The sequence below is a fragment of the Crinia signifera genome, chromosome 2 (assembly GCF_055691185.1).
Source record: "Crinia signifera chromosome 2, ASM5569118v1, whole genome shotgun sequence".
NCBI lineage: Eukaryota > Metazoa > Chordata > Amphibia > Anura > Myobatrachidae > Crinia > Crinia signifera.
The window spans coordinates 228,085,174-228,216,039 of record NC_139218.1 but is presented as its reverse complement, the minus strand read 5'-3'; the positions used below and the strand labels follow the sequence as shown (position 1 = coordinate 228,216,039).

Below are 130,866 nucleotides of genomic sequence, written 5' to 3'. Positions count from 1 at the left end.
GTGCACAATAGAATAAATGTATTCATCATCATATGAGCCATAACACAGCGCCGGGACTTCCGGGCTCTGTGCGGCTCAATTGTGCGTTCCACCCGAACGTACCTCCGGGTGACGCACTTCCGGTTTCACCGGAAGTTGCGTCAGCGCACTATCGCGCTGATCGCAGTATCGGCGCCAAATCGACCACTTTAAACAGGGTATTTAAGTCAGGCATAGGCAGCACTATAATGTAGCTGATCCCCCGTTCCGAGGGCTAATCTGTGAAGCTATGCTGAACTATCTATGACCATCATCAAAGTATGTAATATTTATGACTTAAGTTGTTTGAGTTGTTTTTCCACTTGTGATACTTTGTGGACACTCCTGCAGCGAATTGTCTTGTTTTATACTATATTGTAGGCTCCTTGATAAAGGTCTGATGTGGACCGAAACGTCGGGGCATGATGCAAGTTAAACTATTGGATTAAAAAATTTTTTTTTCCCTATGGATATCAACATTTGAAGTGTTATTTCAGAGGAGAGTGTTCACATCCTTGACACGGAAGTGCTCTGGGAATCTGGACTATATATATATATATATATATATATATATATATATAGACAGATAGATATTCCAGACATATGACGTATATATACGTCATGGTCGGGAGGTACTTCCCGACCGTTGACGTATATATACGTCATGGCTTTGAACTGTCACCGCGTCTATAGACGCGGTGACAGTTTGGAGATGTCTGCTGTCCCTGACAGCAGACATCCCCCCTCGCCGCCGATCGCTGCGATTGGCTGTTCAAATGTGAACAGCCAATTGCAGCGTTTTCTGTGTTACCGGCGGCTAAGCCGCTCGGTAACACAGTGATCGGTGGTGATCGGTGCTGTTAAGTACAGCACCGATCACCACCGATCGCCAGCCCCCCCTCCCTCCCACCCGGTAGCCGAAGCGCCAGCACCCCTCCCACCAGTCGCAGCGCCAGCCCCCCTCCCCCACCATTCATTCCACCACCAAAAATCACTCCTTCCCTTCTGAGTCCTGCCATGCACCCAACTGGTATTTTTTGGTCACATATGAGGCATTGCCGTACTCGGGAGAAATTGGGGCACAGATTTTGGGGTGCTTTGTCTCCTTCATTCCTTGTGAAAATGAAAACTTTTGAGCCAGATCTGCATTTTTGTGTAAAAAAATTTAATTTTTTACACAAAAATGCAGTACTGGCTCAAAATTTTTCGTTTTCACAAGGAATGAAGGAGACAAAGCACCCCAAAATCTGTGCCCCAATTTCTCCCGAGTACGGCAATGCCTCATATGTGACCAAAAAATACCAGTTGGGTGCATGGCAGGACTCAGAAGGGAAGGAGTGATTTTTGGTGGTGGAATGAATGGTGGGTGCTATGTCGCATTAGCAAGACCCCTGAAGCACCCATACAGTGGAACCCCCCCACAAGTGACCCCATTTTGCAAACTACACCCTTTAGGGAATTCATCAAGGGGTATAGTGTACATTTCAAACCCCCAGGGGTTTCACCAATTTTGATACAACTGAGCTGTGAAAATGAAAAATTAAATTTTTACATTTTCACAGCCCAGTTGTATCAAAATTGGTGAAACCCCTGGGGGTTTGAAATGTACACTATACCCCTAGATGAATTCCCTGAGGGGTGTAGTTTGCAAAATGGGGTCACTTGTGGGGGGTTCCACTGTATTAGTGCTTTGGGAGTCTTGCTAATGCAACATAGCACCCACCATTCATTCCACCAAAATCTGTGCTGCAAAATCCAAAAATCACTCCTTCCCTTCTGAGTCCTGACATGCACCCAACTGGTATTTTTTGGTCACATGTGAGGCATTGCCGTACTCGGGAGAAATTGGGGCACAGACTTTGGGGTGCTTTGTCTCCTTCATTCCTTGTGAAAATGAAAAATTTTGAGCCAGAACTGCATTTTTGTGTAAAAAAATTTAATTTTTCATTTTCACTGCCCAGTTGTATCAAAATTGGTGAAACCCCTGGGGGTTTGAAATGTACACTGTACCCCTAGATGAATTCCCTGAGGGGTGTACTTTGCAAAATGGGGTGACTTGTGGGGGGGTTCCACTGTATTGGTGCAACATAGCACCCACCATTCATTCCACCAAAATCTGTGCTGCAAAATCCAAAAAACACTCCTTCCCTTCTGAGTCCTGACATGCACCCAACTGGTATTTTTTGGTCACATCTGAGGCATTGCCGTACTCGGGAGAAATTGGGGCACAGATTTTGGGGTGCTTTGTCTCCTTCATTCCTTGTGAAAATGAAAAATTTTTAGCCAGAACTGCATGTTTGTGTAAAAAAATGTAATTTTCCATTTTCACATCCCAGTTGTACCAAAATTGGTGAAACCCCTGGGGGTTTGAAATGTACACTATACCCCTAGATGAATTCCCTGAGGGGTGTAGATTGCAAAATTGGGTGACTTGTGGGGGAGGTTCCTAACTTTTAGCACTTATGGTGCCTAGAAACCTACATGGTGCCTAAAAAAAAATCTCATAAAAAGGAGGCTCCAAAATCAAGTAGGTGCTCCTTCTATTATGAAGCCTGTGGTTTGGTCAACGTGCACACTAGGGCCACATATAGGATATTTTTGAAAACAAAAGAATTGGGGGAATCAATTTTTAGTCACATTTCTCTAGTAAAATCTACTGTATTCGTTAGAAAAATGTATTAAAATTGAAACTCTGCAAAAAAAAAGAAATTTTGAAATTTCACCTACACTTTGTTTTAATTCCTGTGAAACACCTAAAGGGTTAACAAACTTCCAAAATGCTGTTTTGAATACTGTGAGGGGTGCAGTTTTTGAAATGGCATCATTTATGGGGGTGTCTCACATACAAGTCCCTCAAAGTCACATCAGAACTGAACTGGTCCCTAAAAAAATCAGTGTTTGAAATTTTCTTGAAAATTTGAGAATTTGCTATTCATATTGTAAGCCTCCTAGTGTCCAAAAAAATTAAAAGGAAGTTGAAATAATGATGGAAACATAAAGTAGACATATGGTCTATGTTAGTTATTAACTATTTTGAGTGGTATGATTATTTGTCTCACAAGCAGAAAATTTAACATTTTGCATATTGCTAAATTTTCCATTTTTTCACGATATTTTGGTATTTTTCACAAAAAAACACAGACTGTATCGACCCAAATTTACCACTAACTTGAAGTACAATGTGTCACGAGAAAACAATCTCAAAATCACTAGGATAAGTAAAAGCAAAAAAAAGTTATCCCCACTTAAGTGAGACATGTCAGATTTGAAAAAAAGGGCTCTGTCATGAAGGCACAAACTGGCTCTGTCATGAAGGGGTTAAGCAGCCATGAGAACACGCTCTTTTGACTATGCTAACTACTTAAGCGAGCCACGGGAACACTACGCTGATTCTGACAGGGACGCTGACTGCGGGAACAATTCGCTGTTTCTGAAAGGGACGCTATGCTAACTATGTAACTAGCCAAAAGGAGAAAAGGAAATGTCTTTCTGTGTGGTGCACCTCATGAGAAAAATACCATAAAATTTAGCTTTTATTAACTTATATTAAAAGACAAAGAGGCGAAATATAGACAAAACAGTGAAACATAAAACACGGACAGTGTATTAAAAAGGATAAGCGAATTAATCCTCACTCAGTGTGGCCCAATTCCCCTGTGGTCCCCTTTAAGAGTTTGCAAACGGTGTTTCTTTTTTAATTAGAACCGTGCTGACAGGCAGTGAGTACTAGTATTGTGGGAGTACAACATGCTTTACTATATGTGCCCTGTCAGATTGGAGTTGTGTCCAGAAATCTGGAAATGCCTATCACCTTAAGCACTATGGCTTGGAAACTATGTAACCAATATAACAATTAATCCCAGATAGTGTGGTATTAATTAGGGAGTTACAGAGGCCCCTCCAAAAAGCACACCAGTGTCTGAGCAATCACCATACAATTGGGACTGCAGATCTCCCCAGCCTGCAGTAGCCAATGAGGACTGCCACTCCTCTGGCACCCCGTGTTAGCCGGGGGTATAAAGATGATACACTGGTGGTTAACCCTTCAAGAGCTAAGGCTTGGGGCGGCGTGTCAAATACAGCGCCGTCCGAGTTATTGCCCGCTCTAGAATGTAAGGAGGGAGCTCATACACAGCGAGCAAGGCAGGCGGCAGCGTGTCAAGTACAACGCTGTCCGTCTTATAGCCTGCTTCTTATAAATACAAGGTAGCGGCAAAAGTAGGAAAAAAACATTTTGTATCCCAATTGCACACTGAATGAGAAAATAACTACATATTAATCAGATAATACAGAGATCTTGGTTGCATATATCTGCAGATATAGGGCTAAGCCCCCAGGCCGTACGTCAAGGCCTCTCTGTCACTGGGGGTCCCTAATACTGGGTATGGGTCTGGGGTGTGGGCCCCCAACATGCCGACACAGGCTGAGTACTCCAGGGCAGCACACAAATGAAAATTAGTAAGGGTTAATAAGAAGCACATAAGTGCTATGTAGGGAAGTGAAGGTGGGATTAAAATACAAAATATATACAATGTGATAGGAAAAATAAGAGTTAATAAAGTGTTAGGGTGTGCTAACATGGAGCAGACCAGCCCTACCAACACAGGGGGCACCACATTCCCAAACCCATCCCATAAGCAATAACATATATGTCTGGGCTTAATAGCCCAGTGTAAGGCCACATATGATAATGGCTTATAACGTCTGAGAGCCAGCTTACCTGGAGATACCCCTGGCTTCTCCAATGGCACTCAGGTGTCAGCAATCCCTCCTAATGCTGACCCATCTATGCCTCTCAACTGCACAACACTTTTGTTGGTAAGCTGCTCAATCAGAGGTGTGTCATTCAGGTGCCAAAAGGGAGGGGTAATTCTGTCTAGGAAAAAAAAACATTTTGTATCCCAATTGCACACTGAATGAGAAAATAACTACATATTAATCAGATAATACAGAGATCTTGGTTGCATATATCTGCAGATATATGGCTAAGCCCCCAGGCCGTACGTCAAGGCCTCTCTGTCACTGGGGGTCCCTAATACTGGGTATGGGTCTGGGGTGTGGGCCCCCAACATGCCGACACAGGCTGAGTACTCCAGGGCAGCACACAAATGAAAATTAGTAAGGGTTAATAAGAAGCACATAAGTGCTATGTAGGGAAGTGAAGGTGGGATTAAAATACAAAATATATACAATGTGATAGGAAAAATAAGAGTTAATAAAGTGTTAGGGTGTGCTAACATGGAGCAGACCAGCCCTACCAACACAGGGGGCACCACATTCCCAAACCCATCCCATAAGCAATAACATATATGTCTGGGCTTAATAGCCCAGTGTAAGGCCACATATGATAATGGCTTATAACGTCTGAGAGCCAGCTTACCTGGAGATACCCCTGGCTTCTCCAATGGCACTCAGGTGTCAGCAATCCCTCCTAATGCTGACCCATCTATGCCTCTCAACTGCACAACACTTTTGTTGGTAAGCTGCTCAATCAGAGGTGTGTCATTCAGGTGCCAAAAGGGAGGGGTAATTCTGTCTAGGAAAAAAAACATTTTGTATCCCAATTGCACACTGAATGAGAATATAACTACATATTAATCAGATAAAACAGAGAGGCCTTGACGTACGGCCTGGGGGCTTAGCCCTATATCTGCAGATATATGCAACCAAGATCTCTGTATTATCTAATTAATATGTAGTTATTTTCTCATTCAGTGTGCAATTGGGATACAAAATGTTTTTTTTCCTAGACAGAATTACCCCTCCCTGTTGGCACCTGAATGTTTCTATCTTGTTTGCAACGATGTTCTAGGAACAACACAAAAATGGGACTTGATCCCAATAGTAATCTTTCTCCTTTCTTGATAAATCTGGTAAAGAAAGGAAAATAGTGCAGACACCTCTTGTACAGGGGGGAACAATTTATTCATTCATCACACTCACAAAGGTACAAGGGTAAAAAGCATGTAAAATCACCAGCCGGTGACAGACAATGGGGGTAGATCTCACCAACCACTCCTGTGGTCGTGCTGCCGAAAGGTGCCGGTTCCTTAAAGCCGATCGCCGACAGGGTTGGAAGTGTATCAATAGATGGGAGATGCTGTCGTTTCTCCAGCCACGGGTACAGCTGCTCAATGCATTTCGGACCATTCGTCCTTCATCAGGAGCATGTTGTACTCCGTGGCTGGAGCTGTTTTTAAAGGCAAAGTGGCGCGAAACGATCCCGGTCTCCGGTCACGTGGTCCGGAACAGGAAGTGCGTCATCCCGCTCACATACGCAAGTTTCGCGTTCCAGTAAACCCGGAAGCGTGCGTTCCACACGTCGGGACTGGATAGCGGAGATTTGTACTCCGGGGACAGGAAACATGACAATCTTTTAGAACGAAAACAAAGTAGAAATAGAACATCAGATTTCACATTATAATCATTCATTGCAAGTCCATTATGGGTTTTTTCTTGTCTTTGCTTTCTGTTTCTGTAGAAGAATCCTTAAAGTGCATTGTGCTGTGAAATTGCGCTTAAAGGTCCCGGATTAATGTCCATATTTAAAAGTCCATATGAAATAAAATAAAGATAAAAATACCAATACCAATGGTATTTTTATCTTTATTTTATTTCATATGGACTTTTAAATATGGACATTAATCCGGGACCTTTAAGCGCAATTTCACAGCACAATGCACTTTAAGGATTCTTCTACAGAAACAGAAAGCAAAGACAAGAAAAAACCCATAATGGACTTGCAATGAATGATTATAATGTGAAATCTGATGTTCTATTTCTACTTTGTTTTCGTTCTAAAAGATTGTCATGTTTCCTGTCCCCGGAGTACAAATCTCCGCTATCCAGTCCCGACGTGTGGAACGCACGCTTCCGGGTTTACTGGAACGCGGAACTTGCGTATGTGAGCGGGATGACGCACTTCCGGTTCCGGACCACGTGACCGGAGACCGGGATCGTTTCGCGCCACTTTGCCTTTAAAAACAGCTACAGCCACGGAGTACAACATGCTCCTGATGAAGGACGAATGGTCCGAAATGCATTGAGCAGCTGTACCCGTGGCTGGAGAAACGACAGCATCTCCCATCTATTGATCCACTTCCAACCCTGTCGGCGATCGGCTTTAAGGAACCGGCACCTTTCAGCAGCACGACCACAGGAGTGGTTGGTGAGATCTACGCCCATTGTCTGTCACTGGCTGGTGATTTTACATGCTTTTTACCCTTGTACCTTTGTGAGTGTGATGAATGAATAAATTGTTCCCCCCTGTACAAGAGGTGTCTGCACTATTTTCCTTTCTTTACCAGATTTATCAAGAAAGGAGAAAGATTACTATTGGGATCAAGTCCCATTTTTGTGTTGTTCCTAGAACATCGTTGCAAACAAGATAGGAACCATTTGGGACTTTGCCCTATTAATAGTGTAAGTGTGATCTTACCTATTTGCTCCACCATATTCAGCGCTAAAGACTTTTGATGTTTTTTCACTGTATATCTGTTTTGAAGTCTGGTGTTACTTCTATATCATTTGTCTAAGCTGCTTTATTTGCGCAATTGTACAGAATATCTTCTATTTTTTAGCCAAGGCACACTGACTGCACAAGTGTGCAGTGCATTACTGGGAGATGACCCATGAGACTTTGCACAACTTGGTTAGAGCGGACATTCCCAAAGCACACCAACAGTGCAGGTTTCAGTAACATCCAAGCTTCAGCACAGATTGATTAATCAGAATCACTCACATACTAATTAAGTCACCTGTGCTTAAGCCTGGATATCACTAAAACCTGTACTGTTGGTGTGCCTTGAGGACCGTGGTTGGGAATGCCTGGGTTAGAGGCTGAGAAGCTTGTGCTGAGCTCTTATTGATGGAGCTCATTACATGCTTCTCCGGCCCATGGAAGACAGCAGCAGCAGTGGCCTTGTCATAGGAGGGTTTTTAATCAGAGGCAGACTGAGCATGTGAGGACTGAGCAGAGTAATTTACAGAGGGACAAACACAGTCTTTTCATGTGGTGTGTGTGTATATATATATATATATATATATATATATATATATATATATATATATAACACACAGAATGGAGTCACTCACCAGTCTTTTAGGCAAATCAAGATGGGTTTATTCAGGCAGCATGGCAATGGTAGTGGGCATCGACGTTTCGGTCCGCCTCTGGGACCTTTTTCAAGATACAAAGGTCCCAGAGGCGGACCGAAACGTCGATGCCCACTACCATTGCCATGCTGCCTGAATAAACCCATCTTGATTTGCCTAAAAGACTGGTGAGTGACTCCATTCTGTGTTATTATACAAAGTAGTGACCTTCTAGCAAGTTCCCTACCCTGGATTGTCACCCCAGCAAGTTTTCCGTGTCGATGTGAGTGCCAGTACCATGGACTATATATATATATATATTCATTCCTCCAAATAAAAGGCACTCCAATACAGTGTACAGGAGTGAACAACGATCACAGGTGGCGCTATACAGCTTCAGAAGAGAGTCCTCCTAGGTGTCACAACACCTTGGAACGGATATGCAAAGGAAAGTTTTTGGAGGAGACTCCTCAGGAGGCCCATAAAACAATAAATAAACAGTAATACTCTAATGCCCCTTTCCCACTGCAGCCTTAAAACGGTATATTGCCGATTTTTGAGGGCAAAATACCGTTTAAGGCTGCAGTGGGAAAGCGCCAGAGTTGAAATACCGTTTAAAGTTAAACGGTATTTCAACCCGTTTCCAAAGCAGAGTTTTAAACGGTAATCTACCGTTTAAGAGGCAATGGGAATGCATCTTAAACGGTAGAGATGATGGCTGATTTTTTCAGCCATCATCTCTGTGTGTGTATGCTGCCGGGCTGAAAGGTTAACCACTTTCAGCTCGGCGGTACGCCCCGCTGCCACCCCCGGCCCCCCCCCCCCTCCTGTTATACTCACTTGTCCACGCTGCCCCGCTGTGTCCGGCTGGCTACTGCTGCAGCGGCTGGATGCTGAAGAGCCCTGCTCCCCCGCCTGTCTCACCCTACCGTTAGCGACGCTGGTCCGGTCCGCCCCGCAGGTCATCTTTGCTTGTCCTCCCGGGTCCGGCCACATGCCCCGCCTCCCTCCGTCCTGCTCCACACGGAGCAGCACTGGCCACCAATGTTTTATTTTGTAAGCCAGTAATCTATATATTTCTGGAACCACTGGGCACCAATGACAATCCTAAACCAGTAATATATAGATTGCTGGCACATGCCAGCAATCTATATATTTCTGGAACCACTGGGCACCAATGACAATCCTAAGCCAGTAATATATAGATTGCTGGCACATGCCAGCAATCTATATATTTCTGGAACCACTGGGCACCAATGACAATCCTAAGCCAGTAATATATAGATTGCTGGCACATGCCAGCAATCTATATATTTCTGGAACCACTGGGCACCAATGACAATCATAAGCCATACCCCTGGCTTCTCCAATGGCACTCAGGTGTCAGCAATCCCTCCTAATGCTGACCCATCTATGCCTCTCAACTGCACAACACTTTTGTTGGTAAGCTGCTCAATCAGAGGTGTGTCATTCAGGTGCCAAAAGGGAGGGGTAATTCTGTCTAGGAAAAAAAAACATTTTGTATCCCAATTGCACACTGAATGAGAAAATAACTACATATTAATCAGATAATACAGAGATCTTGGTTGCATATATCTGCAGATATATGGCTAAGCCCCCAGGCCGTACGTCAAGGCCTCTCTGTCACTGGGGGTCCCTAATACTGGGTATGGGTCTGGGGTGTGGGCCCCCAACATGCCGACACAGGCTGAGTACTCCAGGGCAGCACACAAATGAAAATTAGTAAGGGTTAATAAGAAGCACATAAGTGCTATGTAGGGAAGTGAAGGTGGGATTAAAATACAAAATATATACAATGTGATAGGAAAAATAAGAGTTAATAAAGTGTTAGGGTGTGCTAACATGGAGCAGACCAGCCCTACCAACACAGGGGGCACCACATTCCCAAACCCATCCCATAAGCAATAACATATATGTCTGGGCTTAATAGCCCAGTGTAAGGCCACATATGATAATGGCTTATAACGTCTGAGAGCCAGCTTACCTGGAGATACCCCTGGCTTCTCCAATGGCACTCAGGTGTCAGCAATCCCTCCTAATGCTGACCCATCTATGCCTCTCAACTGCACAACACTTTTGTTGGTAAGCTGCTCAATCAGAGGTGTGTCATTCAGGTGCCAAAAGGGAGGGGTAATTCTGTCTAGGAAAAAAAACATTTTGTATCCCAATTGCACACTGAATGAGAATATAACTACATATTAATCAGATAAAACAGAGAGGCCTTGACGTACGGCCTGGGGGCTTAGCCCTATATCTGCAGATATATGCAACCAAGATCTCTGTATTATCTAATTAATATGTAGTTATTTTCTCATTCAGTGTGCAATTGGGATACAAAATGTTTTTTTTCCTAGACAGAATTACCCCTCCCTGTTGGCACCTGAATGTTTCTATCTTGTTTGCAACGATGTTCTAGGAACAACACAAAAATGGGACTTGATCCCAATAGTAATCTTTCTCCTTTCTTGATAAATCTGGTAAAGAAAGGAAAATAGTGCAGACACCTCTTGTACAGGGGGGAACAATTTATTCATTCATCACACTCACAAAGGTACAAGGGTAAAAAGCATGTAAAATCACCAGCCGGTGACAGACAATGGGGGTAGATCTCACCAACCACTCCTGTGGTCGTGCTGCCGAAAGGTGCCGGTTCCTTAAAGCCGATCGCCGACAGGGTTGGAAGTGTATCAATAGATGGGAGATGCTGTCGTTTCTCCAGCCACGGGTACAGCTGCTCAATGCATTTCGGACCATTCGTCCTTCATCAGGAGCATGTTGTACTCCGTGGCTGGAGCTGTTTTTAAAGGCAAAGTGGCGCGAAACGATCCCGGTCTCCGGTCACGTGGTCCGGAACAGGAAGTGCGTCATCCCGCTCACATACGCAAGTTTCGCGTTCCAGTAAACCCGGAAGCGTGCGTTCCACACGTCGGGACTGGATAGCGGAGATTTGTACTCCGGGGACAGGAAACATGACAATCTTTTAGAACGAAAACAAAGTAGAAATAGAACATCAGATTTCACATTATAATCATTCATTGCAAGTCCATTATGGGTTTTTTCTTGTCTTTGCTTTCTGTTTCTGTAGAAGAATCCTTAAAGTGCATTGTGCTGTGAAATTGCGCTTAAAGGTCCCGGATTAATGTCCATATTTAAAAGTCCATATGAAATAAAATAAAGATAAAAATACCAATACCAATGGTATTTTTATCTTTATTTTATTTCATATGGACTTTTAAATATGGACATTAATCCGGGACCTTTAAGCGCAATTTCACAGCACAATGCACTTTAAGGATTCTTCTACAGAAACAGAAAGCAAAGACAAGAAAAAACCCATAATGGACTTGCAATGAATGATTATAATGTGAAATCTGATGTTCTATTTCTACTTTGTTTTCGTTCTAAAAGATTGTCATGTTTCCTGTCCCCGGAGTACAAATCTCCGCTATCCAGTCCCGACGTGTGGAACGCACGCTTCCGGGTTTACTGGAACGCGGAACTTGCGTATGTGAGCGGGATGACGCACTTCCGGTTCCGGACCACGTGACCGGAGACCGGGATCGTTTCGCGCCACTTTGCCTTTAAAAACAGCTACAGCCACGGAGTACAACATGCTCCTGATGAAGGACGAATGGTCCGAAATGCATTGAGCAGCTGTACCCGTGGCTGGAGAAACGACAGCATCTCCCATCTATTGATCCACTTCCAACCCTGTCGGCGATCGGCTTTAAGGAACCGGCACCTTTCAGCAGCACGACCACAGGAGTGGTTGGTGAGATCTACGCCCATTGTCTGTCACTGGCTGGTGATTTTACATGCTTTTTACCCTTGTACCTTTGTGAGTGTGATGAATGAATAAATTGTTCCCCCCTGTACAAGAGGTGTCTGCACTATTTTCCTTTCTTTACCAGATTTATCAAGAAAGGAGAAAGATTACTATTGGGATCAAGTCCCATTTTTGTGTTGTTCCTAGAACATCGTTGCAAACAAGATAGGAACCATTTGGGACTTTGCCCTATTAATAGTGTAAGTGTGATCTTACCTATTTGCTCCACCATATTCAGCGCTAAAGACTTTTGATGTTTTTTCACTGTATATCTGTTTTGAAGTCTGGTGTTACTTCTATATCATTTGTCTAAGCTGCTTTATTTGCGCAATTGTACAGAATATCTTCTATTTTTTAGCCAAGGCACACTGACTGCACAAGTGTGCAGTGCATTACTGGGAGATGACCCATGAGACTTTGCACAACTTGGTTAGAGCGGACATTCCCAAAGCACACCAACAGTGCAGGTTTCAGTAACATCCAAGCTTCAGCACAGATTGATTAATCAGAATCACTCACATACTAATTAAGTCACCTGTGCTTAAGCCTGGATATCACTAAAACCTGTACTGTTGGTGTGCCTTGAGGACCGTGGTTGGGAATGCCTGGGTTAGAGGCTGAGAAGCTTGTGCTGAGCTCTTATTGATGGAGCTCATTACATGCTTCTCCGGCCCATGGAAGACAGCAGCAGCAGTGGCCTTGTCATAGGAGGGTTTTTAATCAGAGGCAGACTGAGCATGTGAGGACTGAGCAGAGTAATTTACAGAGGGACAAACACAGTCTTTTCATGTGGTGTGTGTGTATATATATATATATATATATATATATATATATATATATATAAACACACAGAATGGAGTCACTCACCAGTCTTTTAGGCAAATCAAGATGGGTTTATTCAGGCAGCATGGCAATGGTAGTGGGCATCGACGTTTCGGTCCGCCTCTGGGACCTTTTTCAAGATACAAAGGTCCCAGAGGCGGACCGAAACGTCGATGCCCACTACCATTGCCATGCTGCCTGAATAAACCCATCTTGATTTGCCTAAAAGACTGGTGAGTGACTCCATTCTGTGTTATTATACAAAGTAGTGACCTTCTAGCAAGTTCCCTACCCTGGATTGTCACCCCAGCAAGTTTTCCGTGTCGATGTGAGTGCCAGTACCATGGACTATATATATATATATATTCATTCCTCCAAATAAAAGGCACTCCAATACAGTGTACAGGAGTGAACAACGATCACAGGTGGCGCTATACAGCTTCAGAAGAGAGTCCTCCTAGGTGTCACAACACCTTGGAACGGATATGCAAAGGAAAGTTTTTGGAGGAGACTCCTCAGGAGGCCCATAAAACAATAAATAAACAGTAATACTCTAATGCCCCTTTCCCACTGCAGCCTTAAAACGGTATATTGCCGATTTTTGAGGGCAAAATACCGTTTAAGGCTGCAGTGGGAAAGCGCCAGAGTTGAAATACCGTTTAAAGTTAAACGGTATTTCAACCCGTTTCCAAAGCAGAGTTTTAAACGGTAATCTACCGTTTAAGAGGCAATGGGAATGCATCTTAAACGGTAGAGATGATGGCTGATTTTTTCAGCCATCATCTCTGTGTGTGTATGCTGCCGGGCTGAAAGGTTAACCACTTTCAGCTCGGCGGTACGCCCCGCTGCCACCCCCGGCCCCCCCCCCCCTCCTGTTATACTCACTTGTCCACGCTGCCCCGCTGTGTCCGGCTGGCTACTGCTGCAGCGGCTGGATGCTGAAGAGCCCTGCTCCCCCGCCTGTCTCACCCTACCGTTAGCGACGCTGGTCCGGTCCGCCCCGCAGGTCATCTTTGCTTGTCCTCCCGGGTCCGGCCACATGCCCCGCCTCCCTCCGTCCTGCTCCACACGGAGCAGCACTGGCCACCAATGTTTTATTTTGTAAGCCAGTAATCTATATATTTCTGGAACCACTGGGCACCAATGACAATCCTAAACCAGTAATATATAGATTGCTGGCACATGCCAGCAATCTATATATTTCTGGAACCACTGGGCACCAATGACAATCCTAAGCCAGTAATATATAGATTGCTGGCACATGCCAGCAATCTATATATTTCTGGAACCACTGGGCACCAATGACAATCCTAAGCCAGTAATATATAGATTGCTGGCACATGCCAGCAATCTATATATTTCTGGAACCACTGGGCACCAATGACAATCATAAGCCAGTAATATATAGATTGCTGGCACATGCCAGGAATCTATTTATTACAGGCACCACTGGGCACCAATGATTTAGTTATTAGGCAGTAATATATACATAGCTGGCACTGGCCAGCAATGTATATATTACTGTCCACCATGGGTTAAATTGAGCCGACACATAGCACAAATGTTGACGGCTGCGGGATTTGTACGCACCACTGGCCCCTCCCCCTCCTTTTATTATGTGAAAACAACTGTGGGTGTGCACCTTTTTAACCCTGAAAAGCCCATTAAAGTCACAGGCACTCATTTGTGCTGTAAAAACGTTTTGAAGAGCTAAAACGTTTTACCTGCAATGGGAATGGTACTTAAATGGCATTTAAAACGGTAATCTGCTGCAGTGGGAATGCTAAATACCGTTTAAGATTACCTGTAACTTAAAACGGGTCTGCAGTGGGAAAGCAGCATAAATGTGAATATAATAATAAATAAAGTGAAAAAAGGAAGAAAATAAAAGTTCTTGGGTGAGATTTAATAGGATGAGAGATTCAGAAAATGAGAGATTTGGGAAGAAATCTCCTGTTTTTTTAAAGCGGCAATCATTTACACTTCAAAATCAAACTGGTTTTGCTGTGTAAATGATTGCCGCTTTAAAAAACTGGAGATTTCTTCCCAAATCCTAAATCGCACCCCCTGTCTTATTTGGTTGTTGACTGTGTCCTTTCTTTTGAATAAAGATGCTTCGTGTTATGGTGCTTTTTCAAGGTGATATATTCCACAGTACATGTGTAATAAAGAAGTAAAATAAATATGTGATTAGATCATTATTCTTATATTGTGAAAAAATGAGCTTTTCTGGAACTTCATATAACATTGGGCGTACCCCAACTCACTCTGATGATGTTTATTTTCAAACCTATAAAGGTTTCTTTATCCTCCTGTGGTTAGATGGTTCGTCGCCTTCAGAAGTTCATTGGGTGGGTCTTCATGAAACGTGTTCTCGGGATATGAAAAGTGAAAAAACAACAATGTGTAGATTCTCTTTTTGCAGTTTTAGAGGACTATGGTAATTCTTTAGAAGTGGTGTGTTTTGCTTACCAAAAGGTGAAGAGGGACGCCTTTGAAAGGTGTCCTTTTAAATGTAAGTCACACAAAATGAAGGTATAGCGTACCCCAAAGACTCACAATCAATATATGTGATGTCTCTCATAAAGGTTTCTTTTAGTCAGGATAAACTATGATGGGGGGGCGTACCATTACTCACAGAAACACGTGGTGGGGACTCCTATCACGGTTTCTTTTAGACAGATCGTGAAGTCTCCTCTCACGGTTTCTGTCAATGTTTGTAGTGTTTTCTCCTTATTCAGTCCTCAGGAAATTGCATTAGCATAAATACCGAAGAGTAAAAAGAGAAAACAATCCAATGTATGGTATTGTAGAGATGTGTATTCAATATAAGTACTATGGTGTAGTTCCCATCACCTTTATTAGAGAAAGGGGGGGGGGGGGGGGGAGCACACCTGTAGTGATTTCTTTAATTCTATGATTGCCGTGGATAGCGTACCTCACTCACCAAATTATGAGTGAGCTGGGTACCACAGTGCAGTGTTTTTAAAGTGTAAAATACTCCCGTGCAGTTTGCGGCCAGCAATGACAAGTGGGAGGGCCCCCCCCTGTTTAAAGTGGCCTGGGCCCCCGAAGGCTTAATCCGCCCCTGTGACGAGCACAGCGGGGCACTCTGAGTCTGCCAGAAGCATGGTGAGCACAGTGACGGTGATGGCATTATGTCGACATTCAGTGCAAAAAACTATGAAAACTGATGTCAACCTTTTGCCTGTCGATTGTTCACCTAATGCTTGTGCGGATCTTCCAACCCTGTTAGCCTAAGCCATGTCTACCTATTTCAGGTGTTGACTTAAACCCTGTCAACCCAATGCATGTCGACCTAAATAGGCCCTAGGGTCGACCCAATGACCCATACCCAAATGGTCAATGGCGACACTTGAGCAAGTGGATCCCTAATTAATGTACTATGGTCAGGCCAGGAGTCCAAATCTATCGTAAAGTGAGAAAAGTCCAAATTTTATAGAAATCGTAAAAAACCTCATGTTGACCTTCTGCTTGTGCCGACCTAGACTTTGCAACCCTGTCATCTCAATCCCACTCCTATAGCGGCCAGCTGCTGACTCGCGGTGAAGTATGCGGGGTGTGAGCACAGACAGGATACAGGCAGCAGTGAGGTGGTGTGCAGCAGCAGCAGCAGGGGAGGGAATGGCCGCACTGGTATAGCAGCAGCTAGCAGCCGCTGCCGCGTGTGTACGGAGCGGAGACCACGGGCGCCTCCTCCTTCTCATGAACACGAACGGCGGCCGGATGCGGGCTGCTGGGGAACATGGTCGCCGCTGAAAGGAGACCCGGGATACCGGCGGCCCATGAGCATCAGAGAAAGCAGCAGCAGCGTGAAGGCTACTGTGTGATCCCGGCGGCACGGAGAGCAGCCCCCCTTCTGTTGTTGGAGTAAGCGTGGCTACTGAGGTGAGTGCACACTATCCACCTCCTATCGCGCTGCATTCCTCCCGCACCGGCCGGGCCACTCCGGCTCTCCTCTGTCTCCTCGGTGCGTGATGTAAGAAGGAGCACGCGACCCGGTTCTGTCCGGAGCGGATTAAATGACAGGTGTGGGCAGCGGCGGCCAGGGGTGAAAGTGGATCTCCGGCCATTGGAGGCAGACTACAGAGGGTGCAGGGGGAGTTGTGGCCCTAAGCAACCTATAATGTACCGACCAGGGGGCATCTGGCACCCTGCCCAGCCCGCCATTGGTTGTGGGGCAGATTATGTGCCTTTCCTCTCATCCTTTTGCCCAGCTCCTGTTTGATCAGCTGACCTGCTATTCAGGGTAATACAATTATATTCAGCTGTGCCATCACCTACACCACCTCATGCTTGACGTAACAGAGATGCGGTGAGGTCAGGTGTGCAATGTATTTTGTGCCTAAAGTGCATTAACGATACATCGCAAATATCGGTCAGTGTGTGTGCTCAATATCATTAATGATGTGCACTCCCAATCCTCCCCCTGTCGTTTGTACATGCAGTACAATCTGACAATATCGTCAGTCACTGCATGTGGGGGGAGGGGGGCAGGTGATGTCACTGAAGGGTATCATAAGCGATATTGGTCATTGTGTATGCACTATATCATAGAGAAAGGGAGAGACAGATGTATATATTGTATTTAGAAACCAATCCTGATGATGTAATATTTAATTAGAGGTTTAGGAAGGTTCCTGCTGAAAAATAGCACTGGTTATAGTATAGTTAACTATTATTGCCAGCCACTGGAAGTGTGTACCCAGCTTTACACACATAGCAGATGCAGAGGGTACACACATAGCAGATGCAGAGGGGTCGCTCATGGTGTACTAGAGGTGCAGGTCTGAGAATGTATCTGTGTAGGAATTGGTTTTACACCTGTAGAAAGTTGAGTGAAGCATGACTGTACCAGATTCAGACCTTGTTAATCAGTGTACTACAGCAATGTCATTTTTCAAGTAATCAAAATGTACATTTTGATTAAAAAAAAAAAAAGATGCATAGCTGTTTGGCACAAGATCTGACACCACTGTAATGAAGGGCCATGTTCAGGGTTGACCTCCTGGATTGCTCGAGGGTCGCCCTTTCAGACTGCACCTCGACCTGGGTTGGTGACGTAATGACCCGGCAATACTCTGGGTTGAGCATGCGGTCTAAAAAGGGGTATAATGCATCCAGTATGTACTCTATCACTATGCCAATGTGCATTCCCGCTGGGTGTTTGTCACTTCTACTGATCTTCCTGCAGGAACATTTGTATGTGTTGTTAACAATAGAATACTTCTAGATGTGGCCACTGACAGTATCTTTAGGAAAATTGCCTATTGTGTAAACAAGATCTAGTTTGTCTGGGAGTTCAAGGGAAATCATTGACAACATTGCATCGTTTGCGGGTCATCTACCCAGCTTTATTTATGAAGGACAGTGTTTCATCCTTTATAAACAAGGTTGCAGGCAATTTAGCTAGGTTTAACGTTCAGCACCTGAAACCTAGCATCTGACATTTGAGAGTGAGTGATCACCCGTACTTACTGAGCGATGTAGGCGATTTGTCGTGAAATGTACATCTTTACTCGTTTACTATTACTTTCTGGTGAATGGAGAAGTGCACAGTGCCCCTTTCAGACCGCACTTATTACCGGGTAAAATGCTGTTTTTTTTAACCGTTTCAAAATGGTAATATGTGCGGTGTGAATGGTCCGTTTTGAATTTACCGGTTCAAGAAAACCAGAAATTCAAAACGGTTAAAAAGCAGGGTCCTACCCGTTTCAGTGCCCCTGGGTAATGTGATGGGACAAAACGGCATTGAAACGGTAATACCCCTTTCAGACCGCACTTAAGGCTGTCTGACCCATTTTTAAAAACTTTTTAAATTACTGGGTCAATGCCGTTTTTGCGGTGTGAAAGTAGCATTACTGAAGGATTCCTGCTTATGTAGGGTGAATATAACTAAACACCTTGCATACAGTATTTAGCACGATTTACAGGACATCCATCTAAACACTGATTTTATCCTGAAAAAAGTTGTGTGAACTTGTTAGACCTGTGTAGTCAAGTGATATAAATGTTAAGTTACTTGTAGCTTTGTATTGCAGAAACTAGAAGTTACTTTAAAACAGGTGGATCACTTTCTAAATTGAAATCTTAAAGGAAATTGTCAGTACTTGTTTCCTAGCACGGCGCCCACAATTTTAATCTTGTTACATCGTTTTGATCACATTGCATGCGACCAGATCAAAACAATGATTTCATTGTACAATCACCCTGATGGGTGATTAGTATGTTATATGCACCCCCATTGTTAACGCCACCGCCACTATTAACGCCAACCCGAAGCGTGGCGAGCGGCGGCGGTACGTGTCTTCCGACCTTTTCATACCCCCACTATCCACGTCGGCGTGGAGTTGATTTTATATAGTGTGGCGAGCGGACGTGGATAACTTCACATGTATTACGCGGGGCTCGCTGTGCTCACCACGCTTCAGTCTTGGGGCTCGCTGTGCTCGCCACACTATATAAAATCAACTCCACGCCGACGTGGATAGTGGGGGTATGAAAAGGTCGGAGGACGCGTACCGCCGCCCCTTGCGTGCTCGCTGGGGGTGCATATAACATACTAATCACCCATCAGGGTGCATGTACAATTAAATAGTTTTCATTGCATCGCATTCCAATTTAATGGCATGCAATGTGATGAGATTTAAAAATTGGGTACTTGTGAGTTATCTGGGCGTCCGATTTTGGATCCGATATCGTATGCGATATCGTATGCGATATCGCATGCAAATCGTAAATACAAAATCGGGAGCCTCACAAGTACCGATTTGCTATTCATTTCATTACCCCACTATCCCCAAAGTGTGTCTATCAACGTGAACCCGAAGCGTGGCGAGCGCAGCGAGCCCGCGAGGGGCGGCGGTACGCGTCCTCCGACCTTTTCATGCCCTACTATCCACTAGGGCGTGGAGTGAGAATAGAATAGTGTGGCGAGCGCAGCGAGCCACCGAGCCCGAAGCGTGGCGAGCGCAGCGGACACCTTCACAGGTATCCGCGTGCCCTTGCGGGCTTCACAGGTGTCCGCGTCCCCTCGCGGGGCTCGCTGCGCTCGCCACGCTTCGGGCTCGGTGGCTCGCTGCGCTCGCCACACTATTCTATTCTCACTCCACGCCCTAGTGGATAGTAGGGCATGAAAAGGTCGGAGGACGCGTACCGCCGCCCCTCGCGGGCTCGCTGCGCTCGCCACGCTTCGGGTTCACGTTGATAGACACACTTTGGGGATAGTGGGGTAATGAAATGAATAGCAAATCTGATGCAAATCGCATGCTAAATCGCATGTAAATCGCAAATCGGATCCGATATCGTATGCGATATCGTATGCGATATCGCATGCAAATCGTAAGTACAAAATCGGACGCCCGGATAACTCACAAGTACCAAAAATTGTACAGTGCTGGCTTAGGACCCGAAAATCGGGTCCCATCGAATACCTTTAATTAGGGTATGCGATGGGCACTGTGCTAGGAAACAAGTACCAAGTTGTCTTCTGAAAGACTTATAATAGACATTTGCATCCAAAATAATTATTCTGCTATGTGTTGAAGCAGGGTGACAAAGTAGTCAGACTGAGGGGTTTATTTACTAAGATGGGAGTTCTATTGCAGATGGGATGTTGCTATGGGCAACCAAACAGATTCTATCGGTTATCCTCTGAAGGTGCTAAATAAATAAGTAGTCTGGTTGCTATATGCAACATCCCATCTTTAATAGAACTCTAATCTTAGTAAATAAACCTCTGAGACTAAAAATAACAATATATGGCCAAAAACCGTTCTTCCCATCAGACCTACTCGCTTAGCTTTACAGCAGGACCTGCAGACTGAGAAAGGAGGCAGCACATATTCTGTTCTTTAGCTTTTAGTGATTTTTTTTTTATTTTTTTATTATTATATACATGATTTTTTTTATTTTTTTTAGTCAATTGAGTTGTCTGCTTACTTCTGACATTACAGTTGGATATAAGTAGATTGGTTTGATGAAAAAAGTTGGTTGTGTATGGAGTTCTGTTTTAATTTGACATAAAAGCTGTCTGAAAATCATTCAGTGTATGGCCACCTTCGTTTTCACTTCATAACTGGACAATGCCCCTTCCAGCACCTTCAGACACCAACGGGTGATCGGCGGGACCATGACCGATGGTCACATGGTTGACAGAAGTTTTTCAGCATTTTTTTGGTGCTGGTCCACTTGGATCATAACTTACTATGTAGACATAGAGTTAGAATAGACTGGTGTGCTGAGCGTACTGAGGCACCGTGCCCAAAGCATAGCGAGCGTAACGAGCCATGCGGGAGGACACTGTGCACATACTCTATGTCCACTTGGATAGTAAAGTATGATCCAAGTGGACAGGCACCAAAAAGTCCTGAAAAACCTCCTGTCGACCATGTGACCATCAACCATGATCCCGCCGATTACCTGCTTGCGTCTAAATAACATTTAAAAATCGTGAAAAACTCCTGTCCATCATCAGACCATCAACCATGGTCCCGCTGATCACCAGCTGGCATCTAACTAGCGTTACTGCAGACTATCTTTAACCATGTAACTTAGTGGGATTGACTAAGGGTGGCCGACCAGAACATGGTCACTCTACACCCGGTCAACCTGCTATACCATAACCAATCTGGTCAGCTTGTGGTTTGTAGAACTGCCAAAACATGCTGTCGCTCACTTACTGAACTACAAGTGCTAGCATTTGGGTCTTCTGAGTCCTCTAGATAAACACATAAGGTGTGCACATAGTAAACTATTATTATTAAGGATATGCACAAAAATGATATTGTTAACACTTTTTATGCATGTGTCTGTGCACTCTATAATAATATGCAAGCTACTGAGTTGTTAACAGTCCTCTCTGTCATCTGTACATGCAGTAAAATCCTGTCTATATTGTCAATGACAGCTTTGTCCTGGATGTGGCCACTGATTGATGTTGTTAGATTCTTCAGTATGAATGCACTATATTGTTTGTAAGGGAGTTCTAGGCAGTTCAAGGGAAATTGTTGATGACATTACATTGTTTGCAGTGTCGTCTAATGTGTACCCAGCTATAGATACCAAGTGGGAAAATTAAAACCTTTTATATACAGAAAACATGGTACTTGTTTCCTAGCATGGCGCCACCGATTTTAATTGTATGCAACCGGGTTGCAAAAGTCGGGCCCAACGCATGCAACCAAATTGCATGCGATGCGATTGACCCAACCGACCCGATTTTTTTACATTGGAACCAATGTTAAATGGTCCCTGAGCCCCGATTTTACATTGGCCCAAATGTTAAATGCCCCCCAGACCCCATTTTTCATTCTATGCCCCCCCCCGTTGTTAACGCCACGATCAACGTGAACACGAAGCATGGCAAACGCAGCGAGCCCGCGAGGGGCGGCGGTACGCGTCCTCGGACCTTTTCATACCCCCACTATCCACGTCGGCGTGGAGTTGATTTAATATAGTGTGGCGAGCGCAGCGAGCCACCGAGCCCGAAGCGTGGCGAGCGCACGCGCATTACTTCGCAGGTATTACGCGTCCCCTCGCGGGGCTCACTGCGCTCGCCATGCTTCGGACTTAGTGGCTTGCTGCTCTCGCCACGCTATATAAAATCAACTCCACGCCGACGTGGATAGTGGGGGTATTAGTGTTCCTTCTAGGAACCAAACGGGGCAGGGCGCTGGAGGGGCGGACCGGGCACGCCAACGTCACAATTGGGGGGCGTGCCCGGGCCGCCGCGTCACAATTGGGGGGCGTGCCCGGGCCGCCGCGTCACAATTGGGGGGCGTGCCCGGGCCGCCGCGTCACAATTGGGGGGCGTGACTGAAGGGGGCGTGCCCGGGCCGCCGCGACACTGAAGGGGGCGTGCCCGGGCCGCCGCGACACTGGTGCCCGGGCCGCCGCGACACTGAAGGGGGCGTGCCCGGCCGTAACTAAGTCCCCGAGCTGCCGGGAAAGCGCCGTGCACCGCAATCTATGGTGGCGCTGGGCTTCACCGGTGCACTCCGGCGGGCAGGCAGCAGGCTGTTTTAGCGGGGAGCTTCTAGAGGGGCAAGGCGCATTCTGCCCTTTAAAAATCGGGCAGGGCGCAGCTCCCAGCTAAAACAGCCTAGCGGGAACACTAGGTATGAAAAGGTCGGAGGCCACGTACCGCCGCCCCTCGCGGGCTTGCTGCGCTCGCCACGCTTCATCGTGGGGTGGCGTTAACAATGGGGGGGGGGGCATTTGACATCGAAATTACCCATCAGGGTGGGTATACAATCGAAAATTGGGTATGGGGGGCCATTTAACATTGGTTCCTATGTAAAATCGGGTCCATCGCATTGGTTGCATTGTATGCCATTATAATGGCATACAATGGACCCGATTTTACATAGGAATTTAACATTACATACAATGCTTATAATGTAAAATCGGGTCGGTCGCATCGTATGCCATTATAATGGCATGCGATGGACCCGATTTTACATTTGTCAGGAAACCTAAAAAAAAGCCGAAATCGGGTAGGCCGGGTCCCATCGCATACCTTAAGGTAAGGTATGCGATGGGACCCGTTGGGCGCCGTGCTAGGAAACAAGTACCGAAAACATTCCTGAGCAAAATCCTTTTCCCTTTGGCAATAAATAGGGAAAAGACAAGAGATGTACCGTACATGTAAGTTCCGTGGAAGTCTACCATGGGCATTTGTGTGGGTTTGATTTCTCAGCATTGCAAAATACACTTCTCTACCGTAGTACTCACTGTACATTGCCCCCAACTGCTTCTCGGCACAATTATCCCACTTCTTCTGGTTTTTAGGGGAAGATTTATTAAGCTCGGTGAAGTGATAAAATGTCTGGTTTTTATTACTGGCCAATCATCTCCTACCTGTCATTTTTCAAACCGTCTAACTTCACAGCTGATTGACCGGTGATAAAATCCAGACACTTTATAACTTCACCAAGCTTAATAAATCTGCCCCTAGTCTCCCACTGCTTTGCACTACTATTCTCAAAGACAACAGGAGTTTCTAACTCCAATGGTAACCTACTGAGCAGCATTTAGGAGAGTTGCTGGTATGTGGTATAGTCCAAAGGCAACTCTCATAAATATTTGTGCAGAAGAGGTAAAGGTATAATAACCTGTTTGAGTAGTCCCGATAGATTGCACAGTAGAAGGTAAATATCCTCTTTGAATATCGGTGTATTTGCAAGGTGTCCTTGCAAGAGTAGAGGTACATAAGTAAGTTATGTAGGTTCAATGTGTTGAATTCAGGACAAGCATCCTTTCGTAGAAGCTTCCTACGTCACCGTGCCTTTACTCTTGTGAGGAAAACCAGTATAAAATACAGTATTATTAAAGAATCCAATAAATCAATAGCTTGAAAAATACAACCTGGAAGTGGCCAGATGGAAATGATGCAGCATTTTCATCTAGTCAATTTTTGTCACAATGTCATGGACTAATGCTTAGTCAATATTTTCGTTATTAAGAAATTCCTATTTTTTTGTTGTTGTTACATTTCAAAGTTGTAATAGCCGCCGCTGGCCGTCTGCTGCGGTGCTACAGTGCACACACTGATCACCGCCACCCGCCCCACTGTCACCGGCACCCCTCGCTGCTGCCCGCCCTCTGCAGGAGGTCAGACGTCATCGTACGTGCTGCACTTCCGACCTCCTGATCTGGTCCGATGCACACGGGATCAAATGTAATGGGAACAAATGTCACACGCATACGATTTTGGGCCGATTTCTCGTGCCGAAATCGCATGGAATCGGCCCAAAATCGCATAGGGTATGGGGGCCTTAAATGTGCTAGAAGAATCGGTACTTATGTAGTATCTGGGCTGCCGATTTTTGGATTGTATGCCTTAAGTTAAGGCATACAATCCGATGCGATGCGATGCGATATCGCATCGCATCGCATACAACCAAATCGCATGCGATCCGATGCGATGCGATCCGATGCGATGGGCCCGATTTTTCACCTATTGCACCTAATTTTTAATTTAGGCTTTGGCACAGGTGGCAAAAATTGGGAGAAAGGGTATTTTAGGAGGTTAGGGAGGAGTAAAATGTGAGGGTGTTTGAGAGGAGAAAGTGCTGTTTTGAGAGAGGTGATTTTGGAGGAGATTTGGATACGGATATGGCTACAGCTTCCACGTCAGCAGCTGCGTCGTCGGCAAGGCTGTTTACATTGCCGCAGACTGAAGAAGCTGCTGTTCTTTTCCTGCAGCAACATGGCCTTCTGCCCACCACAGCCACCTGCGACAACGGGCATCCCATGCGCCTGAACATGGCTGATCAAAAGTGGCGGTGTTATATCAAGGCTTGCGGCAAGAAAAAAAGTGTTCGTGCTGCGCTATTTAGTCCTGGGTGCCGACTCCCTTTTGTCACAATTGTCCGTTTCATATATTTGTGGAGCCAGGAGTTGACATCAGTGGAGTTGTGTCAAAAGGAACTGAATCTGTCAATCAAGACAGTGGTCGCATATAATGCGTTTATGCGTCAGGCCTGTGAGCAGGATATTCTTGCTCAGCCGCAGCGCAAGATTGGAGGCCCAGGAAAAGTGGTCGAGGTGGATGAGACTCTTTTTGTCCGTCGTAAGTCCAATGTGGGCCGACTACTTCCCCAGCAATGGGTGTTCGGCGGTGTCTGCAGAGAGACTGGGCAATGCTTCATGCTGCCAGTTGCCCAGAGAGATGCTGCAACCCTGATGGTTGCTATTCAAGCTAACATCGAACCTGGGTCCACTGTGATGTCGGATTGCTGGCGAGCATACCGAACCACTGATTTGGAGGCGGCTGGCTACACTCATGCCAGGATGAACCACCGCTTCAACTTTGTGGATCCAGAAAGTGGGGCACACACCCAGAACATAGAACGTTTATGGGGTTGTGTCAAGTGGAGGAATAAGTGCCATCGTGGAACAGCTCGCAGCAATCTGACCAGCTACATGACCGAATTTGTATGGCGCAAGTCCCTAGCTGGCGATGATGTATTTGGCCGTATCCTGCATGCCTTAACATTGCTTAATAAGTCACATTAATTTGTTTGTTTGCTTTATTTTCTGTCACAAATATATCATTAATCCTTAACTACAGTTGTCATTAATGTGTCAGATGCAAGTGAGATTGAGTGAGATATGTGTTTTTCATACCCCTACTATCCAAGTGGGCATGGAGTTGGATATAAACCTGTGGCGAGCGCAGCGAGCCCCGCGAGGGGACGCAGAATACTGTTTAAGAAATCTGCGTCCCCTCGCGGGGCTCGCTGCGCTCGCCACGCTTCGGGCTCGGTGGCTCGCTACGCTCGCCACAGGTTTATATCCAACTCCATGCCCACTTGGATAGTAGGGGTATGAAAAGGACCCCTTTTTCCCATTGAATTACATGTTAAAATGGACCAAGTCTATTTTAACATGTAATTCAATGGGAAAAAGGGGTCCTTTTCATACCCCTACTATCCAAGTGGGCATGGAGTTGGATATAAACCTGTGGCGAGCGCAGCGAGCCCCGCGAGGGGACGCAGAATACTGTTTAAGAAATCTGCGTCCCCTCGCGGGGCTCGCTGCGCTCGCCACGCTTCGGGCTCGGTGGCTCGCTACGCTCGCCACAGGTTTATATCCAACTCCATGCCCACTTGGATAGTAGGGGTATGAAAAGGACCCATTTTTCCCATTGAATTCCATGTTAAAATGGACTCAGTCCATTTTAACATTGATTCCTATGGAAAAATCGGGTCATCGCATCGCATCGCATCGAATCGCATGGTCGCATGCGATGCGATGCGATCTCCCGATCCGACCCGATTTAGAAATCGGCAGCCCAGTTACTACATAAGTACCGAAGAATCTGCTCCCACAGGACATGTGCAACAGCTCCGCTCTGCTCCTTACATTGATGTGGTGGCAGCTCTATTGATCATATTATATACCAGTGCTATTGTCATAATTTAAGGCTCTTGACAAGAGGAGGGGGGGGGGGGGGGGGGGTTTTCTGTGCAACCAGAACCCCCCCCCCCCCCCTGCGTTTGCCTATTCCTCTAGTCCTCATTTAACCAAATTATCCTAAAATATTAACTTTCCAGCACACTAGCCTTTACCGTCCTATGTGCTTTAGACAGATACCCTCTTGCTCAGCCTAGTTACAGCCCTGTATTTGCTGTATATACAGGTATTTCCTCATGTATCTATGCTGCTGTCACACCAAACAGCCCCTCTTGGCATGGAATGGGATCATTTGGTCTACAGTAAGTTGGTCGACAGGTCATTAGGTCAACACAAGCATTAGGTCTATGTCAGTGGTTCCCAACCCTGGTCCTCAAGTACCCCCAGCAGTGCATGTTTTCAAGGTCACCCGGCAGGTGCACAGATTATTCAGGCACATTTTAAAAGATCCACAGGTGGAGCTCATTATTTCACAGATTCTGTGTGGAGACCTGCAAAACGTGCACTGTTGGGGGTACTTGAGGACCAGGGTTGGGAACCACTGGTCTAGGTCGACAGAAGGTTGACATGGGGTTTTAAACTGTTTTTTTACCCAAATTTTGACAGTCGACATATGGACACTGGTTAAAGTGCACCACGTCCCCTCACATGGCTTGCTGCGCTCGCCATGCTTCGGGCATGGTGCCTCGCTATGCTCGGCACACTATTTTATTCTACCACCGTGCCCTAGTGGATGGTAGGGCATGAAATACCGCCTGTCGGCACATGTTTGGTTGACATGGACACCGATGTAGCACTGCGTCCCCTTGGAAAGCTTGCCATGATTCGGGCACGGTGCACACTATGCTCGGCACACGATTTCATTCTCCCACCACACCCTAGTGGGTGGTAGGGCATGAAATACTGCCTGTCGGCACATGTCAGCTCAAAAAACAGTCAAAAACACCATGTCGACCTAATGTTTGTCAACCATCATGCTGTAGACCAAATGACTGTATCCCCTTGGCATGCCAGGTCGTGTGAGAATATTCTAGCCTTGGGTGTCCTTTTTTTTTTTGCATAGATTAATCTTTTATGATATAAACTGTGTATGACTGAGTTGAAACATAGTGCAATATAAGGAAGTATGTCTGCCGGTTATCTACTGCGATATTGCAGCACGTGTGGTCGGCCTTCTAGACTGCTACTATTGTAGCAGATTCCATTCAGACTTGTAAATTAAATTTTATGGTATCTCTCACTGCAATAAACAGAAAGTAGTAAAGCACAGATGGGTCGAAGAGGAGGAGCCAGACACTCTTTCATCTGCAGATGTGATTCCTTCCACACTACCTCCTGTGGAATCTAGGAAGTCACTAGGGTTCCCAGGAGGATACATTTATGCTTGATAGTGCTGGTTACAAAGAGAGGAAGCAGAGTGCAATCCCTGTGTTCATTTGGAACCTCTTCAGACTCTTGTTTTATCTTCTCTGATCTACTTAGCCTGGACTTTCTTCATCTGCTTCATATTTGGAAGTTCTACTTCTGTTGCAGTGAAATGACAATGTGATGAGCAGTCTGTAGCACTTTCCATTGTCAGATTATGTGGCACCAGCATATTTTGTCTGTCCAGGTAAGTGAGATGTGAGAATGATGCCGTCATGCCTCACTTGGGCTCTGCCTGACAATAGTTTATATAAACTGGCCCTCTCTTGCATGCGGCCTCTTTTTGGAAGCAAAGGAATTGCCTATCAGGTTAAGCTCTTTGCATATTCTTCTTATTAATGCCCAGAGTGGCATAAAATATTACCGTATGTTACAGCACTTTATTATATGTGAAGAACTGTATTGTGCTTTTTTCCCCCTGGGTTTTCTCTTACATTGTGTTTAAGCTTTGTGAGTGCTGCTGATTTATGGCTCGGCTTACAAATTGAACTTAATGGACTCTATCTTTATTGTCTGTGTATACTTGGATGCGACCACCCATTTCCTCAACTGCTCAGTAATAAAGTGTTACTGCTAGTTTCATATAAATCTAAAACTTTTCGTCTTTTATTTTAGGAAAAATATTGTTGTTTCTAAGTAACAAATGGAAGTTGTACATTTCTCTATTGTGGTATTAGCAATAAAGCATGTCACATGAGCAATATAGCTTTAATGTGTGCACATTAATTATTATTATTATTATTATTATTATTATTATTATTAAGTTATTTATATAGCTCATGAATATTTGTCTTTCAGCCTGTACATGAGTCAGTAATTTACATGAATAATGTGTCTTTGATATCAATACCAGCAATGTGTACATTTTAGGGTTAGTAATTGTTAAATGCCTTTACAAAGACCTTTTTCATAGTACATCCCTTCACATTCATTAATGTTTTAAACTCTGCTGGTTATAACATTGGAAGATTTTATGAAAGCTTCTTTGTCATAAAGTGTTTTAAATAAACTTTTATAGAATGTGTGATCTCCATACAGAAGCTAGGCCACATTTCTAGAAATCTTACCGTATTTCCAAATAGATTTTTATACATAGTGGGGTGCTACTAGATTGTGTGCGTGCACTGTAATTGTGTTACCTAAGTTCTCATACATGCACAAGTATAAAGCTGTGTACACATGGTGCAATTTTGGCTTACGATTTTTACTAGATAGTAAGTTAGCAAAAAATTGCACCGTGTTAACCCTGCATGCGATACCGAAGTACAGATTGCACAGGCAAGACAATTTGACTATCTATGTGTAGTGTATTTGGCCATAGGCCAAATAGCACATAGTTAAAATATAGGTAAAGTTCGTCACTGTAAATACACACTTTTAATCGCACTTTTAAGTTGTAACAAAATTGCTTTGCATATTTCAGTTTGAAATTGCCAACTAGAACACTTGGGTACTTGTGTATTATCACGGCACCCCCGATTTCCATTGCAGGTCATTGTACGATGAAAAATCGCATCGCATGCGATATGACGCGATTTTACACGATTTCTAATTGTACAGGCACCAAGATGCCTTATTACCATGTTAAATCCCCCCCAGACCCCGATTTTTAATTGTATACCCCCCATGAGTATGTGAAATGCCCCCCCATTGTTAACGCCACCCCACTATGAACGCCCGAAGCGTGGCGAGCGGCGGCGGTACGCGTCCTCCGACCTTTTCATACCCCCACTATCCACGTCGGCGTGGAGTTGATTTTATAAAGTGTGGCGAGGCTCGCCTCGCTGCGCTCGCCACACTTTATAAAATCAACTTGGGTATACAATTAAAAATCGGGTCTGGGGGTGCCATTTAACATGGGACTCGGTACTTGTGTATTTTGGCGGCGCCCCCGATGTCCGTCATACGACGAACAGATCGCATCGCATGCCATGCACCCGATGGCATGCGATGCGACGCGATTTTGACCCCCTATACGACCAAAAATCGTATAAGCACCCTAAAGGGTGCTTTTGAGCACCCAAATGGGTGCTTACAATGTTAAATGCACCCCCACGCCACCCCCCACTATAAACGTGAACCCGAAGCGTGGCGAGCGCAGCGGTACGCGTCCTACGACCTTTTCATACCCCCACTATCCACGTCGGCGTGGAGTTGAGAATAGAATAGTGTGGCGAGCGCAGCGAGCCACCGAGCCCGAAGCGTGGCGAGCGGACGCGGATACCTTCACAGTTATACGCGTCCCCTCGCGGGCTTCACAGGTGTCCGTGGCGACGCGGACACCTGTGAAGCCCTCGAGGGGACGCGTTTACCTGTGAAGGTATCCGCGTCCCCTCGCGGGGCTCGCCACGCTTCGGGCTCGGTGGCTCGCTGCGCTCGCCACACTATTCTATTCTCAACTCCACGCCGACGTGGATAGTGGGGGTATGAAAAGGTCGTAGGACGCGTACCGCCGCCCCTCGCGGGCTCGCTGCGCTCGCCACGCTTCGGGTTCACGTTTATAGTGGGGGGTGGCGTGGGGGTGCATTTAACATTGTAAGCACCCATTTGGGTGCTTAACATAGTATAAGCACCCATTAGGGTGCTTATACAATGTTTAATCGCATCGCATCGTATGGCATCGTATGCCATGTACAATGGCATACAATTTCAAAATTGTATGCCATCGTGCTCTATCGTACGATATCGCGTCGCATCGCATACCATCGTATGTGTTATGGTATGCGATGCGATGGGCGCCGCCAAAATACACAAGTACCTGGGACTCAATGGGAAATCGCATCGCACCCGATTTTAAAATTGTATACTCAGCTGAAATCGGGTCCATCGCATACCTTAATTAGTGGTATGCGATGCGCGCCGTGATAATACACAAGTACCAACACTTGTTTCCAACTATCCCACTTTAAAGGCCCCCCTGATACACTTGTCCGACTTGTGGCTCAGACAAGTCAGACCAGATTTCCATTGAATGTCACCAGCAGTTCCCCGGGAGTCCTCCGATCCATAAATCCATCTGATTTAACACATGTAAAAGGACTCCTGGGCAGCCTGCGGGGAATTTCAGGGGAAATTCCATGTCATACAATTTCTTATGTGCCTGCCTCTGTATCCAACCTCTGACTCAAACCCAATGCCTACGGAACCACGCATCAGGTTGATTTGATTGCCAAAAACATGCGGTTTTGCCCGATTTCTCTGCCTCGCACTACTTTGTGGGGGCCTTTGGGGTTTATTCAGAGCTGATCGCTGTTGTGCAAATTCACAATCCTATGATTTTTTTTTTAATGCCTGTGTATGCATATGGATCAAAGTGCACTTTTGTGATCCCAAATACTGTAAAAATAAGTTTTTATTCTAATCGCAATACCATTGCAATTTGACTCACAGGATGGCTGCCGTTTGTGGTTGGCCATTTTCTGATAGTGTTAGGAAAAATGTAGGCGTGCCCAAGCGTTTTCAGGAAGGGTCTGTGATGTTGGCTCCAGCCTTGATGAGACTGACAGCTGTGGAATGGTCAGAGTTTTGGACACTTGCACAGACTAAGGAAATTATTCGATAGTGAGTGAATTGCATATGGTTTTGTAGATTATAGCGATTAATGGTTTATGGCCGAGGTCGAATACTTTTGCCTTCGATGGGGAGAAGCAGATTAGCATAGCCCCGCCCCCACATACTGATTGACCTATGGGCCAGTCAGTCAAAGAGAATGGATGGCCATCAATAGCTAAAACTATCAATGTTGGTCATCACATAGTTTGTAACTATGGATGGCTGGTTGCAGAATCGCCATGAATGGCAACTGCACTGATACCTAGCGCTGTGCTCTTCTGTGAAGCCGAAGTATGTCTGGGCTTTCACCTAAAGAGACATGGTGGTGTGGCATCATGGGTCACGTGTGCCTCTTAGCCATCCTACTGCTCACAGCTCTGCACACTCTCACACACCACTATCAAGCCACCAGGTTCTTAGTATGAATTTCAACCATTGAAAGAGTAGTGGTAGTAATTTGCTTTCTACTTGCTAGGGATCCAAAGGAATTTTTTTTATGCCTCTTCCAACAGTGGCGCAGTAAATCCCTTTCAATAACGACTGCGCTGTATTTTTATTTTAGGATATTTATTTTATATTGAGTTAATTTATTTTCTTAATGATTGAATTTATTTTCTTAATGATTGGACTGGCTCTATGTGCACTGATAAAGGGAATTGCTAGATGCAAAATAATATTCATTCCACGATGTCCTTAATGTGGATTTTTATAATCCCTAAAAGAATAGTGGTCAACCTCTTAATTTCACCCAAGCTATTTCAATTTAATCCTTCCAGTGCCAACATTGCTTTTAAAGATGTGTATGATCTTTGCTAAAAAATGCCTGCGTGAATCACGGCGACTATTTAAAAAAAAAAAAAAACTTCAATTAATTGACTTCAGATCATTTGCCGGCAATAACTAAAGTGATTTCATATTCCTTAACTTTGACCCCGGCATTTTTGGTTAGAGAAGGTTTTTTTTATTCTGCACTGAGAATTCTTTTTGTACGTTTTCCTATAGGTTATACTTTTATTTCCTTATTTATTTTTATACTTTTATTTCCTTATAAGTTTTTATGTTATTATGTGAGTTTTTTTCATATCACATTCATAATGATATGGTGCTAACCTTCTCCTATTGGATTCACAATAATAGAAAAAGAAAGAGTTGGAGAATTGTAGGGTGCACTCCAAAAGTGAACCTGGAAGACGTCTAACTGATAACTCACAATCCTAAAATTTAACTTTTATTTAGATTTTTCTAAAAAAGGAGTGGTATGCTATTCATGCCCTCTTTATTCAAATTATAGTAGGAATGTGTGTAGAAATAAAGAAAACTGTGATTAAAAACTTGGAAGTGGAAACTTGGAAAGAATTCTTCTATGTTTATTTGTCTGTTACTTGATAGGTTGTTCTTTCCTGGTGTTAGTTCAGTATAAATAGGACTTTATAAGAAGTATTTAACCCCTTCCCGACATATGACGTATATTTACGTCATATGTCGGTTGCGGGGGAATCAAGCCAGCTCACGGAGTGAGCTGGCTTGAAAGAGAGCAGGTAATGGCTGTATATTACAGCCAGGTCCCTGCTCTCACGGCCACGAGCGGCGAGTTCGCCGATCGTGGCCGTTTAACCCTTTAAGCACCGCGGGCAAAGCGCCCGCAGTGCTTAAATAGCTGATCGGAGGGGGGGCGCCCCCCTCCGGCGCCGATCGGGGCCCCCCGCAGCGAGATCGGAGGGTGCCGATCGGTTGCCATGGTAGCCAGGGGTCTAATGTAGACCCCTGTGCTGGCCGTGTATGCATACCTATTACATCCTGCCTCAGGCAGGATGTAATAGGAAGTGCATAAAATCACTACGTTCAGCCATAGAGCTCTATGGCTGAACCTAGTACAGGCGATCGCGCTCCCTAGTGGTCAAGTACACTAGGGGGCCTTGTAGTAAAAGTAAAAAAAAAAAAAAAATAAAAAAAAATAAAAAAAATATTAAAAGTTCAAATCACCCCCCTTTCCCCATTTCCCAAATAAAAATAAATAAAAAATAAAAAAAATAAACATATTTGGTATCGCCGCGTTCCTAAAAGTCCGATCTATTAAAATATAACATTAGTTATCCCGCACGGTTAAAGGCGTAAGCGGAAAATAATCCCCAACGCCAAAACTACGTTTTTTGGTCGCATCGCCTACCCAAAAAAAAATAGCTAAAAGAGATCAGAAAGTCGCCCATATCCCATAATGGTATTAATTAAAAAGTACACTTCAGCCCGCAAAAAATGAGCCCTCACCCAGGTCCGTAGGTGGAAAAATAAAAAAGTTATAAGCCGCAGAACATGGCGACGCGACGCAAATTCGAAAAACCGTAACATATTCTATTTTTTTTTTTAGTCGCAAAACGTAACGAAAACTATAGAAGTTTGGTATCACCGGAATCGTAACGACCCATAGAATAAAGATAACCCATCATTTTAAACGAGCTATGAACTCCAAAAAAACCGTAACCAGCGCAAAATTGTGGAATTGCGTTTTTTTTTCTTTTTACCCCACATTGAATTATTTCCTGATTCCCCAGAATATTATACGGTATAGTAAAGGGTACTATTAGAAAGTACAACTTGTCCCGCAAAAAAAAAGCCCTCATGTGTCTATATAGCCGGAAAATTAAAAAAGTTACGCTTATTTGAACGCAAGGAGGAAAAAAAAAAAATTACCATAAAAGGCAATGTCGGGAAGGGGTTAATCAGTTGTAACAGCAATTGAAGTTGGGTTGGATTCAGTTACAGCACTATCAGTTTTGGATTATTTATCCATTGTGCTTATCTTGACACAATGTATCAGTGTTGTAACTTCTTCTTTCTGTTAGTTCTCTGAAGTATGATCGTGATAGTACACACAATGAAAATATAGATGCTATACAAGGACTAAAATATGGTAACAGCACAAAGGTCAAATAAATTCTGTCGTTGATCAATAAAGTGACACGCTGTACTACAGCAACTCAATATAGAAAGCTAGTACTATCACTATCATATTCAGAGAACTCTTTTTCTATTATTGTGACCCCGGCATTTTTAGCAGCTTTTTGCACATCTTGCACAGCAATGTTGGCACTAAAAGGTTGAATAAAGAGGACCATACAATGGGTAGATCACGATCTGAGAGGTCATGCCATTTGTAGCTTCTACCAAAATATCGCATTCTCCTGAGACTCCCTAACATTTTAGGTCAGAAGTGGTCATTTTCTGAAAACATTTACCACTTATTTTCTTTTTATCACTACTTATTGTGAAACTCATTGCTGCAGTTTATCTGTACAGTATCCCCCTTGTACAGACTGCTGTAACCAGCCAAATACACTTCTACCCCTTTCACACCAAACCTGTGATATTGCCATCGCATCCCGATTCCAGGTGGTGTAAGAGGTTCTACCCAGGGTTACTTGGAAATCCAAGCCTTGTAGCTACCATTGTCAATCCCACTACCAACAGGGTAGACTGTGGAGGGACCCGGGCCATGCTCACCCTAAATGCAGAGAGTCTGGTCCACTGTGTTTGGAAATTATGTAATCTCATAGCGCCAGCAGAGGGATGATGCGGAACAGGAATTACACGGCTTGAAACGTGTTCAATAACCCAGGTACAGTAGGTTTTGCAGTGGGTTTTTTTTTGTGTGAAATTAAACATGTATAGGCTGGACTCATGTTATCCCTTTTCTGGCGCTTTAAGGTAACCTCTCCAAGCATTAGTGAACCAGCTCTTTGCTGCTTTTAGTGTGGCCCGAGTAGTTCTTATGTTGGATCCTGTTCTAGGACCCGGGACATACAAACCAGGTAGATCCTTTCACTCCAATCCAGGACCTGGTATTATCTGTCAATATCCCGAGACAGAGGCTCAGTTTGAAAGGGGTAGAAGATACTATTACCTTTTCATTCTATGTATATATCTTGTATCCTGTTTGAACAAGTAATAAGCCTTACAGGCATAGTTGCTCCAAATAATCTGCCAATGAATGCACAAATAACTAGGGCACAGTCACAGACTGTTTTGGTGCAGTGGTTACCTTTACTGCCTCATACAAATTGAATAAAGTTGGCCATGCACTACTATGATCTGTTGGGAACAGGTGAAATTAGCCCAAAATGCTGTAGTGTATGGGGGCCATAACTCTAGCATGGATTTGTGTACACATGGTAGGCAATGTAACAATTGTCTTCACTGGGACATGGAGTGGTATGAATGATTAATTAATCTCTGTAAAGCACTGTGTAATGTGTCTAATACATAATGGTTTGTCAATAAATCTGATTGTTGTTGGTGAAATTGTGTGCACACACACCATTCAGGGCCATTTGAATTTAAAACTATGAGTCCCAACTGCTGAGTAGATGTTTACCTTACTTACCAGGATTTTATTTGGCCGCATTTTCTTATATAGCTTCCTGTATAGTATATTGTTTGGATGTCAACAATGTAAACTGTTTTAGCTCCATTCTAAACTACCAGGCTTTTATATTTTTATTCTACTACCAAGAATTGTTGAGGTCAAATGCAACTAAAGTAAAATGTATCTTAGAAGATATATCAGTGGAAAATTTAGGAAAGTAGAACCCCCACTGGAAGTAGTAAAAAGAGGGCAATTTCCACTGTCAACCTACCCCCCCAGGTGACCAGCGTTAAGTGCAGAAATGCACCTAACGCTGGTTCGTACATCTGCCCCTTTATTACTTATTCACTTCTTTATAACCAAGTGAGGGAAGTATAACTTTTTTAGTTTTCCAATATAAATGTCTCCTCTGTATAATCCTTGATTTCAGATATGTCATTTTTGAATGATACCGAATGTTGCATTTATGTGTTTTAAAAACATTACACCGTTAATAACTTCTTGATTTCCTTCCTAGTGAATGTTTGGTACTTGTTTCCTAGAACGGCCACAATCGCGGGCATCGTGTACCTTTTAAGTTAAGGTACACGATGCCCGCGATGGACCCGATTTCCTTTGAAATCAGGTCCATTTTGCCGGCAAAGGGAAAATCGCGGGCATTGCGTCGGTCGCGACCATTAACTTTGGCCCCGACGCGATGGCCGCGATTTCCCCATAGGCTTCAATGTTAAAATAATTTTTAACATTGAAATCGGGAGCATCGCGTCGGTCTTGTGCCTTTATAATGGCACAAGATGAGATGGACTTGATAAAGTCCATCTCGCATAGTAAAAAATGTGAAATGGGCCAATATGACCCATTTCACATTATATATGGCCCCGTCGTCACCCCACTATTGACGTGAACCCGAAGCGTGGCGATCGCAGCGATGGCCGGCAGTGCGCGTCCTCCTACTTTTTCATTCCCCTACTATCCACGGTGTGGAGTTGAGAATATAAAGTGTGGCGAGGCCGAAGCGTGGCGAGCGGACGTGTATACCTGTGAAGTTATACGCGTCCCCTCGCGGGGCTCGCCACGCTTCGGGCTCGGTGGCTCGCTGCGCTTGCCACACTTTATATTCTCAACTCCACGCCGACGTGGATCGTAGGGGAATGAAAAGGTCGGAGGACGCGCACCGCCGCTGCTTGCCACGCTTCGGGTTCACGTCAATCGTGGGGTGGGGTTTACGCTGTAAAATTGGGGGTCTAGGGAATATTTTACATTGAATCCAATGTAAAATCGGGTCCCAGAGACCCTATTCACATTTGATTCAATAAAAAAAATCGGGTCAGTCGCGTCGGTCGCATCGCATGCGACCAAATAGCATGCAATGCGACCAAATCGCATGCAATGCGACCGACGCGATTTTTCCGACACGACCACCCCGATGGAAATCGGTGTGGCCATGCTAGGAAACAAGTACCGAATGTTTTTATGCAGGTCTGGACATTTTTTTTTTGTTAGATTTACATAAATGACTGTTAATATTCCTGTGGAGCTGTAACATCCGCACCAAAGCTCAAAATTTACAAAGTGTATTGCTTTATTCCGTTTTCCCAAAAGATTCTTCCTACCCAATTTTTTTTTCTGCTTATGGACCCTGGATGTGTCTACTGGGCATTGAGTTAGTTAAAGCACATATGTTAGGAAGTCTAAAGAATCACAAACACGTGAGTTCTTTAATATGAATAACTAACTCAGGAGTGGCTTCAAAGGAGTGCTCAGTTTGATGTGAAACTTCAAAATCACATGATTACAAGCAGAAATCCCCCTGATCCTCAACCAACTGAAACTTAAAAGCAAGTCTAAAAACCTTTGTTTAATATAGTAAGAAAGACAATATTTATTATGCGTTCACATAATACCTCCGCAGTTATAATACACTTATCGGTACTCTTTACCTAGAACGGCGCCCATCACGGGCATCGCATGTACATCGCATGCCATTATAATGGCATGTGATGCGACCGGTGCGATGTCCGCGATTTTACATCGAAATGCATGTTAAAATGTAAATCGCGTCGGTCGCATCGCATGTGGCCAAAAAATCGCATGCGATGCGACCGACGCGATTACCGCGATTTTAAATAGGGAACAATGTTAAATGGCCCAATTGACCCGATTTTACATAAGGAACAATGTTAAATGGCCCACAGACCCCAAATAGCCACCCTGAAGTGTGAAATGCCCCCCCCCCCCAATTGTTAACGCCACCCCACGATCAACGTCAACCCGAAGCGTGGCGAGCGCAGCGGTACGCGTCCTCCGACCTTTTCATACCCCCACTATCCACGTCGGCATGGAGTTGAGAATAGAAAGTGTGGCGAGCGCAGCGAGCCACCGAGCCCGAAGCGTGGCGAGCGTAACGAGACCCGCGAGGGGATGCGGATACCTGTGAAGCCCGCAAGGGGATGCGGATACCTGTGAAGGTATCCGCGTCCCCTCGCCACGCTTCGGGCTCGGTGGCTCGCTGCGCTCGCCACACTTTCTATTCTCAACTCCATGCCGACGTGGATAGTGGGGGTATGAAAAGGTCGGAGGACGCGTAGCGCTGCGCTCGCCACGCTTCGGGTTGACGTTGATCGTGGGGTGGCGTTAACAATTGGGGGGGGGGGGGGCATTTCACACTTCAGGGTGGCTATTTGGTGTCTGTGGGCCATTTAACATTGTTCCCTATGCAAAATCGGGTCAATTGGGCCATTTAACATTGTTCCCTATGTAAAATCGCGGTAATTGTGTCGGTCGCATCGCATGCAATTTTTTGGCCGCATGCGATGCGACCGACGCGATTTTTTAGCTTGCGATGCCTAAGATCAAAATCGTGGGCGCCGTTCTAGGTAAAGAGTACCCACTTATCTTCTATTCATGTAAATTAGTCAATAAATTAGAGTACTTTACAATCAGTAGGGATGTGAATATAAGTTCCACCCCAATGTTAATGATGCTAATGAGTAGAGACAGGATTATATGCAACATAAAAAGCTTGAAATATGCATGCAAATATGCATGAAAAATACTTAAAATATGCATGAAAAGTGTTAAAATATGTTACATTAAATAATAAAAAAAGTAATTTTGAACTTATTTATTTAAAAATCAGCATACAATTAGTTGCAAATAAACCTCAAAAATAGGCCCACAGCATCTGCAGATGTCTAGCACTGCAGCGTCCAAAGCTCTTCTTGCATCAACTACAGGGACCCTCATCGCCAGCGCCAATGGATCAAATGTCAGCATAGTGTTTGAGGGCGGCACGGGGGAAGGCTTCCTCCCTGTGCTGCATACTTACTGTGGCATTTCCATCGCGCCACGTGATGTCACAACCCTTCCGCCCGTCTCCTCTGCTGTAGAAGTCTGTCTCTTGGTGTAAAGTCCCAGGCCAGGGGCAGGCAAAGGTTCAGGAGCTTCATAATGGCATCCGTCCCAACTGACTTTTATCAACATGGATTGGCATCCTAGAGCAGTGTCAAACATATCGTACATCCAAGGTTCCCCACACTGCACACATATTGCCCCAACCTGCACACTCTACCACTACCTGGCCAGCAGCAGCAGGGCAAAACAGTGCTGTGACTCGCCGGTGGGAAGGGGACGGGGCCTAAAATATGCACCATCACTAGATTTTAGGTAAAATATGCAATAACCAGTGAGAATGTGCAAAATATGCAAATAAATATGCAAATGCATATAATCCTGTCTCTACTAATGAGATATAAATATATATATATATATATAGTAACCGAATGTAGAATTGCTGGTGCCTTCTGACAGTAGGACTCTCCTACACATATACGGTTCCTGGCGGCGGCACTCAATCACATAAATAAACACACCGTAGGCAGTGGCTTGTAGCCGACGTTTCAAACCCTTGCGGGCTTTTTATCAAGGTGCTTTTTATCAATCTTTGCACCTTGATAAAAAGCCTGCAAGGGTTTGAAACGTCGGCTACAAGCCACTGCCTACGGTGTGGTTATTTATGTGATTGAGTGCCGCCGCCAGGAACCATATATGTATGTATGTGTGTGTGTGTGTGTGTGTGTATATATATATATATGTGTGTGTGTGTGTGTGTATATGTGTATATGTGCAGGGTTCGCAAATACTCGCTATAGCGAGTATTTTACCCACTTTGGAGCACCAGGGACTCCTTTTTTATGAATGGCTGGGTCCCCTGGGACACAGCCATTTCGGCGTGCACGCCGTGTTAATATGCGTGACAAGGGCGAAGGGATCTGTTTCCCCCTCAGAGCTGCCTGTAGGAGAGGAGCCTATAGACTCTGCTGGGATTTCACTAACCCTATCCCTCCTGTTCCTTCTGCCATTACTTTTACAATCCTGATTGGTGCAGCACAGGTGTCCCTATTCCGACATTATGCCCTTTTCTAATATATGTGTATCTTGCTTTGTGTGAGTGGGCAAATTGCCAATTGATCACCCCCCCCAACTCACAATAGCCACAGTTTTGGGGTGCCCAAATCTATGTTTGCTTACCATATATGCCATATTGCCATATTGAAGAGAGGAGGAGGCTTCTGTATGTGCCATGCTGGGGAAGGGGAGAGGAGGCTTTATTCCGTTGGGACCCAGAAAAGGTCAAGTAGGACCCCGATTTTTGTAAGTGAGGGGTCCCAGGGACCCATCATTTTTGGGGGTTTTCGCGATCACTGTATGTATATATATATATATATATATATATATATATATATATATATATATATATATATATATATATATATATATATATATATATATATATATGAGAGGAGAGCGCTCCATAGCAATATCATAAAGACTTTTAGTACGTGATTACGAAACGCATTGGGGCGTGGCCTGGCGTTGCAGTCTATCCACCAGCCGTGTCAAGACGCTGAAAAAGCCTGAGTGTAACCTCTGCTACATTTGTGTTGGGTAAACACGTTTTATGCGAAAATCTTGCGGTGGTATACCGCTCGTTGTGGTACGTCACTTTATACCTGCTTTTATTGAAGAAATTCTTTGTTCTTAAAAATAAAAGTCTTTATGATATTGCACTATGGAGCGCTCTCCTCTCTTCTTTTAGTGTTTCTACACCTGTGAAATTCAGGTGATTGAGAGCAGCCAGGACAACTGAGATTCCTTTGGTGCAGACAAACTGAAATTTGGGACTATATTCATCTGTCCTCCATGTGTGGATAATTCCAATATTATCCACGGTAAACAGGTTTTTCATTTGATTGCGCACTTATCTTCCTTGATATATATATATATATATATATATATATATCTATATCTATATATATATCTATATCTATATCTATATCTATATCTCGACCGGCACTTGGTAAATCCAATGGCATCAGGGAGGTGCCTTCCACAAAAATAATACATAAACGGTTTTCAAATAAATGAAGACTGGAGGAGGCACTCTCAGTGAAAAAGACAAACTTGTATTCAAATCATGGTGATGGTAAAAATCACAGTGAGAACAATGTCAGCATTTGTGTGTCGACAGTTTCGAGGCTTGCGCCTCTTCCTCAGGACTGCTGACTGTGCAACATAGCTTAACAGCAGACAGTGAAGTGCAGAATATATAATTTTTTTTTTATATAATATATATATATATATATATATATATTATTTTTTTCAGTCTTTCTTTATAGGAGCAGTAACAGTTTATTTTTAATTACAATGATGTCGAACAAAAATCAGGGTATGGCTCATTAGATCAAGTATCTAGGTCGATAGTCAAAAATGTGACCACTATTGGCCAACATGTGTTAGATCAAAAATACTTTTTTGGGTGTCTGCCAATATAGATCGAAGTGTACAGTCTTCCCTCGCATGACTAGCTGCGCTTGCCATGCTTTGGTCATGGATTCTCGTTGTTCTCCCCCTATGCCCACTGGGATGGTAAAAAATCAATAAAAACTTATGTAAGCCCTTTTCCATGTGTCAACCTTTTGATTGTCGACATAATGATCACATTCCCAAAAATCAGATGCAGGTTTACCTGGATACTGGTTTAATGTAAACGACATAGATGTAAGTATACCATTGAAGAGCACAGAAGAAAGAGCAGAAGATAAAGCAATAAATGTGACTGCTGCACATATCAAAGCTAAAGCTAATTGGAAAGTTAAAATACTTTTTTAATGTGTTTTTTTTTTTTTTTTTTTTTTAATTGTTCAATGCTTTTGTTCCTCAGAAAGCCACTGTGTTGAAAGAAGAAAGGGGAATAAAAACGAAACAACTACTTCCCAGAGAGCTTAGTTAAATAGCATCATCCGGTATGAAGACTAAGAGGATAAAAGGTAATTCCCCAGTAAATTTCTCACAGGTATAAGTGCTGCAATGTCCAACACCTACACTAGCTTTTTACCTTGAAGAAAACATGGGAAAGGGCTTTACTTTGTTACTGTAGAACTGGAAGCATGGAGCTGTGATTTCACATAGTGCTCCCAGCATATCACTGACAAAGAACAGCAGTCTGCCATCCAAGTGTTTTTAGCTACCTACAAGGATTTTGTTTGCTGTTATTACTCATTGTGATTCAAAGTAAAACTGTTTTCATACATTTTATATGTACAGGTTGAGTATCCCGTATCCATTATCCGAATTATTCCAAAAACCGTGGTTTTTACCAAGTCCCAGGGCATCCACAGCAGGCCTCCGGCATCTTCTCCAGGGCCTCCAGCGGTCCCAGGAATGCATTGCGCGAGTGTGCGCGCGCGCCGGTGACGTCACCGGTGCGCACGCACAATGCATTCCTGGGACCGCTGGAGACCCAGAAAAGATGCCGGAGGTCTGCTGTGGACACCGAGGGACCACCGGACACCATCAGGGGACTTGTAAGTAAGCCTAATGAAAATTATTCTAAAAACCGAAAAAATCCCCTATCCGGAATGCTCGTGGTCCCGAGCATTTCGGATAAGAGATACTCAACCTGTACTACCTCCTAGGGTTCATGGGACGGAAAATCCACAGCATCCTGGACTTGTAGGGAGGTGCATTGTCGTCAAAGAGAAGGGTGTGCAAGTTCTTGTATGGCACCTGGAAATGGCTTCCAGCACTTGCTGCAGGCATTGGGTGGTGTACCAGTCCCAGTGCTGAAGCTCTGCTGTACAAGTGTAGCAGTCTTGACCAGTCTTTGCCAGAAAGAGGGCCACAATCTGCTTAGCTACGCTCATGCCTGAACTTCTGAGGCAAGGCACCACTAACTGGGGTCAACTGGGCCAACTATTGTTTAGTCTTGGGGTATTAACTTTAGATCTAGGATTCATCTCTACTAATGATCTCCTAGACCAGGGGTAGCCAACCCCAGTCCTCGAGAGCTACCAACAGTTCATGTTTTTCAGACCACCTAGCAGGTGCACAGGTGCACTCTTTACTCGCTGACAAATTACAAAAGATCCACAGGTGGAGATAATGACTTAACTTGTGATTTTGTGAGGAGACCTGGAAAATGTTAACTGTTGGTAGCTCTCAAAGACTGGAGTTGGCTACCCCTGTCCTAGACAGAGGCAAAGTGATAACCATTTAACCTGACCAAGTCAACCGTGCCACCTCCTGCTCTTGAGCCAGCTGATATGCACCTAATGCGCAGAAACCTTGTTCAGGCCAAGCTTTTATGGAGTACCGAGTGTATGGTCCCTTCTCCAACTGGGCCACTGTCAACCTGGTGTCCAATTAAAAATATGACCTGCATGACAGCAACGTTTTCCTCTGGTATTGTGGACACAGGTCGCCAGCAATGCTCATTATATTCCAGGAACAGACTCCTGCACCAAAATTCTGTAGTTTGCAGTCGGTCAAAACTCTCTTGTAGTCATAGAAGTTCCTAGCTCTCCAGTGGCGTTTGTTGAGCTCCATAATGAGTTTGTGAAGGAAGTGAGCATTCTGGCTTCTTTTGTATGCAGTGCTGCTTGTGTAATATTCTTTGCCTTAAAATTTCACAAAAACAGCTTACAGTACACTAGCTGTCTGCTCTACCTATTTCACTTTGCAAATGCCTGGTTGTGCCTGTGATTTGGACACTGGACCGTCCCGGGAGCAACCTGGCATTCGAGATGTAAGGTCTCCCACAGACACCTGGCTTGTTGATGTCATTGTGTATTTCAAAAGGTCCTTTCACACCACATGTCGATCTGGCAACAACTCAATAAGAGAGCAAAAGATAACTTTTATGTGAAACTAGACAGTCTATTCTTGTTCTTTGAAATGAAGGCTATTCCATGCGAAAAATTGCCAAGAAAAAGCCATATCTGAGACTGGCAAATAAAAGGAAAAGTTTAATATGGGAAAAAGAACACCGTCATTGAACAGAGGAAGACTGGAAATAGTGTTATGGACAGACAAATCGAAGTATGAGGTGTTTGGACCACACAGAACAATTTGTGTGATGCCGAACGAGTGAAAGATGCTGGAAGAGTGCCTGGCACCATCTGTCAAGCTTGGTGGAGGTAATGTGAAGGTCTGGGGCTGCTTTGGTGCTGATAAAGTGGGAGATTTGTACAAGGTAAAATTGATTTTAAATAAGGAAGGCTATCACTCCATTTTGCAAAGCCATGCCATACCCTGGGGACAGTGCTTCATTGGTGCCAATTTCCTCCCCCCACAGGACAATGAACCAAAGCACACCTCCAAATTATGCACTAACTGTTGATGGAAAGAAGCAGGTAGCTGGTATTCTGTCTGCTAAGGAGTGGCCAGCGCAGTCACCAGATCTCTGCCCCATTGAGCTGCTGTGTTAGCAGCTAGACCATGGTACGCAAGAAGTTCCCATCAAGCCAGTCCAACTAGTGTGAGGTGCTCCATAAAGAATGGGGTGAAATTTTTGTCAGTTTACCTCAACAAATTAACAGCTAGAATGCCAAAGGTCTGCAGTGCTGTAATTGCTGCAATATGAGCATTCTTTCACCAAATCAAAGTTTGAAGGACAAAATTATTATTTTAAAATAAAAATCAATATTTCTAAACTTATCAATGCCTTGACTATATGTTCTATTCATTTTGCAACTCATTTGATAAATAGGTAAGTTTTCATGTAAAATATGAAATTGCCTGGTTGACCCCATACTTTAGAATGATAGTGTATCTCCATCTGCGCAAAATAATAGGCAAAAGTTTTAGGCAGCTGTGGAAAAAATGGTGCAAAGTAAGAATGCTTTCAAAGTGAAATTGTTAAATAGTTTTATCATTCAACAAAATGTAAAGTCAATGAACAGAAGAGAAACCTAAATCAGATCAATATTTGATGTGACCACCCTTTTGTCTTCAAAATCAGATCAATTCTTATAGGAACACTAAGTCAGGAATGTTGTAGGATTGCAGTTGGGTGTATGATTAACCAATCATACCAAACAAGTGGTAATAATTATCATTTTCATATGTAGGTTAAAAATAAAAGTCACTAAACTGCTGTGTTATGAGGCTTAAAACTGGCAGATGAAGAGCCAAACTCTGCTACAACGGTGATGTCACAGGCCATACATCGTGGAAAGTCGGAGCACAGCAACAAGACACAAGGCTGTACTACTGTATCAGCAAGATCTCTCCCAGGCAAATATTTCAAAACAGTTTGGGATTTCAAGTTGTACTGTTCAAGCTCTTTTGAAGAAGCACAAATAAACTGCTAATTTGCGGACTGTTGTTACAGTGGTCAGCCAAGGAAACTGGATGCATCAGATGAAAGCCCTATGGTTACTTGCCTTAGAAACCAGAAGATGCCCAGCAGTTTTGTCAGCTCAGAACTGGCAGAAACCAGTGGGACACAGGTACACCCATCTACTGTTTGGAGAAGTCTGTCCAGAAGTGGTCTTCATTGAAGAATTGTGGCCAGAAAGCCATACTTACAAAATGGAAACCATGCCAAAGGACTCAACTGTGCACAAAAACATAGTCATTGGGTTACAGAAAAATGTCAGAAACCGCTCTGGACTGATGAGTCAAAATTTTTATTTGGCTGTATCAGAAGGCCGTTTGTTTGTTTGAAGGGCTGGAGAGCGGTACAATAATGAGTGTCTGCAGGTAACTGTAAAACATGATTGGGGGTTCTTTGCAAGTTTTGGGCTGCGTTTCTGGAAATAGTCAAGGATTTGGTCAGAATTAATGGTGTCCTCAGTGCTGAATAATACAGGCAGGTACTTACATCCATCACACGATGCCATCAGGGCGATGTCTTATTGGCTACAAATTTACACTGCAGGTGGACAATGACCCCAAACATACAGCCAATGTCATGAAGAACTATCTTCAGCATAAAGAACAAGGAGTCCTGGAAGTGATATGGACCACATAGCCCTGATCTCAACATAGTCTGTCTGGGATTATAGTGATCGTTCCAGAATCACAGCAGGACATGGTGGAGGGGGAAAGAGGGCAGTTTGAGCTTGGCGGCCAACATTACCGCTCAGAGCGTGTCCGGCACCTACAGAGGTGCTGGGCTTCCACCAAGCTCCCTGGTCAATGTGAATAGATGCGCACTGTATCTATTCACAGTGCGGCAGGGACCCCTGGACAAGGTTGTTTTAGTAGGGCACTGCTATACGGACTGCTCTTTAAAAATTGGGTGGGGCACTGCGCCCTGCTAAAACAGCCTAAGGTAGTACTATGCCCACTTCTTGTGGGAGCCGCTATTTAATAAACGTTAGACATTGGTAAGTTTTGACATAATGATTTTTATTGTACATCTGCCGCATAGATCCTCCTATATATGAGAAATAGCATGTCCTGCTGCAAAATGTGGATTTAATAAAATACCACCACGCCTTGAGATCCTCTGTATGTCTATGCTAACTATTTCCATGTATACTTCCACTGCTTTACTGGAAATACAACTACCTATCTTCAGTCACTTCTCAGAGATTTGCAAGAAGAAGAATCTGGGAGAGTGCAGAAATAATGGTCTCCTACTGTGTGTGTGTAGAAAATCCAGACCTTTCTGTGTAGAGATAAAACTAATTCTACCCATACACTTATGCGATAAGATTCGGTGCAACATTGAAGTGTGATGTCCATCGAATCTGATCCCATCTTATGGTGCCAAAAGTGCCCCCTTTCAGAACCTGATGTTGCATGCTATCTTGTGATGGTGCATCGGTTGCTGGCAGAGGGTGGCGGAGTAGCATAGCACTAGTGGGCGGTGAGAGTCAGCGCAGCTGCAGAATTTAACAAACATTTACAACACTGGGCGGCCCTCTGGCTGAGAGGGCTGCCCAGTGTTTTAAACAATTCTGCCACCACCGCTGACCCCCGCCGCCTGCTAGCCCTCCTTCACACCGTGAAACTACACAGGCCAGACACTGGCAGTTGTCCCTCCGGCCACCTCACCCCAAACCCGTCGCCGTCGAAAAGCGTTCCCTCAGCCCCCCACCCATGGATTGCATTGGACCGATCGCAGTGGTTAAAAACAATGTGCGATTGCGATTCAATAGATTTTATGTGCAGCACATACTATTTGACGGCAGGCCCGCCCATCGCACCAACGGTCCCTAAAATATAATTCAATTTATTGAACAGATGTGGTCAAAATCAAATGATTGCATGCAATATCTAATTAGTGTGTGGGTAGCATTAGAAACTTACCTCTTGCTTATATTTGTAAGCACAACACTGATAACAAGAACATTTTGAGTATTTATATGGCACTTTACATATAATATGTGGTTTTACAGCCGCTTCAATTTTTGTATTGCAAATCAGTTATATTAAATATATGATGATCTGTCTGTAATTTTTTTATTTTTCAGAACAATTTAACTGGAGTGAGTACTTGAAGGAGACTTGTGCAGTTGCTGCTCCTGCACATTATTTTAGACAGGTACACTATACTTTTTGAGATGTAACTTGTCTAGGCATTCTTTGTTGTGAGATATATGCAACACAACTAAAATATTAAGAATGGGTTGACAGTCTAAAGGTCAATGCAAGCAAAATGTCAGCATGCGACAGGCCGACATGGGAAAAGGTCGACATTAGGTTTTTGTGGTTTCTGTCGACATGGACACTGTATAAGTGTACTGCGCTGGCCATGCTTAGGTCAATATTGTATTCTCCCTCTATGCTCACTGGGAAGTATGAACAAGTTGAATTGATAAAAAAAAGTCATGTTGATCTTTTGACTGTTGACCTAGACACTGTCAAACCAATGACCACCTACCATATGTTTTACTGTTAATGTTATTAGTGACTAAAATGTTGTGAGCCGTGCCCTCTCTCTTTATTGTGTGCCTAATGGAATTTGTTAAACTGCTGTATGTACACGTGTGTATAAATACATAATAGAAGGATCTGGTACTCTCTGCATTAGTAATCACTGACCCCGTTGCCCTCTGTTTTAAAAATACACACACCACACCACTAGACCACCAAGGTTATTTTAATGTTTCAGTGCGAACACCTTTTCATCAGGGCAGTGTGTGTGTGTGTGTGTGTGTGTGTGTGTGTGTGTGTGTGTGTGTATTTTGAGAGATTTCATTCTACCCTGTGAAAATTTGCCCAAACCTATTTAACTATTATACCCAAACCCCTCCTCTTTGTAGGAAGGTTCCTCCTTCAAGTTAAGATTTCACTTTTAATAAATTTTCCTAAAAAGTGAAGAAGAAAAAAAGGTTCTGTAGTGTAACAATTGATTACATGACAGAAAATTCTCAGTATAATTGGTGTTCAGCAGTAAGATTACATGGGGTCCCAATAAACTGTATGAGATCCTTTCTGCATCTTGCAGGTAGGTCACCAAAGCTGTAGCAGGTCCCCCACTAACCTGTTTGAATCTCTCTTGGGACCTTTGTCAAGTAGGAGGAGGTTTTCGGCTTATCCAATTTTCACACACTTCTTATTTGACCTGAGGGTGTAAGTGCAGTGGTTAGTGGATGCTTGTTACAGATGGTGCTTGTTACAGATGGTGATTTTGAGAAGTGTTCTTGTATTATATGTGCAGCACCGTTGCAATTCATTTGTATTGATGCATGTTTAGAGCTCTAGGTGTAGCTCTGTAATTCTTTTACATGAACACCTTTTACCTGTATTCTTTGAGTACATAAAGTGGCATATGTTGTGAACAATGGTTTACTATGCCATAAATATTATGCCTGATATCACTAAAACCTGCACTGTTGGTGTGCCTTGAGGACCGTGGTTGGGAATGCTTGAACTAGTCAAAATCTCCTGTTAAAAGTTCTCCATATGTACACCCCTTATCTTCTTATTGGGCATCCCCATAGACAATGGAGCAACTCTGCCCTTTGAAAATCACACCTAGGATATGAGGTGGTCTTCTATCCTTCCAATCAAGTATTGACAGTGTGGTGATAGGTATATCCTATGTAGTATGTTTCAAAACCATTCCATGTATGATGCTGCTGGAACTAGTTTAATGAATAGTTCATAATCTTCAATATTTTTTTTTTTTAACTTAAGGATGTGAACTGGTCTCTCCATTGCACCAATCCCATCTTCTGGGTATCTGGTAGAGGGGCATGAAGAAATTAATAATGTATAGAGAGCGCTTAAAAGGGGGGTTCTCCTTTAACAGTTAATTGTATAATCTAGTGGATTCTCTTGATCTCTTGGTGAAAGCACCCTGGAGAGGCCAGAGACTATTCTTAATCATCTATAAACATACTCTATCTGCACTGGATCACAATGCATGGGCAAAACACGGTACTTGTGTAGTTTCATGGCGCCGTGCGTCTGACTCCCCTTGCGGGGCTCACTTCGCTCGCCCACGCTGCGGGCTCGGTGGCTCGCTACGCTCGCCACGCTATCTAAAATCAACTCCATGCCAACATGGATAGTGGGGGTATGAACTATCCATGTTGACATGGAGTTAAGTTAGTTTATTTTAGATAGTTTGCCGAGCGTACAAACCGGAAGTAGCACGGCGCCATGCTGGCGCCGTGAAACTACACAAGTACCCAAAACACTGCTTGGTCTTTTTTCAAATTATGCATGTCTTCATGAAAATGAATAAATAAAAAAACTATTTGTGTGTGTGTGTGTGTGTGTGTGTGTGTGTGTGTGTGTGTGTGTGTGTGTGTGTGTGTGTGTGTGTGTGTGTGTGTGTGTGTGTGTGTGTGTGTGTGTGTGTGTGTGATTTATCACAATGATCTGTAAATATAGGATTTTTTAATTCAGTACTTTATTTTTCCTTTAAACACTCTCTCATTGATGTGTCTCTAAAATATAAGAGTGTCTGAGAGCTGACACTGCCATGAGTAGTAAATAGCCACTAATATAAAAATGCGGCACCACCAGTTGCCAGCACTGTATTGGCACCATTTATTGAGGAAAAAATGGAAATGGTGAGATACCACCAAGGGGGCACTTTAAAAAAAATCTCACAATACAAATACCATTTCACTACCGGTAATTATAAATCTAAATTATATTGTCAAATTGATCAACTGCCATTCTCTGTATCCCTAATCACGGGCCAATAAATTGATAGAGCAGTTACTATTTTGTTTATAGGGACTAAACCAATGGACAATTGTCTGAACTGTGAGATTTTAAAAAAGCCCTAACAATGGAATCTTTACAATCGCATATCGGGGTAGCAAAATAATTGAGCAATATGGACAATGTGTACTTATGTGGGATAAGGGTAACATCCAAACTTCTTCTTCTAAGATTTATGTGTGTGTGTGTAGGGGTGTTACAGTATTTCTGGCTCAAAATGTATTTTCCATCTGTGCTTGCTAAAACAGTGTTACTCTGATTTTAATGTTGTGTTGGTGTAATTTGGTGGTTCTTAACCTTGGTCCTCAAGTACCCCCTACAGTTCACGTTTTCCAGGTCACCTCATTATTTACTGACCTGTTTTAAAAAAATCACAGGTGGAGCCAATGTTGTCACTTGTGATTCTGTGTGGAGACCTGAAAAACGTGAACTATTGGGGGTACTTGAGATCCTAATTTGAGAACCACTGTGTAGCTTGTATATAAAGCCCTCCATTTCTGTATTCTGTTCTAGCTTATGTTTTAGAGTTCAATGTAAATTCAGCTAGAATTTAATATGCATACAGATTAAGAGTTAGAAGTTGGGTAGTTATAGACCATTAAAAAGGTGGGAGGGCTCTGTTCAAAAGCTTACAATCTATAGGGGATTACAGTATAAACTAGAAGCTGCCAGGTATTTGTGTGGCATATGCAAAAGCCTCCGGTATTGTCTTTACAATCCAACTATAATTATATTTGAATCACATTGGTTTGCCCAAAGCACATTTTAATACCTTTTTCTTGTATTTGCTCTAAATTGTAAACCAAGCCACAATGTAAAGTGTTACAGAAGCTCACCACTAGTGGGTACCCTCACCCCTTCACATGTCCATTCTGAATTTCTGAGAATTGAAAGTGCTGAGAGTGAACCAGAATAAGGCCCTATGTTGAGTTAATTTTCCTATTATAGGTCAAACACTACGAAGTCTGATGCTTTGCCAATAAATTTACCTTTGGAGTTGGAAGTGTCAATCATACGTTCCTTTTACCCATACAATGGGAAGAGAGGTACTTAAAGAGTAGCAGCCAATACAGGTACCCAACAGTGCTCTTGGAGTGTTTGGCACAGGGGACTACAAATAAAAGTGTGGGGTGACCATGCTAGGCAAGGGGAAACCTGAGTGATGTCAATAAATAGGGGCAGCAACACGAGCTAGCTTGCCCTGCAGCTAGGCTTCAGTCAAGGGGCACTATTGAAGTTGTAGCCTCTGACGAGTAGTGCAGTGGGTGGTTAGGCAGATAAAGCCAGCTCATCGGGGAGGTCTGTAAAAATGCAGAGTGGGCCAGTCAGATGGGCAGAAGCAGAGAAGGCCCCTGGCCGCCAGTACAAGAGGAACTCTCGTTCCCGGACTGGAGGTGGCTGGTAGGCCGCAATCCCCGGGACCCTATAAATAGGTTGCCCGACTCCACAGCTCGTACCCAGCACTCCAGGGGATACAGTCATTTAGGTCTACACCAACTAGGTCGACAAGCATTGGGTCGACACCACTAGGTCGACATGGGCCTAGGTCATTAGGTCGACACAAGCATTAGGTCGACATGGGCTAGGTCGACAGTCAAAAGGTTGACATGGGGTTTTCCACTGCTTTTTGAGCTGACATGTACCGACAGGTGGTATTTCATGCCCTACCATCCACTAGGGCATGGTGGGAGAATAAAATAGTGTGCCAAGTGTAGCGTGGCGATGCGGTGCACTTCAAACTGTCCATGTCAACTGTGTCGACATACGGGTAAAAAAATCAGTGAAAAACCCCATGTAGACCTTTTGACCGTTGACCTTGCACATGTCGACCTAATGCTTGTGTCCACGTCGACCTAATGCTTAAGTCGACCTTGCTGCCTGTCAACCTAATGGTGTTGACCCAATGCTTGCCGACCTAGTTGGTGTAGACCTAAAAACCCACACCCCACTCCAGGGAGGATGTGGAGGGGTATAGTGGCACGAGAGAAGCCTGCAGGGCATCCTAGAATAAGGCCAGGAGCAAGGGACAAACGTGGCTGCTCTCCATAAATGCCAAGCCGTGCCCCCCTGGAATGTTTTTAAAGTTAAACAATGCTATCTCATAACTACTTGTTGCATTGTGTTACAGTTTGAACCTGTATTTATTCTTATATTGTGATTATTATTTTTTTCTTTTTTTGTAGTCTAGAACTCCATCAAGCAACGATTTTAAGATTGGGATGAAACTGGAAGCTCATGACCCTCGAAATGTTACATCTGTTTGTATAGCCACTGTGATCGGAACCTCTGGAGTACGTTTACGCTTAAGACTGGATGGTAGTGATGATAAAAATGACTTTTGGCGGTTGGTGGACTCATCTGACATCCAACCCATTGGCACATGTGAAAAAAAGGGAGATATGCTGCAACCACCATTGGGTAAGAACTTGGATAAAGGTTCTGGATATTAAATTACTTAATTTCTACAATATATTGTGTACTATACCACTAATAATAATTATGCATATAAACTATAAGCTGCATATATAAGTATATGTGCGTTAAACTATATGCTGAGAAGTAAAACAAGTATGTGGTCCATCATTAGAATGGTAGTTTTTACTCTGCAGGAAGGGTTGGCACTACCATTAACCTCTTCGGTGGTATGTCTGGCTCTCCTGAGAAATTTCCGGGCAAGCCACTGATTGGGCGGTGTGCACCAGTGGTGCCTCCAGCTGTCCAACACTGGTGCACTCACATCCCTTTTGTCACTCGAACCCCCCGTCGCATACCTTCCCCCACAGCTGCCCCCCAGTGACGACAGGCGCCGTCGCCCCACTCCGGAAGTTCGGGGCCGCTCGGGAGCCATTGGTGTGCACTAATATGCTAAATGAGTGATAACTGTATGGAGTGCTGGCTACTGGCATGAAGGGGAAGCAGCCAGCAGTTTATAGATGCAGGCTTCTGCTTCATGTTAGTATTACGTGAGAGTGATGCTTGCATATGTCACATTCCCAAGAGAAGAATATTCTGCTCACTCTGCCTGCTGGATACGGGATTACTGCTAGAATACAGGGTTACTATAATAGTAGTAGAAACTTTACGTTTTTATGTAATCTAAAGTATTATCTACTTAGTCATAAAATGTAGACATTCTACATATCCACATATTTTGACTAAGTTGCAAATATTCTATTGTCACACAACCGTTATATGATAATCCAAATCATTCCAACACAATTATTTTTTTCTTGTTGTAAGTGTGAACTATGTGAATTCACACATGACAGCAGCTATATCTAGGACTATGGGCAGTATTCAATCCGGGGTCACGACTGTCGGGCCGGCTGGACCCGTTCTCAGCCCGCTCGACTACATCTCGGCAGACTGAATTCAATGTCCCGCCTGCCAAGTGAGAAATATCCGTGAGCTCGACAATCCACACCCGTTCTCTGCAAAATGAACCTGTTCAATTCTGTCTGTAAAGACCACATTGAATAGGCACTCGCCGCTGTCCCCCCCCCCCCCCCCCCCCCCCCCGGAAATAGATTGAATATCCCCTTAATGTCACTAAAGGTGCCCATACACGTTACAATTATTGTATACAATATTGTATACAATATCGAATCTCATCCGATCTCGGTTTTGCGATGAAATCAGATGAGATGAGATCTAGTACAAAAAGTATGTGCAGCACATACTTTTTGTACTAGATCTCATCTCATCTGATCTCATCGCAAAACCGAGATCGGATGAGATTCGATATTGTATACAATATTGTATACAATAATTGTAACGTGTATGGGCACCTTAAGACAATCCTCTGCTCCAAAAACCAGCAGCCCAGCAGACCCCGTGTTGGCAGGGAGACGCAAAGTAAGTGTGGGCGCCGGCAGTCTGCGGGGGCTATTGCTGACCGGACTTGCAGATCTACTTGTCTGCAGTCTTGGTGCTGCTCCTGCTAATGACAAATGGCTCTCCCAAAATGGCAGCCCCCATACAGCACACAGTTTTTGAAGATACAAGAGGAGGCAGGAAGAGTACCGGGACTGCAGACAGGTAGATCCGCAGGTTCCGGCAGCAGACCCTGCATGTCGAGGGGTGAGCACAGACCCAGCGGCAAGCGGACGGGTGAAGCAGGGTTGGGGGGTCTTAACTTTCTTTGGGGGGCGCCGCCCCTAAATTTTCTGGTGGGGGGGCACCCATTGTATAATTACTCCACTGAGAGAACTTTACATGTAGGTGTTGTGTTCAGTCGGCCAATTCGACAATCGGTATTATATCTCCAATTGCCGCAACCTTCTGACAGTCGGAAACAGGTGTATCGGCAAAAAACTCCTCGATCCATGTGTATTTTGTTGAAAAGGAATGCAGGTTCGACAATCTAAGGGCTGTTTTCGACAATGCAGGTTAGTTTTGTTTTATAAAAAAAAGTTGAATCTGTGTGGAGGAAAGACTTACAAATGTCAGAGACTATGTAGGTGTGTGCTGATATTTTGAATGGTCAGAAATACCGGCACATTTTGAATACTCCCCTATGTGGTTTACATGATTATACATATGATTTTTTATTTTTTTACTTCCTCAGGTTTCCGGATGAATGCCTCTTCATGGCCAATGTTTCTCTTAAGAACACTAAATGGAGCCGAAATGGCACCAGCATCGTGCTTTAGAAAGGTAGGCGTTGTATGTACCACAGGAAAAAGATTGTCATGTATCATAAACAATATGCAGGGAGTATTCTGGAAACCAGTGTGCAATACAGACCTACCATTATGGAGGTTGTTCAGGTGAGTATACAGCAGCCCCCTATTCTGGTCGCAAATCTTTGCTTTCACACAATCAAGTCCTAAGTGTTAGTGAAGAGTATACTAAGGCCAGTATTCAATGCCTCAGATTCGCCGTTTTTTTCAGTGAATCTGGCAATTCGCTGGGTTAACGGCGAATTTTCTGTTAGAAAAAACAATTCGCCATATTCAATGGAGTGGGGGTGAAGAAGGGCTTGCAGGGTGCTGCTGGGGTCGGAGCCGCTGCACTCACTGGTCCCGATCATGCCTATGTAATGATCGGGACCAGTGTGCAGTGAATATATGAATATTAATGAGCGGCTCTGGCTCCCGGCCCCCTGCTGGCGAATGTGTAAAAAAAAATATATATATTGTTTAAAAAAAAAATATATATATATATTAAAAATATATTTATGTGCTGCAAGTATATGAATAAAAATAGCATGCCCTTTCATAGAAAAAAAATTCTGATTTTTTAACACCAAAAAAAAAATTAAAAACGCTTTAATTTAAAAGATCACATTACAGTTCACCTAAAAAAGATGACGAATGCTAAACGGAGAATCATGGCGAAAATCAATGGAGAAAGCAGTTCTCCATTTGAGCATTGAATACACTGTCGGCGAATTCCACTAAAAACCCCATTGAAAATCACAGGCGAATTGTGGAGAATCATTTACGGCGAATCGGCAGACATTCGCTGTTCATTTGTGGCGAATTGACTCCATTGAATATGGCGAATTGTTTTTTCTAACAGAAAATTCACCGTTAACCCAGCGAATTGCCAGATTCACTGAAAAAAACGGCGAATCTGAGGCATTGAATACTGGCCAGTGTATTCAATGCTCAAATGGAGAACTGCTTTCTCCATTGATTTTCGCCATGATTCTCCATTTAGCATTCGTCATCTTTTTTAGGTGAACTGTAATGTGATCTTTTAAATTAAAGCGTTTTAAAAAAAAATTTTTTGGTGTTAAAAAATCAGAATATTTTTTCTATGGAAGGGCATGCTTTTTTTATTCATATACTTGCAGCACATGAATATATTTTTAATATATATATATATTTTTTTAAACAATATATATATATATTTTTTTTACACATTCGCCAGCAGGGGGCCGGGAGCCGGAGCCGCTCATTAATATTCATATATTCACTGCACACTGGTCCCGATCATTACATAGGCACGATCGGGACCAGTGAGTGCAGCGGCTCTGACCCCAGCAGCACCCTGCAAGCCCTTCTTCACCCCCACTAGTGTCCGGACACCCCACAGGTGGGACACGTATGCTGCTTTGCTGGGGGGGAGGTGAGGGGATGGGGGGGGGGGAGGAGAGATATGCGGGGGACATTAGCTGACAGGGACGGCTCCAGCAGTAGCAGACCTCTGGCTCCGGCAGCCACAGCACGGTGATGTCAGCGCTGGGACTGCTGGAGCCGGAGGTCTGCTGCTGCTGGACCTGTCCCCAGGCTGTGCGGAGGCTCCCGCCTGCATCAGCGCGCTCCCCCGCCGGGACACCAGTCCCTCCCATCCCCCTGCAGACTCCAGACAGGCATGGAGCATCTGAGCAGGGGGACATTTTTCGCCGTCAGGGGCAGCGAGCCCCTGACGCATTGAATAGTCAGGGCTGGCGGCGAATTGCAGGGGAGCGAAAAATCATGGCGAGGTGACAAATCTACTCACAATAACACCTCTTATGTAGTATGTCCACAAATAGGAGAACAGATTTGCTGACAGCTTGACATTCAGGGCAATTTAGATTGCCTGTAAAACCAATTGTGAAGCTATGTGGTAATAGCTAATGTCTGTTGCACCATACACATGAGGAGAGGGAGCCTCTGTGCTGAGCAGTAATGCACCAGTGATGTGTGATGAGCGATCTGGTTATGGACAGTGTTCTCTGGTGACAGCACATCGCCATCGCTAGGGTGCCTACACAGGGAGTGATCCGTGCTTCATTTCGAAGCAATCTAATCACATCCCGTTAAAAATAGGGCTACAATTGCCAAGTGTTTATGGCGTATTAGAGTCCTGTCACAAATAATTTCCACTGAAGTAAAGGTAGAAATTAAAGTTTTGAGCAAATAATAACCTTTAAAACAGCAGCCCTTAAACTATTTTGCTCTGGGACCCCGTCAAACAATAAAAATTATTACAGGACCCCAGCAAGTTACCACAGAATGGTCACACACCTGTGTGGTCAGCAGATTGCACATGCATGGCAGTTTTATGGAGGCACACAATTATGCGAGGAGTCTGAAGTAACAGACAATTTTACTGATTTTTCAAACTTCTTGGATCACTGACTGAGAGATTAGAGAAGTTATCAGTCGTGACCCACTTTGGGGTCAGGACCCTCAGTTTGAGAACCACTGCTTTAGAAGGTTCCTTTTGGATTCCTTGAAGCGGCAGCTACCACTGCTATAGATATGCGGATACCACTGACCCGAATGGAGGTTCTGTACGTGAAAGAAATAGTGAATGTAATAGCGTAATTTATTAATAAATCATCATTATCATCAACCAGGAACCTCAAAAGACATCTCAGAATTTATTTAAAACTGGAATGAAGCTGGAAGCTGTGGACAAGAAGAATCCTTTTTTAATTTGCCCAGCTACAGTTGGCGATGTGAAAGGAGAAGAAATATTCATCACATTTGATGGATGGAGAGGAGCATTTGACTATTGGTGCAAACATGACTCTCGTGACATCTTTCCTGTTGAGTGGTGCAGTATAACTGGAGATTCGTTACAGCCACCTGGAAATAGTGGTAAGTAATTACTATTATTGTACATAGTGAATATGCTTTGCAATCTGAGTTGGACCATGATAATAACATTGCTACATGCACACAAACTTCAACAGTTAGCTCTTTTTTTTTTTTTTGGTGTAAACCAGGTGGTGCAACCAAATTTCTGGCTGATTACACACTTACAATTTGCTAGTAAATAAATGTGTGCGTTTGTCATGTTTCTGATACAGAGCCTGATTCGTGTTTGTAAGTAAAGCAAAAAAAAAAGTGTATTTTGAGTGGAACAAACCATGTTGCAATGTAAGGTGAGCGAATAATTAGTATTTTTTTTTTCTGTGCAAGGTAAATACTTGTCAGTAGAATGAGATATTATTTTTGTTCTGTTCTTACCAGTATTTGATATTTACACAAGCAGTAGGTTGACATTGGGAAGGGCGGCAGTGAAAATTGAATGAGACTGAGTGATATTATGAAGTTTACCTGATTTGAGACCAATACAATACTAATTATATTGCACAGTCTTGACAATCTGTGATGCTGTATGAGTTTTGGATATACGTGAAAAGAGCGTTATGCCCATATAGTCAGTCCTATTGAGGACATGCTCCAAATGCTGAGGAGCACTTCATGGTTTATGTTTTTTTGATGCTATATTTAATGAACACCATGACTCAATGACCAGTATTCAATGCCTCAGATTCGCCGTTTTTTTTTTCAGTGAATCTGGCAATTCGCTGGGTTAACGGCAAATTTTCTGTTAGAAAAAACAATTCGCCATATTCAATGGAGGCAATTCGCCACAAATGAACAGCGAATGTCTGCCGATTTGCCGTAAATGATTCTCCACAATTCGCCTGTGATTTTCAATGGGGTTTTTAGTGGAATTCGCCGACAGTGTATTCAATGCTCAAATGGAGAACTGCTTTCTCCATTGATTTTCGCCATTATTCTCCGTTTGGCATTCGTCATCTTTTTTAGGTGAACTGTAATGTGATCTTTTAAATTAAAGCGTTCTTAATTTTTTTTTGGGTGTTAAAAAATCAGAATTTTTTTTCTATGAAAGGGCATGCTATTTTTATTCATATACTTGCAGCACATGAATATATTTTTAATATTTTTTTTTTTTTTTTTAAACAATATTATTATTATTTTTTTTACACATTCGCCAGCAGGGGGCCGGGAGAAGGAGCCGCTCATTAATATTCATATATTCACTGCACACTGGTCCCGATCATTACATAGGCACGATCAGGACCAGTGAGTGCAGCGGCTCCGACCCCAGCAGCACCCTGCAAGTCACTAGTGGTGATGGTGGATAGATACAGTTACACCGATAGTAACGATAAGAACATAGAGCTAGCAGCAGCGCAGGCAGACGGGGATGATGGCGCCCCTGCCGCTGGGCTGGATAAGCGACCAGCACCTCAGGTGAATGAGAATGAGGGTGACGGCTTCTCCGACATCAGCGACTCTGAGCTGCTGCTGCAGGACGGAGCGGCGCATGGTGAGTGACGGAGAGACTTCTCCTTCTGCTGCCTGTGTCCCTTTAAGCCCTCCTTCTCCCCAACAGAAATTCAGGGGCAGGCAGGCAGGCTTGCCTTCCTCCGTCCCCCGGCTCCCTGCGGCATTCGCAGCAGGGGCTAAAATTCGCTAGCAGGGGCAGCAAGCCCCTGCTGCATTGAATAGGGTGACAGGGAGGGCTGGCAGCGAATGCTGCAGCCCTCTGAAACCCTGTGAATGTGCAGCGAATCCTAAACAGGATTCGCTGCACATGGAGAAAAAAATCATTGAATACTCCTAAATATTTGATCGTTGGATTGATTGATTTATTTAATTTAATGATTTTCAAAAACTTGTCCATAATTGTGCTATATAGCAAAAATATTTACTAAAATGCACCTTGCAATTGAGCCTAGAAATTGAATAATCAAGTAATCAAAAAAGTTCATACAGTCAGTGTATTTTAATGGATACCCACATGAGGTATATAATAGGATTGATAGTTTATTAGACTTATCTCATTACAGTTTCATGTGCGGGATAATCTACTAAAGCTGGAGTATTAATACTTACCCCCTTTCATATATACCTGGGTAATTGCCATTCATACCGGAAGAGCCAGGTTATCCATCTCACAGTAGATGGTTGGAGATGTCACCACAAAGCACTACTGAGCCTGCCAATGCACTCTGTATAGGCATCCTTTTCAGACCACTGGCAACCTGGGTAAGTCCAAAGAATAATCCTGGAACCGGAGCAGGGTCACAGATATTTGACCCAGGTCGGTCTGTTCGGACATAGCCAAGACAAAGGTGAAGCCACAAGCCCCAGCAATATCCCAGGTTGAGCATTTATATCTGAACAGGGTCTTGTTAAAGGCTACAGCACAACTTCCATTTTTTGCACAGCACTTGGATTGTTTATTCAGGTCAGGATCCTTTGCTAGTTGTATATGCTGGAGTGGGAATGAAGCTGGATTGCTTTACGATTGTATTCCGCATGATTCTGCAAAAATGTTGAAAGTTACTAATGAGAAAAGCATCAGGCTAGCAGGATATCCCTTTGCTGTAACCAAATGTAGAATATCTTGGTGCTGAATGCAATATACTAGTACTGGGTGCCGGGAGCGCAACTGAAGCAGGCTGAAGTGATATTTGCTGTGAGGAAATACCGGTGTAGGTGTATAGGATTGTACTGGAGAGAAATGCTAAGAATACTGGAGCAGGTTTGCTGAAGTGCACTCAGGATGATTGCTGAAGCACACTCAAGATGGGTATACACCTAAAGATCTGTCTGGTGGGAACAAAGATTTGGCAATGTACTGTAAATGATCGACCATTTCCTCCCAAACAATGGGAAACAGACCATTAGCACTCAGACAAATTTGGTTATATACATTTGATTTGATCAAAATAATTGTTTTTGTCCATTTTGCAGCATTTGGAAGCGAGTGGTTGTTTGTCATTTGCTCCTATACATTACCAGAATTTTGTTCCCACCAGACAGATTGGACAGATACATCTTTTAGATTATAATACAGTTATGAAAACTTGTGCTGTGACACACTGAGAAGCAAATACTGGTGCAAGATCTGAGGGGATACGGTCATTATGTCTCGACCAACTAGGTCGACATGGGTCTAGGTCGACAGGTCATTAGGTCGACAGTCAAAAGGTCTACATGGGGTTTTTCGCTGTTGTTTGAGCCGACATGTGCCGACAGGCGGTATTTCATGCAATACCATCCACTAGTGCGTGGTGGGAGAATAAAATAGCATAGCGAGCGATGCGGCGCACTTCAAACTGTGTACATGTCGACTGTGTTGACATTCGGGTAAAAAACAGTGAAAAACACCATGTCGACCTAGTGGTGTTGACCCAATGCTTGTCGACGTTGGTGTAGACCTAACAACCCACACCCGAAGCAAGTCTTGGCACTCCCTCTGAGAGATTTTGTACTGAAAATATGCTGTTGCAGTGTTGGATTTAAATAGGGCATGTTGAGCAAAGATATTCAGGGTGATAGGTTATTGGAGTTCCTGGGAGCTAGTTAGATGGAACGTGGGCTGAGGAGATACAGAGAATTGATTTCATTCAGATTGGAAAATGAGGTACCAAAGGCAACCAGTAAAAATTGCTGGTTTCACGGCAGCAGTTACGTAGTCAGCGTAGCGTCCCTGTCAGAATGAGCGTAGTGTTCCTGCGGCCAGCGTAGTTAAAAGTAGCGTAGTGTTTCCGCGAGTGTCCCTGTCAGAATCAGCGTAGTTTAGTGTTCCCACGGCCGCTTATGGCAGGTGTGTAGGAGTTCCTGAAACACCCCCACTATCCACGCCAGCCTGAAACGAGGGGACACGTTACACGTCCTCCCGACCTTTTAATACCCCCACTATCCACGTCGGCGTGGAGTTGATTTTATAAAGTGTGGTGAGCGGACACGGATTACTTTACATGTATTCCGTGTCCCCTCGCGGGGTTTGCTGCGCTCTCCACACTTTATAAAATCAATTTCACGCCAACATGGATAGTGGGGATATACAAAGGTCGGGAGGACGAATAACGCATCCGCTCGCCATACTTCGGGCTGGTGTGGATAGTGTGGGTTTCAAATGGAGGCACTTGCCAGTATGTAACATGGAGCACTGGCAAATGCCTCCTTTATTGTGCATGAGACGCACTTGCGTCCGCACCCCCTCTTTGTGCAGGAGACGCTGTACCCTGCCGCAATAGTTACTCAGACGTATAAGCGTATCAGACGCTTCTGCGTCTCAGATGCTTCTGCGTCTCAGACAGATGGAGCGCCTCCCACATGATCCCCTGACTACGCAGGGTTGCCGTGGAGTCACTACGCTAGGCAGCCGTTGGGCTACGCTGATAATGTAGCTTAGGCTGCAGCCATGAAACTACACAAGTAAGGCAGCCATTGGGCTACGCTAACAATGTAGCTTCAAATGTAGCATAATCTGCTGCCGTGAAACTACACAAGTACCAAATTGCCTGATGTTGTAGGTGCTTGTACTTTTTAATATAAACAATAAAAATATTATGCAGATTTCATTTTTGGAAATTATTCTGTATATATTAATTCATAAAGTTTAGTTTCTGGTCTATATATATATATATATCTATTGGAGGCTTTTTTAGAATTGTCCGGTAATACTTGTTGCTACATTCAAAATCCACTACAGTTGCAATTGATTAGTTTGTGAACAGGATAGTTTTTTGGTGCAGGTGTTATTTTAGCATACAGAAGGTTGTGCTTACTGTGTGCTATCACCAGTGGTCATGATGATAGATGTACAATGCAGTGTATATTCAATGAAAAGCTGATAAGAGAATTTCAAAAATGTGGAAATGGTATACAAAGTCTCCACTAGATGGTAGCATAGATACAATTGTCTAGTAAATCTTTTTAGCCTTTGATTTATATGTGTTAACTGATGCAGGCTACCATCAGCAATTGCAGCAAGTGAAAATATACATATAACAATAGAAATGTAGAATGCTGGCATTCTGTACAGTCCATAAACTGCAGTTGCATAAAAACTGGTATCTATGTGATAACACCCTGCATGTGTACTCCTGAACATGGCTTTGTATAAATATCTGGAAATTTACTAATACCCCAGAGGTAAATGGTATTCCCAGAGCTGTTGTCTCTGGAATTGCACTCAGGACTTTTGCAGGGTCATTCCCGTGTTTTGCAAAGGTATCCACCAGTGTGAACAGGTGTGACCTGGCTTTTTCAAACAGGACTTGAAAAAAAGAGATGAGGAATTATATCAGGTGATGTAACGTCCAATAATGCTGCAGAGAGGAGAGGAGACATGGCGCACTGGAGGGATGAGAAGGTGCTGGAGCTGCTGGCTGTGAGGGAAGGAGGAAATCAACAAGAAAGTGACTGGCACTGCAAAGGATGTGCAATGTTAGCTGCTGCATCAAGCTCTTATTTGCTGTATGAAACCACAAAATAGTGCAATAAACCAGGAACTCCAGATTACTCAGCAGTAAATAGTCATGATTAAAGCAGTGCACTGTGCAATCACCGCCCACCTCTTTGTGCTGGATAAAAATGTCCCCTTTAAACTACATCATCTTGGCCAGCCAATCAAAGGTGCTCTTTAGATTCCTCACACTTGTGGGCAGGGCAGACCCAGGAACCGGTGTGAACGGGGTCTGGTGAGCGGAGATGATCTGCGACACAGCAAAAACCCTTGATTTTCCCGGGGCAGCAATGAAAACCTGGTATAAAATGGGATTCTATATATTATATATCAATACCAACTAAAGAAATCTGTAATACACTATGTTCAGAAACATAGTTCTTTGGATCCATTTTAGATGTGAATTTTACTATAATCAACAGAAATGGTTTCTCTATATGGGGGTTAATTAGATCTTGAAAAGAGGGGTTTAATGCTGGGTAATAGGACTGAGCAAGATTATGGGTGGACATGTTGAACTGAATCACTTGTAGTGTTCCTTGAGCCTGTTAATAATCAGGAGGATTCCTGCACACAGGCAATATTTGTTACATACCTACCACATTTTACAACATGCCCAATATTAATTGTGCCGTGCTGCATTCTGCTGCTTGGCCCTTATTAACGACCTGCAGGAGCACTCATCGGCCATCAAGCAGAGCATGCACACTGGGTGATATAATGAATGATATCACCTATTGTGTTTGGGTCTAAAAGTTTGTTTTTGCCTAACCAGCAAAATGTGTAAACAAGGGACTGTGCAATTCTCTACTAGTACGTACTTACAAAGTCTGACCTCATGTAATCTGAATACTTACTACTCTACGCAATGCATTTTTATTGATGAGGGAATTTACCATCGCCTTCTTTCTTTGCTTAGCCACCCTTAAGGTAAAGTATTCCTTAAGGTGAAATCTCCTTTTATTCATAACTGCCCTTTGTAAGGTTTCTGGATGCAATTTTGCATTGACCCTGAATATATCTTTACATATGATCTCCCCTCTACTATGCCCTCCTACCTCTGTGTCAGTCTGTTTCCACCCAGTTTGTTTAATCACTGTTTCCAATTGTAAAGCGCAACGGAATATGCTGCACTATATAAGAAACTGTAAATAAAGAAATAAATCTACTGTGCTTCCCCAGCCAATTTAAATAAACCTTTTTTTTTTCATTGAAACCTCTATGTAATAATTTATTTATTTACAGTTTCTTATATAGCGTAGTATATTCCGTTGCACTTTTTAAACAATTTTAAACAGTGATAAAACAAACTGGGTAGAAACAAACCGATATAGAGGTAGCAGGGCCCTGCTCGCAAGCGTACAATCTAAGGGATAATAGGAGGGACATATAAGGATAGGATTCCCTAGCAGAACAGTCCCACCACATTACAAGACTGTCCTGATGGGATGCAATTAGATATGAATGCTATTGAAGTTCTAGTAATGGCTTTGTATGTAAGGAGAAGGTTTTTTTTTTATTGAATTCGGTAATATAACTGTCAACCAATGATGGGACTGACAGAGCGGGTCAGCAGATGTTGAACATCAGCTTTGCAGCTGCATTCAAAATGGATTGTAGTGGTGAGTCTATTCTTAAGGCCCTTATACATAGAGCCGACTTGTCCTAAGGACAAGTCGGACCCAATTCTCCTCCGAGCCGCCCGGGAGGCTCACATACAATTTAGGACTTGATGTGCCATTTTTACATGTGATAAATCGCATGCAAAAAAAAAATAACAGGGAGCTGCAGGGCGGCGAGGAGCAGTGGGGGCGTGCGGCGGCTCTCAAATGAGTGGCCGGCTGGGGAGGAAGCAGTGGGGCAGCAGCGTTAATCAGATCAGTGCTGGGGCGGGCAGCGGTGACCAGATCATCAGTGTCCACTCACTGTCCAGTGCCGTAGCGGGAGGACAGCAGCGGCGGCTATTACATCTTTAAAATAATGTCAAATGACTCTCCGGGTTATGATTGGCTGAGAGAGAGCACTCTCAACCAATCAGCGGCCGCAGAGGGAGGGAGAGTGCTCTATCTCAGCCAATCATTAGCCGGGCAGTCATTTGACATGTTATTTTAAAGTTGTAATTGCCACGGCTGCTGTCCGCCCCCTACGGCGCTGGACAGTGGACACTGATCTGGTCACCGCCTCCCGCCCCAGCACTGATCTGATTACCACCACCGATTGCGACGGATCTCATGTCCCGCCGGTCCGACCCCACGGGACCACGCATCGAACCCAACGCCATGTCTTAAAGAAACTATTTGGTCCGATTTAACGGGACGATTGATCGCAATCGGCCGAAATCGGACCAAATCGGCTCGATGTATGCCCACCTTTAGGAATTATGGTAAAGAGGGTATTGCAATAATCAATGTGTGAGATATTAGGGTGTATTAATGCTTTCTGCGAGCTGTGAAAGCGAATAGGGCTTCCTGCTCAGTGTTCAACTAACCGCCTGCCACGTGTGCGGCCACTAAACAGCGAGGCTCACGGCTAAATGCAGCAGGCTCCCTGTTTGCCACGTTGAATATGGCTCGCTTGTTTTCTGCGATTCCCCGCCCTTTAACTCCCTCACTGGCTGCATTGAAAGAACCCCAATGAGTGCATGGATTAGAGTTGTAATTTAAACCTTTCATCCCCTATTATTAAACAGTATCAAATGCAAATACAATGAATACAGTGTTTGTTGATGTTTCTCCAATATTTTATTAAACACACAGGTTCAGTGAAACCTGAATGTGAGAAACAGCACAGTTTTTCCCACAAAGATGGTGCAGTTTTCGTGTATTAGTTTGCCGGAGATTAGCCACATCTTGCGCATGTTTATCGGAGATAATTGACTTAGCCCCCCGGCGAAGCATTTACCTGCGATCAGTGAGGAAATAATCCCCTATAGGACTGTTTGCATATCCACCTTTTCATAATTACTAAGATTGCAGCTGCTGTTTGGCCTTGTGTACCACTGCGCATTCTGTCAACTATTATCTTTTTGTTTATGTAGCATCGACCATTACAGAGTGCTGTAGGAATGTATAGGAACGTTTGTGCATTATTCCCTGCCATATTAGTCTAGGTTATTTACCAGTAAGGGGTAACTAAATCATACACAGGGAAAACCAAACTATACAGCTTGCAAAGTGCCCTGTTTGGAAAACTTCCTTGAGGTTACCCTCCTATTTTAGGCGCTGTGTATCATTTAATGTGAATATATGAAATTTTTTTTTTTTTTTAAATAAATATTTTAAATAAATAATAAAAATGAAAATAGAAACTCCCTGGTATGATTTCAGCTGCAGACGGGGTGGTGTAACTGTGCGATCACACCTGGGCCCTTATTCTGGTCGGTGCGGATATATCCGCGTGCGTTCGGCCCGCCGATGTTTTGTGTCTGCGCATGTGCAGAGGCGTCTCTGCGCATGTGCGAGCGGGGCGTACGGCCAAATCCCGCATGATATGTGAACACTCCGAACAGGGGGTGGAGAGGGGCGTGAAGGGCTATTTGGGCTCATTACCATATGCATACGCCCCGCGTTTCATGGGCGTTCCCATGCAAACGCTGGGCGTACGTATGGTAATGCGGCCGTGACGCACGTGTATGGGGCGGACATATGACATCGTCGGATGTCAGCTGCCCGCCCAGATCCCGGCTTTTGCACGGAAAAATGTCCGTGTGGTCTGAGGTTGCGGGAGCTGGTGGACCACTCGGTCCTGCATTCGATGGTCTGCGACCATCGAATGATGGGGGAGGTTCCCTGAGATGGAGGAGGCGTATTCCGTGAAAAATACACGTGCGGTCCGTTCGGCCAGCTTCTTACCGCATACGGACGGAGTTGGCGATCCGTATGGAACGCAGGGTTTCGCACGCACGGTCCTGGCCGCATAATCGGATCCGGCCGCACCGATCAGAATAAGGGCCCTAGTTAGAAGGAAACTACCCCACACAGATGTGGGTTTACCTTCTATAGAACAGCAAAGAGAGATAAAAATCCCAGTGTCTGCTCTTTTGTTTGTATAGAGTGCAATATGGCACACAATTTTTAATAAAAGATTATTTAATGATTTGTAAAAAAAATCTCATTTATAAAACAGTACTCTTTGAAAAAGCTCACATTGGAGCGAAACTAGTTAGAGGATCCTGGCACCCGTGGAGAGGAGTTACTTTTTCCTGTGAAGTCCACCATTGTTGTCCCATACGCTTGTACTCACTGCCAATTCTGCCAGAGACATCGATTACACAGGCGGCCACTACACGGACACCGAGTTCCAGCTTTGTTGTTACCATCAACTGTGCAGCGGGTGAGAGACGCAGCACAGTACGCCCCACGGACACACCGCACTAGCCGGAGGTGAGACCACCCACTGCTGCGGGTGAGAGACGCAGCAGTACCGGACTGACATCACACTGCTGGTTTTCAGGTGGTTCTCTTACCTGGCAATTCATCTTGCATTCACCGAAAATTAGCAGGTAGCAGCACTGGGGGCAGTGAACACTTCACGGAATCGTCCCTCAGTCTCCCTGCTTCTTTCCATCTTGCTACAAAATATTTACTGGAGTCCGTGAGTACCACATATGTAGAAATATTATCCCTGCTAAATAACCAAATACGCTTGGAGACCGAGTAGTTTATTGGCAACCTGGTGGACAATCTATATTCATATATTCACATATGGAATTTGAATAAATCCCGGGGACATTCATTTTTATCTTATATAATTTTTATGCATATGTATTTCGTATTATTTATTTCTATATATATTTTTTATATTTTTTTTTTATTTTTTTTCATTAATTATGTTATAGCTTGCATATAAACCAACACAAATAGGTGGCCACCTAAATTATATGAGCATTGTCCATTTATCCATCTAATATTCAATAATATTTTATATTGTGTGAAAATTATTTATTGTATTTTTTTATATGTTTTATAAATGAGATTTTTTTTACAAATCATTAAATAATCATTTATTAAAAATTGTGTGGAATGGTGACTAAGCCATATTGCACTCTATACAGACAAAAGCGCAGACACTGGGATTTTTATCTGTTTGGAATCAAGCCACTGGCCCCAAGTGTATGACGTAGCAATTCTAATCACCGTGCTATCATGCAGGCCAAATTTTATTCCTTAGAATTTTTTAGTGCAGAACATAATAAAAGGTTACTTTTAAGGATTAAATGAATAATGTACGGTTTGTCAACCTGTATTTCAGGCAACTATGTGCAGTAACAGAGATGGCTTAACTTCCTCGCTCAGATTTTGTCTCCCATTTCACAGCACTGCTTATCTAAATCTTTATATAACAAGTTCTCTTGCTGTGTCAATAACGCTGCATACGGTAGTTTAATGTCAAGAGCAAATATGGACCTTCTTATGGGGCCTACACACAGGGCAATTTCAGACCATTTTCTAAGCAATTTGAGTAGATTGCTTAGAAAATGAGCCTACATCACTCCTCGTGTAGCGGCCATAGTGATAGGGCCGGACATCGCTATCACAGGGCAATTTAAGATCCTGCATGCAGGATAAATCTATTAAGATCACCAGTCAGTGTTCTCAGATCGCTCAGCACAAATCGCTGACACATCGCTGACACATCGCTGACACATCGCTTTACAGCGCTGTATGCTGAGTGATCTAGCATCATTCCGATCAATCAGCACAGTCACCCTATTACTTTCAAGGGCAATCTGCAACCTTATAGTTAGCCTTTTGATGGAAATTTCTGTTAACTCTACTACATTGAGCTATTAGTATTTAGCAGGAATACATACATTTATGATGAGACTGCAGTTTCTACATTTTACTGGAAATAAACCTTGATAAATTGGCCCCTATTAAAGTTTTTTGTCAGACGGGAAATCTCGGCACTCGCCTATTCGATGCGGTCGTTAATGACGGCATTGAAGGCTTTAAAAAAAATCTGTTTTTGTCAGAAACAGCCGTGGATTGTCGAATTCACTACCGTTTTCGGTCATATTGCGGCCATTTTCAGGACTTTTAGACACTCAACTTGGTACTTTGAATACATATTACGGTCAGAAGCTGGCGAAAATGACCAAGATTTTGACTGTCAGGGCACCAGATTGAATACCCCCTTAATAGTTTGCGGTATTTCTATTTAACTCCTGTGTTGTATTTTTATTTAGCAATCAACTCTTCCTTTTTTGGAATGTAAGGCTCAGAGTCCATTCATCCATTAGTTCAAAACAAACTCTTCTGCTGATCAGTTGAGAAAAGACAGATGTTCTAAAAATTAGCCTGGTTGACCCAAAGCCGCTTTCTCATGGTGCTTCTAGTTAACATCCCCTTAAAGCATTCTCCACAGCAATTAACATTATTAATGTGGAGCTGTATCACCCAGAAAAGAAGCAAGCATGTAAAGGAAACCTTATTTAATCCCTACATTCTGACATTGTGGTAGACCACCCATTTTAAGAGATTTATCTGTCCGGTAGAGATGGGAATTATTTCAAACAAGTTGTTTCCTCTTTGAAATGCTAAGTGTTTGTCTGAGGCAGTAGACAAGCCTGGAGCTCCAGACTCCGTTATCAAAAGCAACAGGAAATTCAAATTTATTATTTTTTTGTAAAATGTGCTGAAAATTGCATGTTTTTTAGGTTTGTTTTAAGATTTTGTCAAGTACACTGAAAGCATTTTGCCGTGTGATCTAGTACACAGAATGGAATGGTTTTTGCTTTCAAGTAGTACAATTACACGTAAACAATACCTGAACAATCCCTGGGGGTAACTTAAGTAGATGTATCTTCCATATGACTCTGCACCTCCATCCACTACGCGGTCTATGTTAGCAGGCCAGGGTGGCATTTTGTGACCTCTTAGCAAAGTGCTGACATGGAAACGCACTTAAGTTATTTAAGGACTGTTTAAAGCAGACATGTCCAAACTATGGCCCTCCAGCTGTTGTGAAACTTCAAGTCCCATCATGCCTTGCAACAGTTTTGTTATTAGGGAGTGCTAAAACTATGGCAAGGCATGCTGGGATGTGTAGTTTCGCATCAGCTGGAGGGCCACAGTTTGGACATGCCTGGTTTAAAGCAATAGCATATCTGCCTGTACTGTGAAGATTTATTGGAATATGCAGGATATTAAATTATATTAAGAGTGGAGACATTTCTGTGAATTATAACAATGTCTTATGTTAGAGCAGGGTGTCAAACACAAGGCCCGTGGGCCAAATCCGGCCCGACAGACCTCGTCATGTGGCCCGTGCAGCCGCCGCCAGCCTTCACCTTTTATTCTCTTTTATAAGATCTTTTTTGAGAGGTTTTTTTTGCACTGCCGGCGGCCATGTTCCTGTGGTCTTTTAAGATGTCTGCGGCCACAGGAACATGGCCTCCACGGCTACGTGGAGGAGGGCCCGGCAGCCTGTTACCTCTTATCGAGGCAGTGGCAGACGCTGGGTGGGGACGTCATGACGATGACGCCTCCCACCCACGCGTCTGCAGAGAGGAAGGCAGGCCGAGTCGGGGGGCCGCAGCAGGACAGGCCGCGGTGCAGAGAGTGGAATTGAAATGACTGGAGCCGCAGCAGCAGTAAAGGAGCCTGAGGAATAAAATACAGTAAGTTACATTAAAAAAACAATATATCTGGTGGTGGTGTCATGGTATTACTTTTATATTATACAGGGGGAGCAGCCTGTGGTGTCATTATTATTGTACAGGGGGAGCAGCCTGTGGTGTCATGGCATTATGCCATGACACCACAGGCTGCTCTCCCTGTATAATAATAATGCCATGACACCACAGGCTGCTCCCCCTGTATAATATAAAAGTAATGCCATGACACCACAGGCTGCTCCCTCTGTATAATAATAATAATGCAATGACACCACAGGCTGCTCCCCCTGTATAATAATTTGTGTCATGGCATTACTATTGTTATATTATACAGCGGGAGCAGCCTGTGCTGTCATTGCATTATTATTATACAGCGGGAGCAGCCTGTGCTGTCATTGCATTATTATTATACAGCGGGAGCAGCCTGTGGTGTCATTGCATTATTATTATACAGCAGGAGCAGCCTGTGGTGTCATTGCATTATTATTATACAGCAGGAGCAGCCTGTGGTGTCATTGCATTATTATTATACAGCGGCCCTTTGAGGGTGAGCAAACTGCTGATGCGGCCCCCGATGAATTTGAGTTTGACACCCCTGTGTTAGAGGATTCTTTTGAGTATATAAAGGCGCAAAGCAAATTACATTTTTGAGGTGGCTTCCAATACCCTTCATAATTTAAATAAGAAGGTATAGTACAACATTTTTAGTAATGTAAATGGAAGTAATGTCCTCAATTTGCAATTTACGGGAGATAACACTGCGGAACAGTTAATCTGTTGCCAGGGATTTAAAAGTTGATCTTGATTCATTTTGTGCTGCTGCTACATAATCACAAACAAAAAAATGTCTAGTTATTGTTGAAAGAGGTAGTTGTTAACAGAATCAACCTGAGAACACTGGTGATGACTAGATTTATATGCCTGCAATATAAATCTAGTTGGGCAATAGCAACGCAAGGGGGCGAGCATCGCTGGGGGCCATACACACGGAGTGATCCATGCTTCATTTATAAACAATCTAGTTAGATTGCTTAGAAATGGGGTGTTAATCACCCCGTGTGTATGATCCATTAGTGTTCTTTATTATAGTCCTGAAATCTGGCATAAGTAGTGTGCACAAAGTTCGATTTTGTCTAGACTCGAACAGGCTCGAATCGAAAATACATTGCACAGTGTGTACACCCCTTTTTTTCTATTCGAATACACCATAATGGAATATTGTTTCTACAAGATAGTTATTGAAATATGAAAAAGCAGTGTTTACTAGTTTTTTGTAACCTTTTGCATAATTTGCTGTAACTATGTATTTTAACCTGGATAAACCCATAGTATCGCAGTTCCTGTTAAAAATGCTACCCCTTTCCTGGAAGAATGAATAAAACATATATACAGTATAAGTTGGGGATGGCCATCGTTGCCGTTGCCATCGATGGCAATTCTGCAACTGGCCATCGATAGTGCTAAACTTTGCAATGGATGACCATCGATATTTTTACATATCGATGGTCATCCATTGTGTTTGATTGGCCTATGGGCCAATCAAAACACGGAGGCGGGACTTCGCGGATGTCGGGGGGCGGAGCTGTCCCGGCACTTTGGGGAAAGAAAAAAAAAAGCAAAACATCATTTTGCTGTTCCATCCATGGAGGGAAACCATCTGGTTCTCCCCCATCGATGGCAAAAGTATTCAACATCGGCCATGAACAATCGATGATTTCGAATCATCGATGGTCATACCTAGTATAAGTATACAGATAATGGCTAGCAACATACTATATGGTCCTTCTCTAACCCCTCCTATTTTACTATTCTAGAGAAGTACTGTATGATCAGCTGTACTTATTGCGTCATCCATTTATATTAGCGTGTTTTCCAGGAAATACATTTATTTTCTTAATTGTTTAAACTTGCACTTGGGCTCCTCAAAAGAAGCCACTTTGATTCCAATTGGTGCAGAGCTAGAATACGGGATTAGCTTGTCCTAATGCAAGTTTCATAGTTTTCCCTAACAAGTTCTCAAGAGACTTCTTCCCCTCCATACACCCCACCAGTGCTGGCTGCTGCTGCGTCCCCGGCCTGGCTCTCCCCCGCCCTCATCTCTCCGCTGACCCAGCTCAACCTTTGCTCCTCGCCCCGCAGCAGGGTGGCCGGGCCTGCAGCAGCAGGTGACTGACCATCGCTGTCACTGCAACTGGCAGCAGCAGCCGGCAATCATCATCATCACCGCTGTGAGCCTGTGTGCTGTAGCAGCCCCTCTTCCTTACATTCTCTCCCTCCCTCCCCCACAACCGGCTCTCACCCCTCCCCAACACAAGTACCACATGCAAATCTCTGAGAGGCCATTCGCTGTCGCCTCTGGGGGCTGCACCCGGCAGCAGGGGGCTTTGTGTGCGAGCGGAGGACTCGGCTCGGGTCTGGTCCTGGTGAAAGTGAGCAGCAGAGCTGACGCTCAGAACGGCGCTGCTAATGTGCACATCTGTAAGGTAAGAAGCTAAACCAAACCCCTGCTACAGTACCGCTACACTGCCTGCTGCTGCCTCATTGTTTGGTTTTCATAGGTAGATATATAACTGAAATTAAAGTCCTTCTATTGCTCACACTTGTGTTCTGTACGGAACGGATCCATCATTTGTGATCAGGTTATGTGCTATAACCGGTCTGCATTGTAGAACTTATTTGCTGATTTAAGATTTCTTTTGCTACAAATAGTACTTATAGTGACTGTACCCACATCACCACAAATTATCTTTTGTGAGGGTGGACCAGAGTACAAAGCTGATTAGGATCATATTTAGGTTATTGTGCGAATAACTATCTCTTCTATTGTGTTATGCTTCCCAATAGTAGTAATAATTCATATTTGAGAACATTTTATTATACTATCAATCAGTCTAGTTGTATGTCCTGAGTGTTTATGTACAAATAGATATCATCTGTAATCAGAGCCAGATTAAGGTCTAAATATGCCTGGAGCTGAAAATGATCAAGGGCCTATTATGCGCAATAATAGGGTTTGTGGCCAGCACTTAATAATGTGGGGGGAGTGACCAGTGTTCTGGTTGGGTGATCTGCTCATGGGTGTGTCTCTATTTGTGTAAATACTTTCAACTAATTATATATGCCTGGAAAAGGCAGCGGGCTGGCATAGGAAAAATGCAGGGAGATATTTTGGCAGGTGCCCTCCAAAGCTGCACCCGCAGGATGCCGATGTCCTAAGATACTTGTGGGGTCAGTCATAAAAAAAAATACTGAAAGCCGAAACTTGGACAACATTTCAGCACCTTTTATGTGGCCACCTAAGTTTACCACACCATATACCCCTTATACAAATCATGCAACACAATAGTAACCCCCTTATACTGTTCTTGTCTCTTACACATAATGCCACATGGAATGTGCCAAAATTCACACCGACTGAGCCAAAATTCACACAATGGCACACAGATTGAGTCAAAATTCAGGGATTTACCTGGGAATATGGTCCCAGGATCATGCAGGGACATTCCCGGGCTGGCCCATTTTACACCAGCCTAGTCCCTGCATTTTCTGGTGTGATGGAGAGAGAAACCCCCCCCCCCCTCCTCCTTAAACAACCATCTATATCTTCAGAACCAACTGAGCCTTTTACATGTGGGTTTTTTCGAATGATTTTGGTCCCGTGAAACTGGGCCGTTTGGTTCCAAAAAAATCTGTCCTCAAACATGAACAGCCATGAAATTACATTTCAGAAATGAAAAAAATGAAATGAAAAAATCAGTTTATCCGCAATATCTCTAGAACCAATGAACCCATATGGACCAGCTTGGTATTAGATTGAAGGCCCAGCAATTTGGGATTGAGATCAACCTCGAGCTTCTGTGATGCCAGAGGGAGAACTGGCAACCGTTGGAACTGGGTGGGGGTCAGAATTAGCGGGTCCCATGTTATCCTAAGAGGGGAAAACGTTCTAGTTTTACCGAGCAGTATCTCCGGTTCCCGGAGGGCTAGCAATGCGGGTCCGGGCTCATTGGAAAGCTCTGGCCCTCAGCTACAAAATGGGCCTATTTAGAGAGTGGGCCTGGAGCTGTAGCTCCATCAGCCCCATTGTTAATCCGGCCCTGTCTGTAATTAACAATCTATAGTTATTATTGTAGTACTTCCATTCATTGAACTGGAGCCAGTATTGCAGAATTCTACTGGGGAGATTTTTATTTATTTATTTTATTCACATTTTGTATTTGAAAATATATTATATAGTATGGTTTACATCTACTTTACATATATCCTGCCAAAACATGCTGTTTTGTGTTCTTGTTTGTGGTGGACAAAATTGATGTGGACTCTTTTTCTATTTTATTTATTTTAGTTTTGTAAAGATGACGTGCACCTTCATTTTTTTTTTTTCTTCAATACATAAATGTCTACCATAAATTTACAGCATTTCTTATGAATTCTCAAAATATGCATATATAGGCTAGTATGTCCAGTTTTAGAAATACAAAAAGACTAATGACGTGTAGGGGGTAAATGAAAGAGGGTGCAAATAGGTTTTTTTTTTTTTGCTGCAAAAATCGCACCGTTGTCCGAAAATGGCACATGTAAATAGTGTGTGATTAGAAATCGCAAATGTAATAGGGTGTGACTTCTCAAAATGAATAAAAAATCGGCAAAAAATAGACCTGGTTTTGGCAGGTGAGTTTGACAGAAGCATGCACAGATCAGTGAGATCTGTGCATGCTTCTGTCTGTCAAAGTGTGTAAAGGTTAAAATAAAAAAAAAAAATATATAAAATGGAGTGTGGTCTTCTCCCCTATCCCCCACAAGCATAGCTAGCCTCTCTAATAAATGGGGCTGCACATCTCTGGCATTCACATAGTTAATAATCGCATATGCACTAACATATGCGATTATTAAGGCAAAGGACAGCTCATGCGATAAGAGCTGTCCTTTGCGTTGTGTCCGGCGATGTGCAGTGGGTCCCCCCTGCCTCCATGGACCCTTACCTGGCTCCGCTTCCTCCTCCCATAGGCTTCTATGGAGTTACGCCATCTAGAACTGGCGTAAACACCACCCCCCCCCCCCCCCCGCAGTGATGCCCCGGCAGTGGGGCTTTGCTGCATATTAAAATGCGGTGAAAACACCGAAAACATGGTGTTTACAGCATTTTTTTTTTTTTTTTTTGCAGCATCTCGCCCATAGACTGCAAACTTAATTGAAGGGATCCACAAACCAGCCATAGCGCTACATACAGTACAGACTGCTTGGAAGTTATCGAATACGCCTCTTGTGAAAATACTTACCTTGGCTAATACCATATGAAGATAACTTATGAACCAACCTCCAATAAAAGCCTTCTTTAGCTCCATAAATTGGGCTTTTATCACATTTTCCATTCAAGTAACTAATTATGTGGCGGTCCGCAGCATTCGTTAACCTAATGCAGGTGATCTGGCTGATATTTCCTGCACTGGAGGTTTAAATTACCTGCATACACATGAAACAATGTCGGAAGCATTATGACATATTTTCGAGTGTATCAAATCGTTCATCCTGCGTACACACAGAACAATTTGATATACTTCACAAAGGATTGGTGTATGATCTTCCTGTATGCAGGGAAGATCATAGACAATCGTTAGCGATCGGCATGTATGCGCATCGTTAACAATGCACGGAACAATTGGCCGTTCCTATTGATCAGGAACTCCCACATAGTCCTTCAAATCATTCCATGTGTATGTACCTTCATTCTTAATACCTGTCGAAACTGCTGTTTCTACATGGTTTTCAGGAAAAAAAAAAGTAGAATAAATAGTAACCAGAAAATGAAATTCCTGGGTGAAGTAGGTCATTTTTCTGTGTGAAAGGGTCAATCCAGATCTTAAACTCTGGGTCTCTGACCCTGCAAATGACCAGGCTCGCAGATCCGAAGTTTCAGATCCGGGTTGACCTTTCACACAGACGAAAAACACGTGTAATAGAGCAAATTACCAGGTCTAAATTTTACTTGTGTAGTTTCACGGCGCCCGATCTATCGGCCGTTATATCGATGCGATCCTATGCGTTATTTTTTTCACCTGTTCATAACCCCACTATCCACTAAGCATGGAGTTGATTTTATATAGTGTGGCGAGCGCAGCTGGCCACCGAGCCCGAAGCGTGGCGAGCCCCACGGATTACTGTGCTCGCCACACTATATAAAATCAACTCCATGCATAGTGCGGTTATGAACAGGTAAAAAATTGCATTGATATATCGGGCGCCGTGAAACTACACAAGTACCGAATATTGTTATAGGCTACTTGTGGCCAGAAATAAGGGGTCCTGTTTTTCCACAATCCTTCAATAAAAAAAAAAAAATAAAGTATTAATGATTTAAAAATTCTGCCTAAATTCACAACTTGAAAGTAAATGTATTCATGGGAACTTAATAAGAAGCTCTTGCCTTTCACGCAGGCTTGGTTAAGAGCCAATCCTGGTGAAGTGCTGCAAGAGTGATAGCTGATATGGGTTCTCATTGGCTAATGCGCATATATGCCCAATGTATGCGTCATTAGGGGCCGGCTGAGAGGGATCTTAGAATTTACAAGGATTTTCTGAAATTGTGGTTGCTGTTAAGGATGTTGGTGCATTCTACAATCACCTTGCAAATTAGCTTTTTATGATGAATGAATGTAAGATATTATAATATTACATAGAAGTGTCTATCTGCTTTTGGCTATGGCTTATATTTCAAATTGCCACAGGATCTAGCAAATTACTATGGGCCTTATTCTGATCTGAGCTCAGTACAAATTTGTTCTTAAAATGGGCAAAACCATGTGCACTGCAGGTGGAGCAGATGTAATCTGTGCAAAGAGAATTAAATTTGGGTGGGGTGTGCTGAAACTGAAATCTAAATTGCAGTGTAAAAATAATGCAGCCAGTATTTACCCTGCACAGAAACAAAATAACTCACACAAACCTAACTCTCTCTATACATGTTACATCTGCCCCACCTGTAGTGCACATGGTTTTGCCCATTTTAAGAACACATTTGTACTGAGCTCAGATCAGAATAAGGCCCTATGTTCTGATGGAATGAAATACTCCTGTAGATATTATGTTAAGTGTATTTTTCCTGCCACACAACACTGCTGACCTTACACTTTTCACATTATTAATCTATCTACAATGTTTTAAGCATGGACCATTTACTAGGAGCTATGAAACCTAGTTAGACAAAGTAGGTTACTTCGTTCGTTTACTCATTATAGAATAAGCTTTACTGAGACTTTTGTTTTGCTTTACTATGAAAGCAAGGCCGCAACTAGTAATGACTAATGCTGTGTGTGTATATATAATGTTTTTAAAGTTTATGTAACCTGAGAGGCCTATGCTTTTAAATATTAAACAGGAAAGTGACATCTGTGGTGGTAAATGTGAAACATGAGTACATTTGTGTTGTGAACGAAAATAAAGTTGGAGAAGCAGTGAAATTAGATGGTTGTGTTATAATTCAATGAAAAGAATGGAGAAATATCCCATGTTCTCTGATTAACAAACAATGGCGATTACTAGATTTATGCGTCCATTGTTTGGGGGGGGGTTGCTTACACCGGAGCTTAGCCGTACTTAATTTCTAAGCGATCTAGTCAGAAATAGGGCTACATTCACCCCGTGTTTATGCCACTTTATGGTCTCCTAGTGTTTGATCATGTGTTAATACCTTATTTGACTGACCTATAACCTTGTGCTGCTGCTGTTCATCAACTAGTGGACACCAATGCACTTAAAAGTGTTTTGGGCCATCACATGTGGCCAATATGTCCTGTATACACATGATATTGGGGCTTTGCATCTCTGTGGACGTGCAGGAGGGAGGCAGCTATGTTATGTCACAATGTAGTCCTCCAGCTTATGCCCGGCTAATGATGGTGAAAATGTCTGTTTTTAACATTGTTAACAGTATATCCTATAAGTTCTTGAAGATCCTAGAATTAATTATACTTTCTAGTGGAAATGCTGTGGCTTGGTGTGAAATTGATCACTTAGGATGATATTTATTAAATGTAGAGATAAAGTACCAACCAAGCTGCTCCTAACTCATTTTGCAAACTTTGTCTGTAAAATAATCATTGGAAACTGATACGTTGGTACTTTCTCTCTCCACTTTCCATCTCCAAGCTTTGAAAAATACCCATCTTATTTCCATCAATTAGCATGTACCTATGCTGACCAGTTATTGTCTGATGAGGTCTTTCTCCCAGAGTTTCATGATGACATCACATTATACATTCTGTTCCTGCCAGCTCCTCATTCATAGTCTCTTTGTGGAGTCATCTTAGTCATTTTATATAAAACATTTGCAGTCCAGCATTTTTATTCTCCAATATTTGGTTTATTAATGCTTTAACCATACATATGTGGAGGTTTTGTTTTCAGCTTGCTTGGTGTCCCCATGCTTAACCATATGTCCATTTTGTTTGTTCACTACCTGTATGTTATATGACCAGGTGTTGATACTATACATTTTTTGGTGGTAAAATAAACATTAATATCTGTATGTATACTGGTAATACACTTTTTATTTTATTTTATATCGGGTTCCGAAGTAAAGGTTTTAAAGCATAAGAAAGTTACACTGTACAAAAAAAAATAGACTTCTAAATGTCTTGTGCCAATTATATTCTTTGCTTTTGAATCATCTGCAGTTTCTGTTGCAAAGAACACAAGTGTCTCCACATCACCTGTGAAGGGGATCAGGCGGTCCATGCAGTGTTCCCAAATGCCTGTGCTGGCACAGAGGGGAAGGAAACCAATGCTTGATAAGCCACCTGAACAAGCTTCCACTTCTCCGAGGAACAGCAAGCGTCCAAAAACCTCTGCCACACTAGCAAGAAATGTGCTAAATACCGATAACCTTACAAGAAGACAGAAGGGACTGAAGCCGGGGAGAAAGGTGATTAGCCCTTTGGGTACTTATGTAATATCTGGACTCCCGTTTTTCTTATGAGACCGTGTCCCCTCGCGGGGCTCGCTGCGTTCACCACGCTTCGGGCACGGTGGCTCGCTGCGCTCGCCACACTATATAAAATCAACTCCATGCGTAGTTGGATAGTAGGGGTATGAAAAAATGGGGTGCATTTAACATGGGAGTCCAGATAATACATAAGTACCTCACTTTGTTTTGTTTTTATATTGTACTCACTAAAGCTGGTAATACCCCTAAAGCGATACCTGTCTAATCTGTCTGGCAGGAACAATAATCTGGTAATATATGGGAGCAAAGGACAGTCAACTATTTGCTCCAATCTCTGAAAATTTGGCAATGGTCATTCAGACAAATTGGTTAAAGGTGTATAATTTAACAAATTTATCCAAACAAGGATAAATTTATCCAAACAAAGGATGTTTTATCCATTTTCCAGCATTTGGGAACAAGTGATTTGACTGTAATTTGCTCCCATACATTATCAAATTTTTGTTCCCACCAGAAAGATTGGACAGATACATCTTTAGGTGTGTACCCAGCTTTAGAAATTAAATGGTTGCAGGTTTTAGGGGGGGTACACACCAGAACGATTAGGGCTCAATTCCATCAATCTGGATCCAATTCCGACCGATTGGATGCAGATTGTGTGTAGATTGGGCATGTTTAGGTCCAATTCCGATCCGATTCCAATCCGATGCGCGTCCCCGCTGTCATTTGGTTGTTTTACAGATCCTACCTGCTGCAGTGAGGATCTGTAAGGCCTGGTACACACCAGAACGATCCTGATTGAAGGTAGATTGTTAGCAGATTGTGTGATGCTCGCACGATCTGTTGGGTGCACACAATCTGCTAACGATCTGCATCCAATCTGATCCCAATCCGATCTGAGTCTGTATCCAGTTGAATGGATCTTTTACAGATCCTCACTGCAGCAGGTAGGATCTGTAAAACGACCAAACGACAGCGGGGACGCGCATCGGATTGGAATCGGATCGGAATTGGACCTAAACATGCCCAATCTACATACAATCTGCATCCAATCGGTCGGAATTGGATCCAGATTGATGGAATTGAGCCCTAATCGTTCTGGTGTGTACCCCCCCTAAAAGATCCATTCAACTGGATACAGACTCAGATCGGATTGGGATAAGATTGGATGCAGATCGTTAGCAGATTGTGTGGCTCCAACAGATCGTGCGAGCATCACACAATCTGCTAACGATCTACTAACAATCAGGATCGTTCTGGTGTGTACCAGGCCTTACTCTTGTGGAAGGTTTGCCCTTTTTAACTTGTTAGTGAAAGCATACACTGCAGAAAAAGGCAGTGATCTGCAGCTCCCCAGCTGTTACTACACTGGAATTCACATTCAGGTCATTGATTTGGACATGGAGCAGATGGCATTGGATGGGAAATATGCACTGTATAAGTACATCACATAGTTATTTAGGTTTAAAAAAAAAAGGAGAGAGATTAAGGTCTATGAAGTGGAGCCCTCAGTGCTCAATAACCTCCATTTTGTGAAAAGCACAAAGCTAAAGAAAAAGCGAAAATGTTATGGCTAGACTAGCACTAACCCAACAACATTGGATTCACACAAAACAATCAGGAAAATAGCAAACAGTGGAGTGAGCTGCATCCATGCCTGCATGGGCTCCTTTATTCTGTTTGTTTTGTTGCTGGCACTACTGTGATATTTAGGTAACAAAATATACTAGCAATAATGTTTTAAACCTTTAAAGGAATAGCAAATAATGGTACTTGTGTACTAGCATGGCGCCCATCGCATCGCAGACCATATCGCATGCGATGCGACGCGATATCGGCCGATGTTGTACAATGGCATACAATTTTAAAATTGTATGCCATTGTCTATGGCATACAATGCGATGTGATGCGATTATAAATTGTATAAGCACCCTAATGGGTGGTTACAATGGTTAAATGCACCCCCACGCCACCCCCAAGTATAAACGTGAACCCGAAGCGTGGCGAGCCCACGAGGGGCGGCGGTACGCGTCCTACGACCTTTTCATACCCCCACTATCCACGTCGGCGTGGAGTTGAGAATAGAAAGTGTGGCGAGCGCAGTGAGCCACCGAGCCCGAAGCGTGGCGAGCGGACGCGGATACCTTCACAGGTATCCGCGTCCCCTCGCGGGGCTCGCTGCGCTCGCCATGCTTTGGGCTCGGTGGCTCGCTGCGCTCGCCACACTTTCTATTCTCAACTCCACACCGACGTGGATAGTGGGGGTATGAAAAAGGTCGTAGGACGCGTACCGCCGCCCCTCGTGGGCTCGCTGCGCTCGCCACGCTTCGGGTTCACGTTTATACTTGGGGGATGGCTTGGGGGTGCATTTAAGCATTGTAAGCACCCATTAGGGTGCTTATACAATTTAATATCGAATAGGAGTTAAAATCGCGTTGCATCGGGTGTATGGCATGCGATGCGATTCGATAAAAAAAATCGGACGACTAATTATCAGGGCGCCGTGCTAGTACACAAGTACCCAAATAACAAATGTAAGAATGGCAGTTAGCCTGGAGAACCGATATCCGCACCATTGTATGCACTGATGCTGCTTTTTCTTCACTTATGAAGGATTAGAATTGTCCAAGGTGACGAGTGCCCCTGTCATTATTGGGGCTATTTACAGGATAGCACGCCGATAGCAAGGGGCAATGTTTGAATGGTCAGTGGCACTAGCTGTTCTGACAATTGCAGCTATCAATACCAACAGCTGCAGGTTTTGGCCATCCACCGCAGCAGGGACAGCAATGTCCCAGGCTACAGCATCTACCAGCTCCAGGCTGCACAGGAGATGTTGCGACGCTTTCATGCATGCCCAGTTAGCCAGCCAGAGGGCAGAGAGTGTCTCAGCATTAGGCTGGCAGCGATTGCTGCATGGAGGAGAGTTCAATTCAGCATCTCAGATGTTCATACATCTCAGCGCTGAGGCTTCTTGCATTGCCTTGGTAAAGCATGAAACCGTTATACTCGTATGGCTTGTACGAGTGTAATACATTTACCCGAATTTGTCAAAAATGGTCTAACAGAATAATTATTCTTTTTGGATACATTGCAGCCAAAGTGAATTGATATTTCTTGGGAAGATAAGGTAATGTTTACTTACGTTTATTGTTGACCCTCTCATCTCTCCCACCCATTGGTCAACAATGAAAAGGTCAACATGAGTTTTTCACGTGTGCATGTCGAGCTTTTGACCATGTGGTTGACTTAATGACTGTCTGTCATTACAGTTGACCTATCAGCTGCAACCACATTTAATAGTAATTTTAGCAATCGCAAAATTCATGATTTCTTTTGTGTACCAACGGAGTAAAAGAAAGGGGAGTATCTTCTATACAGGTACTTAATCAGTATGAGAATATTCTGTGTACTATTCTCTATGATATTGTACTTTTTTTTTTTCCAATAAAATGATGGAAGAAAGACACAGGCTGGAATATAATTGGGGGCCAATTTTAGCACCTGGGATAAAGTCGCTTGAAGTTGGACATTATAATGTTGGACTTTTCTTGCAACTTGGACAATGTAATGGTGTGCATCTTTAATAAATGTACACCTGATTCCACTTCTGATGGTATTTTTAGAGCAGGAAGCATTCAGTTTTTTTTAGACCAACCGGAATGTGACGTAAATTGGAATTGTTACTGGCCAGGATGTGATTGTGGACAAAACACTTTTTGTTCCACACAAGATATTCTAGCCCAAAAGATCCTCAATTATCAGTTATTTTGGGGTTCAGATTTGGATATTACCAACTTCACCTATTTTCAAGAAATGGATGTGACTGGTCTCATCACACTAAAATTGAAATGGTTGGCTGTGCTCCCAGAGTCAGAAAAAAAAGTTGGTAGATAAGACTTTTTTTTTGGGGGGGGGGGGTGCATTAGAAAAAGTCCCAACATGTATTTACTCCTTTGGCAAACCAATGTTTCTTACAAAAGTGCATCTCGGATGCCAAAGGAGAAAATACACCCTGGGACTTTTTCCAATGAGTGCCCCAAAAAAAGAGTCTTCTATTTTTCTTCCAAAGCAGTATGCAATTGTAGCAGTTACCTAGTCTCACACACACAACTGCTCTATAAAGTTGGACATCAATAGAGCTGTTTTTTTTTTTTGCAAAGTCATCCTCAAAGCCGCTCATCTGTAATACCAGTAGATGATCGGCTTTCCCAGTGATGATGCATGAGCGTGCAGCAGCGCTCACTGCTCATCACTGGAGATACACACTGGGAGGCTTTGAGCTGAAAGCTGCTCAAACATGCTGTTTTGAGTGACTTTCAGCTCAAAGTCGCCCAGTGTGTGTGGGCCTTTACACACTACGATATGTGGCACTGGTGATATTACTAACTATAATGGTAATGCCAGAAAACAAATGATCCTCAGGTTAAGCACTGAATGATTATGTTAACTATATCATTCAGTGACATCAGCAAGACCCTTGCTCAACATGCAGCCAGTGATGATGATGATGTCAGATTTGTCTGCATGGTCAGCCAATAGGTATTATCGCTAACGATACGTGGAAGCACACATCGTTCCCAATATAGTGGGTGCACACTGATATCACGATGATATTGTTAAAGTTGTCATGCATATTTTAATGCAAATCGCAAAGTGTGACTGTAACAGTTCAACTATGTATGAAGAAAAAGGACTGCATCACCCTTATGGAACATTTCAGCACATACTCTGTGTTCTCCACTTCTCTGGCAAGAAACCCTTTTATAAATGCTCCTTTCTAAGTTTTTTCTGTGGGTACTGGATTGTAGTTGGCATGAAACACGATAGTTTGGTTGCATCATATCACCTTTATCTCACTTATTTAATTAATTAAACTCTACTTGCCGCATTCTCAGTCAGGACTGTGAAAAGAATCAGTGGTTTTCCAGGAATAATATCCCTTTGAGTGCTGGGTCATTTTGCCTGGTGCAGTCTGACCCAAATTTACACAAGAAGCAAATTACCGAGTTAAAGCTTTTCAAACCGGGTATTTTCTGAATAACCTGGGTTTTTCTTTGGTGTGAAAGAATCAACACTGGTCTTAAATCCCGGGTCGCCGACCCTGGTAAAGAGCAGTGTTGGCGACCCGGAATTTAAGACCCGGGTTGACCCTTTCACACCAAAGAAAACCCGGATTATTCAGCAAATTCCCAGTTTGAAAAGCTTTAACCCGGTAACTTGCTTCTGGTGTATATGGAGTACAAATGTCAGCATGTAAGCCTCCTGGTTCTGCAAGGTTTAAGTTTTTAATGAAATGAACAATGCGAATGATAATACTGCTTGAAATCATATTTTTTTTTGTGTACCTTTTGGAAGCTCAAGGTGCGTGACTCCATCACCCAGTGCGCAAAGTGAAGCGTGCAAAGTGGGCGTGCTGTATGTACATATGGACCCTCTGCAAAAGGAGAAGGGCCTGTTTACTTCCTCTAGCCCCTCAGAGCCAAAAGGCCTAAAGGGGGAAATAGGGATCAGTGGGTCCTCCTTGCTGAAGCTTAAAGATAATACAGTTTTAAATTACAAAGTGTACTAATGTATGTACTGTGAATGTTTTTTCCTTTTATTTTCAGAAAGAAATGCCATTGCATTCATCTCTCCCACCAGACAATGGAGACATTGGTAAATCTCCGATGATAAAAGATGGTGTTAACATCTTAAATTCTTCAATGACTGTGATTTCTACAGGTAACTAACTGCACACAACATATGTTTCAACTTGGGGTGTATTTTAAGGGCAACTCAATGACAATCCCATTATTTCTAGTAGAGGTTCTGTAAATGAAAAAATAGGTCAATATGTTCATTTATTTTTCATTTGTTTGCTGCCACCATTTTACAGGCCACTTGTGATGTTTAAGAAGCTTTAACTTGATTCTTATAAATTAGTTTAAAATAAGTTCGTGTTTTTTATATTCTTCCACACTGCTTCAAAAGAAGGTTTGACTCCTATAAATTTCTGGATTAAGAGGAAAACCACTTGCTACTGCATAATAGATAACAAGGCTGCTAGGTAGTAAATATAATTATTTGCTTTATGTACTAAATGAAAAATTTCAGTTTAAAAAAATTCTGTATTTATTTTTCTTTGTTCATATACTCTTTAAACATGGTGTGCACAAGCTCATCCACAGGTGGTTAACAGAAGTATTTCATTTTGAGAAAAATAATCTATTCATAAATTTTAAATATGGGGATAAGCAAAACCCTAAACGTTTCATCCATTAGGACTTCATCAGGGGCAAGGTCAATGCCTCATGAATGAAGGATTTGTGAAATAGAATACTTCAAAGATAATCTATATCTTGGTTCCACCATGGGAAATAAAGCAAGAATCAATAAAATAGAGACTTTTCCGTAAAAGGAACTCTGGTACTTGTTTCCTAGCACAGCGCCCAATATTTTCATCTTATGCGATCGCATCGCATGCCATATAGCCGCATATGATGCATGCGATGGTATAAGATTTTTTTTATTGTACAACCACCCTGATGGGTCCTTACAATGTTAAATGCCCCCCCCCCCATTGTCAACGTCACTCCCATGATCAACACCAACCCGAAGCGCAGCGGTACGCGACCTTTTCATACCCCCACTATGCACGTCGGCGTGCATAGTGAGCGCAGCGCAGCGAGCCTCCGAGCCTGAACCGCTGCGAGCGGACGCGTATTACTTTACATGTATTGCGCGTCCCCTCGCGGGGCTTGCCACGCTTTGGGCTCGGTGGCTCGCTGCGCTCGCCACACTATCTAAAGTCAGCTCCACACCGACGTGGATAGTGGGGGTATGAAAAGGTCGGAGGACGCGTACCGACGCCCCTCGCAGGCTCGCTGCGCTCGCCACGCTTCGGGGTGGCGTTGACAATGGGGGGGCATTTAACATATGGTTGTACAATAAAAAATCGTATACCATCTCATTGTATGGCATACAATGCGATACGATATTTTATCGTACAATATCGCGTCGCATCGCATCCCATTGTATACCATATTTAGTCGTATAGTATACGATGTGATGGGCGCCGTGCTAGGAAACAAGTACCGGAACTCCTCCTATAGAAGTCTCAAAAACACCTTGGCTGGTATCCTATTCAGGCAGGTATAAATGAGACAGAGAGACGGACCTCAGGGAGATAAAAAAAACAACTCCTGGCGATGCTATGCATACAGTGATAAAGATTCTTCCTGCAACTCCCAAGGCCAGCAACTGTGTGTTGCTGGCCTTGGGAGTTGCAGGAAGGACCCTCCTGACTTTCACCTCTCTGTCTAATGTATACCTGCCTGAAGATGATACCAGCAATACTGATATGCAGGCAGTAATGGAATTAACAGGAGGAGTGGAGGGGTGAGGAGATTAGGGTTACGCTGTGGAAAGAGGAGGGTGTGTTATGCTGTGGGTTAGGATTAGAGATAAGGGTAAAATACTTACTATGATCTGTTGGGGTGCTTTTATGTAATTTATTTTTAACATTTGTCTTGAGAGAGAGATATATGTATGTATGTTATCAAAATTACTGCCGCTGTCATCATACTGCATTTTAATTTCATGACTTCAGTTTCACATCTGTTGGTATTGTTGTACTTATCTATAATCTAAAGGTGCATACATACGGAACGATACCAGAAGCGTTCTGACATCGTTCACGGGTTCATCCAGTGTATTCAACTCTCAGTAATTGCTTACACTTTACACTTTAAGTGTGTGAAATCAATCCATAAAAACTCGTGACAGAATCTTCTCATAAGTGGCTTCATATAAAGGGCTTTTGTACACGAAGACCACAGTAATATGGCAACATTCAGTGCAATGTGTAAATAAATGTTTTCCCTTTACAAGAAGGTGTTTTTTTTGTTTGTTTTTAGAGCGATCATGGCTATCATAGAGCTTTTTTACAGCTGTCAGAGCTGTGTTCACGAGTGTATCAAATTGTGCGTACACACGAAACAATATGATAACTTATTAATTTATTTTATTAACAGTTTCTTATATAGCGCAAACGCTTTATATTTCAACATTTACTTCCTGCCTATATTCCCTACCATATGTACATGCACACACAGACATTCTAGGGTTAAAGTTGTTGGAAGCCAATTAACCTACCAGTATAGTTTTTTTTTCACCTACACTTTGTTTTAATTCCTGTGAAACACCTAAAGGGTTAACAAACTTCCAAAATGCTGTTTTGAATACTGTGAGGGGTGCAGTTTTTGAAATGGCATCATTTATGGGGGTGTCTCACATACAAGTCCCTCAAAGTCACATCAGAACTGGACTGGTCCCTAAAAAAATCAGTGTCTGAAATTTTCTTGAAAATTTGAGAATTTGCTATTCATATTGTAAGCCTCCTAGTGTCCAAAAAAATTAAAAGGAAGTTGAAATAATGATGGAAACATAAAGTAGACATATGGTCTATGTTAGCTATTAACTATTTTGAGTGGTATGATTATTTGTCTCACAAGCAGAAAATTTAACATTTTGCAAATTGCTAAATTTTCCATTTTTTTACGAAATTTTGGTATTTTTCACAAAAAAACACAGACTGTATTGACCCAAATTTACCACTAATTTGAAGTACAATGTGTCACGAGAAAACAATCTCAAAATCACTGGGATAAGTAAAAGCAAAAAAAAGTTATCCCCACTTAAGTGATACATGTCAGATTTGATAAAAAGGGCTCTGTCAGGAAGGCAAAAACTGGCTGTGTCAGGAAGGGGTTAATACCTGTCGAAACTGCTATTTCTACATGGTTTTCAGGAAAAAAATGTTGAATAAATAGTTCCCTTATACCAGGGCTGTGGAGTCGGTAGATAAATGTTCTGACTCCGACGACTCGTACTTCTGATGCCGACTCCTCGACTCCGACTCCTCTGTATTAATATGCGAATGTATTTGATACATTCCTTGAAGGAAAGAAAGGCAACATACATATTATTACTACAGAAACTAGAGGCTGGGAAGCCAACAGTCTACTGTATTTAACAGTTTTTAAGCAAAGGATAAACACAATGAAAACAAAGTTTTATTAATTTATTAATTAATTAAATGGCTGGATAGTAGCAGTAGGCATAAACATCAGGAACAGGAACTTTACCAGTTCAAAGATAAAAACCACATTATTTGGTTGTTTTGGGAACAAAAACAATAGGAAAGGTTCAGAAGTGTGGAGCATGAGTTCCGCATGCTTTGTGACGACAACAAAAATCAACGAGCCACAATCTCCGCTGGTTTGCTTGCTCGTCACTGTTCAATTCATGGACACAAGGAACGATTTCTTTACCGAATCGTTACTGGTGACTAAAAATGGTGCCTGTACATCAATATGAACCAGCGTAAGGAATGGCTTAGCCAAGGTAAACAAACGACCCTGCGCATGAAACAAGATCTTCATCCGCGTAAAAAGATGTTGTGCGTATGGTGGGAGAGCTTGGTTGAATGAATTTTTCGAGTCTACACCAGGTGATTTCTACCAACGAGGTATTGAAAACCTTATTGAATGTTGGAAATAAGTTGTAAACTACAAGGGAGAATACATTTATAAGTATTGGTGCTCCGAATTGTGCGTTGCGTGCCATATAGTGAAGCACATGAAAAGCATGCTTTTTCACGGTCACTTAACGTGTTCGTTTTGCAGTTACTTGAGGCACTGCATGCATTGGTCTTTATTCTTACAGTAGAGAAGTCATTAATTATAATAGTCTGAGTCGGTGCATTGCTTGTCGACTCCGACCCCGACTCCAGGTACTCGAAATTGCCTCCGACTCCTCAACTCCGACTCCAACTCTGACTTCACAGCCCTGCCTTATACCCCAAGAGCTGTTGCCTTTTATGCAGGCTTGGTTAAGAGCCAATCCTGGTGAAGTGCTGCAAGACTGATAGCTGGTTTATGTCCTCATTCGCTATTGCGCACATGTGCCTAATGTATGCGTCATCAGGGACTGGCTGAGAGGGATCAGGATCCTTCAAATTTACAAGGAATTCCTGAAATTGTGGTTTCTGTTAACGATGCACGTAACAATTTTTCCTATCGATTTGGAACACCCACATCGTTCCGTGTTTATGCACCTTAAAATTTCCCTTTTTGTCAAGCATTTTATATTATTGATCCTATTATTAGCGCCAGAATTTCCTGCAGCTTTCTACAAATATATAAGGTTGATATTACAATAGCTGCTGTTTTTGTATTTCTAGTCTGTGTTTATGTCAACAAACATGGCAACTGTGGCCCTCATCTGGATAAGAAGAAAGTGTTACAACTTCCAGATCACTTTGGGCCGGGCCCTGTGAATGTGGTGCTGCAGTTGGCTGTGCAAGCCTGTGTGGACTGTGCACACCAGTGTAAAGTAGTGTTTGGATTTCTGAAGTCTGGTCATCATGGGGGCGAAGTTATAACTGGTAAGTTTCTCTCAGTGCAGTAACCATTGTTACCATTAAAACGTTAGAATATTTTTAATTGTAGTCAGCATTGCTATTGAAAATTGTGTATTCAGAAACGCATCTCCATATTATTCCCCTTTTACACCAAAAATCCCAGATCCAACCCAGCATTTGGAACAAGGATCCAAGCCGGTTTGGATCCCTGATTTACCCTGTTAACACTGCGGTGCCTACCCGCAGTGTAGATGGAGGCGGCGCTTGGAGATGACATCATCTCCAAGTACCAGGACCGCGGTCATCCCTGCCAGGCCCGCTGAGCATCGTTCTGGGGGCAGCCCAGCACCAAAGTAAGCTGCTGGGCTGCCCCCAACCTCCGTGCACCCCCCAGCCATCTTCTGGGAGGTGAATGGATGCCGCACAGGCATCCATTCACCTCCTCATCTGCTGTCTGCAGAGTATAGCAGACAGCAGTAGAGGTTGTGTGTGCCCCCCCGTCCAGCGTCCGCAGGTTGGACGTCCCCCATTTATGTAAACGGGAACCGGGTCTGATGACCTGACCCAGCGTACCTGTTTACACCGCCCTCTACCCAGGTCCTAGACGTTTTCCACCCAGGTCAGGTCCTGGGTAGAAGTCTTGTGTAAAGGGACACGGCGTGACCCATTTACACCGTTGCTGACCCGGGTTTTTGCGGCTGTGTAAAAGGGGTATTACTTAGAAATCAGTAAAAACTTTACACTGTGTTTGTCAAAGAGAAGAAGGTGATTCCAGTTTAGTATTGGCAATACAGTACACATGGCAGCAGGATATTACTGATTTATACAATCATTTGTGCTATAAAATGTTCAAATAACCTATGATTACTATATTATATTTCGATTTTTACCTTTTTTTTCTTTTTCTTTTTTTTATACCCCCAATAGCGTCTTTTGATGCGGAGAAGCATTCTGTTCATCTACCACCAGTAAACAGTGCATCATTTGTTCTGCGCTTCTTAGAAAAATTGTGCCATAGCCTACAGTGTGAAAACTTATTCAGTAGCCAACCATTCAGCCCATATATGGGAGGAGTACACAGCCCAGCAGACTATGACAGAAGCAAATCCAGTAAGAGCCACATAAATGCCTTATTTTGGGTCTATATTAGTAACTTTTGTGATGCCCTCCAATTTTTTATTTGCTAAGCTTTATTGCATAAAAAAACCTGAAGCACTACAAATTTGTTGTTGAGCTGTTTGGATACCCATAAAGAAATACATCAGTTGTAAATTTAACTTGCAAAGTCTGGTTCGGTTCGGATCGGACTCCTTTCGCTGTACTCAAACTATGGGTCTAATTCAGACATGATAGCAGGACAATTTTGGGTACTTATGTATTATCTGGGCTCCCATGTTAAATGCACCCCATTTTTTCATACCCCTACTATCCAACTACGCATGGAGTTGACTTTATATAGTGTGGCGAGCGCAGCGAGCCACCGTGCCCCACGAGGGGACGCGGTCTCATAAGAAAAACGGGATATTACATAAGTACCCAATTTTGTTCTCAAAATAGGAAAAACCATGTGCACTGCAGATGGGGCAAGTGTAACATTTGCAGAGAGTTAGATTTGGGTGAGTTATTTTGTTTCTGTGCAGGGTAAATACTGACTGCTTTATTTTTACACTGCAATTTAGATTTCAGTTTGAACACACCTAACCCAAATCTAACTCATGTCACATTTGTCTCCCCTGCAGTGTATATGGTTTTGCCCATTTTAAGAACACATGTAATGGGCATTACGGTGTGTGTGTGTGCCATCACGTGTAATGGGCTTTACAGTGTGTGTGCGCCATCACGTGTCATGGGCATTACGGTGTGTGTGCGCCATCACATGTAATGGGCATTACGGTGTGTTTGTGCCATCACGTGTAATGGGCATTACGGTGTGTTTGCGCCATCACGTGTAATGGGCATTACGGTGTGTGTGCGCCATCATGTGTAATGGGCATTACGGTGTGTTTGTGCCATCACGTGTAATGGGCATTACGGTGTGTTTGTGTAATGGGCATTACGGTGTGTGTGCGCCATCATGTGTAATGGGCATTACGGTGTGTGTGCGCCATCATGTGTAATGGGCATTATGGTGTGTGTGCGCCATCATGTGTAATGGGCATTATGGTGTGTGTGCGCCATCATGTGTAATGGGCATTACGGTGTGTTTGTGCCATCACGTGTAATGGGCATTACGGTGTGTTTGTGTAATGGGCATTACGGTGTGTGTGCGCCATCATGTGTAATGGGCATTACGGTGTGTGTGCGCCATCATGTGTAATGGGCATTATGGTGTGTGTGCGCCATCATGTGTAATGGGCATTATGGTGTGTGTGCGCCATCATGTGTAATGGGCATTATGGTGTGTGTGCGCCATCACGTGTAATGAGCATTACGGTGTGTGGCATTACGTGTAATGAGTATTACGGTGTGTGTGCTATCACATGTATTAGGCATTAGGGTGTGTGTGCCACCAAGTTTAATAGGCATTACGATGTGTGTGCCATCACGTGTAATGAGCATTCTGGTATGTGTACCATCACGTGTAATGGGCATTACAGTGCATGTGTGTACCATCACTTGTAATGGGCATTGTGGTGTGTGTGCACCATCGCGTGTAATGGGCATTGCGGTGTGTGTGTGTGTGTGTGCACGCCATCACGTGTAATGGACATTGCAGTGTGTATTGCTATATCTACATTACATACGCTATCAGTACCAGTATTGCTGTATGTACCCTACATACGATATCAGTACCGTTATTGCTATATGTAGGTATTGCTGTATTTACATTACATACGCTATCAGTACCGGTATTGCTGTATGTACCATACATATGCTATCCATACCGGTATTGCTGTATGTACCCTACATAAGATATCAGTAACGGTATTTCTATATGTAGGTATTGCTGAATGTACATTACATACACGATCAGTACCTTTATTGCTGTTTGTAACTTACATATGCTATGAGTACCGGTATGGCTATATGTATCCTACATACGCAACTAGTACCGGTATTGCTAGATGTCCACTACATACGCTATCATGTGTCCCATGTACAGTTATATCCTGCACATCGCTGTCCGCAGTGCTCTACCTGTAATCCCAGCAATCTGCCTTATCATTGTACTGTGCCCCACAAAGTGCTGCAGTATGTGTTGGTGACACCGCACCTGTATCACCAGTTCATGGCAGCAGCGATGTCCACTGTAAACTTTACAAGGTGAAGGATAATTCCTGCATGTAAGGTACTTCCACGGTTCAGTATAGCAAGTGCAGGGTTTTTCAGATGGCATTGCCTTCTCTGCCTGGCGCAGCACAACCTCCCGGCTGTGTGTCCTCTGTACCCTGCTGATCAAGTCCCTGCAACATATGCCGCCTCCCTGCTGGCAGCTTGTTTGAGAGTGTGTGAGCTGCTGGTGCTCTGGCAAATGGCACGGACAGTGGTGCGGTGGTATGTACCACTGTGGAGTAATGGAGTCACTTGTGTTGATCTGAATGCGGGCAGCCTGGTAGCGTTAAGGATGAACGGACTCAGAACGCATTTTGCCACTCTCAGGGCGGATTTTTCAAATCAACTGATTTTAAAAAGCCGCCCTGTGAGCAGTGAAACTCGTTCTCTGAGGAGTCTGTCCTTAGTGCTACCCGGCAGTCCGCATTCCCATTAACACAAGTGACTCCATCGCTCCACAGTTCATGCACAGCGGGACTATCTGGCCAGGAGGGTGTTCGGGATGGTCTCTGTGCTACTTGCCATATCTCTACAGGCCCTTCACCTGCCCCTCAGGCACAGCAGCCTCAATGGGCGGTTGTTGGGTACATTTGTGGACCGTTTGGCACACTTCACGGGTCTAGTGCCACTGGCGCCCGTGCCAGTCACGCAAATTACTCCGCCGTGGGAGGATTCATTGTCTAGTACAGTGCAGTCTCTAAAGCCCCGTACACACGGGGGCGATATATTTCTCAGCCATATATTGCTAGCAATATATGGCTGAGCAATATATTGCTCAGTTTCTCCTTTTCATCAGCGACCAGAGATGGTAGCTGATGAAAGGGAACCTCTGCCGTCGGTGCAGCAGAGGTAATTAGTTGAGGCATTGGTCGCAGGAGCTTACCAGCGATTTATAATGGGGCTGAAAACGGGAGCGCGCACCCTGCGATTTATCGCTGGTGCGCACTCCAATCACTGGCAATATGGTCGCCTGCGACCATATTTCCAGCGATTTCAGCCCCTATCGCAGCCGTGTGTACACAGCATAACTCAGACCCTGGCATCCCAAAAGACACCCTTCGCTACTGCACAGGGTTCAACACAGCCTAAACAGGCTTCGTCCTCTCGGTCAACCTTGATGAAAGACACTAAAGAGTCGTCTGGGGACATGAAGGGGGGGGGGGGGGTATTTGGGGGAGAGAGGCCGAGGATGAAGATGTAGCAAATAATGTAGATGTGTTTAAATCATGTCAAGTGGTCATGTCAGAGGAAGTCCTCTTCAGGGAGGAGCTAAATAAAATTGTACCCTCCCTGGCAGCAGCCAAGACAGCTGGTCTACCACCTGCTACCGTCACTCACCAGGCAGAGTAATACTTTTCGCCCCTTTCGTCCTTCTGGAAAACAAAAGGGACAGGTGTTTGGCAGACAAGCAGGACCAGCAAAGTCGGCCATGCCTAAATCAAGGCAACCCTGGGCAGCTAGGCAGGCAACCCCTAAGCCTGACAAACTCACCGCCTGATGGTGTGGGCCTCCCACTGGGGGATCCCAGGGTGGGAGGCCGACCTCTCTTCTACATCCAATGCCTGGGTAAGAGAAGTGGTGACTCATGGGTTTGCGGTGTCCTTCAAGGGACTTCCCCCTCAACAGTTCTAAGTAACTAAGTAGTTAGTGGAATCTTTACTACTTATCCAGGGTGATTATACCAGTGCCTCCACATCAGCAAGGCCAGGGATATTACTCGACCCTAATAGAAATGAAGTGCACTGCTCAGCTCCTAAATTTAGGAGCTGAACAGTGTACTTCATTCTTATTGAATCACTAATGCCTTTGCTGGTTACTGCTAATGTTTGAAGGCTTATTTTCGTCCAAAGAACTCCGGTAGTTCTAAAGAACATCAGCTGGTGGATATCCTTTGCAATTGATACATAAAGTATCCACGGGATCCAACTCCTTTGGATCATCCTATACCTTTCAAGAACCCTAGTCCAAACAAAGGATCGTGTGATCATCTTATTCAACTGATGTACCTTGCCCCCAATGAAGTCATGATTATGACGAAATGCGTTGTGATAACGGGCTAAACAATGTATGTATGTATGTATGTATGTATGTATGTATGTATGTATGTGTAAAGCCGAGAACCGGCACTCTTTGCCTATTAATGGGGTAAGTATATCTTGCCTGGGTGCCTTTTCTCGAGTCCCTTTCCGGGTCCATGAAAATGCAGTAATAATGAAGGGGTGTTTTTAAGTCCTGTAGTGATGCCCCTTCTTCATTCTATATATATATATATATATATATATGTGTGTGTGCGTGTGTGTGTGTGTAAATGTATATAATATATATAATATAGGCATTCCATCAGGCTTGTAAAAAAATCTGTGGTGATATCGACGTTTCGGGTATGGCAAAGGGGTTGCTATACCCCGAAACGCGGTATCACTACAGATTTTTTTTTCACAAGCCCGTTGGAGTGCCGAGATATATGTATGGTATGTATTATGAAATGTCTAATTTGTGTATGTACTACTTTTCTTTTTGAAGCAAAAGAAGAGTTCGTAGACAGGACCAACAAAAGGTTTCCACAAGAGTCTCCCATTTTCACAGCTCCACTATCTCCGAAGTTACCCAGGACAGAAGCTCAGCCATCAGAAGGTAGCTTGCCATTATCCTTAATGTACGCTTTTTAATAACGGTATTAAGGGAAGTTGCTCCTTTTTTGCCATTTTGCCAAAAACATTAATGTAATTATGTTGTCATCTGTTGATGCTACAAAAATATAATTTTTGGTCTTTTATGGTATATTACCAAATGTAATGTGATTGGTGCAGTGTTACCAGCCTATTTTCAAGTTTTAGTGCTTTTACTGCCAGGAAATTCTCCATATCATTTGACTTGAACTTGTTGTGTCAACCACAGCTAACGTTTTCCATTTGTGAAATAATTAGAAATGGATGCAACTGTTGATATGAAGGGAGTTTTGTCAAATGAATCTGGGAAGAATTCCATTAAATTTTATCGTGTCTACTACTGATCCAAAAATAACAAGAAGCACAGCCTTTGATGCCAAACCTTCTGGCACTAGCTGATCTGCTTTGTAAAGTTTTACATGTTTAGAATATTCCCACAGTTTTAATTACATTTTCTCAAAATTAAAAATCACCGTTTGGAGAAGTAAAGGGTTTATTATTTAATTTAAGAATATTAAACCTCATTAAAAATAGTTTGTGTGTGTGTGTGTGAGGGCTAATAACAATGGGTACGTTACTCTTGCCACATATTGACCATTGGTGTAAATCTTTTTATATTACTTAAACGAATCTCTGTAAAACTGAATGTTTTTGTATGTAGAACAAAAGTTAGTATTGAAATATGTATTCCTCATTGACATTGACATGAGCGGGGCAGTGTTATTGAGTTAAATATGCCGAATTCTTAGTTTTCAGAACAATATTACTTTGGCAGTACAATTTTTGCAGACAAGTGGGTGTGTTAATACAGCAAGGCACCATGCCTGAAGCATGGCGAGCACAGTGAAAGCGAGCACTTTCACTGCGCCCATATCCACATTCGGGACAAAAACGTGACAGACATGTTGACATTTTGACTGTTGATTTTCCAACCCTGTGGACCTATTTCCTAAGCCCTGTCATCCTTCGGTGGTCGACCCAATGTATTTTGACCCATACCCATAAATATACCTGAAGACCTGAATTACTAAAGTAAATAATCTTGGAATATCTTATGAAGACCTGCAGGGGGTTGCTCACTTTAGGACTATTGTGGCAAAAGCATGCAGGCAGTTGTCATTATTGCATCGAGTGCCCGTCTAACAGGACCCTTTTATAGCCCCTGGCGAGAACTGCTGATGAAACCGCTGTCAATCAGTGTTTTTAGAAGTGTATCACACTATTACTGAATAATAAAAAAACACTTTTTTTTTCTTCTTGATCTTATACTGAATGTGAGTGCGGATCAAGTACTTTTCTCTGACTGGAGAGAGTGAGGGTTTATGCTTTATTTATGGACCGGATGCTGTCATGGATCCAAGCTGTGTCCAGTCTCCATGGTCTTCCTCCTTCCAGCTAGGCTTCATAAACCTTATGCCCCTTTCCCACTGCAGGTCTTAAACAGTATATTGCCATTTTTTTCCCCTTTCTAAACGTTTATGGCTGCAGTGGGAAAGCGCCAGAGTTGATTTACCGGTTAAAGTTAACCGGTATTTCAACACGTTTAAAAAGCAGAGTTCTACACATTTCAAAGCCGGTTTTTAGGCAGTGGGAATGCCTCTTAAACGGTATTTAGGATCCTACACTAGTTCTCCCCCTCCCCTGGTACCTGTCCCCCCCCCCCCCCCCCCGTACCTGCCAGCTGGTACCCCCACCCCTGCCCTGGTACCCCCCCCCCCTCCCCTGGTACCTTGCAGCGGGGCAGCATGGTAGGCAGAGTACGGTCAGCGGGGAAGCATGGTAGGCAGCGGGCAAAGGAAGGTCCATTAGGAGATTGTCATTTCATCGGCGGGGGTCCCTGCCGCGAATGGGATAGACCGGAGCTGTTCATTAGATAAATCCATTCTGCTCCTGTATTTTCTTCATTGTCCAGCAGCTGAAACATTGCCGATGGAAGAAACTCACACTCCAAAAGATCACAGGTTCTCTGCGGAATTCATGGATTCCACACGCAACACAGACACCCCTCCTAGTCCTTCTCCAAGAAACTCAGCTGAGTACCATTCGGTGGGCAGCATACCAACATTTTACCAGGCCTCTCCTCAGCCAGTGACTCCTACCTCAAACACTGCTCCTTTGGTACGTAGATCATCCTCAGGCTTAGCAGGAAGCAGCTGTTACTATGAAACTGGAAGGAACCGGATGCACAGGAGGATTGAAGGTAAATCCTGCAGACGTCTAAGAGGCTGGTTGAGCAACATTAGCTATAATCGCCTGGTAGCAGCATCATACATTGATATTTCCACATGATAGTTAGTCGATGACCTTTGCTCTTTCTCCTGTGAGCAAATACTAACTACTGTATGTTGTATTAACCATAGTTGCTGTTATATGCCACAGAGTCATAGAGACCTGATCCTGAGACAGAAACACCTATAGTTACTTGTACAACTGCAGCAGCCTGCTTACTACCATATGCTTGTGCAAGTGTTTTACATTCCATCTTCATACTAATGCATTGCCGTAATCATTCCTTTTTGAGATTGCATCCACCCCGTGCATTTCAAACTGGCGTCCCATCTCTATCACACCCAATCAGCAAGCATAGAAGTGTGCCCACTACGCCTATGAGGCATATCCATAGGCGTAGGCGTTGATCAGCTGGAAACTTTCTCAAGACGAAATGGAATGATATCCATATGTATCATGTGCATATAGCACCTCCTGCTTTGCCTATTTTACTGAGGCAACGCATGAAGACACACGAACCCTCCTAGTGTATACCGCATTAGCCTAGACTCATTTACAGACTGAATATAACAACAGCATATCACATTGAAAAGTGGAGGTTTGGTCTCTTTTACCATCAATATCACATTAGGAGCAAAACGGAATGTTTGGTTCAGTCTCGGGATTCACCCTCTGGTCAATGGTGGTCTCCATCTAAAGCACAGGTCTTCAACCTATTGCCCTCCAGATGTTGTGGAACTACATGTTCCAGCATGCCCTGACAGTTTTGCCATGCTCTTATAGGAACAAATGTGGAAATGCATGTTGGAACATGTAGTTTCACAACATCTGGAGGGCCACAGGTTGAGGATGCGTTTTAATGCAATATGTATCACCTGGCATAATGAGCAACCCATGGAATTATTCACGCAATGGTTTCATTTTAGTTCATGGTTTATATTTATATTAGATTTCCTATGGTTGTTCACCTGTTGTAACCTCTAGTGTACCCAACATGGCTGCCTCACTCTGTATTTTGTGCAGAATGAAAAGTGCATGTTTCTTAAGTATTTGCAAAGAGTATATTCTCTCTCTCATTATGTGTCATCATCATTCTATTATGCCCAGTGCAGTCTAATCTAGTCTGCATAAAATAGGTATGATGAAAATTCCTGCAATGACCCACAATGTCTTCCACAATATCCCCGTGGGGTCTGTTTTCCCAGCTAAAACTCTTTATTTGTGTATGGTTCCTATACTGTATTATGTTCATTCTGTCTCTTAATGCCCATCCAAATCATCCCATTTTCCCATGCTAGATTTTAGGCCACCACCATAGTGAAACCAGTGCATTTGCACAAACATATTCTTGTAACCTCACACACCATCATCACTAGACCTGTACTTGTCAATGATTGTAAATGAGCCACAGACATGAACATTTTATTAGACTAAAGTATATTTTGTAGGGTACACACCAGGACGATCTGTGCTCAGTTCCCCCAATTACCATGCATTGTACGACCGATTAGATGTAAAAAGTGCAGAATCGTACCTGTTTTCAGTAAGATTCCGATCCGATGCACCCCTGCCGGTTGTAGGGTCGGATTGAGATTTTACCTGCTGCAGTAAGGCTTGGTCAATCTCCCTTCGACAAAATGCAGATCGTGTGCTCCAATCCACCATGCGATTTCAAGGAAATCGTTTCACAATCATTTAATTTAATTTACAATGGTTTATAGTGTTGCTGGAAAAAGACATTGGTGATGGTTTGGTTACTTGGGGTAGTTATAGTACACTCTTTTTCATGTAATGAACATTTGTACATATACAGTCTATAGGTTTTTGGTATTTTGTTTGTATTTAATGGTAGCACATATCACTATATCTGTAGCTGCAAGTTCCACCACAGGACCTGAACTTAACTCCTCTGAAAGGGAATCCTCAAGAACCCAGAGTAAAGATCCAGCCAGCTGGTCAGTGGATGATGTCATACACTTTGTAAAGGAAGCAGATCCTCAAGCACTGGCCCCTCATGCTGAACTCTTCCGCAGACATGTAAGAGCGTTTCTGGAAATTAACCCACAAATGTTTTGTCATAGTGCTGTCCAGTCTCTGCTGAAATGGTAGCGAACACATACACTTAACTGGGTGTGGTATGGCATGTCGACATGGTCTGAAAGTCAATACCCAGGAGGGGTCAGTCTTCATATCAACACTCCTATTTTAGCCTAACCCAAATTTCATGTTCATAATGTTGACAATATAATCACAATTTGAATGTCTACCTATATTGGGCTAAATTATATACGTTGCCTTAACAGGTTGTATTTTATACAAGAGCTGGAAAATATCAAAAGCATTTATAATGTTCGTGTTGTGCATACAGTATCGGTCACTTATAATTTGTGTACCTATTTGAGGAGACATATGCTTTTTTTCCACTGGAAGCATGAGTCCCTGGGGCTCACAGAGCTAAGTGAATGCACTGAGGAGTATTTACTATAGTGACAATTACCTCTTGTTGAGGCAAAGCAGGGATCAATAATACTGAACCTTCCCCCAGCGAGTCAGCCTTTCCTGTGTGTTGGCTTCCAGCCTGCCACACTGCGCACACAAACAGTATGAGATCTTGTCTACAGCCCAGATCCACACAGAAGCCACCTCAGTTATATGCACACACCGGCAGAGAATGCTACATTGGGGGGAAAAATGATGTCCGAACAACTGAATGAATTTCTATCACCATACAATGACTGTGAAATTGTTAGATGTTAGCAGATAAGTGGAAATAAATGATCTTTTGCTAGGTTAGCAAACGAGGTCCATTGTGTTAAATAGCATTTGACCTTTCCCTCCCTCACTTCCATACCCCCCTAAATCCCATCTCATACATCTTTTATACTTGGGGAAAAAAAGAGTACCTTGCAATTTCTCCCTGAAACGTACAGCTGAATCTGCTTTTGCATGGTTGTCATTTTTTCCCCAGTCAATATTATTTTATCCAGCTTATTTTGTATATAGGACGTGCTAATGCCCCTTTCCCACTGCAGCTAAAAAACGGTAAATTGCCGATTTTCAGCGCAATTTACCGTTTTAAGGCTGCAGTGGGAAAGTGCCAGAGTTGAAATACCGTTTAAAGTTAAATGGTATTTCAACCCATTTTTAAAGCAGAGCCCTACACGTTAAAATAACGTTTAAGAGGCAGTGGGAATGCCCCTTAAACATTATTTAGCCTCCAGGCAGTCCCTGTGCCTGATGAGACCTAGTAGTTCTCACTTTGTGCATGTGTAATGAGTGCACGTGCATAATAATGAGCCGCTCATTACATATGCGGATATGTAATGAGCGGCTCATTATTATGCACGTGCACTCATTACATATGTGCAAAGTGAGAACTACTAGTTCTCATCAGGCACTGGGACTGCCTGGACCCTGCATGGACCCCCGCTGCCTCCCCACTGCCCTGCATCCCCGCGCAGGTAAGTACAACGGGAGGGGAGATGGGGGCACAGGGCAGGTAGGGGGGGGGGGGGGGGGTTAGGCACTCTTTACACTTGGGGGGGAGGGATTAGGCACTCTTTACACTGGGGGGGGGTTAGGCACTCTACATTTTACACGGTTCACTGCAAGGGGAATGGTACTTAAATGGTATTTAAAACGGTAATCTTCTGCAGTGGGAATGCTAATACCGTTTTAAATACCATTTAAGATTACCAGTACTTTAAACTGGTGTGCAGTGGGAAAGCAGCATTATTGTGTTGATAGATAATTAAATTGTTCTGTTTATATGCTTCCTCTGATGGTCAACGCAAAAGATTGATGTTTTTCATCTGAACAAACTAGCTGCTAGATAATATAACAAATAGTAACTAAGGGAATAAGACTTGCTGCTGATCTTGAACAAGATGTAAAAAAAAATAGTTTTATGTAATAATTTTAGGCAGAAAAGCATATCTAATAGAGGTTTACTCACTGTTACCAAACGTGAGATTAAGCATAAATATTTTTATACAGTATTCCACTAAGCACCATGATTAATCAGCTGAGCATACTGTTTTGTGTGCTGCCTATTTGCTGTGCTTGAGTAGACTGCTTTATTGAGTTAAGATCTGGGGTAATGGGTCGGCAGAAGGTGGCAGTTTTATTTTTTACATAGATTTTTTTTTACTGTTTCCATTTTAATCTCTTATATATTTAGCCAGATCTGTCACTCATCCCCTGTGTGTATAACGCTGGACGGGGTTACAGGAGTGATTGACAGCGTTATACACACATAGTTTCTGCCTTAGTACGGGGAGGGGGGGGGGGGTGCATAATGTCGGAATAGGGACACCTGTGCTGCACCAATCAGGATTCTGCCCCTGTCCATTGTTTCTAGAACAAAATTAAAAGTAATGGCAGCAGGAACAGGAGGGATAGGGTTAGTGAAATCCCAGCAGAGTCTATAGGCTCCTCTCCTACAGGCAGCTCTGCCTGTTAAGAGTTAATTGGTGAGCTGCAGCCTCTCTGCCAGCCGTGCAGTGAGGGGAGTAAGGACAAGTGGGCCATTAAAAGCCAGCACTCAGAGCCTGGAGGAGGTGACAGGGACGCACAAGAGAGCAGCACCGCGAGGTAGGAGAGGAGGAGGGAAGTCTGCAGCCCGAGTCCTGCTAGCAATAAATCCCCTTACATGACACAGCCAAGCAGCCTGCTAAATGGACCATGCACCCCTCTTACCTCCTACTTCCTGCCCGGGTCTGCTCCGTCCTCACTGTCACACCTCCCTGGTTCTCGCCCCCAATGCTCTGTTCCCCTGCTGAGCAGCTGCTTCTGGTGTTGGCTCCAGCCGTCTGTTGTTGAGGCACAGTGCAGGAGCCAGCTTATGCGGCTTCCGTGCACTGCTGCCTAAGACTCTGCGGTGACAGGGACCCTTTCATTTTCGCACCCAGCAGATGTGTGAAGCGCCCGTAAGTCACACTGTATATTCTCCACGGTCGCATCACAACTGAGGGGGAAACAAATCCCTCTGCCCTTGTCACGCATATTAACATGGCGTGCACGCCGAAATGGGCGGAGCGGGTCCCAGCCATTCATAAAAAGTGAGTCCTTGGTGCTCCAAAGTGGGTAAAATACTCGCTATATCGAGTATTTACGAACCCTGATAATCAAATCAGTATTTGGTGTGACCAGCCTATGCCTTCATAACAGCATCACTTGTAGGACAATACATACGAATGACCAACGGACGGGATGCTGTATTTCTGAATACCAATGACGGCATCCTATTGAAGTGAATCCTGACAGGGGTCTACTTGGCAGCCCCCTCCCTTCCTACAGCCTAACCCGTATCCACCATACTAGTGGCTAATCCTCCTACCTCATTGCATAACCCTAACCCACACGTTTCACAGCCTAACCCTAACCTCGCCCTGCTGAACGCTGACCTCCCTCGGATACTTTAAGTTTGGGAGGTTTGTATCCTTGTTGTCGGTGTTCTGGCATTCTTCTGGTCGCTAGTCGAAGTGCTGGACTCAGATCTTCTGTGGATGTAGACTTGCTCCGTTTTCTTTTGTCTTCATGTAATCCCAGACAAATCTAATGATGATCAGACTTCTCTATGATGGTAATGCATGACTGATAAGTACCTTCCTGTATTTCTCAGCATTTAGGACACCATTATTGCTAACCAAATACCTGACTGCTGAAATGCAGCCGCAAACTTGCAAGGAACCCCCAACCATTATTCACTGTTGCCTGCAGACACTCATTATTGTACCGCTTTCCAGTCCTTCAGACTATATTCAAACTAAATATTTGGCTGTAATGGAAGACCGTTCCACCACCAGCTGGTTTTTTTTTTCCTCCCCAGCTCCTACTGTGTTTTTGTGCATATTCCAGTCACTTGGCTTAGTTTCCACTTCAAAAGTGTGACTTTTTGGATGCAATTCTTCCATGAAGACCACTTCTTGAACGACTTCTCCAAACAGTACAGGTGCACTGTCCGATCACTGCGTCCACTGTCTGCTTTTTCAAACGAGGTAGAACAGCACATTCTTCGGTAGCAATCTTGTTCCTGGGCTCAGTCTTGCCATGGTGTATAATCTGTTACATGAAACAGTCCTCCACAACCTCACTTTTTGTAGCAGTTTGGCTGTTTCTCACCCAGTTTTTAAGCCGCCCATACACGTCCCGATACGGGCGTGCGTTCCATGCTTAACAAGCACGCATTGCATTGCCTGTGCATGCGTTGTGCATGCAATGTGATGAAAACTAAGTACAAAAAGTAAGTGCAAGCACATACTTTTTGTACTGTGCGATGAGGTGCTGCGGGAGCGCGCACCTCAAAGCACACATCGGACAGCCCGCATTTACTTTGCAGCTTTTTTTCCACACCTGCCTAAAACTTTTGCGCAGCACTCTATCTATATGTACAGTATATTATAGCCTAAAACTAAAATAGTTTAGCAAGATGAATGCAGCTGAGTCCAAATCCTAATTTCCCAGTGGATTTCCTGCTCAGAACACTATTATCCCTATACATGAGCTAAAACTGTATAGAGGATTTTTTTTCCGAAATCCTTCCTGCTTATTTTAATATACTAGAAAGTCACATTTTTTTTCTTGAAATGGATTTATATCATAATGATATGGATATAGGTGATTGTAATGTATCATACTTGCATCTGGCTGATTGCAAATTAAGGGGCAGATGTATGAAGGGTCGTTATGGGGGAGAAGGGGTATCAGCGCACGTTATGTGCACTGATACCGCTTCTCCCCCATGTATGATGCAGGTGAGATGCGGTAATGGACAGGGGCGCTATGCGCCCCTGTCCATATCGGCGCTGCTATCAAAATGATAGCAGGCCGAATGTATGAACGGTCAGCATCGCTGACCGTTCCGCACGAAGCCTGCTTTGGCTTCGCCAGCATCAGGCTGGCGAAGCCCTATCTAAACAGCAGGGACAGCGCTGTCCCTGCTGTTAGGTCTGGGCTGCGCTGGGGATCTCGCGTGAACAGCGAGATCCCGCGCATGCCCAGTGCGGCCGGCCGGGGGACAGGAGATAGCGCATCAGTATTAACTGATGCGCTATCTCCAGAAAGGGACATCGCCGAAGGGGGGAGTTAACGCTCCCCCGCTTTGGCAGACAAGATGTTAATACATCTTGTCGATGTCCCTTCCTGCTTCGCCTCGCTATTGAGGCGAAGCAGGAAGTATCATAGTGGCGCGATAAGCGCTGCTATGATACATCTGCCCCTAAGTTATAAGATTGTACTAATGATAGTGAGTTTACTTTTAAGGCTATGCCAAAAAAATGTCTAGTAATTTACCCAGAAGAATATCTCACCCACCAGTAGTCATTGTGCACACTCCAATATTAAGGGGATAGGATCAATTAGCAATTATACTTCACCCATTTAAATAATCCCTTATGGCTTTTACATTAGCCCCAATAAAGCACACATGCTGCAGTTAATAGGGACTTATTTTTGCATCTGCGCAGACCTAAGAATACACTCCCGATAAAAATCCCATTATTAGGTACGACCCATGTTAGCACACAGTTCTGGTAACATATTCTCAATTCTAGTAACACTCAATATGATAATTTACTGGGTGAGAGTAAATGTTCTAATTGAATAGCCACAGACACTAAAGCCCAAGCCTACCACATTTTTTCACACCCAGTAATTTACCACGACTAGTTGAAATATCCCTATGTGTTTAATGACTCTTCCTTCACTGCTTAGATTTCATATGCAAGGATCTGGGTTCACTGATTTTACTTTAGCACTGGAATATTAACAACCTAGAGTCCATAATACCCCTTTAACTCCAAATATCCGGGTCCAAACCAGGTAATTGAACGCTCTTTCAAGCCTTATCGCAGGGGTCTTTTTTATATTTTCACTGAACGGTGCAAATAGAAAACCTTCCTTAATTTTGGTTTTAGTAACTATAAGTATATTGACTCGTGTGTTCTCTCTTCAGGAGATCGATGGATCTGCATTTTTGTTACTTCGGAGTGATATGATAATGAAATACATGGGGCTAAAACTTGGACCAGCCCTGAAACTATGCTACCACATTGACAGACTGAAACAAGGGAAGTATTAAGGAAGTGGACACAAGTGATATTGTTCAATAAATTTACCTCAAAGTTTACTCTACCTATCATGCCTTCTACGAGGAAGCTTCCAGTTGCTGCAATATACATCCTATGTAAAGAAGGACAGACACTAAGTATTTCTTTGTTTAAACTTCAGTATTTCTTTGGCAATATTATAATTTGGTGTTTGCAGATTGCAAAGATGATGCCGTTCTTAATTTGTGAATACAAAATGATGCAAAACCATTTGATGGACTTTTTTATTTTTATTACTACCAAAATGCTGATTGCCAAAGTGGCGTGCACAGAAGAAAGGGAAAAAAGCGGATGCAGCTCTGCGGTGCGTCATTAGCAGACATATAAGCTCTAGTGATGGGAAATCTAGTTCATTTTTGTGACTAGATCATTATGATCTAGTTCACTCAAAAGATTAGATCAAAAGATTAGTTCATCTAGTTCATTTAGTTCATTTAGTTCATTATTCACTCCCTGACTCAGAGACTGAGAGGAGTGCATGGATCTAGATGAACTAGACTAGATTATGACACACAGAGCAGGCAGTGTAATACCAGCTCATTGTAGGAGTTATAGTCTTGTTAGAATGATCATATACTGTAGGTTTAATAAATCAGATTATTTTACAAAAGCAGTAAGTTATCCAGCAGCACCCTTATAGTGACATGTTTATTGTTCCTCTGCAATATTAATCCCATTGTGGTTACTATTTAACTTCCATAATATGCGAGTAAAATACCCAAATACCAAAATTCAGAGTAATTTAATGTCAATTTTTCCTGCTTTTAAAATACAGTAATTAGAAATAAACATGTCCCTTTGCCCCAATGTAACTGACCTTAGAGAGAGATAAAGTAGAGAGTTTGCAAAGGAACCAGTCAGTTTGTGTCATTTATCTTGCACAGACTAAGATGTGACAGAAGCTGTATTATGAAGGTTCATACATTACCCCTCTTTGTCTTGTGGGTAAACAGAGCTACAGTATATAACATACAGCACACAGCACTGTGTCTTTGGCTGATAGGAAATGTAGCTTGTGACTGGGGGAAGAAAGCATGGCAGCATAGTTCTGCTTCATACACACAATACATATGCCTGAGCACAGCAGTGCCACACATGGAGCTCAGAGGTACTGTACAGACTTATTATTGCTGTATAGTCAGAGATTAGATCAGGGATCTGTATGATCAGTGAACTAATTGACTTACTGAACTATTTGCAGGACTCATGAGTCATCAGGACAATGTAGATCCGCAGAGTCAGACTCCAGACCATGTGTGAGCTCAGCACTGCCATCTTTGGCAGCTACATTGTACTGCCTCCTGTGTATTGCATGAGAGCTGATAACATGGCTGCTGCAGAAGCACCTACACACACAGTTCCCAGCAGAGGATTTAGCACAGCAGTATGCTCAGGACCCAGTACCAGAAGCAGCAGCAGCAAGTGTTTGGACATCTGAACTAATCATATAATGATAGTTATCACATAAAAGGTGAGCAGCATGAGCACACATTGTCACTCACAGACACACCACACATAGACTTTTGCTAGGCAGTGCAGATTTTTCCTTTATTAGATCTGTATTTTCTGGGCTTTGTTTGTTGTACTTTAAACTTTAGATTCAGGAAGGAAAGATCTAAATGAGCCTTATGTAGCTGCTGGGCTCTGTCTGTCTGTGTGTTACACCTCCCACTTGATTTACTTCCTGGTGAACTAAATGAACTAATCTTTGCCAGAGCAGTGATCTGAACGATTTAGTTCACTTTGAAGATTAGATCATTTTGAACTAATCATTCATGAACTACCCATCACTAATAAGCTCACTTTGATGCAGTAGATTTCCAGATTTATGCAACTTGACATTTACGCTAAAGGTGATTTTGTTTTTTTCCAAAATTACAATAAGTACTATTTTTTTTTAAGATGGCTCTGTGTTCCTATAGTAGTCCTCAAAGGGCTGAAACCTTATGATGTGTGTACACACACCGAAAACTGGTGAAGATTTCTTCATTTTTTTTTTTCTGAGGGGTTCTCAGATGTCCTTTTTGTTGCAAGCAAACGTGTGGTTTTTTTTTTTTTTTAAAGCTTACTGTATATTGAAGATGTTTGACATGGGCACTCCTCCAATACCTATACAGGTGAGAAAAAGTTGTGGAACAATTCCCTTTTATGTTTTGAAGGTGGACCTGTTAATCTATAGGCAAAGTGCCCTAAGAAAAGCAGTGACATATATATAATTTAGAGGGAGACATCAGATCTTCTGAAGAGGACAAGTGGAGGCATTCCCCGTAGCTTCCAATCAGATTGTAGTTACCATATTGTAGAATGTACTGGATAACTGATAGCTACAATCTGGTTGCAATATTATACAGCAATTGATTCTGTATGACAGTATTTTTAATCAATGAGAGAAAATATTCCACGTGTTTTTTTGCACCTATCTTATGAAACAAAACAAAAAGCGACGATAGATTTTGTTCCTTTGTTGTGTTTGGATAATGTGCATGTTGTCTTTTCATTTGAATACTTGCATAATGGTATGCTTTATGTTTTGTGGGAGGATTTCTATTCCTTTTATAGAGTGAAGAACATATTTCTTATGTAGTTCCATAATATCTACTGGGCTTGTATATTGTAAGAACAATAGCCGTATCTGCAGTCCACATTCCAAGAAACCCAAGTTGTATGATGTCTGATCCTAGTCCGGTATTCTTTCTTCTATGCAATATGTCACATCTGTTCATTATATAAAAGGTGCATTTTGCATCCAATTGGCATGATTGAATTCTTTATTTAGAGCTGGAATTCAAGTATAAAATGAGTAATACTTTTTTTTACTACTAGCTCAACAGAAGTGTCTGTGTTGCTGCCTGTAAGCGAATGCATTGGGGACAAGACTGTGTAGTGCATTTACATAAACATAGGTGCATGTAACGTTGCAAATACGGTAAGTGGGACAGAATTATTTCATAAAGGAGGTGGAGCGCTAAAGGATTTTTTTATTCGATTTCTTAGAACCTTTTGTACATGTACATATAATTCTATAAATGTATATTAGTAAGTAAAAAGTATTTTCTACAAAGTGAAAGGCAAGGCATTTTCTCAGGTTCCAATGGATGTATATTTCAGAAGTATGTTCACGTTGCTCTGTTTACAGACTGGATCCTGAAAGCGTTATCAATGCATTTATGATCGTTCTGTGGTTTCTAAGTTTGTGTGGCATTCATCAAAAGCATTTTCTGTTCATGCTGAACCTTGCATGGGAACAATAACGGTGCATGATAGGTCAGATTAGCTTGCCCCCAGCTCAGGTAATGCAATGCTTACACACAGGGCTGGGGGAGAATATGAGTGTTGCACCACTGTTATGGCCCATACACACCACTGGGAGATTTTGATCTGAAAGCAGCTCAGTTTTGATGTTTGATTGAGCTGCTATTGGCTCAAAAGCCGCCTAGTGTGCATGGGCAGGCGATGAACGCTGATACGTGCTCCCGCCGTTCGTCTGCTGGTTTTAAAAGCAGACTGACCAGCTTTCCATAATGTCCTGCTGTGGAAAGCCATTCACCTCCTGTGAAAATCGCTGGCCCAGGGGGAAAATGACTCAGTGTGTATTCACATCATCTTTGTCCATACACACTGGGCACAATCGCCCAGTGTGTATGGACCTTAAGAATGAGTGCATTTGTACCACTGTAGCCCTTGCTATACATCTGCCATATATGTACTGTACCAGAAATCTGGGCACAGGACTTTATAACCAAATGTATACATTATTTGTGGTCACACACTGCACATTTTCTCCGCCTGGAATTGGCTTGACTACATGCACAGGGGGCATCAGCTGGTTTAGCAATCTGTAATTGTAGCCACATAAGGAAATACGATTCAAAAATATTTTGTCATACCGTGCCAAGTGATTACTTTACATAGGTATCAAGACTTGTTTATGCAGCATCCATTTCTCATAAGCTCGGTTCGTATAACACACCATCTCTATCAAATGTCACATGAAATAAACGCACAACTCTGTTTTCATTCAGGTGAAACTTGAAATATGTTTAACTTCATTTTAATTGGATGTACTTATTTGTTGAATAAAGTGTTGTTTTTTCTATTTTATGAAAGTGTGTCCTATTTGTTAGCCAAACACAGCATGTATATATATATTTTAAGCCGATTAAACATAGTCATACTCTGCTATGCTCATTACATATTCTGTAATGACAATTACACATTATACCACACACCGTAATACCGTTACACATGATGGCACACACACCGAAAGATCTCAGTGACAGGTCAGCACGGTGGAGGGCAGCGTATGGGCACAGAGTGCCACACACAAAAAGGGCAGGCTGCATTTTAAGATTTAAAAAATGGGCAGGGTGCCGCACCCTCTAAAAAAAGCTTAGAGGGAACACTAGTGGCTCGCACTGCTATTTTCTGTGAGCCCAGCTTCATCTGTACGAAATTAGTGCATTGGACAAGGAAATCTGTGTGCACTGCAAATGCTGATACAGTATATCAGGGTTGCCGACTTTTAAAAGCTCTTCTCCGGGAGAAGCCCGGAGAGGAGACTTTCAGCAGGCTTTCAGGGGGCGGGGCTTAAACGTGACATCATTAAGCCCCGCCCCATTAAGGAAAGTTACTCAATTTGCTGATCTCCGTGGAGGAGGCGGGGCTAAATGACGCGATTAAGACACTTTAGCCCTGCCCCCTCCCCGAAGGTAATTTAAATGCCGCGGTCAGGGGGGGGGGGGGGGGGGGGGGCCAGAATACGGGAGGGTTGCCCACCTTTTCGGGGGGGGGGGGGGGCGACCCGATTTTCGGGACCCTCCCGGCCATTCCGGGAGGGTTGGCAACCCTGCAGTATATGTCAGTGAATGTCAGTCATTCGGTCTGTACAGCATGAAGAGTAGAAATGTGGGTATTTGATCTCCGAGAGACACTAACAAGTAAATAATTGCTACTGCCCAATGTAATCTGAACAAACATGGTATCATAAAGTATCTCCTTGCATTCACTGAGGTCGTGTAATTTGGAGCACATCTAAAAAGTCTCATCCATGAAGCCCCATCTCCAAAGCATTCTTGGTAAGAGATCTTGTACTTGTAGTACATAGTGTTCCTAGATATGTGGCTGTAAAGAAACAACCAAAATACATCTTGGTACAGTACTACTGCCCAAACTACTGGTATTTAATCTGTATTTCTAATAAGTATTTTTTAGAGTGCGCACAAGTCCTGTACACATTTTATATCTATCTGTATAAAGAGCAGAATCTATAGGCTCAATTTTGCATATTCCTGTAGTTTATATAGAACCTTCATATTGTCTAAAGGTGATTTAATTATCCTGCAATGCTTGGATGGAGCTCCTTAATGATGCCTGTCACAGAATAGAATGTTTCTACACCAGAGCAGCAAGATGGATTGGTACTTGTTTCCTAGCACCGCGCCCATCGCATGCCTTAATTAGTGGTATACGATGTGACCCGATTTTTGGGTCCTAAGAACCGCACTGTACAATTTTGAAATCGCATGCCATTAAAATGGCATGTGATGCAATTTCTAATTGTACAGGCACCCTCATGGGTGATTACTTTGTTAAATGCACCCCCATTGTTAACGTCATTCCCACTATCAAAGCCAACCCGATGCGTGGTGAGCGGCGGCGGTATGCGTCCTCCGACTTTTTCATACCCCACTATCCACGTCGGCGTGGAGTTGATTTTATATAGTGTGGCTTGCCACCAAGCCCGAAGCGTGGTGAGCGGATGCAGAATACATGTGAAGTTATCCACGGGGCTCGCTGCGCTCACCACTCTTCGGGTTGGCGTTAGTGGCGGTGGCGTTAACAATGGGGGTGCATATAACATAGTAATCACCCATCAGGGTGCCTGTACAATTAAATCATCGTTTTCATTGCATCGCATGCGATCTGGTCACATGCGATGCGATCAAAACGATGTAATAAGATTAAAATCGTGGGCGCCGTGCTAGGACAAGTACCGATGGATTTTAAAGGTACACAACTACTCACTGCTTTTAAAGGCTTGAGAGAAGTTATGCAGTGTAAAATGCATACAGTATGTCCCATCATAGGCCAACCTCCTACCACTGTAGAACAGTTGATTAAGTAGTAGGTGTAAAGTACAGCCTGTTTAACCCTTTGCAGTCCAATTTTTTTTTTGCAATTCGAACAGTCTGGTTTAAATTAATTGTAATTTTTTTATAAAAAAATGGTCTACATTGAATGTTGAACAATGTTACTTTTCTTATTTTAAAGTGGCTCACCACTAGATCTGCTACTAGTGCTAAGGCTGTTGAGCCTTGCTAGACGTTGGACCTGAAAGGGTTTAAGCATAGGACAAGAGCTGATTTCTGCCTGCATAGAGGTGCAATGCACAAGTGTTTGGCAAGTGGAAGTGACTGTGTATTTTAGGGCATTCTTTGGTATGAAAAAAGCACACTCACCACATCCCTGTACATTTTATTTTTCAATAACCTTATGGTGCAAAGTTACATCGGTACTTATATGTTAGTTGGGCGCCCTCTATAGTAAGTACGCTCATACCCCCACTATCCATGTCTGCATGGAGTTGATTTTATATAGTGTGGCGAGCGGACACGGAAAACTAAGCAAATAGCTTAATGGGCGCCCAACTAACCTATAAGTACCGTTACATCTTCTTTGTGCTCTGTAAGACTGGACATGCATATACGCTGTACATGGGGTGTGTACTTTTTACTACATCCTTCAACTGCAGATACGTCACAAGCTGATGTGCTTTGACACAGATCCAGATTTACCAAAATGAGTGAAGAGACCTCGCAACACCAAAGAGCCTTACAATAAACACCACCTGAGAACTACAGTAAATCAGTGCATCATTATAACACATGTATTTAAGTCTTCAGATGACAAGTTGTGCATATATTATAAAGTAAGTATGTTTGGGTATTGTAATCCACTCTTCATAAAATAGCATCCAGATCAGCCACTGTACCTTCTAAATGGAGTGGCACAAATGTTGGCGTGTCTTATTTGTTAAAGCCAGTGACAAGTAGTGTGCTTCACATTACTTTTGTACTGCCCCATATCTGTTGTTGGGAAAATACCTGGATGGTGTACGTTTCAGGGGGATACAATGGCGATGCCGGTAGTTGGAATACCTGTGCCGGAATCCTAACCAATTGCCACAACACTGGCCCGGAATTCTGCAGTTAATGGAGATACTGACTCTGGAATCACAACAGCCAGTATAAGTATACTGGGGTATTTTAGCATTAGGGGGCTGGGGTAGACTTATGGTTAGGCACTGTATTAAAAGGGCTTCAGTGGGATACTGCTGTTTGTCTTCTGATTGCTAGATCCCTTCTTCCATTTATTCATACTAAAGGGTAGTTTTTTAAGCTCGAAATGATAAAGTGTCTAGTTTTTATTACTGGCCAATCAGCTCCTACCTGTCATTTTTCAAACTAAGCCTGTAACTTCACAGTTAGGAGCTGATTGACTGGTGATAAAAACCAGACACTTTATCACTTCACAGAGCTTAATAAATCTGCCCCTGAATCTTTTGTGTTGCTTGAACTGTATATTTCCCATTCCACAGACATTGCCTTTGTTACACAAATGACTGAGTTGTCCTGGACTTAATGTAAACAGTTAAAATAGTATGCTAGCGGCAATCAGGTCATCTGAAGGATTAGTGCGTGTGCATGGCAACCTAACAGTAACAGACCAGTAGAGCAGATCATTAACACATACAAACATTTATTTTAAATATGCAATGTAGCTGTTAATATTAAAAACAGCACATAAGCCGATTTTGGCAGTAAAAACAGCTCTGGCCAATCCACCATCCTAGTAAAAGCTGCATAAAATGTGCAATCTGATTAAAAATAAGTTGTGGCCATTTCCATTACAAGTTACAAAAAAAGCTAGTACATAATTACTTATTTACCTTCCAAATATAACAATTACAAAGTTTTTTTTTTTTAAAGGCTGAAGTATTCCGTTGCTGCTCCAATATCTAGTACCTGTTAGAAAATGCAATATAATTGATAAACCGAAAAAAGCTGCATCCCTGCAGTCCCAGATTCCGCACATTGGCATCATTTAAAATAATCCCCAGAATCCTTTTTCTCTCATTCCTGTATAAGTTAATATACATTTCTTGCTCAATTTAAACCATTTTTTCCTCTGACACAAAGTTTAATTTATTTTAAATATTTGGTCTCAAATTTAGCAATCCGAGAAAAATTATTTCCTTGGGAAAAAAGCTGCTAGTCTTTGCTTTTTTATTGGTAGTATATGTATCTCTTGCGAATTAATTTTCTTTAACTTAACAGTTTTGTTTTTTATTGGCTTTCGTAAAGCATCACCATTCTCTCTCCCCTCGGACTGACTATTAACATCATAGTTCTGCATCGCTGAGTCATGAGGAAGGTCTCTCTTAATAGAAAAGTTTTTTGTTGATACTCCTGAAAGCCCTTTTATTTTGCCACAAAATATGGCAGGTACAGCATCTTTCACAGAAACAATTACTTTTGCTGTTTGAGAGCTGCTCACAAGCTCTATGTTGCTTGAAGCTTTCGGCTCAGATCCAGTTCTGCTGCTTTGTTCAGAAACCCATTTTTGTTGCCGTATCAGTTCAGCAGGGCTCGGGCAGATAACTCTACTGTCCTGCTTTTGTGTCTGTTCATGATGGACCAGGGGTGGATTAAATGTAGAAGCAGGGAAGTTCTTCATTAAGGAATGACTTAAAGGGTCACTCATAGACCCACATGCCACCGATGTGCCAACGAGAGTACTTACATTTCCGAACCTCTTGTACACAGGTACTGACAGATCTAAGACACCATCTTCCTGAAGCACTACACTACTTACATCATCGTTTTTATCCAGTGGCTCATTTTTCATGGAAAGATCCAGTGCTTCGTTTTCATTATTTATTTTAATGACAGAGTGCCGATGAAATTGGGTAAATTCAGTTTTTGCTGTAAATTCAAACGGTTTGCTTTCTTTCTCCAAAGGAGTTTGGGTGGCCTTGCAGATCTTTGGAATTTGTACTGTAGGCTTTGGATGGTCTATATTTTCTTTACATTCAGTCTGTGGCATGGGTATCGGGATGGGTATTGGTATAGGCACAGGTACTGGCAATGGGACAATGACTGGATATGGCACCAGGAGGGTAGCAGGCGGAACTAGAGGTGATAACGGTGAGCTAAAGACTTGAGGAGGAACAGAGTGTGCATTGGCAGACACATAATCTGGAGATACATTGCATGGTGAAGGGTTGCCTAAGCTGTTTGGTGATGGAAATAAGTCCTGTAATACAGCGGAGAACCCAGGTGTTTGAAAAACTGGTGGCAGAACAGATTCCTGTATAGGGCTAGAAGTTTTCTGGTCTAAAATTTGCGGCTGTCCAACAGTAGCAGCAGTTCCTGGAAATATGTGGTTCTGAATGGCAGTGCCAGGGCATGAAGGACCTTGGGGTAACACCAGTGGAGAATTCAAATGCTGAAAAACATGTTGCTCCAAAAGCACAGGCAGTGGTACAGGACCTTGTGTAGTTATAACATAGGGGGTGTTACTGCTGTTTGTGCTCATTTGAGGTGGTGTGCTGCCTGCAACTTGCCAGTGTATTGGTAGTACAACAGGGCTCTCTCCTAGGCAAATAGGTTGAAGCACCGTTGCAGCCATTTTCAGTGCTACTCCACTCTGGGAGTCTGATGAAGGACTAAGAACGGGTGCTGCAGGGACAGTCACCAGAGGGGAGAGTGCTTTTTTCATCAGACCTGAGGGATTAATATTCCATGCTTCTGCAGTTATCAGTTGAGCAACTCCATTTTCAAGTTTGTTTGGAATAGTCGATGAATTGTTGTTCAAATCCATTTGTAGGTCTGGTGTTTCTTTATAGAGTTCCTCCATTTTGTCCCACTGCTGATCTTAGTCCACACGCTGTTTGTGTTTACATGACCATGTTGATTTTTCTGTCCATCATAAAGGAATTACACGCAGGGTCATCTTAGTGGCTTGGGGAACAAAGGAAAAACACTGTTAGAATATGAGCAGTTTAAGTTTAGCATGAGATACAATTATAAGTAACTACTCCCAACTTTTTGAAATATTTTAAATGATACAAAAATAGAATTTACATATATTTAATACCAAACATATGACCAGTGTAAAAATGTCACATAAATAAAGTCAAAATTGTATGGGTTCCGATGAGATCAAGGGAAATGGCATAGTCAAAATCATACATAGCTGAAATCTCATTGTGTTTGCGCCTTAAGATATTCTATCCGGTACCTATAAATACTGATAGCTTTGAGCTGTATTAATTAGAAGAACCTTAAAATCTCAAGAATATAATGTTCTGAGTAATCTTTGGGGTTATTTGTTTAAGAATTGCATAACAGTTGCATCATTTTGTATGGTATTATTTTCATCCACATCTGCTTTCAACTGCACTACAGAGAAACAGCTCTGCACTCTTGTGGTAAATGTACTAAAGATCGATTTTTATTTTTATTTTAAATTGATCAACATTGATTTTAGATTCTTCATCTAAAACACATAATAATAATAAAGCACTCATGTATATAAATTACCCTTGACTATATACTATACAGTGACAGCAGCAGTGCAGGGGGTCTACTAGACGCCAGCGCTGCTGCTCCATCACTCAGGCCCGGCAGCTGCAGCACAACGCATTGGTGTGTGACCGCAGCTGTCTCCAGGCACTCGGTAGACCACAGACCGGACCCGGGACAAACAGGATAGGTAATACCCCTTTCACACCAGCCAAATTTCCTGGGTTGGGCCCGGGAACAACCCGCAACCAGCGCTGGTGTGTAAAAATTGCCAGGATTTCAACCCTGCTATGGTGCAGGGTGGTTCCTGGGTTCAACCCGGGGACCTGGCCAGTGTGAAAGGGCTAGGGGGTACTTACCCGCCTTGCCGGTCCTGCGTGTGCGCAGACAGGCTGGGTAATCCACACAGACGGAGGGCGCAAATGACAGGACAGCGGCGGCTGAAGATGATGCAGGTGCCCTAACTGCCGCCGGAGAGCTGCATCATCTGTGCCAGCTGTATGACCAGTCATCTGCGCCCGCCGCCTGTGTGGATCCCTTGCCTGCACCGAGGAGCAGCAACCAAGGGGGGTACTCGCCGCCTGCCCGCCTTCTTTCCACACCAGAAAAAGCAGGAACTTTTCTGGTGTGAATAGGGCCGGGAATGGTCTGGCATGATCCCTGGGCCATATTCCTGGGTGGGTCCCTTCATTTTCTGGTGTGAAAGATGTGTTAGACGCTCCTGGCAGGGAGCGAGCACTGGGGGATGGATGCCGCTGAGCAGCCTGGCATTGGGGATCCAATAAGCAGTCGATGTTATGTATAAATATGCGCAGTACGCACATGTCCAGCTTTTAGCTTTAAAGTGTAATATGTTATTTACAAAGTAACTGCTGGAAATACTGGAGACAAAATTTTATAAAAACATAAAATAAAATTCAAACAGCATTTATTATAAAATTCTGGAAACTGAGAATGTTTATTCTTTCAACATGCAGAGGTGACATTGTGCAGGATCCGGATGATAAGTCTACAAGGTCTAGGTCAACATAAGAAAAAGGTCGCCATTTAAATGTAAAAAAACAAACAAAAAAAAAACCTTGCCTGAATCAGTACACTAACTTGGTGTCCACAGTTTCAAATCTACAAATTGACAGCAAAATAAAGGAAAACCATGTCAACCTTTTCATGTGATTGCCTGCCTAAGTCAACCCCAAACAGTTGACACAGTCCACCTTTTCATTGTCGACCTATCTACCATACCCAATCCAGACACCAAAAACTCATCTACTTGTATACATTTACAAGATCAATAAAATGTGTCCGCCTGTATGGTAACTACTGTATTTCACAGAATTGTTACTAGGGGACATAAAGAATGGTTTTGAAATGTAAGCCATCTGATCTGGATTACAACAGCAACAAAATCACCACACATGCACTGCCCTTTGGTCTAACCCCACTAAGTGCCTGCAGGCGAGAAATCCTTATAGTGGGTGTTCTGAGCTGCTGGGGCACTTGGACAGTCACACAACATTTCCCCTTTATTTGGGATGTAGAGTTCACTAATCTGGTGAACAGCTGTGTAAAGCTGTAGTTCACAAGAAAACCGTGCCAGCTGCTGCAATGGGGTCTGCATTACAAAAACCTGCCATTGAAATACCATGAGTGGCACAATCCATGCAAAATTTTAGCAAGGGAGTCTGTAAGGAAAAGGATGCCGTTTACTAGAGCAATACTAAAACTCTGAGATACCGATTCATGCATAATGAACAGTTTATGAACCGTGTGAAGTTATTGATTCTAAGCCTCCATATGGTAATGGCCTACAAGATATTAGATATACAGAGATCTTGGTTGCATATATCTGCAGATATAGGGCTGAGCTCCCATGCTGTATGTCAAGGCGCCTGTGCTACTGGGGGTCCCTAATACTGGGTATGGGCCCCCATCATGCTGCCACAGGCCGACCGCTCAAGGGCAGCACACAAATGAAAATTAGTGGGGGCTAATAAGAAGCACATATCGCTATGTAAGTAAGTGAAAGATGTGATTAAAGTAATACAAAATATATAAAATATGTTACCGTTTATAGGATGGGTTTGGGGGTGTACCCCCTGTGTTAGTATGGCTAGGCTGCTTCAGGTTAGCACACCCTAACACTTTATTAACACTTATGTTTTCCCTATCACATTGTATATATTTCGTATTATTTTAATCACACCTTTCACTTCCTTACATAGCACTTATGTGCTTCTTATTAACCCATATTAATTTTCATTTGTGTGCTGCCCTTGAGTAGTCAACCAGTGCCGGCATGATGGTGGCCCACACCAAGATCTCTGTATTATCTGATTATTATGTGTATATTTCTCACTCCATGTGCAATTGGGATACAAAATGTTTTTTTCCTAACCAGAATGACTCCTCCCTTTTAGCACCTGAGTGACATCACAATCTGATTAAGCAGCTTTCCAATAAATGTGTCCTACAAGATATTAGCCACCCTAGACTGGCATACTGTATAAAAGGTCAGATCCTGAACTTTGGGATTTCGCTACGCTAAAAAAATACATGTTAGTAATGCAAATTTGTAGCCATTTTTTTGTTTGTTTTCTGTTTTTTAAAGCAAACTATTGTGTTCAGAGCCGGAAATAAATGCAGTCCTGCTTTGCCAGTAGATTTGTCTTGGTCAATAAGACATTATTGGCTTTCTTCTGCAATCTAGCATTTTTTTTTTTTTTTTGCTGCAAGTTCATTATCATGCATCTCTGAACACATCAGCCATCAATGATCTGAAACAGTGGAGTGCCTGTGAAATGGGGAAAGATCAAATCATAGATGGCTGTACGTGAGTTTATGCAATAACTAAAATGGGTGGGAAAATGGGGGGTAGTTTCCATAATGCTGTAATACCTGTGAACAACTCATTCATTGAAGGATCAAAATTAAACAATCATTGGATGAACTTTCTCTCTCTGCTTCATTGAAATTGAATCATGATATATGGACTGTATATTTATATTATAGGTGCCATACCACTATCGGGTAATATATTGTGGGTTTCTGTTCCCTAACCCTCAGGGAACAATGTGGTAGGGCAGCCAATTATATTGTTTCTTATAATTTTCTAAGAGCGTAGTGGAATATTGGGGTTATGTAATTTTTTATTTATTTATTTTTGCACATCCAAATTTGCCACTTTCATTATCTTGGATTCTCTGTTTCATGTAAAGTGGAAAGGATTGTTGGATGTCTGCACAGATTTTGGGATTTAGTCTTGAAATGAATGATAGTGTCTAATACTGACTAATCATATTAAAACAAATAAATCACATTGATACGTCACATGGCAGGTTGAGGATAGGGTCCTATTGTTCCTGCTTTATAAGGCGACGGTCAGTGGTGCTCCCAAGAGTCTGTACTAATTTCGGAGATTGGGAAGAGAAAAAATGGACTCTGGGTGGAAGCACACTTATCTAGACACTTCGTCGTATAATACGATTGTTTTTTATTGTTTAAAACAACACTTTATTATTATTTATTAAAAAGGTATGATTGTAATGTCCAGATACTTTTGGTCTCGCGCGTGAAATTCTGCGAAGATCTATGAGTAATTAGTTGTCTGTCGATATCTTGACTAATTTATTGTTTGATTGTACAACTCCTGGGTATTCCCTGGTGGTCTTCCACACAGGTACAGACCCGGCCCAAAACTGCTTTGTCTCCAAGGTCGGAAGGAGTTGGGCATATCCAGTGTAGTATGGTCATAATATTCAGATTTGATAGTTCCCAAACATACAATTTATAGACCAACCCCTGGGGATAACTTCAGTTGTGCATCTATTCTGAGGATAAATTAAATGTTAATTAGTTTCAGATCCCATTTGTAGTTACCTTTTTTATTTTTTTAAATGTCAAACAAAAATATACAAAGTGGCAAGATGTGGCTTTAGATTTCATCTCTGACAACCACTTTTTTTTTGTAAGAATGTTCTCTGTTTTTGTTTCCGCCAGTTGTGCATAGCACACCTTAACAGATTTACCGCTCTGTATTTTTAGAATTAAAATATATATCAAGAGGGCGATGTGTAATGCAAAGCTGTGTAAAACCGCAGGTTACATCTAACCTAACCTTTCTTTAGTAATCTCCCCTGATGACAAATGACATATGCATAGTAGTATTCCAGAAGATACTAGCAAAGCTGTTAGGGGGTTGGTAGCATAACATTGCACATTAACTTATCCTGAATGCATAGAATTGAGGAACTGCTATATTAAACTTAATTACTACTAATTTTCTCTGTTAGATCCTTTTTATTTTAACCACGTGTTTCTATAAAAAAAAAAAAAAAAAGACTGAAAATTTGACCTTTTTAAGATCCAATATCTCAGAGATGTGTTGACCTTAAAGTCCCTAAATGGCATCTGATCAGATATATCCACTTACCGCAAGCCTGCCACCATCCCTTCATGTGAATACCCCACAGCAAGGAACAGATAGTACAGTACTTATGTGAGAGCGATGTGTGTCCTTGGAGTATAAGATACAATTATCATTAGGCTTCATCTTGGACTACAGCAGCTCAAGATCATTTTAATACAGTATATAAGCTGAATATTGTAAAGTGGTTGCATTAACTTTCCAGTATTTTAAGATATGTTATACATATTACTCATTGCTTACAAATATTATTATTTATTTATTAACAGTTTCTTATATAGCGCATGCATATTCCGCAGCGCTTTACAGAGTATACAATCTATATTCCCTGCCACATGTACACGCACACACTGACATTCTAGGGTTAATTTGTTGGGAGCCAATTAGCCTACCAGTATATGTTTGGATTGTGGGAGGAAACTAGAGTACCTGGAGAAAACCCACCCAAGCACGGTGAGAATATACAAACTCCACACAGTTAGATCTATGGTGGGATATACATATATATATATATATATATATATATATATATATATATATATACACACACACACACACACACACACACACACACACACGGACGTAGCAGCCTTCCTATACATCCAAGTGATGGGCACACAGCCAGCCTGAAATGGCCGGTGGCATAGAACAGCTTGCACGCAGCTACACAGATAATGTTAATGAAACATGACATACTGTATCTCAAGTTCTGTCAAGGTATGCATACATTTACATATATCTCTATGAAAGCAAATAGTAGACTGTTTATGAGGCACCTTTTGTATGTAAAAGATGATGTAGTTAACTTTCTATTTATACTGGGATATTGACATCTAGAAGATGCCACCCACACTCTAACTTAGGGTGTTATTCTAGTTCACTCTGACAAAATCCTTCTTAGATGGACAAAACCATGTGCACTGCAGTGGGGCAGATGTAAATTGTGCAGAGAGAATTAGATTTGGGTGAGTTATTTTGTTTCTGTGCAGGGTAAATACTGGCTGCTTTATTTTTACACTGCAATATAGATCTCACTGTGAAGTAAAACCCCACCCAAATCTAATTCTCTCTGCACAAGTAACATCTGCCCCACCTGCAGTGCACGTGGTTTTGTCCATCTAAGAAGGATTTTGTCAGAAAGAGTGAACTAGAATAAGGCCCTCAGTGTGTAGTCTGTGGTATACATGACATTACAGATCAGTCCTCCCTCATCATTGCTGCAGTCATGTTAAACAGCCCATCTAGTCGTGAATATATTCACATAGCATTCTCGGGCAGAAGAAAGACACCCGGCAGGGGCTGAGTTGCACAGGAGCTAGCGGCTCTCATGGGGCCCTGTGTGTCGTAACTCATTGCATACAGAAGATGGATGAGGACGGACGCATTAGTTCTTAAATGTCAGGTTTTGGCAATCTCTAGCACTAAGCTTGAGTATAAGATCAGCTGGTTCAGCATTGATCAACCCACCTGTGGCAAAGCTCAGGCTTTGACTCTGGAACCCCTGTGCTTGCAGCACTGTAAGCTGAATTCCTTCAGTTTTGGGGGTTTTTTTGCAAGTTTTTTTGCAAGTTTTTTTTTAAGGTGCTGTTAATTGACCAAACATATACTTGTTTCATTTACCCTGATTTTTAAGCCCCCAAATTATTTTTATTATGCCCTCTAATAACTTCTATAATTTAAGCGTAGGTTACATTGCCATTTTTGGGGGTACAGGCTGAGTTCCCTATTTTCACCTGAATTCTTTAATGGCAAACACATTGCAGGTCTCCCGGTTTGGGATTATTAAATAGGAAAGGTAGAGAATACGGGATATGCAATATGAAGCTTTTTTTTCCTGTGTGATAACTTACCCCTCATGTGTCTGGAACAAACTACCCTATGCTGCCATGCAAAAGGAGCAAATACATTTCTGTTTTCTGTGCAGGGTACATACTGGCTGCTATGTAGCCCACAAATATTTATTCTTGCAATTTAGATTTCAGTTTGAACACACGCCACCCAAATATATCTCTTTGCACATGTTACATCTGCCCCACCTGCAGTGCACATGTTACATCTGCCCCACCTGCAGTGCAGCATGTTTTTGCCCAGTTATGTTTTGCTTTGCTTGCAAACCTTAATCATGCACTAAATACAACCAGTACAGTAAATTATTCTATTATTATGCTTACAGTTAAACGTTAGGGCAATATTTGCTAAACTTATACTATACAAAGATGACATGGCCAGTTAAATGTTACAACCTCGTCTCATACTAATGTTTATAAACAAAAGAAACATTCTGCTTTATTGCTATGTGTCTGTTTCACAATGGATTTATCTACATGTTACACTGAGAGTAGAAGGAGCAGTGAAGTGTAAATAATGTGATTCCACACATGAGTAAATCATTTTAAATCTGCTACGACACGGGTGGACATCTGAAGGCAGATACAAAAGCAGGGTCAAGATGGAGGCCAAAGACAAAAAGGAATGGGTCAGTATAGAAGGCATGAATGCTATAGACCAGAGCAGATGGTGATGAGGAAACAATGCGGGGCAAAATGCTAATCGGAAAATATGTGACTTATGCATGTGCCTAAATGGATTAGAGCTGAGCGTATGGAAGGGAGGCATGTATTTGGTTCTTGTCTTGCTGCGAGGCACTATAAAGCTACAGCTACCACACATCTGCAGTATAAAAATAGTAACTGTAGGGTGGCAGCCTGATATTCTGGACTCATTCTTTTGAATTAAACAGTACCTTGCAATATAGATTTTTGTTTGGGCATGCCTCTCCTATCTAAATCTCTCTGCAGAGTTCTCTATGCCCCTACACATGGAGCAATGTAGGGGCATTTTCTAAGGGATCTAGAGCGATCCCTTAGAAAATGCTGGTACACTGCTACGTGTGTAGGCCCCATTACAGTACTTCCTCTTTGCTTTGCGCTCAACTCAGAATCAGCTCCACATTGTTTATTATTTGTTTTGCCAAGTAAGCATTAAATGTTACATACTGTGGGATGTGCTCTAATCAGTTCAACTTTATTATTGCCACTGATACATTAACTTCATATGGGTAAATGTGAAAATATCAGGGTGATTCTTTTTATAAACATTTTCGGTACTTGTGTATTATCACGGCGCCCATCGCAACGCGTCCTCCGACCTTTTCATACCCCCACTATCCACGTCGGCGTGGAGTTGAGAATAGATAGTGTGGCGAGCGCAGCGAGTCACCGAGCCCGAAGCGTGGCGAGCCCCGCGAGGGGACGCGGATACCTGTGAAGCCCGCGAAGGGACGCGTATACCTGTGAAGGTATCCGCGTCCGCTCGCCATACTATCTATTCTCAACTCCACGCCGACGTGGATAGTGGAGGTATGAAAAGGTCGGAGGACGTGTACCGCTGCGCTCGCCACGCTTCGGGTTCACGTTGATCGTGGGGTGGCGTTAACAATTGGGGGGGCCCAGGGTGGCTATTTGGGGTCTGTGGGCCATTTAACATTGTTCCCTATGTTAAATCGGGTCAATTGACCCATTTAACATTGTTCCCTATGTAAAATCGCGGTAATCGCATCGCATGCGATTTTTTGGTCGCATGCGATGCGACCGACGCGATTTACATTTTAACATGGTTTTCTATGTAAAATCGCGGGCATCGCATCGGTCGCATCGCATGCCATTATAATGGCATGCGATGTACATGCGATGGGCGCCCTTCTAGGTAAAGAGTACCATTATTTTGGCTTAAGGGTGCATTGAAAATATCTTGGAGACCCAAAGGGTGCCTTGAACTGAAAAAGTTTGGGAACCACTGCTCTATGTTGTAACGGGACAGCAATGTCAGAGTCAGCGGCTGTGTGCACCTGAACAGACCAGCACTTGAATCATGCTGATTTTAGCCTGCAAAGGGTGCCAGTTTGGGTGCCGGTACTGGCGTTATAACGCTGAGGCAATGACACATTGTACCTTTCATGCACAATGCCAGTAGCACCGATCGGAGCTCTTTCCTAAAACAACAGATAATCGAGATGGGTGATGTAAATGTATAGCATTACTACTCCATCGCCTGAAGACACATGCACCATTTTCTATGTCTTGACAGAAAAACACTAAATGAATTACCCAAAAAAAAAAAAAAAATTATTTGCATACCACTGTAAGATAACTTTAAAGATCTCTCGCCAGCACCATTTGATGTACATAGCTGGGCCCAGTGCATTAAATATAGCTATAACTTCTATTGACCAATCGTTTGGACTGTTAGGGGTGAAAGTCAGGGAGGCAATGGAGTCCGGAGAACTGTTTCAAATTAGTTAATTGATAGCCATGGTTATCGCATCTGTGTAGGCTCCAACAATAGTCCCCGACAGAGCTCCTTTATTAGAAATTAATTTTAGCAATAGGTATTAGAACCCCTGACCTATTGTACTGGAAGCTATTTCTCTAGCCTCTGGGCAACTGCCACTGGTTAGGAGCAAGAGTTAAAATGCAGTGCTCTTATTGAAAGTCAACTGCTGAATGGGGAAGTGGGTAATCCCGCATATGCAATTCATCTCATGGTGGTTTTAATTGGATGCTAAAATGTTGACCACACCCACTATTCTGTGTAGCCATGCCAAGTTAAAATAACTTCTTCCTGACCAACAATTAATCCATCTATACAGTTTGCTCACAAAACAAATATATATTTATTACTTTTTGGAAGTTGAGTACAAAATTGAGGGAATATTAGTTACATGACAACATTGGAGATAACATTTCCCCTCCGTTTTATCTACGGTACTTCTATAACCGGATTATCTGTCAAGGAAATGTGGTTGGACATAATGGCATGCAAACAGAATTGTGAAAATATACAACCATTTGTCTCGCACTTGTCTAACCTGAAGACTTACTGTTATAAAAGGGTGAATTGGGACTAGTTTTTATTTAGAACTCCACTTCGGGTGTTTTCATCATAAGCAGATCGGTTTTACTTTTTGATTTTGGTATACTGATGATCTTCACTTACATTACTCTAGTATGTATAGGAACAGACTACAATTAAGGCTCATAGTGAGTGTGTGTGTGTGTGTGTGTGTGTGTGTGTGTGTGTGTGTCTTTTGTACCGTGCATATATTTATAGTAAAGCTGCCCATTATTTGTTGCTGAATTAAGTAACTGACGGAAATTGCAACAGGGATGGTGCCTTGTCCAAGAGTGAACAGTCTGTCCCCACCCACCATAACTCATGGGTCTATGTGCAATCTGCATATCATCCTCACTGTATCTCTCTCCATTACATCACACTATGGGCAAGATGTACAAAACATGAAAATGCATACACATTCATAGATATTAATGCTGCTATGTACCAGATGTGTGGCTTGATGTTCTGCATACTGGATGCAATGCTTAGCACATCCCACCTTTTATATGTCTCTGCACCTTTACTCCCCCACAGCCCCAGCTCTCTCCAACCCCAGCCTACACTTATCCTGCATTCTTCTATTTATGGCAGGCATGTCCAAACTGTGGCCCTCAAGCTGTTGTGAAACTACATATCCCAGCATGCCTTGCCATAATTTTAGCATTCCCTAATAGCAAAACTGGCAAGGCATGATGGGGCTTGTAGTTTCACAACAGCTAGAGGGCCATAGTTTGCAACATTGCTCGCATCAGGCCCTTTCTCTCACAGAGTGCAACTAAGCTGATCATCCACTCATTAGTCATCTCACGGCTTGATTACTGTAATGCTCTTCTCACTGGCCTCGCTCAATCCCAACTAGCTCCTCTCCAATCTGTCCTCAATGCTGCAGCCAGGCTTATCTTCCTCTCCCGCCGCTCTAATTCTGCTACTCCCCTTCAACAAAATCTGCACTGGCTTCCATTCCCCTACAGAATCCTCTTTAAACACCTCACACTCACATACAGGGCCATCTCTAATTCCATTGCTCCATATATCTCTAACCTCATCTCCATTCATACACCCTCCCGCCCTCTACGGTCAGCTGACGACTGTCGTCTCTCCTCCACCCTGATCACTGCTTCCCATGCTAGAGTACACGACTTTGCCCGTGCTGCACCCCTTCAGTGGAACGCACTCCCTCGCTCCATTAGACTCTCCCCAACCTTGCAAAGCTTCTAACGGGCACTGAAAACTCACCTATTCATCAAAGCGTACCCTTCCACTGCATAAACCAGCTGGTTCTCCGACCCCTTGCCTGTTTACATCCTGCTATCTAACCACCACCCCCTCGCTTGCACCTCTTGTAATCTGTCTGTCTCCCCTTCCTACTAGATTGTAAGCTCCTCCGAGTAGGGCCCTCTTCCCTCCTGTTGTCAAAGCCCACTTCTCTTCACATTTCACTCACAGCTCTCCTTTACTCCAACACTCAGTGACCATCTTCATACTCATCTCCATCATTGGCCTCAAGCCTCTAGTTGTATGTTGATTGGGTCCTCACTACTTACATTTAAGCTGTAATGTGTATTGAACTGTGGTGCTCTTTATTTGTACTGTATTTTTGTTATTTATTCAATGTTATGCCAAGTTTTGTCTCCCTGTATTGTTCCTTTGTACGGCGCTGCGAAACACTTGTGGCGCCTTATAAATAAAATTATAATAATAATGTCTGATTTATGGCTTATCTGCCACCTGGCAGCACAATGGAAAAAAAAAAAAACACTTTATTTCACTTCCTGCAGGGCCCCTTCTTTCTGTCTATGCCCTGCTGAATATTGAACCTGCACAGTAAGTGGCAGCAACCTGACCAGGTGGGCAAAGGAACTGGACTCATGAGACTCCTCTTGCACTCTCCCTGCTGCCATTGGGCAGCCAGGATGCTGTAATGGTTAGCCTTACTGCCTCACAGCAATGAGGTCATGGGTTCGATTCCCACCATGGCTCTAACTGTGTGGAGTTTGTATATTCTCCCCGTGCTTGGGTGGGTTTACTCCGGGTACTCTGGTTTCCTCCCACAATCCAAAAATATACTGCTAGGTTAATTGGCTCCCTACAAAATTAACCCTAGAATACCTGTGTGTGTGTGTGTGTGTGTGTGTGTGTGTACATGTGGTAGGGAATATAGATTGTAAGCTCCACTGGGGCAAGGACTGATGTGAATGTTAAAATATTTTCTGTAAAGAGCTGCAGAATATGTATGCGCTATATAAGAAACTGTTAATAAAATAGTCTGTACAAAAAGCCAGTGCTGTATTACAGAAATGGGGCAGCTCAGGATAAAACTTCCAGTCTGAAGTCCCCAGGCTCCAATAACAGGAAGGAATAAGTCCGTAAAACTGTAATGAGTAACTGGAAATGCTGCTTAAATTGCATTTGTAAATAATGTTTATTAATCCTTCCCACAATATCTTCTTTACTGAAATACATGTGAACTTTAATTGGTCTCCGGTATTTCATCTCTGTCTCTAAACATAACCGTTGTTTTGGTGATTAAATACTAGGAGCAGCTGTTACTGTTTGAGTGCAAAAAGTGGAAATATCTAGAATTACCACATATAGATTTTACACCAATTAGCATCTGCTTTTTGTAACAGAATGACCATTGCTACAATACACCAGTGGACGTTGAAGCATGTTAATAAGTTAAGATGCCAGGAATATACTTACCATGGCACATGGCATAACAGTTTGTAGTCCACCATAATTAAAAGTTTGTTAAGTTGTATGACTGACTCTTGTACTTCCCCCTCCCTTACATTGTCTCCCACCCATTGTGGCCAATAGTATCCCTCTTTTGTGTCTTTGGCACATGTAGCCGAAAAAAGACGTGGTCTTAAAAATTACCAATGTCACTATGATAGCATGGCCTACCCGACCCCACCATTCTGAGGGCATACCCATCATCTTCAATACAACTTAATCAACCCACTATTCCAGTGGTTCTGAAACTGTGGGTCCTGACCCCAAAGTGGGTCCCAACCTTCTCAGTATGGGGTCACGACTCCATGTTGCTCACCATCAGGCTGATGACTTTTGCATCTGTTGAATTGTCTGTTATTTTAGACTCCTCCCATCACTGCTACATATGTGATGTGATGACCTTCTGTAGTAACTTGCTGGGGTCCTATAATTATTTCTTATTGTCTGATGGGGTCCCAGAGCAAAATGGTTTGAGGACCTCTGCACTATTCATTATGCGTTCTAGGATAAGGCAAGCCATGTAGTCCTGTTCCCAGCTCTTTTACAAATTGTAACAGCAATGTGGCCCCAGAGGGTCAGTAAAAGGTGTCCATGATCCAAACTTTTAGAGAGCCAGGTGTGTGACTGTGTAGCCAAGTAAAGAATAAAGGCACAATAGAGTACCCCTACCTGCTGAGCCTCCTCTATGGGCGTAAAAACTTGTATTCCAAATAACACAGAATGCTAGACAATACTAAGTTATTTTAACAAGTTTAAAAAATAAAAAGGAGGATGTGAGACGAAGAAAAAGACCAATTTATGTAAATTTTAAAAGGTAAACAAAAAAGGGAATGATTTGAGCAGATGCATTGTACAGTATATCACTATAGACAGATGGGATACATCCAAGGATACTAAAAGAGCTTAAAGGGGAGCTGGTAAAACCAATAAAATAATTAATCAACCAGTCACTAGCTACTGGAGTAATCCCAGAAGACTAGAAAACAGTGAATGTAGTCCCACTACACAAAAGTGGAAGAAAGGAAGAGGTAAGCAACTATCGACCAGTGAGCCTTACATCAGTAGTAGAGAAATTGATGGAAACACTCTTAAAACAAAGAGTTGTAGAATATCTCAAAACTAGCAATTTACAGGATCCGAAACAGCATGGGTTTACTGGGGGAAGATCAGGTCAAACAAATCTTATTGACTTTTTTAACTGGGTGCCTAAAGTAATAGATCAAGGTGGGGCTGTATATGTAGCTTATCTAGACTTTAGTAAGGCTTTTGACACTGTCCCACATCGCAGACTGTTAAATAAACTTGAAAGCTTGGGATTGGATTTTAAAATAGTTGAATGGATTAGAGCAGTGGTCGCCAACCCGTCGCTCGCGAGCTACTGGTAGCTCGCGGCAGCGATCCGGGTGGCTCGACTACTCTGCACCCGTTTGTCCCTCCAGCGCCGCGGCCCGACCGCCCGCCCCCCCCTCCAGCGCCCGACACCACCTTCCT

At 43.0% G+C, this 130,866-nt stretch overlaps 2 protein-coding genes across 5 annotated transcripts in view; one reads left to right on the top strand and one right to left on the bottom strand.

The window, feature by feature from the left end:
• The first annotated feature begins 16,348 nt into the window (after positions 1 to 16,348).
• SCML2 (Scm polycomb group protein like 2) lies at positions 16,349 to 106,947 on the top strand. 3 transcript variants are annotated; one of them, XM_083173970.1, is made up of 14 exons: positions 16,349 to 16,690; positions 42,283 to 42,388; positions 47,825 to 47,895; positions 52,718 to 52,952; positions 55,102 to 55,190; positions 57,829 to 58,072; positions 79,785 to 80,032; positions 85,663 to 85,777; positions 90,279 to 90,482; positions 91,386 to 91,568; positions 96,255 to 96,365; positions 98,316 to 98,600; positions 100,503 to 100,666; positions 106,584 to 106,947. In XM_083173970.1, exons 2-14 carry the CDS (start codon positions 42,367 to 42,369, stop codon positions 106,707 to 106,709), a joined length of 2,097 nt encoding a protein of 698 aa, XP_083030096.1. In that variant the 5' UTR covers positions 16,349 to 16,690; positions 42,283 to 42,366; the 3' UTR covers positions 106,710 to 106,947. The 3 variants fall into 3 exon arrangements, with proteins under 3 accessions (XP_083030096.1, XP_083030094.1, XP_083030095.1); XM_083173968.1 differs by having other exon boundaries at positions 16,350 to 16,690; positions 98,313 to 98,600; XM_083173969.1 differs by lacking the exon at positions 16,349 to 16,690 and adding an exon at positions 16,934 to 17,051 and having other exon boundaries at positions 98,313 to 98,600.
• A 7,528-nt stretch (positions 106,948 to 114,475) lies between these two features.
• RAI2 (retinoic acid induced 2) overlaps positions 114,476 to 130,866 on the bottom strand; it is a 60,775-nt gene continuing 44,384 nt past the window's right edge. For both annotated transcript variants that reach the window (XM_083173957.1, XM_083173955.1), the window contains one exon: positions 114,476 to 116,759. In XM_083173957.1, the coding sequence (XP_083030083.1) occupies positions 114,985 to 116,655 (1,671 nt within the window). In that variant the 5' untranslated portion in view covers positions 116,656 to 116,759 and the 3' untranslated portion in view covers positions 114,476 to 114,984. The remainder of the gene's footprint in view (positions 116,760 to 130,866) is intronic.

Coding starts and splice junctions, on each gene's coding strand:
- SCML2 (XM_083173968.1), top strand. CDS start 42,367: ATGAAGACTAAGAGGATAAAAG. Junction 52,953..55,101: donor TATGCTGCAACCACCATTGG/GTAAGAACTTGG, acceptor TTACTTCCTCAG/GTTTCCGGATGAATGCCTCT. Junction 58,073..79,784: donor ACAGCCACCTGGAAATAGTG/GTAAGTAATTAC, acceptor AATCATCTGCAG/TTTCTGTTGCAAAGAACACA.